The sequence below is a fragment of the Python bivittatus genome, unplaced genomic scaffold, assembly GCF_059951505.1.
Source record: "Python bivittatus isolate LINGU-HERP-01145 unplaced genomic scaffold, Pbiv_v1 ctg000020_np1212, whole genome shotgun sequence".
Taxonomy (NCBI): Eukaryota; Metazoa; Chordata; class Lepidosauria; order Squamata; family Pythonidae; genus Python; species Python bivittatus.
This window is the reverse complement of record NW_028277030.1, coordinates 81,171,456-81,302,705: the sequence shown is the minus strand read 5'-3', so window position 1 is coordinate 81,302,705 and position 131,250 is coordinate 81,171,456. Positions and strand designations below refer to the sequence as shown.

General features: G+C 39.3%; 1 protein-coding gene across 3 annotated transcripts; it reads right to left on the bottom strand.

Annotated features, from left to right (window-relative positions):
- Positions 1–34,528: 34,528 nt before the first annotated feature.
- Positions 34,529–123,149, bottom strand: FNDC1 (fibronectin type III domain containing 1). 3 transcript variants are annotated; one of them, XM_088142634.1, is made up of 20 exons: positions 122,822–123,149; positions 91,254–91,457; positions 90,069–90,167; positions 88,847–88,964; positions 87,935–88,122; positions 86,653–86,760; positions 83,671–83,859; positions 79,439–82,168; positions 78,590–78,708; positions 78,386–78,497; positions 76,627–76,974; positions 70,901–70,966; positions 67,973–68,173; positions 62,957–63,184; positions 61,702–61,810; positions 50,857–50,936; positions 47,806–47,835; positions 42,948–43,109; positions 41,334–41,456; positions 34,529–39,085 (listed from the first exon to the last, which is right to left on the bottom strand). In XM_088142634.1, the coding sequence occupies exons 1-20, from the start codon at positions 122,907–122,909 to the stop codon at positions 38,970–38,972; spliced, it is 5,418 nt and encodes a 1,805-aa protein (XP_087998760.1). In that variant the 5' UTR covers positions 122,910–123,149; the 3' UTR covers positions 34,529–38,969. The 3 variants fall into 3 exon arrangements, with proteins under 3 accessions (XP_087998760.1, XP_087998764.1, XP_087998767.1); XM_088142638.1 differs by having other exon boundaries at positions 91,254–91,452; positions 122,822–123,103; XM_088142641.1 differs by lacking the exon at positions 122,822–123,149 and adding an exon at positions 103,292–103,301 and having other exon boundaries at positions 91,254–91,452.
- Between the last annotated feature and the right edge of the window lie 8,101 nt (positions 123,150–131,250).

The following is a 131,250-nucleotide window of genomic DNA, read 5'->3' as shown; positions in this document are numbered from 1 at the left end:
GAAGTCAAATTTATTGACTTCATCAAAATGTGTTTTAATTAGTGGGCTTAGACCTTTTAAATAATCTTTTTTTCAGTGCAACATTTCTCATTCGTGGAAAATGGCCCATACATGAAAATGGATGCTACAGTATAAGGAATTATTTTTTTGAAGACATTATTAAGTCAAAATCAGCTAGTGATCTTGATTGTGTCATTTAGGGTTAAAAGTTTACCTTGCAGTCAACCTAAATCCCATCATTGGAAGGGAGAAATGAAGGATATCTAGGATGATTGGAAATTGGCTACTCAAATATATTTGGTTCAAATAATGAGTGACTGTCACAAATTCTACATGTATAAGGCAAGTCTTGCTAATAGTGATTGTAAGAATGAAGTATGGTGTTGGGTCATATAGTCTTCATATAAAATTTTAATCAAGAGTATGGGATGTTGAGACTTACTCATGGGCCCCAGAATTCAATGCCATACCCATCCAGGTCCCTTTGGCAAGTAACCCAGTCTCCCTATGTACAATAAAATCTATTATTTTTCTTATTTGTGTCTGCGATTTTGAAATCATCTGAACTGGGTGGGAATTCCTTTTCTAACCTTAAAAAGTTTATTATGCAGAAGGCCTGCCAGTACAGGGTAGTTGAAAAGACTTGAGATATGGGTAGACAATGGACAAAGGTATACTAATTTTTCACTCTAGGAAGCCCTTTACAAAAATTCCAGCTAAAAATTGGTAGATGTATTTCTTAGTGTCATCTTTCTTTAATTTCCAGTGCAAAACCAATGGAGACCTTGGCCAGTTTGTTGTTACTCTCTGTTTAGAAGATGCATTTCTAAACATAACAAAAATTTAGTGAAATGGAAGGTTCCCTTTTCTGACAAACCAGGAAGTGACTGATGAAAGTAACAATGCCTGTAAATAGAAGTCTCTTCTGAAAGTATCATTATTGCTAAGCATCTGAAAATCGTTAACAATCTGTTCTGGACAGTTCACTCACTTGAAGATACCTTCCATTAAACGTACAGTATTGCTTTTCTGTTAATGCAGAAATAGGTTGCAAGAGGCATGACAATGATCTAATTTCTTTTTTTGTCAAAACTCCCAAACTGGCTGAATGCTTGCTGCTGATTTACTTAGTAGCTCTTGTGTCCAACCAAAACAGATGGGATCACAAGAAATACAGCGTTGTTATGGGCTGGGAATCGGCACAAATTGTTGCTTTGTTGCTATGAGAGCAATGGTAATATCTTTATTGAAAATAGCAATTATGATTGGACCCCTGGAGTGCTTCTGCTTCAGGCCAGAAATCGCATGGAAGTCTGTCAGATGCTTATGAATCAATTAGATTGGGATAAGTCTCATCTGTTTTTTTACTTCTATGAAATAATCTGCTTAGAGTCCAAATTATTTGGCTGCTTGAGTTTGATGAGAAGACTCTATGAAGAAAAACCTATTCTTTGCCCCCAAATCAGTTATTCCATTACTATAAACCATACTGGTTTTGTTTTTTTCCCCCCTTATGGGATGTCTTCCTAAATAAGCTGATTAGGTTTTTGGTAACTGATAAAAATAATGTTCAGACAGATCCTGAAATATGAAACAAGATGGACTCATTTGGACAGAAACTGGCTGTTTTTGAAGAAAAGGAATGCCCATATAGCGACAGAACCAGAAAGCCTAGCAAACCTTTTGGTGCTTCGTAGCCAGCATAAAAAGGCAAAACCGTGTCTGCAAAACTCAGCTATGTTGTTTCCACCACTCTGTAAAATGCCAGGTGGAAAAAAGGGGAGAGAGGAAAAGGTAGGTAAGTGTCTGACCATCTCACTTTCCAGCTGTGACTCTTCTGTAATGGGGCAGAGATGGCAGCGGCTTCGCAAAGTGCAATGCCAGTGGCCTCATTGCTCATCATGGAAACCGTGGAAGTGGCACTGTGTGAAACTGTGTAAAATCTTTTCCGTGCCATGGCAGGAACTATCATAGCCTTCCCCCACTCATGGCCACTCTCCCAAGCTTGCTGCAGCCCTCCCCTACCGAATGGATGGAAGAACCATCAAGATTTCATTCATTCATTCATTCATTCATTCATTCATTCATTCATTCATTCATTCATTTATATTTCAAATTTGTCACTGTCCATCTCGCTGTAGAGCAACTCTAGGCGGTTTACAATAAAAAGGATAAATATGAATGAAAATAGAATAAATATGAATTAAGATGCATTAAAATACAACAAGATTCCTCTATGAAAATAAAGAAATAGCTTCCAAGGAACTGATGTTAACTGTTAGACTCGGGGAGCGTCTTCAAGGTGCCAGCCACCCCCATGCCCCAACGAGTTAGCAGAGCCAGGTCTTCAGCCCTTTCCAGAAGGATGTTTGTACTATGGAGAAATCGAAGGAGCCTGAGTTCAGAACTCTTACACTGGTTTTCTGGAATTCAGCAGTTTCCATCCCTCAGGAATATCTGAAGTTCCTGCAGTTACAGCCCTACTGTTTTTCCCACACTAGCCACTCACACCTGATTATCATCCCATTGATCAAAACACCTCACTCTAATTTCCCCTTCAAATGAACTGATAATTCTAGAGGTTCACATACTTTTGCCACACACAAATATGTAGCTTTGGATCATTTTCCTCAATAAATAAATTAACAAGTATAATGGTTTTGGCTCACTTGTTTGAGTTTTCTTTATCTAGTTTTAGGACTTGTGTGGAGAACAGGTCACATTTTAGGTCATATTTATGCAGAAACATTAAACATTCAAAAGGATTCACAAACTTTTTAGCACCACTGTAATTATGGTATAGATCAGAGAAATTCATTAAATAATTCATTTTTACACAGGTATATAAACTGCTTACTTCCATAACCTCAAAGCAGTCCTTCTAAAGGGACATTTATAAGCTTAAGGCTGGATTCACACAACAACAAACCTTCAGGTAGCATGGTGAAGTAAGAGTCATCTCATTTCATCACATGCCTGTCAGCTGTTTCGGGGGTCTATTTCTAAACATGGGCTTAGTACTGTTCTGAAAGAATAGCGTTACTAAGAATTGACACAAGATTGGATGATCTCCTAGTGCAGTGGAGAGTTTCTTCCACTTAATCTCACAATTGCTGCATCTGTCAGCTGTTTTTCAATCTATCTTTTGACACATGTTAATATTTGACAGGTAGAGTGGGGGATTGTGTCTTAAAGCAGCAGCAGAGAGAGAGAGCTTCTTACTAGCTTGCTGCTGTTTGGACTGATCCTGGTTCCAAGGTGGGGATGAGCTCAGAGACCCAAAAGGTACAAGAGGAAAGCCCCGTCTGAAAAAACCAGGCTCATCCTCTGCCCAAGACTGAATGGCCCTGAAAAACAGGGCCCAGGGGACTGCAAGTGATGGGCTGTGCCTGCAGCAACCCATAAGAGCTGGAAATACCCTGACTGCTTCATCAGTTACATCATTGATGAGTGTTCTAGATTGCCTCTACAGCAAAAAAAAAAAAAAAGAAGAAGAAGAAGAAGAAGAAAGATGTTGGGGGAAAAGTTTAAACTACTTTTAAACTGGAACAGTAACAAATAACTTTTAGTTGCTTCAGCTTTGGGCTGGAGTGGAAAAAGGCAACATCAACAGGATATGTCATATGAAAATGATTATTGGAGTATGTTCATGTCATGTTTTAGATGTGAGAATGAATTCTTATTCAATAGTTTGGGACTTAAGTATCTTGATGTATCTTTCCCCTATTTAGAATAGAATGAATATTACAGACAACTCTGGAGAATTGATTTCATCTGCATTTTGAAGAGAGTCAGTTCTCAATAACTGAATTATTTGTTTGTCTCTTTGTTTGTTTGTAAGGCTTAGGCATTATCCAAAACAATGTGGGCATCTCGCAATATCAAACAAATAACAGAATAAAAGCACACTACAATATGCATGAATAATAAAGAAATATTAGTACATTGATCCTTCAGACTGAGCGCACCTCTAAATTTTTGTAGAGCAGCTCTTAACGAAACAATTGAAAAACATTTTGCAACTTTATCAGGACAAGTTGTGTAGCATTAAAATATGTATATATGGGAAAATACACATTCGGAGATGTGCATATTAAGCCAGTGGTCAGGAAGCCAATGCCTTCTAGAGATGTTAGACTACAACTTACAAGACGTTAACCCCAATCATCATGGCCGATGAATCACGATTCTTTGAATTATATTCAAAAATCCTGGGAGGAAACCAGGTGGATTATCCCATCATTCATGCATAAAGTAGGAAAAATTGCTAATGAAAATAAAAGGCCATTTTCTTGCAGGTATAGAAAAATAGCAGGAAGACATGGAAATCTGACTGAATGGACTTGTGATTATACATATACAACACTAATATCAGCTGGATATAGGCAGTTTCTTCCTTCTGCTATTACTTAACTTAAAACAAAAACAAAACTTTGTAGTCAGACATTCTGCTATCACTGGATTGCTTGCTGCTTGTTATACTAAGTGGTGCCTTAATATATGTATAATGCTGTTCTGATATTATTCTTTCATTCATTGATCCAAGAGATTATCATTTGGGTAAACTTCACATAGAATTTTGTTATCGAGTTTCTTAATGTTAACTAATCAGATCCCTGTGCATATGAGCTGAATAAAGTTCCAGGGGGAAATAACCAAGAAAATAATTACATTTACACCATGGTATGTCCATTAGATTGGATCCAGCCCCATTTATTAAACTCTGCACAGACATATTGTCTCTCTCTTTCTTTTTTTATTTTCTACTTTAATGAAGTGAGAAATGGCAGCCTGAAGATAAATGTGTACATAGATTGGAATTGGACTGGTGTTTGAGATTCCTTTCAGTGTAAACAATGACATGACCTCACATACTGGCCACACCGCATGAAGTGCGGGGGGGGGGGGAATATTGCCAGGAAACTTCACAAAGCAGTATGCACTTGGCAAGTATTCTAAAATATCTGGAAGATTCATATTATCCAGGGAATATCTATTTATAAACTTCTATACTCTCTTTCTTCCAAAGACATAGAATATATATGCAACCTAAGGGATTAGCCAGAATGAGGTATGCTTGAATTTAGCATCATGAACTCTTCCAAAAGAGTCTTAGGTCCACACATAAGCTAAAAAGCACTTGATGTTCTGAGAAATCCAGTATACGTTGTATCTGTTCCACAAATGAATGCAAGCATGTGCAACATTCCATATTTCTCCCCAATCTCCATGAAGTTCCCAGCAGCCTTTGAAGCTGCTTTGATAATACACAACAGTAATTATAGGGTACCTAACCTTTAAAAGCCAGCATGACATTTCTTTGTACAGAAGTTCTATTCAGTATGAACTTCGAACTTATCTCTGTTGAAGGAATACATACATCCACATCTATGATACTTCAGGCATATAAAACTCCACTGACATTTTATTTCCTCTGATTCTCAAATTAAAGTCACTATTTATGGCATCTCAAGCAACTGTTGTGCTACTGTCTATGCTTTCATACTGAACATTGTGATATAGAGGATTTGATTCTACAAACAAAATGAAGTATTTCTTGGAATGATAAACTGTTGAAAATTGTGAAAAAGATTTGGTAGAGAAGGATCAGAACATGGAAAATATAAATATTTTATTTGGGGGAAGAGGCAAAATAAATGAGTTAGTTTCGTTAACATAACAATGTTTATGCTTTTTCACATATTCTGTGTTCAGATGGGAGAGACAAGGAATGTGTTTTGAAGGCTGTTATCCTATAACATATTTAAGTAGGATAACCCCATTGATTGATTGATTGATTGATTATGTGCCATCAAGTCTGTGTTGACTCTTAGTGACCCCATAGATGGATCTTCTCCAAGATGACCTATCCCCAGTTTGGCCTTTCAGGTTGCTATATCTTGCTGTAGTTCAAAGGTGCACCTTTCTGCTAATCATCCTCTTCTTCTCTTTCTTTCTACCTTTCTCAGTGTTATGGACTTCTTAAGGGAGCTGGGTCTTTGTATAATATACCCAAAATATGACCGCTTGAGCCTGATCATTTGTGCCTTGAGTTAGAATTCTGGATTGATTTGGTCCATGATCCATTTGTTTGATTTCTGGGCTATCCACAGTATTTCAAGAGTTTTCTCCAATACCAGTGTTTAAACACATCAATACTCTTTTTATCCTGATTCTTCAAAGTCCAACTTTTGTTTCCATTGAGTATAAAAGGGAAAATCATTGCCTGCACAATTCTGATCTTTGTAGATATAAACACATCTGAATATCTTTTCCAAGGCCTTCATTGCTACCCTATCAAGTGCTAATCTGTGCCATATTTTTTGACTGCTGACCCCTTTATTATTGATAGTTGATCCTAAAAGGCAGGAACTATCCACCACTTCAGTATCTTCATTGTTAATTGTAAGGCTCATTAGTACTGTTATCATTAATCTGGTCTTCTTTAATCTTAGTCCCATTCTTTTCACTGTGTTCCTTGACTTTCATTACTAGAGCTTGTAGATCATTTGCATTTTCAGCTATCAGAGTAGTGTCATCATCATAACACAGATTATTGTGCTTTCTGCTTCCAGTTTTAAAACCACACCTGTCTTCCAATCCAGTTTCCCTCAATATACTGTACATTCTGCGTATAGGCTGAATAAATAAAGAAAGGGTATACAGCCTTGTCTCACTTCTTTGTTGACCCAGAGCTAATCTGTTTTTGCTGTTTTCCATCTAAAATGTGGCTTCCTGTCCTGTGTATAGATGTCTCACAAGGACAATGAGATGTTCCAGAATTCCCATTTTTCTGAGCACATTCCACAGCTTGATATGGTCAGCACAATCAAAGACCTTTCTATAATTAATGAAGCTCATATTGACTTCTTTTTTGGTATTCTTTGACTTTCTCAATTATTCAGCCTACATCAGCAATGATGTTGCTTGTTCCTTGGATCCTAATCTGTGCTGGATGATCCTAAGCATTATTTTGCTAGCATGTGAAATTAAGGATATTGCAAAATAAGTATCCTCTTTTGGTTATGATATATATACCAAGCTTTTCTAATCTGATGACCAATATATCATTCTCCAGATTTGCTGGCATAGTTTCGTTAGAACTTCTACTGGTTCTTTGTCTGTTGCTTGCCATATTTATGAAGATATTCCATCAGTTCCTGTAGTGGTAATGACCTGAGCGCTGATGTAACTTCATCTTCTAGTACTTAGGGTTCTTGTAAACAGGGAATATCTTTTAAAGTATCTTGGATATTGATATCTCTACTATATGGAATTTCAGTATACTCCTTCCATCTTTGATCTTCTTTGAATTATCTATCCTTTCACATACCAGTTTAAGGTTGGAACCATCTTCTGAGTTAGAGAGCTTTAGGAAGACTTTCCTTATTTTTCTGCTTTTGTTTCCATGTTTGATGTCTTTACATATGTCATTGCATTACTGCTTCTTGTCTCTAGTAACAACTCTCTGAAATTCTTTGTTAAATTCCTTCCTGAGATCTTTGTTTTCTTGGCTTTGACTCCTCTTGGCAATTTCCGCAGTTTGTTCTGATATCAAGTTTGCTTTCTTCTGTTTCTTGGTCTTTGGCAGTCTCTTTTCACATTCGTCCTTAACAATTTATTTGATTTTATTCCATAGTTTCTCTGGTTCTCTGTCAATGAGGTTCAGAACTTCTAAGTGATTCTTCATGTTCTCCTTGAAAATGGTGGTTATATGTCAACATTATGTGATAGAAACTGGTTGGCTATGTGCTTATGCTTTAGATTGACTTGTAACTTCCATATGAGCAGTTTGTGATCTGTTCTACAGTCAGCCCTTTGCTGTTATAAATGAGCTCTTCTACCAGCTTATGCCAATAATAGAGTCAATTTGATTTCTATGTACTCCATCTGATGATGGCCATATATATATAGATGCCATTTTGGTTGTTTGAAGACTGTATTAGTAATGAAGATATAATGGGATTGGCAGAAATTTGTAAGTTATTTTCCTGCTTCATATCTATTTCTTAGGCCATACAGCTCATCTGCATTTTCCTCTTTACTATTTCCAAGTTTAGCATTCTAGTCTCCAACCACAAGCAATACACCTTGCTTGAGTATTCTCTTGATTACAGATTAAAGCTGACCATAAAATTCATCAAGCTCTTCATTTTTTGCATCAGTGGTTGAAGCATAAACCTGGATAATCATTACATTCAAAGGCTGTCTGTGAAGTCTAATTGATACTGTTTGATCATTGGCTGCATTATAACCAAGTAGGGTCTTTGCTATATCCTTTCTGACCATGGAAGCAACATTTGTTCCTTCTTTGTTTTTCTCTCCTGAGTATTAAACAGTATGATCTTCTGACTGAATTCCAGTCCACTTCAATTTGCTAATGCTTCACATGTCAATATGTAGTCAGTTCATTACATCTTTCACTATGTTAAGCATTCCCACGTTCATGCTTCTTCTGTTCCATGTTCCCATTATAATTCTGTCTTTGTAGCTTTAGATTTTTCCTCTCCCCCATGGCAACATCAGCAACTAGACAACCTGAAGGCTTTAATTCAAGTGTGTCATAAACACCATTAATATTCTGAAAGAACTTCAGCACTCTCCTCAGTAGCATGTCCAGTGCCATCTGAACTCAGGAGTCCATCATCTGGCAATCTATATTGTCTATCCATGTGGTTTTCTTAGTAAAATACAGGAGTAGTTTCCATTGTCTTCTCCTGTGCAGTATGAAATCATGATATTGTCACTAACGTGATCATCTGCCCACATCACCTTCTATATTGCTGATGCCCAATATAGATGCCTGCTTGTTTTAGTTGGACAGCTGGGTTGACCTTTATATCTCAGATGACCCTGTTGGGTGGCATTCACCCTCAGCATTCTTCGCTCATCCCTCCCAAGGACACCTACTGCCAAAATGAGGCAGCAAAGCAGGATTTAATAGGGAAGACCCATTAATCAGACTTAATTAAGAATTGCCATACTTGAATAGAACCAAATCTTCTGTCATGTCAGCATCCTGTGAACAAATAGTTGCTTCTGGAAATACTATAAAAAGAACTAGAGTAGAATAGTACCTTCTAATCCATGTTCCACTGGAATTCAGAAGCATGCTCATTTTGGAATTGAACATAATAGTTATTCATTATAAGTACCCCTAGTATCCTCCATGAATTTATCTAATCTCCTTTTAAACCATCCAAGTGATTACTTCTAAGTAAACAAATACAGGATTATCGTGCAAATCACATTGATTTCAATTAAAAAGCAGATACAAGTTCAAAATGCCTCCCACCTTTCAAGATGAGTAAATGTTAATCTTTAGCTGACATGATTTAGAAAAAAGTGCCAGTTCATTAATTTTACCATGTTGGCATCTGAAAATAGCCAAGTTTTACTTATAGCAAGACATTATATATTTATGCTTATTTGAGGTCAAAGGTTATAATTGTAATGATATTAGGCTGTTGTAGAAATCCGGCTCAGGTAGCAACATTTAGCTGAGCTCAGAAAGCTAAGAAGGGTCAGATCTTACTAAGGTGAGATGGGCTGATTGTAAAAGCCTGCTGTTGATAGTGTTGGGTCCAGCCAATCAACCCTAATTACCAGGTTTGGGACTTGGTGCGAGGTGAACAGAACACCAAGACGAAAATCAGACTTTTTATCCACTTTATTTCAGAGCTCTAAATAAGTTGGAGACTCCCAGTGAAAGGAGGGAGTCCTGATTACAGATTTTACATAGCTTATATACGTTTTCTTCGCAGGATCTACATGACAGTTTAAACGAAGAAACCGGTTAACTTCTTACAAACATCAGGTCACTGTGACTTCAACCAAAGACAGACATCCTTCCAGCTATACATTAATTATTACTCATTATCCATCTTAAACTTATCTTAACCCATCTCTCTTCCCCTTACCCTATCAGGATAATAATATTACAAGCATATAGATCTTGCATGTCCTGTCAGTTGGCCCAGCCCTGGCCCCTTATCAGACTGACCACAACTGGTCTCGCCCATCTCTGCTGTAGGGTCAAGGAAATCACAAATCATACAACCATTCTTATCTTCAAGGATACAATGAAAGCATTAAAATAGTATAGCTATATTTAAAGTTAAAAGACTACAAAAACAAGCAAGGGGTTACAAGGAAGTAACTATCTTTAGAAATTGCATGGGCATGTCATTGGGAAGAAATATATCACTCTTGACAAGAACACTGAACACTGAACAGTTTCTATCACAGATGCACACATTCTCATATGCTAGCCCCCCCACCCCACCGATGTCTTCATATGCAGGTACAACTTCCACATACTCAGGTCCACTATCAAATTCAGTCCCCATCAATAGCTTCCAGCCTCACAGGGAGATTGACAGGCTGAATGGGCAAGCACATTGGCACACAGTTCAAGCTTCTAGGAAGTTGCCTAGGGTGCTAAAATCAATGAAGGCCTTTCGCTTTATTGCAGGATCATTCTGGCCCTGAAGTATAACTGTAGAGACTAAATATCAATGTGTAACATCACATATCTGTGTTCCAGATCATTTGTGGATGTTTCTGCGTTTGAGTCCTTTGAGACAGGCTTGTTTTCCAAAAACAAGATCTGGAGCCTTTGGGGTTTCTGTTGTTAGGTGCTTCATTTCTGTACGACACTTTGTCTAGTCTCTAACGGGGAATTAAGCTTCTTTCATCTCAGCCCATATCCAGAATTACCAATTGAAAGTCAGCAACATACTTTTGCACAGAGCATGTGTCCTGTCATAAGTGACAGACCTTGCAATTGGCAGTTACCTTTTGGCTGGAATCATTAAAATTAACGCTCAGGAAAGTCATAAAAAAAGGCATATTGTGCATCTCTGGGATATCCTGCAGCAGAAGAGAGGTAAACCATTTTGCCACTCTCTCTGTCAATAAGCCAGTTATAAATGTTGCATGAAATCAGCCCAAGGGAAATTCTTCAGATCTTAGATGTATGGTATAACTCACACTGAGCTCGGAAGGTAGTAAATTGTGCTGGGATTCCCATTGTATTTGTCATGTAGGGAGACCATTGCCTGGCTTAGAGAGCCGCTGCTGCTGCTGCTGACAGCAGAGGAACTGCCAATGGCGGTAAATTCTGCCCACTTGCTGGGCTAGTTGATCTGAGTTAATTGTTCCATTTGAGTTACCATTTGGTTCTGATACTAGAGCAAGATACTGGCATTAATGAAAGTATTCATTTTAAAATTATTCAAGAATGCGGGTGGGAGCTTGCTTTTTCTAAATCCTGTATTTGTGTGGATTGACATGCAAGGATGTTAGACAGTAGCATATGCTGGAAATATCAGTTTCCATTGGCTGAATAGGTGGGGATGGCACAGCTCCTCCATGCAATTCCCTTACTAATGGCACTGTGATGGGATGTCTAGCAGGCCCTAGGAACACACGGGAGGAAACAAGACCCCTGAAAAAGACAATTCAGCCGGGGGGGGGGGGGCAGAGTGGGCGGGAGAGCATGAGAAAGAGACCCAGAGTAACTCTGCCTTAATTATGTTAGGTATAAGTTGATCTGGAGAATTGCTTTAGCAGGCTTTCAAGATTCTGTAGTTTACTCTACAAGCAGTAAAGAACTTTCCAGAAATCCAAGCAGCTCTTGTTTTCTGAGCGTGCCTGCCTCACAGACCTTGACAGGCATTAGTGATAAAGACAGCAAAATCCACCTTCTTTGGCATCTGTATCACTAACCTTGACTTACTTTTGATTTCAGTAGGGTGACTCAAGGGGCAATTTCTCTGTGTAAATCCATATGTGAAGAAGTTCAATGAAATTGCCTTATCTGGAGGGTGCCAGTCCATCCATCCAGACTTGCCACTGGCCACCAAAATGCTTTGTATAGTTTTGAGGAAGGGAAGTGGTGAAAGATGACTGTTTTTGCAGTCATTCAGGAACTGAGGGGGAAAAAAATCTGCTTTGAGATTTTGGAATTTGCTCTGTACCTGGTCAAGAATATGGCTCTGATGGAAGGGAGGTGTGATGGACTACTGTAACATAGCAGGTTCTCAGGAAGGAGGGAGCGCATTCCAGGGAGGGAAGTGAGACAAGAGACAAGACAGTCTGGAGCTGAATCATGGGAAGAGGAAGAGAAATCTCCTGCATACAGGTGGCACCAAAATCACAGCTGGTTTAGATGCTAGTTTGAGGCCTGACATAGTGTCCACCTCCTCCATTTTGGTAGCCATTGGTCAATGGAGACCTGGTTCAGTCAAATCAGAGCACAGGGAGGGTCCAGAGTAGATCACCAAAATAAAACCTCGCCCCACAACTCTAGTTAAGTGGACTACACAGCAGCCATAGCAGCAGTGGAGAAGGAACAACCCAAGGGTATTGCCCAGAAGAGGCAAAGAAGAGCCTAGCCAAGAGGTGATAGGCATGGATAGGGGCACAGAACAAAAGAGGAGGGAGTTCTCCTGATGCTCCTGTTCCACCATCTCTCTCCTCCAAGCCACATTAGGGAGAGTAATGCTTGGTGGGAAGGGAAATTAAACTGTGGGAATCTACCAATCCCTATCCTTTACCTGGCCCACAATAGGTACATAAGGTCAGCACCCTTTGCCAGTCTGGTTTCTATTGTATAATAGAGATCAGCAACGTATGCACTGTACTTAAACCAGCATACTTTTTTTTGGTCAGCTCTCAGATTGGTAGATAACATTTTAACTTGGCTGTCTGGAAGAGCCCTGGCTGTATCCAAGGCAGTGTTTCTCAACCTTGGCAACCTTAAGATGTGTGGACTTCAACTCCCAGAATTCCCCAGCCAGCATGGCTGGCTGGGGAATTCTGGGAGTTGAAGTCCACACATCTTAAGGTTGCCAAGGTTGAGAAACACTGATCTAGAGTTACAACTTCAAGATTCTATGTGTATTGTGTGATGGTTTGGGTACTGGGCTAAGATGCAGGTGACCCAGGATCAAGTCCACCCTTTGCCACAGAAACTCCCTGGGCCAACAATTTCCTCTCCTGCCAACCTGTCTCATAGAGTTATTGTGAAGAATTGCTCGATGTATTGCCTTGAGTTCCTGAAGTACAGATGGGATATAAACCTAATAAAATAAATAACGCACACCATTGTTCATACTGGCTTCGATGACTACAGGCACAATCCACCAGCCATAGTTATTAGTCGCTTTTAAGTCTTGTTGTTTCCAGCACGAAAAGCTTAACAACTACTGAAATTGGTGGAGAATGATAAGAGTTATCACTCACAGTTGTAATTTAAAACATTTGATTAGTCAGTTATGGAACTGTTGGCATGATGAATAAAGCCTCTGGCAAAGCGTTGCATGCACTTTTGATTTAGTGACACAAATAAAAGGTCACAGTAGTGTAGGTGAGGATTTGGGGACAAATCAATTAGCAGTTACATGTTTTCTTTGTGTCGGTTGGAAAGACATGACCTCATGCTACCGAGTGGCAGTCACAAGCAAAGCAGTTTAAGAATTATCAGACGTATTCCAAGCACATTCCAGGAATAAAACCAATTGTATTAACCAGAGTATGGGTTGTGACAAAAGACCAGAAGTACTGTCACCCTTCCATGTTTCAAGGAAAAAGGATCTTACTTTTATTATTTCTAGATATTTTCATTTATAGAGACAATAGACCATCTCAGCACTGCATATTAAGTGTCATCTGCTTATGGCAGTGCATCTCTGAATTTATACTGAATTTAACTGGGTTTTAATGGCTCTTTTTTTTTCAGTGTACTAGCATTGTACAGGCAGCACCTCATGAGTCATCACAGAGTGAGCCCAATCCTGACACATATGAGATACTCAAGAATCCTGAAACAAATAGAGCATTAATGCATTGGAGAGTGTTTTATAAGTAGTTCCCTTGTTTCATGGGTTTTAACGATCAATGGCTTTTTACACTTCCAGGTAGCTCTGTCGAGCTGTTGCAATCAGGTTCATCTGACACTTCAGTAGAAGACATGGCCTGTCTAGTTTAAAAAGAAAAGGAGGGGTTGATGCCCCAAGCTAGCAATAGGAAGCCATAGACAGATTCTCGTGTTCATCACTGCAGCCGCTGTGCCCATTGTGGTACAGTGGGTTCCATGCACGCTTTAGATCAGTGTTGTCCAAACTTGGCCACTTTAAGATGAGTGGACTTCAACTCCCAGAATTCCCCAGCCAGCATGGGTGGCTGGGGAATTCCGGGAGTTGAAGTCCACTCATCTTAAAGTGGCCAAGTTTGGACAACACTGGTTTAGATCAAAGAGATCTGGGTTTAGGGCCCTGCCCAGTCACTTTAGCATTACTGTGAATATTATTATACAATCACTTGATTTTTAAAAAAACAACTGGAAATGCCATTGACTGAATCTGGAAACTTTCACACTGAACATCTCTGCTGTTCTGCAGCATTATTATCCTTTTTATAAAGTCCTCTGCTTTCAGGAAGGGCAGGAAAAATTACATCAAGCTATTAATTAGCATATTCTAATTTAGCTCACGATGTTCACCCAAATCCCACTGTACATTGTGTTTACATACAGAGATTACATGAGTCTAGTTGCTTGCAGTGAGAACTGAATCAGGTCCTTGTATCCCAGGGATAAAACTGATTACTCCAAGTTCTAAAGCTTAGATCAGAGGCGTCTGCAGAATCAGAGGCAGTGTTCTGCTGCCATGCTGCAGGCTCCACCCATTTCATACATGTACACAATGTCATGATACACATACAAAAGGGGCAGAGATTGCATCAGGACAGTGCACCACTTCTCTTGTCATTGACCCTAACCCACCTCCTGTGGATCTTTCTAGCTGGATTTAAAACATAAAATCCCAAACCAATAAAACAGCAAAGTCTTTTTCTAAAAACAGAAGATCTTTGGTGTGGTACTTTTAAAAGATTTTCATATAATTGCTGAAATTCACCATTCCTGCTGTTCTTAACTTGTTTTCCTTCCTCTTTTCCTCTTAACTTCTGCCAACTCTCATAGAGCAGGTCAGCAGTGCTATTTCCCCAAACCCCATGGAAGTAATGCTGGAGAAAAACTCCCTTCTTTGCAGAATTATTGTCAGTGTATTAAGTCTGTCTTCTGAGTAGACAAATCATCTCATTTGCTTTGTCTTGCTGAGACATAGTCCCTGCCATGCAATAGGTCACGCAGCACATTATGTGACCCAGAGTTCTGGCCAATGGAAGGAGAGCAGATATATCTGGCCCTACTCAACTTCACTGCCCTTTCTGAGGCCTTATAGGTGGGTAGATCTGCCAAAGTTAAGCTGCTCCTGGGATAATGGGAATTTCCTCCCAATCTTTTCCCTACAACTTCATGTCATTATATCATTCATGACCCAAAAGTCTTGGTCACTTATGCTGAGAACAGATCTTTATTTGCATTGCTCTGCTAAAATTAATGTGATTAAGCACAAATGTCAGTCCACTGATTCCAGCCCCTGTTATTCATATTCAATCATTCACTTTATTTTAATCACTTTAGCTAATTAAATTAGGTCCAATTTCATTTTTATTCTTTTTATGTGAGCAAGCCACCTCAACATACTCTTTTATACTGGTCACTCTCTTTTGCATTCAATTTGCATTAATCATCTGTCCATTCTTGACTTTCTCTCTTCTTATTTTATCATACAAACTTCTTAAATAACCCACTCTTGTTGCATTCAATTTACCTATATGTTTCTCCTGACAGATCCAATGCTCACTTCCATAAAAAAAAGGGGACAGAAGGATACTCTTATATATAGCCATTCTCACTTCCTTCACATTCATTCCTCACAACAGACCACATACTATTCACCACTTTTCCACCAGTACTTACACATCAAAATTTCTCCATTCATGTCCCCATCTTTAGTCAACATTCCACCAAAGTACACAAAGTAAAGTTCGCTTTAGTTTTTCTCCATTTATATACCTCTTATAATCATTCACTCCATTTTCCATGTCAAGCACAACCATCTTTGTGATACAAAAATTTTCAGATTCATTCTCCTTGTTGCAATGCATTCACTGCAGATCATTCAGGTTTTTAACCAGGAACAGGGCATCATTTGCATACAAAATACACATATATTCATGTTCTCCAAAAACATATATCTCGTGTAACCGCAAGCATTTCTCTGTTGCAGCTCCAAATTCATGCAAAACATTCCATGACCGAAGCCTATTCACTTTACCATACACTTTCTGTAATCAGCATATAGTAAAGTTTCTTTCACAAATACATACATTTCTCAATGACCCATTAAGATTTGCACAGCTCTGCCCAGCTTTCCTTCTTTTGAGTTTCACCTGAAATGATTTCATTTTTTGCTTTTAATTCCATTCATTTTGCCCAAGATTCCTTGTTTAGCCCTCTGAACCCATTTCCAAAACAATTTTTTTTTCATTTCCATCAGAATCATTGTGTACCTTCTCTTTGACTTTTAATTGTAGCCATTATTTTGTTCTACTGGGCTACATTTTTTGTGTCCTCATTTATGAATCTAAATTGGAAATTAATATAAAGTAAGTTCATAGACTTTGTTTCAAAAGTTGAATATGAGTCACAGCATGCTCACTGAGAAACACATTTTGTCCCTTCTATGGTCTTTCTGAATTTTGGGGATGGGAGATGCTGCCACTGTTCCTCCTAACTTAAAGGAAATTGATTATTTTTTAAGGATTCTAAAATATTGAAAAGCAGCTAGTGAAAATGGCTGTTGATATGCCCAAAGGAATGACCTACCAAAATAGAGCTGGGGGTAGGGAGAGGAGGAATGACTTTGAGAAGGGCCTGCCATTCTTTCCAACAGCATTAATTTCCTTTCCTTAGATTCTTATCCTTGCATTTTGCCCTACTTCATTAGTGCCAATCATTTGAATATGCACTAACAAAATAAACCATATCAAGCCAAATAAGAAAGGAAAAATCCATGCAGCTAAAGTGTGTGTTCAAGGTCTTTTACTTTATACTCTATATTCTAACTTCTTAAAATGATAATTTAAGTTCTTCAGCATATTTAAGGATTTTTACTAATGAACTTCACAAGAACTGTAAAAATAAAACCAAAAACATTGTTCTTATGCCAAACAGATGATCTAGATTATCTGCATTTCTTCTTTTTCCTCCTTTTACTGTTAAGAAATCATACAGTATTCTCAAGTTGGAAAGAAAAATCAGTGGCATCTGGGCTGTAATATAAAAAAATCCTTTTGAGAACTATAAATATATGTTTGTTCTTTGCTCTTAATACACGCACAGTACTTAGTTTTGTACTTTAATTATGACCATCACAAGACAAACAATGAACATGGAATAAAAAAATTGGTTTAATTTTGTGACCTGGAGTCAGGGAAGAAGATGGGAATAGCTCAATTAGAGTGGATAACTGAAATAAATATGGTAAAATAGCCATTCAGATTGCTAGCAGCTAATATTGGCTTTCTTGTTGTGGGTTGCTTCTCAAGGTATATATCTTAAATTTTAATGAGACAAAGCCATAAGAAATAAATCTACTTACACTTATTACTATGAAGGCTTCCAAGCTTCCAGTTTATTTGCTTCATGAGGGAATGACATCTCTGGCAATTTGTATAAAAGATTGTATCAGGAATATAGTTTTGATCACCTATAATCCATGATCCACCAATTTCTCTGGGACAGCAAAACAAGTAATTGGAAATGTGAATGTATATGTGTATTTTCAGAGAAAAGAAGCTGTGTTGAGCTCAGTGGGACTCAGATCCTAGTGAGTAGGTGTAGACCTGCAGCATAAATCTCTTTCATCCATAACAAGAAGAGTTGAGATTGTTAGCTTTGTCAGAATCATTCCCACTGGCTTTATCTGTCAAACTGTAATCTATATTGGGAATATTATCTTTAAAATATAAGGTTTTAATTTATTCTAGATTGTCACTCCCATGCTATTACCTACATTTTAGGGCAGATCACAAAGGATTTTATACTATATTTATACTATATTTATACTATATTAAAATGCATTTTCAGCTACAGGAATTGTAGCTATTATTAAAAAATATAAATGAAAAAGTACAGCCAAACAAGTTCTGTTCCAGGATGCAGTTCTGATCATATTAAGTCTATGAATAATTAGTCCAACTGATTTTAGTGGAAGAGAGTAAAGCCCATCTTTATTGTGAAATGAATAATAACAAATGCAAATAAAATAATATCCACAATTAAATCAACAAGGGTAATTCAAAGTGAAATAAATTAAAGATGGCAAAAATAAATTACTCAATCAAATGCTCTTCAGAAACCTTCCAGAATGTTAGAAGGGATGCAGGAAGTCTTAATTCTAAGGGGTGGGTGTTTAACAAGGCTGGAGCAGCCATTTAGAAATAGTACTTACTGGTCTGTTTCCCTTACTTCACAAAAGTAGAATATTGCCAAAAGTTTATCCTGGGAAGAACATACTGAATAGGCTGATACAGGTAGAAGAAGACAATTCTGCTATTACCTAGGTGGCAAGCCATACCATATTGTATAAAATTTATTAAAATAGCTTCTTCTTCTACTTAATTTTGAACATGAAACGGTTTCCACCTGAACAGGTTTGGAGACTAGTATTACTGTCCAATGTTGCCCTCACAAACAATAGGACTTTCTTTCTTTCTTTCTGCACCCCCTGTAACACCCCAAAACTGCCTTTACAGGAGAGAGAGAGTATAAGTGGATACAGAGAAAAGAGGCATTCATTCCTTGGCTGTGTCTATTCTGCTAGCAGAAGACACCATGGAATGTACCAGCATCAGCTGGAAGAAGTACCCTGATTAACCAGAAACTCTGTGCTGGAGATACAGTACAGAATCCAGTAGAGTACAGAGAATCTATGTGTAGTGTAGTGGTTAAGGTGTTGGACTAGGGGCAGGGAAACCAGGTTCTAGTCCCCGCTCAGCCATGGAAGCTGACTCTGTGACTTTGGGCCAGCCACACTCTCTCTGTAGAGGAACATAACTTTGAAGAAGAAATACAAGAACCACTAAGGAAACATCAACCTAGTCTTGGGAGAGAAGAGGGCGTGAGAAAGAAACTCAAGATAACCCTGCCTTGAATCTTGATTCAGTATGAGCGGGGCAAACTCTGCCAGGCTTTCAAGACTCACAACAATAGAATTCTAGCAGTCCTTTGTGGTGTCTGTCTCCTGACCTTGCAAAATATTAAAAACATGATTTCAGTAGTTATTTGGCTATGTATGTACTTTTTTTATAATTGTTTTAAGTGTTTTGAAAGTATTTCTTCTCTAAATTGTCTTGATTGAATACATACTTAGAGGGGCTTCCTTACACTCTAAAAAGACAATGGTCTTAATTAATAAACTGCAGATGAAGTCGTAACTGGAGGAAACTCCCCAATTAAACCTCTGTGTGTCCTTGCAATTTGAAATAGATGATGACAAGGGAAAAAGAAACTACATATTTCACCAAATGCATGTAAAAATGCTTCAGTCTCTTGTTGACAATAAAAAGCAATACTACTGGGAAGCTGGAGAGAGCCAGATTGGTGTAGTGGTGAAGGCACCAGGCTAGAAGCGGGAGACTGTGATTTCTAGTTCCACCTTAGGCATGAAGCCAGCTGGGTGACCTCAGGCCAGTCTCTCGCTCTCAGCCCTAGGAAGCAGGCAATGGCAAATCACTTCTAAAAAACTTGCCAAGAAAACTGCAGGGACTAGTCCAGGCAGTTACCAGGAATCAAGACTGACTTGAAGGTGCGCGCACACACACATACCCCCCCCCACACACACACACAAACAGTGAAGCTGGAACAAATTTTGACAAATTCTTAAAGTCAAATTGGAGGTTCATAAGATTTCTGACTGACCATCAAAGTTCTTAGGCCGTCAGGGAGCCAGATTAGTCCTCAAAGTCAAAGATCTGTGTGTATTTCTTGGTAACTCTGAAAATAACACAGCACACACAGAGAACCACGAACTCTTGCTACCACAACCCATTTGATTTTTAACATATATGGAGGATAGTGTAAATCCAAATTGTATGTACCCCTTGATTGACCCCACTCATAAACACATTGAAATGTCTGGGGAAAAATGGACATCTGGGGCAGGGAGGGAAATAGCTCCAAAATACAACTAGGATTTATTTATTTTACAATATTTATACCCCCATCCCCCCCAATCCAGTTGGACTCTGGGCAAGTCAACAAAGTCAAAATAAAACAGGAGGCTGAAATCCACATATAATTAACAAAAATCAGCAATAGAAAACTAATACATCATAGGTGCCATTAATTAAACTAGCCTAAGTGTCAAATGCTTGCAGAAACAATGTGAAACACTGTCTGCTTTGGCTAGTTTTCATAATGCCTAAAGGGTAGGAGTTTTCCATTCCTACAGAAGGATAATGTTCCACCAGATGGGCATCTTTAATCTTAAGAACTTTAAGAATGAAGTATTTCTAATAATTAACTGCAAATGTTCTGATGACTGCTTATACTGAGCTAGATACAAAAAAACCTTATTAGGCCATGGTAAGTGACCTATCTAAATCAAACAGAAATGGGAAAATCAACTAATGCATTTTCTGGAAATTCTGGTATGCTTCTAAGAATGAAAATAAGAGAGCAACAGACAAACATTATTGTATACTGAAACATTATACATTTAGCTGACTGAACAAATATATCTTCTTATGATTATGGCATATATTTCAATACATTCATAAAAGTACTCTGCTAACAATTACTAATTAATATGCCCATATTTCTGGATGAAAATGTAAAGTAAGATAGGCAGTGACTGATACTTGCTTGTTTGTGAAACCTTAATAATGTTAAAAACCAGAGGCAACTATGACAGGATTTACTTTATGGAGAACTGGTTTATCAAGTTTCATTCATTCCTGTACCCTGCTATAATTTACTGTTTTCCTCTCTTACTTTTGATATAAATCTATTAACATCAAACTAAAAAGATTTTGAAACAAACTGGGTTTTACAGGTAGTCCTTGCTTAACAACCATAACTGGGATCGGCAACTCTGTTGCTAAGCAACGTGGTCATTAAGCGAGACATCATGTGACCGTGACATGCGATTTTACTGCTGGCTTCTCTATTGACTCTATTTGTTGGAAGCCAGCTGTGAAGCCCGCAAATGACAATCATGTGACCATGGCTTCCTGTGACTGTCATAAATGCCTACTGGTTGCAAAGCACCCAAATCGCAATCACGTGATCGTGGGGATGCTGCAAAAGTCATAAGCGTGAGGACTGGTCATAAAGTTACTTTTTTAGCACAGTCGTAACTTTGAACAGTTGCTAAACAGGGCAATTATTAAGTGAGAACTACATGTAGTTTATAGGTGCCCTATGTTGTTCTGAAATAAATTCAAGGATTTGAGGATTTTGCCATCGTGAAGGGCATTTACTTCTGGGCTTCCCAAAAGGACTTCCCCAAAATTCTTCTTGTCCAGGTAAGTACCCAAGGGCTGAACCAGAACATCTCTAGAATTTTCAGAAACACTGCAATGGATAACTATAAGCCACAAGTGGAGAATTGCAATGTGATAGTTGTTTGCTTTATAATTTAAATTCCTGATGGTTTCATTAAAATAGTTCATAATAGAGAGGAAGAGGAAAAGCAGTTCGTTTGTCTTATGTTGTATGATATAAGAAGAGCAAAGAAGACAGATGTATATTTTGTATACTTGCTAGATGATAAGTGAACAGACCTATTCAATGATCCAGAGAGGCCTGAGCCATTTCCAGCTTTATGAATAATATGAATTTGAATAAATAGAAATTAAAAAGTGATGACATAAGAAAATAAAATAAGGCACTGAACCACTCAATCAACTGAAAAAGAGTGAGAGATGATACAAATATATACAGACAGTCTCTTACTTATGAACAAGTTACATTCCAAGAGTCCATTTCTAAGTTCATTTTGTTCATAAGTCCAACCAAGTATAAAATGCTCAGCCTCCCAATCTGTGATAGTGGTGCTAAGCATACTTATGCAGCGCACTGTAAAGTAATCCTTTCCTGCCCTCTGGGACCTTCTAGGTTGGAGTTGCAGACAGGTTTGTTCGTATCAAGTTTATAACTTGAAAGTTTGTAAGTAGAGGACTCTCTGAATACACACACACATACACACATTTGAGACTTATTAGACCTTGAGGTTTAGGATATCTGATCCTATATCAGCCTTTACAGGTCAGAGATGAGTCTCTCCAGAAGAACAATAGGCCTTCATAGATGTAAAGACAGTAGAGCTGGTTAAATCTACAAATGGCTCTTTTAATGAGTTTACACAACTGCTTTGAGTCAGAATTAACTGCTGCATGTTGACATCTCCCTGTAACTCTGTTGATTTTAACTTTAAAAAGAGAAAGAAAACAGACTGTTTTGAGCACACCCCTCTTGGAAACAAGTTCAAGGAGATTTTGATTGTTTCTCCACCTGAATTGAAGCAGATTGTTTTGAATAGCTGTGATGACTTATCCTGGTAGTATTAGATGTGGCTTATTATATAAACTGGCTCTGCAATATTCAGAGCATGTAAGGCAGCTCCTCGTATGAAAAGAATGGTGCTGTGGATTGTTCTACCAAAAAGATTTAGATCACAGCTGGGATTACTAACAAAACATTCCCCCATCCTGCTTCACGGCTACATCCTCTCAAGGTACCCATCACTGGACACAAAGTGATCCAGCATGCGCTATCACAAACGTGTTGACAGCTGCTGCAGTAGATATTAAGCTTATTTCACTAAGAAAATTATTGTTCCCTTGAATATGAAAACCCTTTTATGCTTGCTGCCATAATGGGAGCCAGGCCAAGAATGGTTTAACTTCTGTTCAGTCATGAAGCACGCACAAAATGGGAAACAGCAGAAATCTTGGGGGATTTCTGCTAGAGTTCACAGAAATAATTTCCTTTGAATATTGGGATGACAGTTATTTCGGAACGAACAAAGAGCTCTGCATTCTGATAACGTTTCTACAAAGACAGAGAGAGACTAGAACATGAAAAGTTCTCTAGTATGAAAAAAAAGTGTACACCACTAATAGCAGTCCTAACCTTACTAATGAATATTTGAACATTTAGAGTAGAACAATGCAGACTTCAAAAATGATTCAGATGAAATTTTTTAGATCTCACATGTACATGTACACAGCACCTCTCTGCTAATCATTAAAGCATCACGTCTTTTTTCATTCTTCAGTATAAGGCTGAAAAAAGATAGCACATTAAAGAGGTATTGCTTCCATTATTCAGTTCAGCTTCTAAATCATTTTTGAAACATGAAACAACAAGCCTAATCTGTAGCATTACCAATCAAGGGAATCAGCCTGTTATAGTGCATACAGGGAAGAACTTGGAAGAGGGAACTGTGGTTAACATTTCTCTTCAACCATTATTCTTATTAGGTGACCTCAAATTAAGCACCTTAAAGCTTGCAGCCTAATTTATATCAGATAGTCTCCTTAACTATATGAACGATTTATGGAATCAAATCAGAGTAACAGTCCTTCCAGACTTTTCTTGGGCATCAATATATAAATGTTGTCTATGTCTGTCTGTCTGTCTGTCTGTTTGTCTGTCTCTCTCTTTCTCTCTCTCTCTAAGTAGTTTGCCATTTCCCCTTTCCTAGGGCTGAGAGAGAATGACTGGCCCAAAGTCACCCAGCTGGCTTTGTGCCTAAGGTGGGACTAGAACGCTCCATCTTCTGGATTCTAGTCTGATGCCTTAACCACTACACCAAACTCAGTCTCTAATGATATATGGGCATAACGTATTCTACAGATAAAAGCATAAGTAGGTAGGTAGGTAGATAAATATGTTATTAATACAATTACACAAATAAGCATAGAACTAAAAGATTAAGGAAAAAAACAACTAATATCTTACCAAACATGCATCCTTATGGATTCTAAAAGAATCCAAATACTGGGTATGACCCAAATGAAGTGAAGCCAAACTCTTCCTAACGCTAGTGGACAGATCCTAAGAGAAAAGCTAAAGTATCGATAAAAAGGACAACAAATATCTTACAAAAGGTATAATGCTGTGGATCTAAAAGTCTGCAAATTTTCCTGTCTTAACCACATAAGGTAAACCAAATTAAATTAAAAATAACTCATCCTAATGAGTGAGAGCCAGATTTTACATTATACTTGAACAAGGAGCCACATCTCTACTTTTCCCTAATAAACTGGGGCAGAGGGAGAGACCTTGTGTTGCTTCTCACCTTCTTCTCCAAGCAGTGATCTGAGTAAAAATGCCAGGGACAATGGCAACCATGATTCCCATAGGCTCAACAGGAACTTTTTGCTTTCTTCAAAGCTCCTAGTCATGCTGTTGTTCCCCTAACTCCCACAAGGAAAGAGGAAAGATTAGCCTGCCTTTCTTGAGCAAGGTTGTCCTAACAAGAGTGGCCTTATAAAATGCTGATTATTTTGCACAACTCATTTGTACCCTACTACAAAATGGATGGCGACTGTTTTCCAAGAGAAAAATAAAATGCTAATCAGAATTTTATTTATGGGAATGGACTCTTTTCTGTTTTCTGTTGCTTGTGTTGTAGTAGGTTACCAAAGTAACAACCCAATCTCCCACAAGAAGAGCTGTGTAAGAACATTATTCAAGCAAGCACAAATGCATTGCAGCAACCCAGAAGAGCAGAAAAAGGAAACAGGCCACCTATACCACATCTTCCAACAAAATGGATATCCACACAACTTTATCAAAAAGCACCTGACCACTCAACCTACTACAATGCAACCAACATAAGCTATGAAAACAATAACACTGCCATACATCAGACTATTACAACCTTGATAGGCACATAGAGATAAACAACATCTACACACTATTCAAAAGAGACAATAGAAAAGAAAACAAAAGACCAGGACATCTCCTCACCAGCAATCATCACCCAGACAAGCAGAGGTCACCACCAGGCACCAATCAAGCAGTGAACAATACCCTAATCAAGGAACTACCACAGGAGCAAAACAAAACTCCCACTCCCACCAACACTGGCAGGGCATGCCACAGCATATAAACAGAAAGCAAACCCCCTTCCATTCTAGCACTGAAGGTGTTACCTAGCTGGGTAATGAAATGTTTTCAAGAAAACAACTAAGCTCAGAGAACCCCAAGGACTCCACTTTCAGGCTGATTTGTTACTTAAGCAGTAATGAATGCTTGTTTCCAAGACTTCTTGTAACAAAGTTGTTCCAGATAGGCCAAAATGAAGCATACAAGAACACAGCAAAAAGTGAATCCTACTTCCCTAATCTGCTGGATTAACTGCTTCATCTTTACTTAACTAGCAGATTGTTCTGAGTGGAACACTGCTGAGGAAATGGATCACTGTAGGAAAAGAAACTGGTCCAGTTTTACTTCTTCGTTGTTGCTGTTCTTTGGACATCATTTCCAAATTAACCTAGTAAGTTGGGATGTCCTAAGAAGTGCAAACTACCTCTAGTACCTTAGTTACTTAAATGTATCCAGTTCTTATGACCCTCTTCATGGACCGTTATCTTGTAGTGTTGAAAGAGCTTCTGCATCCCAATGATGCTATGTGCTGTACTGTTGAGAGCGCACACTCCCAAAAGAGTTACTGTAGATGGGCTGGTATTAGATAAGTGATCAGACTAAGTGCTATCTTCTGGAGGAAAAAAATGGCAATTCATTGGCAATGTCAACATGATACAGGAAGATGATTCCCCTAGGCCAGAAATTATCCAATGAGCTGTTGGTGAAGAGCAGAGGACAAGTATAAATAGCACTGATGCTTGTAATAAGGCAGAAAGGACATCCAGCTGTTGATGTTGCCAGAGGCAAAAAGAGAGTTTGATGTTATAAAGATGTGTACACCACTGGTAGGTGGAATGTCAGAACCATGAACCAAGACAAACTTGATGTTGGCAGAGCAGAAATGTCAAGACTGAACATTGACATTCTGGGAATCAGTGAACTGAAATGGATTGGAATGGGTCACTTCACTTCAGAGAATCACCAGATGTTCTGTAGCATGGTCTTGCAAGAACTCAGAAGCAGTGACTGACAAACATTCCTAGCAAAATAACATCCATCGGAACATGGAAGCAACTGAACAAATTAACAAGAATTAACTCCTTATGACTGCAGCTTCTTCTGTTCTGTTAGATGTAATTGTAAAACTTGCAGATAAACCAGAAGAAGCCTACTGCTACAAAGCTGGAACATTGCACCAGAATGGGTTTGAAGAAAAATGAAAGAATTGTGGTTTCTGCACATTGCCTTTGAAGGAATGATCAAATCTTGGCAAATATGCAAGCACCAGTGGGTCCTGTATTGAGATAACATACATTTATCTCTAGCCTGCTTCTATGTTTTGCCATCAGATTATAATGAATGAAAAGAATACAACAAAATTTGGGCTTATGAAGGAAGCCCTTCATTTTAACATGTGTTGTTCATTTAGAGACATTATCAGAACTATTCATTTGCTGCCAAGGTAGTGTCCACATTTTGCTCCATAAAAGCCCAGATTGGTGCCCAAATAAATTCTACAGAGTTTGGTGCTAATACATTTATTTGGTATAAAGCCACATGCTTTAGTTGGAGGATATGGAATGCTTCCGCCCCCAAGGAAGCAAGTCATTGTCAAAAGACAGGCATGCTGAATTATGGATCTAGTCATGGCTCAAGAGTTGGGAAACTTCACCAGAGACCATGATGGAAAGAGTAGATATTGCCCACAAATTATTTCTAGCAAATGTTTTGCACAATGAATGTTATATAAAATTTCATGTGAAATTTTGCACATGCCAAAATAAAAAATGACCATAATATTGTTTTTGAACAGCAAACTGCTCCATTTGTCATCACTGCATTCATGTCCTTAATCAAGGTTAATAACACTTAAATAAAAATACAAAGGCAAATTGTGCTCTATTACAAGATTTTTAAACAAAACAGACGGAGAATGGATGAATTTACTTTTGGATTCTTCAGATAACAGGCAGGAACATAGACACAGTACACTTCTAAGTATGCTCCTAATAAATGTTTATTTGAAACAAGTAGATTTAACCTTTTAAATGATCTTTGAGTCAAATGTGCATCCACAGAAGGAGATAAAGGCATTTGGTTAATGAAACTCACATAATTTACTATGCAATATCCAGCTGACCTACTCTTGAATAATAAACATGTTTACATAGCAGTAAGCCCCACCAACTTCAGCTGTTTCTGCTAGCTGCAGTTTATTTATTTTCTCATTATTCAAGCTGCCCAGTTTCTTCTTGCCGTTATTCAGTTAACATTATTCTTCAGAAATGTAGTTGCTTAACAATATGGGTAGTCCCCGGGTTAAGAACGCCTGGGTTACAGACCACCCATAGTTAAGAACAGAGCCTATTGTAGCAAAATTTGACTTAAATACACAATGATTCAAGTTAAATACACAATGGTTTGAGCTGATTACACAATACTACTTATACAGTATTATGCAATAATGCTGCTCCAGATTACATTACAAATTTGACTTAAGAGCAGACCTTGGGAAGGGGACTCATTCTTAAACTAGGGACTACCTGTATATAAGATGTTCTGTAAAGTATCTGTATTATTAATTTAATTTAATTAATTTATATTCTGCTTTTCCACCCAAGCAAGTGGTTAATAACACAATAAAAATGCACAGAGAATTATAACGTTAAAAAAGTAATATTTTAAATGCAATTCAAAATATAGCCAAACAAGATGATGATGATGATGATGATGATGATGATGATGATGATGATGATGATGATGCAAAATCTGTACGTAAACAGAGAATTTATAACTACTCTAACTTGTTATGCATGAGGCTAAACCTAAATATTTCCAGAAAATTTAACTGGTAAAAATGCTATTGTCAAATTTCCGGCTGAGAGTGGATTCTTGGAACATGTTATTTGATCTGTATTGGTTCTTTCTAGGCTCAAGTCATGATTCTGAATGGCTTGGAACTGTGTATTTGAAGGACTAACTTCTTGTGTGTTCCATCCAGGTCCTTCTTATTAGTTTACTGCCAGTTAGGTCTTTTTGGCTCTACCAGCTTGTAGAATCATTTGCCAAAGGAAGCACAACTTGTCACAATAAGGTATGCCTTCAAGGATCCAAGTGGAATCTGGCTCTTTCAGAGACATTTGTAACTGGCTGAAGGTTCTATTAAACATGTTGTTCTGTTTTTCTGGATTTAGCTGTTATTTCTTGTTCGCCTTTTTCCACTGTTGCAGTAGAGTGAGTATGTTTTGGTTGATTAACTGGCTTTTTTGTATATATAAAGATAACAGATAGGTTACCACAGGCAGTAGCTGATGGCTTAGTGGTAGCACTGGCAAGACTATCTGACCTAAATGGCTGGAATTATTGATGCTACCATTTTAATTCTACTAGACTGGAGACATTGCATTCTGTGAAAATTAAAACAGCAGCCACAAGGAATCCTGCTTCTCAGCCCCAACTCATATGACAGTGTTATCTCATATGACAGTGTTTTTGTATTTGTTAATGTAGTTATTACATTAGGTATTAGGAATTCTAGATAGTTTTTTTTTCCTCCTCTAGTCTAAGTATGCTCTAGTTAGGCCACAAATGGTGGTACTAGGTTAGCATGGGCATCATGTTCAAATGTTAAACATTTATTTCTGGGTTTAGCAGCTAATAAGGTTAGACCTAAAGGGAATTATAGTAAACACTCCAATAAAAAGAGATGGAATATCCAGCTGTGAAAGTTTCTTGGATACAGGAAGAATATGTATTTTGAAAATATTTCTTCATTTGCTTGTAAAGTAATCTTAGATTACATATTAGAGCATTTTGAAGCTGAAAGAACAGCTGATGTGAAATAACTTTTCTTTTTTTGTCAAATTTTTGTCAAATGTAAATTAAGAGCTGAATAACACCATGTTTGAAGGTAACATTCAGTAGAAAAAAATACAGTTCAATGAAGGTATAAACACAAAAAGTAGAAGACATAGAAAGACAAGGAAGAGGCTATCAAGTGGCACTGTCTATGAAACAACAATAGATTGTTGGTGTCAATTCGGAATAAATTAGAGACAAGCAGTTCTAATTTTAAAACCATAATGCCAATGCTTACAATAAGAACAGGCCAGGTAGGAGATGTACAGGTTTGTTGTAATCTACCTTTCTTGTAGAGATCTGTAAGATTTTTTTTCCTTTCTGATCACATTATTTCAATATTCATTATCAGCTTTTTAAAAATCTGCCACTCTGTAAGATTTTAACTAGGCTGTGGTACAGTGTTTCTCAATCTTGACAACTTTAAGATGTGTGGACTTCAACTCCCAGAATTCCCCAGCCAACAAGTCCACGCATCTTAAAATTGCCAAGGTTGAGAAACACTGCTGTAGCAGATGAGTCTTCCCTCAGTTCACTCATACTGTAAAATGTGTCCAAAAAGTAAAGAACAGGATTATCTTACACTTTATTGCCCTGCTTATAATACTAACATATTTTGAAAAAATTGAGTGAAACCTGTAGGTTCAGGATCCATCAAATATTTGAGTAGACCCATAACAGAAAGCTTTCGGATGTAAGTGAATGGAACCTATTTATGTGGGGTGAGGATTAGTGTTAGTGGGCCTATTGCAGGGGTCAGCAAGACTGAAACAATTTCATTGTGGTTCCAATCAGCTCCGGAAGGCAACCTTTTCAATTGTTTATAATACATGGAAATATTATCTCTCTAGAGTATAATCCAAGGAAGCAACAATCAAGAATTGGAAGGGCTAAAAAAAGAGTCAACATAAAGCAGACAGTCATAATTAAAGGCAATAAGAAGCAAGTTGCAAAAAGTTGCTCAGGCTGAGGAGATCGCTTTGAATATTGAGTGTTACAGATCCATATACTCTGAGTTTGATCATGTAGACCTGAATATATTTCTGAACAAAAGTCTCTTCCAGATGACTAACACCTTCCATCTCCTAACTCTGCTGAATCAAGGTTAAAATACACCTGGGACTGAGCTGAGTTGTTTTGATTGTTTTCAGATCTGTTTGGAAATCTGGATCTTACATGCACACAGGAACTTTAACAAATTTGTGCGATAACAAGAGAAGAGAATATATGTAGCTCAGGGTTGAACTGTGGAGTCCTTGGGGTTCTCTGAGCTTGGTTGTTTTCTTGCAAATGTTTTGTTATCCGGCTAGGTAACATCTTCAGTGTTTTGCAAGAAAACAACCAAGCTCAGAGAACCCCAAGGACTCCATATCTGTGTGAGTCTAGAGCTTGTGGAGAACCCTCAATCAATCAACGTTTACCTTTCAAGCCAGCTTTCTACTCTTGCTAAGCACAGAGCGAAACCAGCTTGTCAGTTGCTAGATCATTACTGACTGCCTCATCTTGCCTACTCATCTCCATAACTAAGCATATGTCTCTTCAGGGTTTTTTTAAAAAAATACTAGTGCATATTCCTGTGCACCTAGGGTTACCAGACATCTGGCAAAAGGAGGACATATCCTCCTTTTTATCTTCAAGTCCTCTGCCTGGCAGGCATAGCCTTAAAATCAAATATTGTCCAGCTTTTTGAGTATCTAACAAGGTTATCTCTTCCTGAGCAGATTTTCTCTGAGGTGCAGCACTTCCCTAATAAGTGCTAACTGCAAGTTAACAAGCTGTGCTCAGTGACCTTATTTTATATACTTAAAAATTTTTAATTTAAAAAAGAAGAAAAAAACACATAAAAAGTGTTTTAACAAGAAAGTTAAAAAAATGCAACATATCACAATGATGACCTATTAATACCTTTTTTTCTCTTTTCTCTTGATTGTCTTTTTTTTTTCACTTTTGCACTCAGTGACCTTAATTAGTTGCTAGACCTTAAAGCCCTCCTGCTGGCCTGTGCTGCTACCTGAAATTGACAAGACCATAATCAGTTACATGCTGAAGGCCTCTGCCTCCTAACTGGCTCTAGCACATTCCTCTCAATGTGTATTTCCCTTCGTGTGCCTGCTTACTTGTAATCCCTTCCTCTCCAATGAACATAAATACAAATACGAAGTTAACTTGTCCTCCTTTTGCCCCATTTGTCCTCCTTTCCAATTTTCTGTGTCGTCCTTTGCCTGTTCAGATATCTGGTAACCCTATATGCGCCTGTATTCCCCAGTGGCAAATTTCTGATGCCTTCCAGTTTCTCATGCTGTCCCGCTGGGCTACAAATTCCATATCTAGGTTCCTTTAGTGATGCCAGAATGTTGCTCTAATGTGATCTCAGAAGGGTGGCAAACCAAGAATATTCTCCAGTGAGAGCACAGATTGCTACTTCTGAAGCAGCATTTCCCCACAGACACAGCACCAGTGGCACTGGGGAATATCAGAATTGCTCACAGATACAAATTCCTGGTTAGGAGCACTCATCCTACCCTACTAATTGGCTGCATCTGTAACTGAAAGATCTCAGTGTCTCTCAAACTGAGAAAATTATTCTTTCATATTATTAGATTAAGAGTAAATATTACTGTCCCCTTCATGGATCACTGCCTTGTCGTGGCGAAGGGGCTTGCGTAACTCAGTGAAGCCATGAGCTATACCGTGCAGGGCCACCCAAGACGGACAGGTCATGACAGAGAGTTCTGACAAAATGTGGTCCACTGGAGAAGGAAATGGCAACCCACTCCAGGATCCTTGCCAAGAAAACCCCATGAACAATGTTAAAAGGCTAAAAGATATGACGCCGGAAGATGAGCCCCTCAGGTCGGAAGGTGTCCAATATGCTACTGGGGAAGAGCGGAGGGCATTTCCAAGTAGCTCCAGAAAGAGTGAAGCGGCTGGGCCAAAGCCAAAAGGACGTTCAGCTGTGGATGTATCTGGAAGCGAAAAGAAGGTCCGATGCTGTAAAGAACAATATTGTATAGGTACCTGGAATGTAAGATCTATGAACCAAGGCAAGCTGGATGTGGTCAAACATGAGATGACAAGATTGAACGTCGACATCTTGGGAATCAGCGAACTGAAATGGACGGGAATGGGTGAATTTAATTCGGGTGACCATTATATCTACTACTGTGGGCAAGAAACCCTTAGAAGAAATGGAGTTGCACTCATAGTGAATAAGAGAGTGGGAAAGGCAGTAATGGGGTACAACCTCAAAAACGACAGAATGATCTCAGTGCGTATCCAAGGCAAACCATTCAATATTATAGTCATCCAAGTCTATGCCCCAACCACTGATGCTGAAGAAGCTGAAGTTGACCGCTTCTATGAAGACCTACAACACCTTCTAGAACTAGCACCAAAAAGATGTCCTTTTCATCATAGGGGATTGGAATGCTAAAGTAGGAAGTCAAGGAGTAATCGGAATAACAGGCAAATTTGGCCTTGGAGTACAAAATGAAGCAGGGCAAAGGCTAATAGAGTTCTGTCAAGAGAACAAGCTAGTCATAGCAAACACTCTTTTCCAACAACACAAGAGACGACTCTACACATGGACATCACCAGATGGTCAATACCGAAACCAGATTGATTATATACTTTGCAGCCAAAGATGGAGAAGCTCTATACAGACAGCAAAAACAAGACCAGGAGCTGACTGTGGCTCAGATCATGAGCTTCTTACTGCAAAATTTAGGCTTAAATTGAAGAATGTAGGGAAAACCACTAGACCACTCAGGTATGACTTAGATCATATTCCTTGTGAGTACACAGTGAAGGTGATGAATAGATTTAGAGGGTTAGATTTTGTAGACAGAGTGCCTGAAGAACTATGGACGGAGGTCCGTAACATTGTACAGGAGGCAGCAACTAAAACCATCCCAAAGAAAAAGAAATGCAAGAAAGCAAAATGGCTGTCTGATGAGGCTTTACAAATAGCTGTGGAAAGAAGGAATGCGAAAAGCAAGGGTGAAAGGGAAAGATATAAGCAACTGAATGCAGATTTCCAGAGAATAGCCAGGAGAGATAAGAAGGCCTTCTTAAATGAACAATGCAAAGAAATTGAGGAAAACAATAGAATGGGGAAGACTAGAGATCTCTACAAGAAAATTGGAGATATGAAAGGAACGTTTAGTGCAAAGATGGGCATGATAAAGGACAGAAAAGGCAGGGACCTAACAGAAGCAGAAGAGATTAAGAAGAGGTGGCAAGAATACACAGAAGAACTATACAAGAAAGATCTTAATGTCCCTGATGTCCACGCTGGTGTGATCACTGACCTTGAGCCAGACATCCTAGAGAGTGAAGTCAAGTGGGCCTTAGGAAGCATTGCTAACAACAAAGCTAGTGGAGATGACAGTATTCCAGCTGAGTTATTTAAAATACTAAAAGATGATGGTGTTAAAGTGCTGCACTCAATATGCCAGCAAGTTTGGAAAACGCAACAGTGGCCACGGGATTGGAAAAGGTCAGTTTACGTTCCAATTCCAAAGAAGGGCAACGCCAAAGAATGCTCAAACTATCGCACAATTGCACTCATTTCACATGCTAGCAAGGTTATGCTCAAAATCCTACAAGCTAGGCTTCAGCAATACATGAACCGAGAACTACCGGATGTACAAGCTGGGTTTCGAAGAGGCAGAGGAACTAGAGATCAAATCGCCAACATTCGCTGGATCAAAGCACGAGAGTTCCAGAAAAATATCTACTTCTGCTTCATTGACTATGCAAAAGCCTTTGATTGTGTGGATCACAACAAACTGTGGCAAATTCTTAAAGAGATGGGAATACCAGACCACCTTACCTGTCTCCTGAGAAATCTGTATGCGGGCCAAGAAGCAACAGTTAGAACCGGTCATGGAACAACTGATTGGTTCAAAATAGGGAAAGGTGTACGACAAGGCTGTATACTGTCACCCTGCTTATTTAACCTATATGCAGAGTACATCATGAGAAATGCCAGGCTGGAAGAATCACAAGCCGGAATTAAGATTGCAGGGAGAATCATCAACAACCTCAGATATGCGGACGATACCACCCTAATGGCAGAAAGTGAAGAAGAACTAAAGAGCCTCTTGATGAGGGTGAAAGAGGAGAGTGCAAAAGCTGGCTTGAAACTCAACATTAAAAAAACTAAGATCATGGCATCTGGACCCATCAATTCCTGGCAAATAGAAGGGGTAGAAATGGAAGCAGTAACAGACTTCATTTATTTGGGCTCCAAGATCACCGCAGACGGAGACTGCAGCCATGAAATTAAAAGACGCTTGCTCCTTGGGAGGAAAGCTATGGCAAGCCTAGATAGCATATTAAAAAGCAGAGACGTCACCTTGCCGACAAAGATCCGCATAGTCAAAGCTATGGTTTTTCCAGTAGTAATGTATGGCTGTGAGAGCTGGACCATAAAAAAGGCCGAGCGCCGAAGAATTGATGCCTTTGAACTGTGGTGCTGGAGAAGACTCTTGAGAGTCCCCTGGACTGCTAGGAGGTCAAACCAGTCAATCTTAAAGGAAATCAACCCTGATTGCTCATTGGAAGGATCGATAATGAAGCTCAAGCTCAGATATTTTGGCCACCTAATGCGAAGAGAGATCTCTTTGGAGAAGACCCTGATGCTGGGAAAGATTGAAGGCAAAAGGAGAAGAGGACGGCAGAGGATGAGATGGTTAGATAGCATCACTGAAGCAATGAGCATGAAACTGAGCAAACTCAGGGAGGCAGTGAAGGACAGGAAGGCCTGGCGCAATATGGTTCATGGGGTCACGAAGAGTCGGACACGACTTAACGACTAAACAACAACAACAAAATATTACTGTAGGACTAAATATTTGCAAGTTGTTTTATTTTAGAGCCCAGTCAGAAGCAATACTGGCACTTCAAACAAGCTAAGGAAAATGATAACTTGTAGTGCTGAGTCTGTCACCAAACGATCCTTATCGATGAAAATAGAGGGATCAGCTTAAATGGCAGATTTCACACAGGTCTCTTTAGAAAGATGTGATGAGAAGGAAAGCAATAAATATTGCTGAGTGTGGTCGCAGAGAGTCCTGAAGACAGTCAGAATGACAGTTGAACTGAAAGGAAATTGTCATTTCCATTAGTAATATATAAATTGTGGCAACATCTTCCAGAAAGGCTGCTGTCAAAGCAGAAGTTGAAAATGGACTTTTTATAGTAGTTGTTTTATTATAGAGTACACTGGGAAGTTGGGATAGTTGAGATAAATAGCCTCCTGCCTGCATATATTTAGTGAGTTGAAATCTACACTATGAAATACAGGACGTTAGCAGGAAAATTCTTGGCTAGAAAAATGGTGAAGTTATTCCAGGATGCTGCTAGAAAAGGTGGAAGAAATAAAAACCAGTTGTGATAGAGAAGGATCTTCTTCCTTATTGCTGCTTATTAAGTCCACAACTTACATTGTGGCCACTGTTACTGTACTTTCACCCAGGGCTCCCACCCTTTTGTTTCATACCACACTTCAAAAGTAGCAGATGCAGTGGTCACAGTCCGCGTATGTTGGGAAAATATTACTCAATGTAAAGTGTTTGTGTAGGTTCTTAAATAGGATGGCTCCCCTGAGTCAGTCTGTCTTGGAAGAATAACGAGCTTGGTTGATTATCTGTGAAGACTGTAGGGCCTTAGAAATTGTAGAATGCTTTACAATTAGAGTTCTCTGGTGGAGGCTGCCAGAAAGCACTTTGTATGAGTGTTTCATGTGTTGGAGCACTTAAACCAGTGTTTTTCAAATTTAACTTGGCAAATTTAAGATGTGTGGACTTCAACTCCCAGAATTCCCCAAGCCACACATCTTAAAAGTTGTCAAGTTTGAAAAAACACTGACTTAAACTTTCTAGTGATTTTCAAGAAGACAGCTCAGATGTTCCTATTTGGGATAGCTCACGAATGGTTGTTGTTGGTTGGATGGTTGAATGGTTGGATTAGTGTTAATGTTGTTATGCGACATTTATGTTCTAAAAAGAGAATTCCAGGCTTAGACAAGCTGTCAGTAAAGTCTGCTTTGGAGGAGAAGGGTTCCTACATTAGCAAATCTCCTAGAGAGGCTCCTGCTACAAGTCACCATGACGTCATCCAAGACATCATTATGCACTTTGCCCTGCTTTCCACAGGACTGCCTATGAAAACATACCTGGCAACCACATCAAGTACAGCAAACACTTATCAGTGCCCTATGTTAGGGATTTGTCTGCCATTACATTTTGCACAATGTCCCAGAGCGCTAAGGTTAGGGTTAATCCTATGGGTCAGTAATAAGGCATATCAGTGATGCCAAGGCTCTGTAAGGCTTGAGCTGCTGTATCAGAGTGTTGCATGTTGGTGCCAGGCCTAATGTTTACATTTACAAGTTCTCAACTATCTTTTTCTAGAAACATACTGCATTGGTACAGGAAACACCATCTGGGATATGCAATGCTGGTTTTAATGGAGATAAGTGAAGAATATAATCCAATACATAAAGTATGGGCATAAACCAAAAATAATGATAAACAATGGTGCCTTCCAGTGCTTTCATACATTAGCCATATTCGTCCATTGGCAATACCAAATGGGGCTCATAGAAGTGGTAACCTGGAGAACTCCAGTTTGACCACACTTTGCAGATTGGCTACTTGCACCCAACTCTGTGGTTGCTCCCAATTCTTTATTCTTTATTTTGGAAGAAGTTTGGCTTAAAATCAAGAATCAGTGCTCTTCACGTTGTTTTTCAGTTGCCTTGTTATTTACCAACAATTTTGGCTTTTAATGGAGAGACACTACTCAATAAAGTGGTATCAGAACATATTATTTAGTACAGAAAGGTGTGCCCACTTTAACCATTTCCTACTGATTACTTGTAACTTCATAGAGTGTTACCCAGCTAATGCTACAGAGATGTAAAGTCTGTCCTCACGACTGTAATTTTGGCATGATGTTGAATGACTGTAAGTGACCAGCGGGGATAGTGTGCAATGTAAGAAAATTATACTTTCTATCTAGAGTTCCCACGTTAAATGGAGAGGAAGGGTTGTTGCAGGGAAGGAAGACAGTGTCATCCAGCTAGGTTGGAAGGTCTCTCTCTAAATAAGCGAGCCATTATCAGTCTACTCAAATAAAAGCTACAGAATAAGTTGGAAAGAGAAATCAACATTTAAATACCAATTTAGTATCTATCCAGCTGTAACAGAATCCTCTCCTTTTTAAGCACACCTGAGAATTCTGTTTGTTAATAGGGTTCATCTGAGCAGAGGCTACCCCATTATTTTTAACATTTTGGTCATGCAGGAAGGATGTGACATAGGCAGCTTGGTTTCACATGTGTATTGGACAACTGCAAAATACCTCTACTTAAAGAACAAATAATGCATTGCCATATTAATGGAATTAGGATATTAACAACATAAACTAAAATGTGAAAATAAGTCCTGGATATGCCTATATGCTAAATAGTTGGGTGAGGGGCTTTACTTCTGAAAGAAATCTGAGATATTTAAGTGACTCAAGCTATGTTTGGATCTCTCTCATATTTTTTTTCTTTTGAAGCATCTGACCTGCAAGCAATATTGTGAACTGATTTTGAAACTTTAATCTCTTCAAAAGTAAGTTGGTACTGTTCCCCCTGAAAAATAAGCCTCAAATCCACCAGGTTCATGGAATTAATCCTCACAGTTTGATTTTTAGCCTAAATAAATATGTGTCTGAAAAAGACTAAAGGGGTTTCAACAACTAAAGGGATAATTTATCTAAATTTTCTAATCTAATCTAATCTATCTAAATTTTCAAATTTAAGCAAATGTGTAGCCTGGGGGTAGGGTGTACCAGTTGTGATATTAAATGTTATATTGCATTTAATATGTACTTTAAAAATAAACACCATAGAAGGGAGGGTAGAACTGGAGCCCGTGGGCAAGGGGAGAGAGAGGTAGGATTAACTCTTCAACCCTTCTGACATTATGATTTTGTGTAGTCTTCTTTTGTGCAAACGTACATAATATGGCAGCTTAAGCAATCTTTGGTTTCACTGAGATAAAAGTCTCTTTCTATTCCATTTAAATAAGTTTGTGATTTAGACCGTAAAGGTCTAAAGAGCATCTGACATACCTTTAAGGCACACCTGGTTAGATTTGTACCAATGTTGGCATCTCAGCCACATTAGGATATGGACCAAATAATTCACTGTTGTTGAAACATGCCATGCTGAGAGCGTGATGCTGAAGTTTTCTATTTTTTCTATTTGTTTTTCTACTTTATTTTCTATTTCATTAGAGTTCAACACTACCCACAAGAAGAAAAGCCTGGGTCATTATACGATTAATGTATTGTGCATAGTATTTTTTCACAGAATAATTATTTTAGAAGACTTGTTATGAATAGCACCTTTTACATAAACATCAACCCATAAACATATTTATCTAAATTCTTTTTTAAAAAATCTCAGTTTTAAAACGTATTTCTGCAACCATACAGTACTGGTTGTTCATTGTTTGTGCCAGCTGAACTGACATAGTGACCTGGTATTTTGTTCAGCAACGTGCAAACCCCCGGAAGAACCTTTGAGCAACACTTCCATTTGGTTTTCATGGGTGCTTTGTAACATAGTGCGGCTGTGAGGCAACATTCTGAAGCTCACAACCGCCAATGGATAACAACAAAGAACTCTATTAATAGCAGTGGAAACTGGTTAACATTCCATAATGCAAGCATAGCATGCTTAAGTCGTTTTCTTGCAAGATATATCACAATTCCATTTTTCTGTGTGGTTAATCAAATATATTAGGCTTCACCGAGCATAGATAAGTGCTCATTTCCGTTACATTTCCAGGCCTATTAAAACCAAGGAGAAGAAGGCAGGACAACCCAAAATTTATCCTGTATATGTCCTGAAGCAGAATAACCAAGCAGCACCATAGACTTAGGATAACAAAAGCACTGAGTTCCAGTGAGCTTCTCTTGTTTCTTCCTTTGGGGGATTTTTGTTTTCTTTCATTCCCGAAACCAGCTGCTCCAAGTCCTTCAAAGGCAGTTATTTAAAAGTTGTGGCTGAGATCTGCAGAAGACCACAGCACAGCTACCACTTCCCTGGAATTGGTACACCACACTCATACCAGCCCACATAGTAATAGGGTGTCATATATCCAATGCGTCCAAATGATACAGGCTCTTGTCGATATTGGCGATAATAACCTGTAGGAGCCAAAATATCAAAGTTAGTTCCTTAAGAGTAGCAAAGGGATGGATCTAATTACTGTAAAGGAAATGGAGATGGAGGAAAAGGAGAGAGAGAGAACACTGCTAGTTGGGCATTCTTCAGAAATGCCCAATTATTTCCTTGTGTTATTACTTATGGCATGTAACTTAGCCTGTCCTAGAAGCAGCTTAAATACAATTCTTTCCGCTCTGCAGTACACAGATTTGCAATAGAAGGGAATTACAGTCTCTTGGCCTGTAATTCTTCTCATGAACTCTCTTATTGGCACAGACCACCAGCTCTTCTTCTTCCTCTTCTTCTTTGCTGCATGGCCTCTGTCAACAATAGCTCTGTGCTTCACTTGCATCTTCAGTCACCTCTCTTTCCATGCTACAGATTTTCTGTTTTACTATTGATTAAAAGCCCCTTCCTGAAACAAATGGGAGTGGGGTGGAGGCATTATACCAGCCTAATTTAACTTTCCCACTCACAAGAGTTGTTTCACTCATTACTCCTTAGTTGGGCTTCCTGTGTTGGCTGCTGCAAGAATTGGCGCCTTTTACCTTGAATCTGAAAGAAATCTGAAAGAAAGCCGTTGCAGTCAGATAGATCTTACCAATCTGCCACACGGATCTCCTATAATTCTAGACCAGGGCCAGAGAAATATGTTGCATAACCAAATTTCCATTCTGAAAATTGCTTGAGGTCACTGACCGGCTGTGATCCAAGGCACCGTCTGGGCCTAGCTTATCTCACAGGGTCATTGGGAGAATTAGAGCAACCCACTGTGATATAAGCCAGTCTGAGCAGACAGAAACATTATCTACCACGTAATACACAGCTCGCCATTTCACATGTTAGTGGGACTCGTTCCGAATGAATTGTAATAGGCAGAGGGACAACTGCGCCCTGTTCTAATGTACTAGTGTAATAACACTTTTATGTCTTTTCTATTAATGTAGGAGGGAGGACGTGGTGGTGCAGTGGCTTAATGACGCTGAAAGTTGCCGGCCAGAAATGGTCGACGCTTCAGCGGTTCGAGTCCAGCCTTCGCGTTAGCAGGGTGAGCTCCTGTTTCCTCCCCAGTTCCTGTAAACCCAACAGTTCAAAAACTCACGTGAGTAGATAAATGGGTACTCTCACTCTGGTGGGAGGAAAAATGCTGGCGGCGCCTTGCAAAAAAGGAGTCGGGAGCAGTTGCCGGTAAGCGCAAAAAACCCCGCACACCTGAAAAGGGCGCGAAGCAACGGAAACCCCGCCTCCTGCGCTCGCCAGCTGGGCTCTGCTCTAGGAAGGAGGCTCTGGCAAACCACTTCTGAAAACAATTGCCTTGAAAACTGCAAGGACTTGTCCAAGCAGTCACTGCAGAGTCGGTAACGACTGAGCGCAGATAAAAAAAAAAAAATTAATGTAGGAACAGCTCTTGCTACGTAAACACAAATTAAACTAGCAATTTGGCAGATCATAGCATTTTCCCTGCAATCTGAAAAAAGTTGCAGGGGTGTACTCTGCCTCTGCCATACTGATCAGAGGTGACCATTGGGAAGAACAGAACAGGGAAGGCAGAAATATCAGTGCTAGCAATTAAAAAAAGGGTGAAATTAAGAAATTAAAGGAACCAAGTTAAAGATAACCATTTTCAAATGACAGAGACAAACCTATTTGTAGGAAGAAGTGGAATGCTTAAAATATTAAGAGACTCTCAGCACTCCTTTCCACACAGATGGAGGGCTACCTGAAATGCTGACTTCTGTGCTAAGTCTGTTATTTCAGGGCATTCTGTGTTTCTTCTCCATAGTCAGGCACATCACGCTTGCATAGAAAGCAAAGCACAGCATGATCCTAGGCTTTTGGTGATAAAGTATTTCCTTTTATGTGCTAAAATGCTAAGGGTTCTAAAAACTCTCCCAGTCACTGCCCATACTGAAAAAAAAAATCGAAAATGAAATAATTTGCCATAACCTCCCTCAGTGTGATATTTTGCAAATGTGCTCCATCTCTAATTCTGATGCTGGCTGGGAGTTGGAATTCCAATAGATTTGGGGAGCACCACATTGAGGGCTTAAAATACTGAACTGCCTGGACACATTTGCTGATGCTTTGGGAGAGCTGGGAACAGAAGGTCCAACTTTATTACAAAATCATAGGTTTTGAAGAACTGGACATAAGATGCCTTCATTTTACAACTGGCATGCAATGTAAATCTCCAGGACCTCATCAAATTAATACAGTGTTTATATCTACCTTGAATAGGAGGGAGAGCTTCCACATAGGACTGTGGTCCTGTTCGTCCATCCAAGTGGGAATCCACAAACTGACAGTGATCTTCTCCTCTTCCCCAGCTATCCCCAATGCTGTAAAATGTATCTGGAAAAAGTGACATACGTGAGAAGCACTTACAACGACTTCACTGCAGCCAAGAGTACAGTTCTAGGGAGAAGAATCTTCTGTCCCTTCCTTGGTAGTAGCTTACTTATTATATTTATGCATTTCTGCAATAATAGGAGCATTATGGTGAAAGAATCCATTGGCACAGTACAGAAAGGAACCAGTGGTCCTTGCCAGCATTCCTGAATTCAGTCAAAAGTAGTTGGCTGAGAACCACACTTAAAGCTCTCTTGTCTTCAAGTGGCACGTTTGCCACTGGGCTGGTAGCAGTCTTTCTGTGTTGTGCTTACCTTTTTTCATTGCATTAGGTGCAATTAGCATATATATAATTAAGAACTTGCATTAAAATGAGGTAGCACTATTCTTATTCCACAGAAAATACATCCCTGGTACACACATCCGTACATGAATGTGTGCAGAAACACCCCCCACACTGAAATAGGCTTGGGAAACTGAACTGAGTCTGAGCATTACAATTAGCAAATGAGTTTATTTCCAGGCTGTGTTTTGTTTTGTTTTTCATGTTTAAACCCTTAAGTCCATTTCACTCTATTTCTACTCTGATATTCTTTTAAACAAATTACATTTGGTGTGCACACATACTATTTTAAGCATTTTTTCCCTAAAAATAACACATTTAAAATTTGTGTCAATGTTTAAGACATGGATTAAAATAACACATTTAAAATATTTTCAATCACAATTTAAAAATTAAGACATGATTGTTGCTTCTTGATCTGGTTCTGCTATGGAATATTTCTTTTTAAAAAGGTGGGACTGATTCCATTTAGATCTGAGTTAAAACATTACCTCATTACGCACTGGCTGAAAATGAAATAGTATTTCTCAGATTCTCAAGGATGTGAGGAAATGAGAAATCTCCAAATTTCCAAAATTGTGGTGAATTTAGCTGAAATGATTGAGACTGAACTGACATTTTATACTGTGTGGTGAACTATCAATCTAATCGTCTTGAATGATAGTACCTAGGACATAGCACTGTTTAAAGTGAACATTATGGTATGACACCATAGCCTACTAGGCCATCAAGAAGTCACAGGCTTGCTACTCCTTGCAGTGGCACCCAAACCAAAATTTTAACAAGAAAGAGGAAAATCTGCAGTCATCACTAGCTCATGGTAGGTAGGTACTCCACTACAAAATATGGCTTCTTTTCTTCCTGCTGCATCTCACTCACTTGAAAGCACATGGAGAACTCAAATAATGGAATTTCAGCTTACCCCAAACAATAATATCAAACTTTGAAAACTGACTAGTAAACTAGCCAAAGTGCTTCCAGTATATATCTTGGACAGGATTAAAAGAAATGGGGGGGAAAGGCTGATCTATGTACTGTAGGCCAGCCAATAGCCTGGATGCATTATAATCACACAAGGTAATCAAATTTATTTTTGATGCAAGGCTTTACTGTATCTTATCCCAGCACTGCCAGATGACCCAAATACATACCTCTCAGGTCATCGCTGAGGTAAATCTTGTATCTCAATGAATTACAAAGAACAACACCTACAAATTTCCTGTACCATGTCCGTTTCACATATTGCTTGCCACTGCATTCTGAGTATGTGGGATCGTATTTAAAAGTGAATGGGATCCAGATGGGTTCACCACCTACAAAACAAGATTAGAAAAACAAAAGCACTTAAAGGTTTGACTATCAAATATGTTAACATTAAACTACAATAACTTAACAAAGCACTTTTGATTATTAAATATTACTACTTGGCCAGACCAGTACATGATCTATTAAAACAGATCTACTTGGATCTGGAGCTCATTATAGACTGCCTCATGTTTTGTGAGTGGAAGAAGATTACTAAACGCTGAGGAAGCCTTTTGCTTCCTTCATGATGGCTCTCCATACCACTGCAAAATGTCTGAAAGAAATCTGAATGGTGACATAGCAAACTACAGTCTAGGCATCATGGATCAGAAAACTGCTTCATTGTGCATTCAACATCCATGACAAATCTAGTAGCCTACAATATGCCCCAAAGGGTTATCAGAATTATCTATCTTTCTTTTTGAAATTAACCATCCTGATCTTGTATCCTGTGCGCTCTGACATATAAACTTAAGCACCAGTGGACTCTCCAAATATTTTTAATGAGTACAGTTTTGAAGTACAAAAGAAGACACCAAAGATCTGCCTACTCAGCCTTAAGGAACAGGGTAGTCTATGTGTGTGGGGAGACCACTGCCTGCACCAATGCAGGTAATAGGCACTAAAAACTTTCAAATTTACTAACTTACAAGGCTGCCTAGCAGATGATACATATGATAGCACATAAAAGAGCTTGCCTACAATTGCCTTTGCTTCTAAACCATGAAATTTCCCTATATTCTCTGCTCTCTTACACTGGGGGCAGCTATTCCATGGCATTAGGAGCATATTTTTTAAAAGCAGAGGAAAAAAACCCCACAGGAATATTTTATCTTTTCTTTAATAGATTCTTTTGAACTTGAAAAAAAGCCATAATCCCGTAAACACACATAAAATGAGGAATAACATGAAAAGATAAGCCCATTGAGCTCTGACTGAAACTAATATATCAAGCTAGTCACATATCCTAGGATTTCCAGCATTTCAGCCACAATATTATTTGAAAAAGGAGGAGAAAAAGGAAAAAGGAAAAGAGAAAAAGAAAGAGAATGAGAACGAGAACGAGATCTATACAATGAATCTGGATCACAGCACTCCACATTCCTGTGCTAGTCAACAGTGGAGTGGTTTCCCATGAAGAGTGCCAGTGAAATCGACCATACTCCACTACAGTTGCTGTTGTGAAGCCAACCATATGGATTTTGTTATACACTCAAAGCAGCTTGCAAGTTATTTGGCACTTTCTGCATTTTAAATATTAAACATGAAAACCCAGGAACAAATTGATTCCAAAACATAATTTTAATCCACAGTATAACAACATTGTGCTAAAAAAGTATTAAATATCAAGCAGATAATCTAAGCAGACATTAAGTTGTCCTGAACTGTATAAGGAAAGATGCATTGAAATATTCTAAATCAATTCTACAACTATGACAAACACACAAAAGTCACGAACCTGAAATACTGTTTACTAACCAGCTAAAACTTGACAGAGTTCTACTCTTCCTCTACTCCAAGAGCTGATGAGGTCCTTCAAATTTTGGCCACTCCTTCAAATTTTGATGCCATATTGGAACTTTTAATGTGACAGAAAGCAAAAATGACTGCTGTAATTGTATAGAGAGCAGTTATACTGATGGTACTTAAATTTTAATTAATCTAATTTAATTATAATAAACTGAATTAAAGTGTAGGTCTCTTGCAGATGGCCCCATTAAAGTGCTATCCACCAGTCCTTTTAGGAAAAGTTTTTTTTTTAATTTGTTCAATCATGTCCAATCCTCAGAGACTGCCTAGACAAATTCTTGCAGTTTTCTTGGCAAGGTTTTTCAGAAATGGTTTGCCATTGCCTCCTTCCTAGGGTTGAGAGAAAGTGACTGGGCCAAGGTCACTCAGCTGGCTTTGTACCTAGGTGGGACTAGAACTCACGGTCTCCTAGTTTCTAGCCTGACGCCTTAACCACTACATCAAACCGGCTCTCAAGAAAAAGTATGCTGACCCTTTTGTTTAATTTAATTTTAATATTTGGGCTGTCCTTACTCATCTACTGTGGGCCAAATTAAGCATGGGATTCCCTCAGCTTTGTTCCCTCTTCCATCAACCAGCACAAAAATAATCCTCAGTGATTCTCCCTAATGTGAGATTAAGCTCATGCAGGTAAAGGTGGATGCTTAGAAGGTTTAATCACCTCTCAAGTTGCCTGATTTGATACAGAGGGGTTGACTGGGGTAAAGTGGGAGAGGGTGTCCAGTGCTCCTGCTCAACATAGCTCCTCCTCTGTTTACAACCCCTCAATCAAGCTATTTCTGAATATGGTCTAGCGCTTCTCTGCAGGGGTACCAAGCCCATGTTCAAAACTAGCTCAGATGAGAGGCACAAAGAGGGGTAAAGGGTGAAGTGGGAGGACGCGATAATGAGATAGCTGCATCTTTGACTAGCGTTGCAAGAGAATGGCAATGCTGTCAGTGAGTGACAAGTAATACAGTTCTGACTTTGTGGCTGGCACCAACTGCCAAACTACAGTTGGCAAAATGGTGTCTCCCCTCCCCTTAATAAAAACAGTAAAATGTATGTCTATGCAAAACCCCTTGGCCACAGCAGCAGTGGAAGACCTGTAATGGACCTCATGGAAACAGAACTAGGAATTTGCAGCTGGGAGAAACCAACTCTCTTTCCCAATTTAAATCAACCTTCTATAAGCACAGGACTAGCCCCAGCTCAAGAGAACTGTCGTCCAAATTTTAAATACAGGCCTAGTGCTCTTCCAAAAGCATTATGAAAAGCTTCCATTAGGGATTAGGTAAACAGATGCCTCTGATGAAGCCAAGTGTCCAGTCTGTCCTGCAACACAAGACATAATGGCCGTAGTGTGCAATTCCCAGCAACCTATCCAGTGTTCAAGGTAGACCAGAATAGGATACCAGAGTTATGAATGCTAATACTACTTTATTATAAAGTTATAGTAACAGAATCTTGCAACTCTGAATGTGCTTCCCTCCTCCCTCCCTTTATCTTCATGACAACTATGTACAAAGATGTACACATAGATAAAGATGAAATTATGGCCTCTTTGATGCCACAGCACTCTTTACGTCCATACACCCAGAACTAGCAAAAGAATCCATATCAGCAGTACTACACAACACACCCAACCTAACCAAATACACCCAGATCAAAATACCCAGAATCATGGACCTTATCAACCTCTGCCTCACTACCTATCTTCAGTTTGATGGACAAATATACTAACAAATCAGAGGCACACCCATGGGATCAGAAACGTCTCAGAAACTACCAACAGACTATTATAACCACATGGCATCTCTGTAGCACACAAACCAACAAAATCACTCCAAAGTATCTTTGGAGTAAACCAAAAGACCCAGTAGCCCAAGAAGAAAAAAACAGGAGTCATCTACAACATACAGTGTACGGACTGTAACAACCACTATGTAGGACAGACAGGCAGAAGGCTAGCAGAGCACATCCATGAACACCAACCAGCAGTCAGAAGACACAATGAAAACTCCTTAATCTCACAACACATGAACAGACCTAACCATAGTTTTAACTGGGAAACTGTCAGCATTTTAGACCAAGCTAAATCCAAACATGCAAGAGAATTCTTGGAAGCCTGCTATTCAGACAAGGCAGCAATTAACAGACACATAGAGATAAACAGCATCTACATACTATTCAAAAGAGACAAAAGACCAGAACATCTCCTCACCAGCAATCATCACCCAGATAAGCAGAGGTCACCACCAGGCACACAATCAAGCAGTGAACAATACCCTAATCAAGGAACTACCAGAGGAACAAAACAAAACCCCCACCCCCATCAACACTGGCAAGGCAGGCCACAGTATATAAATAGAGAGCAAACCCCATCCCATTCCAGCATTGAAGATTTACCTAACCGGGTAATGAAACGTTTGCAAGAAAAGAACCAAGCTCAGAGAACCCCAAGGACTCCACAGTTCAACCCTGAGCTACACATATTCGCCTCTTTTGGAACTAGGGAGGATCATGTCTGAGAAGCTTTCTAAAATTACATTTCTGCCCTGGACTCAGATTTCTTTTATCTAACCATTGCCTTGGTTGTGGCTCTTCCTCCTGTTCCTCAAGGTTATTCCTACTGCCCATTATGCAACCAGAGGGGAGGAGGTGTAGCTCTCAGCAACCTAAAGTGGCCAGTAGGACCTGAGCAGATCCCAACTCCTGAATGCATCAACAACCATGTTATCAATGAAGCATGCCAGATCAGGCTGACAGCCAAAGTTATGTTGAGAGAAGAGAAAAAATACTACTCTAAAATGGAATAGGCTCCCTCAGATATTAAATATGAATGAGACAGACAACATCATGAGACATGGCAGAAAAAAAGAAGTAACTGGGTCATATTCATGCAATAGTTAGAGAACTGTGAAGAAGCTGTCCTGGCTTAACACCTACCTCAGCCCCAAGTAATGCCATTTCAAAGGCAAGTGTGGCCCTCAGACTGAACAAAGTTGTGCATTTATGTTGTGAGGGCTCTTAAGACATGAGGACACTTTTCCAAACTTTGCTTTCCACTGGCTATTGCCTACCTGCCTGCCTGCCTTCCTTCTTTCCTTCCTCATAGATATTAAATCACAGCTCTAATCTTTGCCACTCTCAGGAGAAAGTGACAAAGCACCAGAAAACAAAAATGAAACTTACCTGGTGGTCTGACAATAAGAAGAGGATTATCTGTAAGGAAATAACAAGGAAATGCTTAAATGATTTACAATAAGAATCAACATCCACAATAGCTAAGATAATGTAGATGCTAAACATTTTTATAAGGATAGCTACAAGTAATTTCTGAATCTTCTCATTTATTTATATAACTTACATCCTGCCTAATTTCACAAACTCTGAATGGCTCACACAGAATATCATAAATATAAAAATAATTAATTAAAGCAAACAAGCATAATTAAAAACAGCATAACATGCTTCAAAAGCTTGACAAAACAGCAACATTTTTACCACCTTCCTACACTGAAAAAATGTAGGGGCTTCAAGGGAAAATTATGGTATGCTCCCACTCCTCTAACATCTCTGACGAAGGAGACCTGAAGCACTGCTGCCCTTAGTCATTTCTCCAAATATTTTAGGACTTACAATCATTAAACATCATCTCCTTTCCCTGCTCCTCCTTCTCTTCTTCTTTTAAAGTCTCTACATTATACCAGTGTTTGTACCTGTGAGACCCCTTGCTGCATCACACTTGCCATCTTTTATTGTTATTTTTTGTTTTATTGATTTTATTGTAATTTCTTTGTTTGTTGTGAACTGCCCAGTTGTTTAGAGTCGGGCAGCATACAAGTTTAATAAATTATTTATTAAATTATTATTTATTATGGTTGGTTGCGCAGTCAGCCAGATGTTTAGAGTGGGTTTGGCATTTTTATCCATCTATCAAGTCCTTATCAAGGACCTGGGATAGGCAGATGTTGTTGTTTGATGGTGTTAAAGGTATCGTTATTATTTATGATTATTACTTCTATTTTTTGACAATGAAATTTCCATATCTGCAGATTTCACTGCCAGAGATGGTAATCATGGTTACACAGGCTAATAGAAAGGAGAGGGTCTTTTTTTAAGTGCTTGTATTAAAATTATTTATTTATTCAATTTCTGTAGCCGCCCATCTCAGACAAATGACTCCGGGTGGCAAACAATCATAAAAAGAGTTAAAACCAATACAAACATAATACAAAAATAATTCTACGTCTATGGAGCCTTGCATTTAAAAACTATTTTGTTTTCTAGAGCGTTTTTTAAAAACACACACACAAGGCTTGCATTCATTGACCCCAACTGCTCATGATAAAGAAAATGGCTTCTTTGATTATTTTGAATTATTATTTGAATTATTATTTTGAATCATAATGGGCAGCATTTTAATTATTAAAATACTGCAGCTAGCCTTAGCTGATATACGGCCTGTAAACATTGTCTTTGACTATAAAAATTGCATTTATTACAGTTGATAGAAAATGGGCAACCGGCCTTAAAATTGTACCTTAATATAATTTTGATATACATCTACAACTAGTTCAGCAGAATTACTTTTCAGTAAAAGCTTATTTTAAAAGTTCCTTTTAATCAATCTAAATAACATAGGTATCTGTAGGCTCCCGGTGCTTTCATGAAGATTAGGGGAACAGCATCACCCCTCCATGCTGCAAACTCTGTCCCTTTTCATGTGCCTGTGACACGACTGTGCATGTCCAAAAGGGGCAGGGCTTGCATTGCAATGGTGTAATTGCTGTTTTTGTCAAGTCGGCCTGTTGATTCCCTTGCGATGCTGCTGCTTACTAATTAAGGCTTCAACTGACTTTGTCCAGAAATCAATGTGGGAGCACTCAATTGGACATTATTTTTACATCTTACACATGCAAGCACTCCTACTCTAAATCCATAACAAGAACTGTTGGGTTGATTTGAGAGGTCTTTAAAAAAAAAAAAAAAGAGGCAGACTTTTTGAAGGATAGATATGTATATGAATTCCAAGTTAGGAACCTGGGAATCTAAGAGTAGGAAGAAGAATAACAACCTTGGAGTTATCCAGAGCTAGTTAAGGGATCAACTCATCATATTTGTTATTACATTGCGCCAAAGGATCTATGACCAATCATCCAAGTAAAAATTACATGGAAAAAATACGTCTTTAGCAAGCCATATTTTAAAATCATTTAAAAGCCTTTAACCTCAAAGAACAGAGTCAGCTTTATGAAATGAAAACAAGCTTCAGCTGAGAAGGGGAGAAATTTAAATGAAAATTTGTTTCCCAGTCTTTTTTGCAGACACAATTGCTTCCAACCGCTCAGCTGCTCAGGATTTTAAAAAAAGAAAGAAAAACTAATGTGAAGTGTCTTGCCAAGCAAGCAACAGAAACTGAATTTCTTCTTTTCATTTTTTAATTTAACTTCCTTTTTCCCATTATCAGGGTAAAAGTTAAAGGTAAACTTTCCTTTGTGCTGAGTTTGACCCCTGCTGACCAAATGGAAACATCCATGTAGTCTTCTTGAGAACAGAAGTGGTCTGCTATTCCCTTTCTTCATCATCAGACTAGCAAAGACTAAATCCACATTGAGCAACTTGAGATGCTATTAGAAAACATTGAAGTTGGCTCTCTGAATTAGAAAGAGCTGAAGCACAAACTCACTCCTGTTTGGCTGGAGAGGATCAGCACTTCATCATTTTGTTTTTCTTAGTTCAGTTCTTAACCCAGCCCTCCCCAACTGGGCACTGTCCAGATGTGTAAGCCTCAAACCCCAGAATTCTTCACAATAGCCATTCTGGCTGGAGAAGCTTGGAAATAAACCTACACATCTGGAGGAAGCTCAGGTTGGGGAAGCCTATCTTAAATCTTTGTTTCCCAACATTCCCCACAATCCTCCTCCTCCTCCTCCTCCTCCTCCTCCTCCATATTCTTCTTCTTCTTCCCCTCTGAGATGAAGTGTTTTTGGCTTTTTTTGGGGGGGGGTATGACATCTTTTCAGGTTTTGAGGAGCGCAATCCCTGCTCCTTTTTCGTTTTCAAGGCTAAACCTTCTAATTCCTTCAATTTCCTTTCATCAGAATTACTGTTTAGTCCCCTGATCATCCCTGTTGCTTTTTGCTGTTTTACTCTGTAATTTTAATACAAATTGGACGCTTGTGCTCTAATTTCCAGTTCAAAATTTGTTTTATATTATAATATTATATTAAACCACCATACCAGATTCAGTGACATAGGAGATGGATGAACTTATAGGACCATAACCATAAGGGTTCGTCGCTTGGACTTTAAAGTAATACCTAAATCAAGGAAAGAGAGAAAACAAGCAATTATTAAAATGCCAGCATATCCATAATAACAGCTTGCGGTAATAAAGTTAAACAAATTTCAAACAGGCTTTAGAAGGAATGCTGAAAAGTTCCACAGAAGCTATTAACATACACCTTGGTTTTTGGGTCATTTCTAATGATGGCTTCATCCAAAATGTTTCATTCAGTCATGAAACCATGCAAGAACCAACAGAACTTGAAAGTGAGCAAAGAGCCAACAGTGGTGAAACACAATAGGCGAATTGTTTAAATTATCCAGCATTATCTTAAGCACAATGTTTGTTTTTTGTGAAATCACTTGATATAGACAGATGGAAGTCATCAAATGTTAAACAGCCATATTAAATTCTGTGGCATGGAACATCTATGAATTAGGCCATACTTTCCTTGGAAGGAAACATATCAATATCCTCCCAAAGAGTTGGGGGCAAAAGAAAAATCTGGTGAATAAAAATAGCCTTCTGCATATCCCTTGTATTGCATATAAAAGGCACCTTGTAAATTTGACTGGTTCCAATTTTGGGCCTGATTTAATAGCAATTCTGAGCTGGAAAGATAAACTGTATCTGAAATCTGGTTTAAAGTGAGCCCTTGGTTGCTCTATATGCACTGTTCGCTAACCAGGGCACATGCAGCCAACACACTTGGTGTGAATGAAATTCTAAATGTATCCATCCATCCATCCATCCATCCATCCATCCATCCATCCATCCAGGATCTCTGGACATAGGCAAAATTAGCAAAGAAACTTAAACATGAATGTAAACAATCAAGTTCTAACAAAAGTCTCAACAAAAACAATACAGTATATTACCAAGAGTCTATTTCCTAAGCACAGTGATTTCATGGCAAGAGATGCATTGAAAGTTTGGTTAATTGTAGGAAAATACATTATTGTCCAGCATTTGGCATAATATCCAAAACTGCAGTAGAAGAAATTATTATGCTAGAATTTGCAAACCAATACTTTAAGCAGAATAAATACAAAGTAGGGCTCTGCAAAGCCTTGAAAAGATGCTTTTCATGAAGTGCAGGAGCATAAATGAAGCCACTTTCTTGAAATCATTAAACAGCTGCCTCTTCTGCAAACTTTGAAAGCTGTTGCAGCTGCCCCTGCTGATGTCTTTATGCCCAGCCACTTCAGATTGCTTCAAAAGTACCTCTCCTTATATATTGGATTATATATTGGACACTTGATACTTGCCATGTCATCAGATATCCAAATGAAAGCCTGGTGCCCTTTCAAAGCTCTCAGAACCAGGGAATTTAAAGGCCTCTAAATTCTCATATTAAAAAGAAAGAGAAACTGTTAAATATAAACTTTGAATTCTAGTCCCGCCTTAGACACAAAGCCAGCTGAGTGACCTTAGCCAGTCACTTTCTCTCAGCTCCAGGAAGACAGCAATGGCAAACCACTCCTGAAAATCTTGCCAAGAAAACTGCAGAGACTAGCCCACCAGTAGTCAACAATGACTCGAAGGCACCCCCCCTCCAAAAAAAAAAAATCATTGTGATACAAGGACGTTTTAATAAAAGAATTATTGTGGTATGTTAGAGTTGTTTAAGCTTGGTTTTTGGCTTACAGGTGTTTCATTTCCCTAGTAAGTAACCTCATCAATAGAGGAGTTTTGGAGAAGTGAGGCTTGTTGGTTGGCAGGGGTTATATATCCTTCTCTCTCTTGCCTGCCTTGCACATATTTGGATGGGATGGTCCTGTGGGGAGATGTTGTTTTGTAAGTAATGGATGCCTTAATGTTGGCTGATAAGACAGTGGTTCTGTCTCATCTGTGCACTGGTTGCTTCTTGTGGGACTGGTGATGTTGATACTTGTGTTATGGGTGTTGTCCTTTCATGACAGCTAAAGTACAGTAGGTTTTTTGGTTGTTACTGGGCTGATAAGGAGATGACTGTAGTTTATTTAGGTGTTGGCTGTCTGCTGTGCAATGGAATGAATGTGCTAGGTGTTGAGCTAACACACTAACGTTAGATCTTTGGTTATATATTTTGATGGGTCCATAGACAGAGTCAATATATTTGCTACATGTTTCTAAGAATTCTCTTATATTTTTTTATCTGGCTTGCTCTAAGATTTCCACAGTTTCCCAGTTGAAATTATGCCTGAGGTTGTATGGAGTAACATTAGTGAAGTCATGCCTTTTGACAGCTAGTTGGGGTTGTTATTATTATTATTTATTTACAATAAATAATTATATAGCCACCCATCTCACACAAAGTGACTCTTTTCATGGGTGAAAGTTATTAATGAAATGTCTGCAAGCTTCCAAGTTCAGCAAAGTCCAAGAGTGCAACATGCCAACCCTGAGCTATTCATTACCATTATAAAACTTATATTAGTAATAACATGTAATAAAAATAAGATCTGAAAGGATGGAGACAAGCTGCAGAAGGAACCTCTGAAGATAATGTAAAGTATCCTATACAGAACTTGGAGCAAGATCAAGACAGGGGTCTTTAGAAACAGTAAGAATAACTGTAGCTCAGTTAGAATTCAAATGTCTGGTGAAAAACATGGTTTGCTTGGCAATAATAAGGAAGAGGTTTTGCCACTGCTTTCATCCAGGATGTTTTTCCAGCCACACACCCACACACCCCAGCCCTGGATTTCCTGGTAGTCTCTCATCAAAATCCTAATCAGATCTAACTGGGTTCTGAGATTAGCCACTTTGGCTAGATGCTACCACCTGGCTAAATTCTCAAATCATTGAAAGTGATATGATTGAATTGTTTTTTTTTTCCATTCATGGTTTTTTTTTCCTCACCTAGTTTTGTGAATCCTATTGCATATGTTATAGATCTCATAGAGTTATTAGAGGTGATCTAGGCCAATCCCCTGCTCAGTGCAAGCTCTGCTGGGGTATTTCTGACAAAAGACCAGCCAGCCTCCATTTGAAGAGACTAGTGATGTCTTCTTGGAATTGGCTTTTGAAAAATGTGTCCTCCCTCCACTCTTGCAACAAAATGTTCAGGCATTCTTGAATTATCAGACATGGTGTGAACATTTCTTTTCCCATCAAAAACTGAGTCTTGCCAGGAGAACGGCATCCCCCAGAACAATATGAACTTCTTAAACAACTGTTTCAGATGGAAAATGCTACCCAAACTTGGATGAGCTCCTTTGGCGGTATACCCTTCAACTTCTAACTAAGTTCAGTACAATGTTGTACAGACAAATCTAGGATGATTATAGTGCCAAGCCTAAGGACTTCAGGCTAGAAGTGGGGCTGAAGGAGAAACATGGTTTTTGCAACAGCAGAATGTCATGAGAGAGCCAACATTGTTTGTTATGCATCATTGCAAACAACAATTCTCCTGGAGAAGATACATGGATAGGAGAAAGAGGGAATAAGTATACAAGCTATATTCTATACTGCCACTTCAAACTATACAAGTTATTGTATGTCTTCCATTTAATACTACTGTATGTCCTCAGTGAAAAGACTGGCTTGACACAGCAACCGAAAATGGGATAGTAAAATACAGGCAGTCCTTGCTTAATGACAATAATTGAGACTGGCAACTCTGTCGCTAAGCAACATGGTCATAAAGTGGAAAACCACATGACCGTGCTGACTTACAATGGCAGTTCTGGCAGTTGCAGTTGTTAAGTGAATCCCACATGGTTGTTAAGTGAGATGTCACGTGACCGCAACTTGAGAACTCCTGCCAACTTCTCCACTGATTTTGTTTGTTGGAAGCTGGCAGTGTAGGTCGCAAATGGCAATCGTGTGACCACGGGGATGCTGCGATGGCCACAACTTCGAGGACTGACTAAAAGTCTCCTCATTCAGTGCCATCATTACTTGAAACAGTTGCTGAATGAATGGTTATTAAATGAGGACTACCTGTATGACTGAAAAATGCTTGACATAAAATCTAAGTGTGAGGACAACTTTGGTGGTCTACCTCACAACGTATTAAAATGGTCTTGTAGCTCTTATGGCAGACTCTTCTTCCCGATTCCTCTTTTTGCATCCTTACTGGCTTATTGTTTGAAGAACCTGTAGGTACTCTAAGTTACCCTTTGCACACTCTGCCTTGGGCCCAGATGGCTTCAGAAGTTAAAAAGTCGTGAAGTTGCCTCATAATGTTCAAACTATTTCCTCATATTGCTCAGTATTGTTGCTCTTCACCAAATCACTCTCCAGCCTGGGACTCACTGAAACCCCAAGAACAGTTTGAGGTTCACTTTTTTTCCCCCTGTGGTCATGGTGCTGGTACAAAAACATCTTAGCTGAAGACAAATATATTATATTACCCCTTGCCACCTTGGTGCTTTCCAGAAGTGTTAAGACTATACCATCCAAACTTCTCAGGCTGCATGGAGTTGTGAACTTAACACATGTGGAAGGCAGCAGGTGTTGGGGCAGCATTCAATGTTAAGTTTCACTCAGCAGCAGCTGAGAGGTGTTGCTGCTTTTACATGAAAGAATGAATTGTTTAGTTTTTTAGAAGTCCACAATGTGATTCAATTTTTTCATGCATTGTTACTTAGCGCAGGCAGTTAAGATTACAAGGAGCTCTGCATTTCTGTGGCATGTGCCCTGTTTGTCTCCTTTATTTGTCCCTAATATAACCATCTTTCAGCTTGTTGCCTGCTCTGAATGTAATTAAGGCTAATGTGTCTGCCAGAAGAACAACAATAATGCCCTAATAACTTTCCTCCCCACATATTACTGGCTGAGGCAGGCAGAAACCACATATAACGTTGGAATTTAGGGGATCTGTGTTTTCTTTTCTTTCCACTGTTCCCCTGACACAGCCTTTTGCAAAGGGGAAATATTCATAGTGGTTTGAATGTAGGCCCTCATTCTCTTCTGTGACTGAGGGGACATTCCACAGCTGAAGGGGGGCAGCCCACGATGTAAAGCAAATGGTTGCATTCCCTCAATACATTTCTTGTATTTGTCTGCCACAATTTGTACACAGTCTTGCCTCCAATGATGGTCTTGCCTCACCAATGTACAATACACTAGATCAGTGTTTTTCAAACTTGGCAACTTTAAGATGTATGGACTTCAACTCCCAGAATTCCCTAGCTAGCACTAGATTATCTTATGATATCTTCACTATACATTAAACCAGGAGACAAAGATTGGTCCATGAGTGATATCATCACTTTATACTCCCTGTAAGCTTAGTCTGGGTCTTAAGGTTGGTTGGTGGTTGGGTAGAAGAGTCCAAAACTTGCTTATTGCTGGTAGCGTCCTTCTGGTAGAAACAACTCAGCTGCAGGGTGTAATTACATGCCTGAAGATCTGAGGTGCTTGTGGGAGAAATATATTTTTCATGTCTGTCATATCTTAAAAGCAGATGTGTGCAAACTTTTTTAGACTGAGGAATATAATTGGTTTTTTTTTTTTTGACTCACATGTGGGTCTGCACTCCAAAAAGTGGGCAAGGCATCAAACAAATAGATACTGCTAGAATTTGCATTCTATTACTCTTCTTGTATTTAATGCTTTTCCCTTTTTGTCATATTAAAATTACAGTTCGGTAACAATCTTTGGAAAGATTCTGGGGGTCACATCCAAAGTTACTTGTGAAGATCACATCTCTGGGTTGAGTCCCATCAGAGAATTGGTCTCAGGAGTGGTTAAAGAATGTAAAACAGGTCCTCTGTTTTAGGGATGTTGAATGGTTCCCTATCATGATGAAATTCTAAAAGATATCTTATTTATTGCAATAACCACATACAATTTTACACAAGAATACTGCGATCATTGGCTTCAACATGAAGAAAGGGCTCATTTGACTCCAAGTCCCTTCTTGTAGGGACTATCATCTATAGAGCCCAAAGAGTGGCTTCTCTGTTGCTGCCCCATTTCTTTTGAATCACCTATCACCAAAGACAAATTAGCCCCCACCCTGATATGTCTCAAGACAGCTGTGAAAATCTGGCTTTTTAAGAAAGCCCAAGGAGAGGATTTAGGATAAGTCAGAATACCTATCCTAGCCCATGTTTGGATGTTTTATTCTCAGGGGCCTTTAGTTTTGTCTTTAATAAGTGTGACATTGCTGTTATTTTATGTTATTATTTCATCTTACTATATTGTTGTATTTTAACCCTTTTTACTGCATAAGGGAATGCAAGCTACTTAAGAGTCTTGTTGGATTGGAACAGCATATACGACCCAGTAAGTAAGTAGGAAAGTGCATAAATAAATAAAATACTGCCTGAAGGAGAAATGAGATCTCCTCATAATTAAAACAAAATGCAATATTATATTAATCAGGTTAAGTGACTTAGCTTTGGCTCCTTAGAGTCACAACGGACCCAAATGTTTCCTCAGAATGTTTTCAATGGGTTGGAAGATGGGTACTGAGCTTTGGAGGAGTGCTCAGGAATCTACAAGAAATCTGCTCGGCTGGTACCTGATTTTGCCCACATAACAGTACAAAATAAAGGGGTATAATTATGCAACCCTTTGCATTGTTTAATACTAGAAAAGATCTTCAGGTGACTGGCCCAGTAAAAGTCTTCAGAGCAGCTGGAAGTGCATCTCTAAACTTAACTTCTAACTCTGATGGTTTACCCACAAGTTTAGACTTCAGAATAGGAGTCTACAATATCAATACATCTTTTTTTAGAAACAGCAAGAGCAATTCTATACCGCTTTCTTAGCACCCATCCAAATACAGTATAAAAAGGATATGAATCATTATACTGTATGTTAAACTGCACTCATTTTTACCACTGCCTTGTGGAAGACAAACCTTGCCTAGTGTGTTGAAAACTAGTCATATATTCTGCTAAGCTACATAGCTGAAAGAAAGGAGGTAGACAGAAGGGATACAGAGTAGTGGCAACTTCATGACTTCGATAATATTTGGTTCTGCCCTGACAATCCTGGCATACCGTATATGCAGATTGTCACGTACCCATTTTATAAATTATGAAGAAAGATGTAATTACTGTACTGCTGGAGTACATGCAGTAAAATAAGCATTTTAGTAGGATCTAAATACATTATTTCCCCTTTACCCATTAAACAATATACTAGGTATGAAAAGGTCTCAAAAATACTAGGCATTTTTTAAGTATACCCACTTAATCTCTTATGCACTGGTATTGGGTTGAATCCAGACTAAATTAGTTGCTCTTTGTTATCAGTGAAATCAGTGGAACTCATTGATTTGATTGCAATGCAAAATTCAGGTAAGACGAGATGGTATCCTTCCACTGCTATGCTGACTTCCCTGTTCTCTTCTTCCCTGACAGTCTCTCGAGCTTCCAGACAAACTCTCTGCAGTGCCAAGATAACCTCCCAATGGGGTAACTTGTGACTTTGGATTAAGTGGGAAGAAGATGTCTGAGGATTCTACTCCATCCATGAAATATAGCACTGCCCAGTGTCCACAGATCTCCCCTCTCCTCTCAGCCTCCCATAATGCAACCTTTTCCACTTAGGAAGGTCACATGACCCTCAGAAGAGGCTGTAGGGCAGATGTGTACAACTCTGTACTCAAGGCATGAACCCCAAAGTCTCCAGGGTAGCTACTATATCATTACAAATACCGCATGTGTAGTCTATAGCTCTAATTGATTATGTATTAATAGATTTACATGGTACTTAAGATTATAAGGAATTTCCCCTATCTCAGAAATTCTTGACAAGGAGAAGGAAGCCTACAATATAAAATGAAAGGATTTCTGGGACATTAGACATCTACTTTTTAGCTTTATATCTAATAACAAAGGTCCAGGGAGGGAGATACATACAAAGAGAGAGAATTTTTTTTTTAAGATTAATGTAAAAAAAAAGATGACCTCATCAATGATAACAAATTAATTTTGGGACAAAAATTACATTCACTAGCTAAAAGAAAAACAAAACCTTGAAGTCCACTGGAATGTTAGAAGATTAATCATATTAATCATATAAATAATTGAATCACACACAGTAGTATAATTCTTATTCAGTTTTGGATTTGATTACTACTTCTGAAAGTAGTGATTTCATATCACCAAAGAGAAACTTAGACATTTATCCAATATGACAGAAAGCAATAAAATTCCTTGAAATTCCTTAATTAATTGAAGAAAATGTTAAAATCTATTACTTGATCAACAATCCTAGTTATTTAAAAGCTATCACATGGTCTGTTTTCAAAAAGAAAAAATAAAGATCAGGTTAGGCACAATATTCCTTGTCTTCCAATACTGTAAAAAGATAGCAAATAAAAATTAATTAAGCAGTAACCATAGTAGAATAAGAAAACTCTAAAGAGACTTTAAAGTTGAATTTTACCAAAAATGTGAATAAATAAAACATCAGTTGCAATTGCAAACTGGGCTGGCCCTGTTTACAAGGAAGCAACTGCTTTTATTTAAGAAGGGCAATTTTTTAAAATAATAAAACATTTCAGTTTAAAGATGCCCTGGATATTTGAGGCAATCCTATCCATTTTAAAAGTAAATTATAGGGAAAAAAAAACACTATACTCTTCCTTTCAAGAGAAATAAATACAGTATAAGCACTATAGCAAAGTACTTTAAGCTTGATAGATTAAACAATTTGCAACATAGCTCAAGATTTAGCAATTTCTTTAATCACAATCCATCATGACTCTGAGTTCTAAATTCTTTAGCCAACCTTGGCTGATCCTTCGCTAAACAGGATTGGCCCTGATTAGAAGTTGGATGGATGAATGCCTGGGAATTCCAGGGCTTCTGACTAGACTGGAAAGTTGAAAAAACATGGCAAATTACTTCTGTAACACTGCCACAAAGACTAGAAGGAAAGAGTCACCAGGAATCAAGCTCAACTTGAGGGTGTTTTTACTTTTACCTTATTATCTACAGATTATTTTTACATTTTGCTGGGTTGAGTTCTAAGTAGGCAAGACCTGAGGTCTTAGAAGGAAAAGCGCAAATAGTTGCAGAGCTTAGAACGTACAGAGGATAGTAATACCTAAGAGATACTAAAAGGAGAATAATACAAGCTTAAATCTTGTACTGTATTAAAGTAATGGAGTATCAGTTATTTGTACATTTTTAACCTACATCTGACTATACTGAAATATATGCTAAATGAATGACTGTACAGAGTGAAATACCTTAGCCAGGGATTTAGCCAAGCAATAGTCTAAAACTCATGTGAAAAAGCAGGCACACGGTCCTTTGATCAAGCATTACAATGAAGTCTGAGGACCATACTGCAAGCATGTGAATCAGTTTCTGTGAATCAGAGTTTCCTCACCATCTTCACAAAATCATGAACACATGGATTGAATCTAGCTTAGTCTCCAAGCTCATGTTGCTAAATTGCAGACATTTTGCAGTGGTTGAGGAGCAATTTTAAAATCACAAGTTAAGGAGTTAGTTTTGCCTGTGAGTCCTGGGAGAATCACTGCACTGGCGGTACAGATGATATTTATTTGCCAAAGGAAAGGAAAAGGCTTTAACCCTACCCTGAAATTCTGTTTCCCTATTAGAAAACCCAGAGTGGGAGCTTCTTGGTTAGCAAGAGTAGGCAATTGCAGAGAAGGACTTATGTATAGATGAGTTCCTCATAAGCTGGTGTCACTGCTACATTTTTTAATGTATTGTTGTTATGACGCCTGACCATTCCCCAGATTCTGAAAGGTGAGCACCTTTGCCTACAGCATTCCCCCACAATTGGCTACTGTTGGACTCAGATGCTCAGCCCCAGCCTTATTCAGAGCACTGTGGGTGCAAAAAAGATGGTGCCCAAAAAGGAGCAGAGGGAATATACTTAACAACTACCAAACACTCCAACAAAAGGTTCCAAATGGGGAATACTGGCTGAAAGCGCTGGAATGTCAGTGGGAAGGAGGACAGGGGCAGGGGTGTCCGTAACAAGCCACAATGATATCAAGATGACGATGTGCAAAATGACATCACTTACATAATGATATCCCAACCGTTGATACTAAGTACATAAATGGCATAATTTGAGTGATGTCATTGTTGTCGTATGCCCCCTCCTTGCATCCCCCCATTGTTGCCAATGGCTATGAGACACAATTGGATAAGGCTACCGGAAGGAGGAAGCAAACAGCAAACTTATCAGAGCAGCTGAGCTCAGTGCAATAAACCCTGCAGCATCACCAAATCCTTACAAAAACAGAGGGGCCATACAAAACGTATTACACTGCAGATCAAATAGACAAAGAAGAAATTGCTACCCTGTTGAATTGTACACCTGCAGGAGAGGCAAAAATCAACAAGGTAACTCTCCACAATGAAAGCTTTTGAGTATGCCTAAATCTTCCGTGGTCATCAGAGATTCTGGATGCTGTTGTTTCTATTCATCTGGGTAAATTATTTAGGAGGACTACAAAACAAACACAAAATGTTTTTCAGTTCATGAAATTCAGCTTTAATAACACCTGCTTTTCCTCCTCTCCCAAACCCCTATTGCCACCTCTGCCTGCAACTTTGGTAACTTGTGAAAGGAAAGGAGGAGGCTAAGTGGCAAAGGAAAGAGTTGGTACAAATCCAAGACAGACTTGGGTGACTGAATTGGATTCATAATGGTCATGGGATTTCTGAAAATGTACTCTGTCCTGACTTCCAATGGTTAAGCCCATGAATTTCTGCACTGCAGGATCAGGAGGGGTTGGATATGATGATTTCCAAGGTGCCTTTCAACCATACATTTCTATCATTCTATATCCATATTCCCCCCATCAGGCCTCTTATGACATGCCTTTTCAAAATGAATTGTCCATCCCAAACTAGGAATAATACCTTGTATTTGGCTTCAAGTTTTCAATGGGCAAATTAGTGCTTCCTGCACTCTTGGCTGACCATTTGTTCCTGATGACATCTTCATAGGATGCACTGTAAACTAAATAACCTGCCAAGAAAAGGATATTATATATTAGACCCCAATGCACGTCAACAGCCTAATACATCATGCAGCATCATGGGGGGAAAAATTCATAAATGTCCATTAGTATGTTCAAAGCTGGAGGGGAATTCCTATTCCTGCCAGGAACTGAGAAGAGATGGAAGCAAAGGAAGGCAGGGGAATAGGGCTCAGTCAACACCACGCAAGTATGCATTAGCAATCTGGCTAGGCACTCCCCAGGTCCAATAAAGCTGTGCAATGCTTTGGATTCTACCAGGAAAAAAAGCTTTAAAATGTGCAGGAGTGCACACACAGCACTGCTCTATGACTCACTGAAGCAATCAGACCTTTTTCAAAGATCATATGGCTACTCTAAATCTGGACCTTTGAAAAGCCCTAATGTCAGCCCCAGGAAGAAGGCACTGGCAAAACACTTCCAAAAGTCTTGCCAAGAAAACTCAGGGGCTAGTTCAGGCACTTGCCAAGAGTCAAGACTGACTTGAAGGCACAAATCAATCAATCAATCTGTATTAGATAGTGGAAGAAGAAAGTAATAGCCATAGGTAAGTGATCTTAGGCTTCTAAGGGTACTGAATCTTTCAACATTGTAATTTCCCACCTCTTCACCAGCTTCTGAACCTTCCATCATGTAAAACTACACATACTGTCTCTGAATCCAGGAAATAAATTAGCAGTATTTATGGAAGCAAAATGTAGTACACATACCAGACTGCTTATGTATCTTCAAATGAGGCCCTTCTCCAAGTACCAAAGGATGGTGAAATCTGATATATATTTCTAAGGGGCAGGGGCTTTTTCATGGTGGCACCCTAACTTTGAAAAAACTTCTCAAGCAAGCAAGCAAGCCTCTCAAAAAATATACATATACATATCTATGAGAGAGACTGGTCCTCACATTGTAATTTTTCAGTGGCAAGTCGAGACATTTTTATTTACTTGGTCATCTTAAAAAGTGGTTTGTCTGTGGTTTAGATCAAATTTTATTTCTTATTATAAACAAACCCAGAATATGACTGAATGAAGGGCGTCAGGGAATTTATTTCAAAATAAATGCAGACAATAAATGAAAAGACCCTTCTGTTCTGTTCAGCCTCATTACCACTCCAACATTTGCAGCAAGCATTAGCGTACCTGTGACCAGATCTCCGTGGATAGGTGCAGCCCAGTCAACAATCACAAAAGAATGGCAGCCTTCCACAGCTACTATGGTGATGTTGTGAGGGGCCTTCTGAGGTCGGACTTCTGTATTTAAGGTCTTGGGAACAATTTCATCCAGGCTTTCTACTTGGAAGTGATCTAGTGCCTCTGTCAAAGAACATGGAGCTGCTGGGTCTTTGTTTAGATAAGTCACATAAGGAGCTGGAAGAAATCACAGGAGGAGACCATTCATTCCAAAAGATTGTAGTGATGATAGATTAGCAAAAGGAAAATTCAGTCTTGACATTCAGACAAGTTTCCAAGGCAAACTGAAAGTGCAAACCGGATAAAGTATACATTAAAAAAAAAAAAAGACAGTTCCTGTTCAGTTCCTGAACTTAGGAGTTATCTATTTTCCTGTCGTTTGCTAACTTTCCAGGCTTGAAAGAAGACTTATTTTAAATCTGAAAAGAAAAGGCACAGAAATTTAATGGGAATTAGTTTAGAAGATCCACAAAAATTGGCTCAGCCACTGCACAGATTTGTAGCAATGAGCAGGGCGGGCAACTTGTAAGTTTGCGAAAATGAGCCCTGAAAACATGCTGTGTACAAAAAGGCATATTGTGTTTTAAAAAACTACATATTAGGGGAAATTACCTATTAAAAAGCCTGAACAGCAGACAAAGGGATTTAAAAGCTCTCTATATTAGACAAAGTTGCAAACAACTACAATGTTGGATTTCCACCATTTTTTTTAAAAGCCTCAGAATATACAGAAACCTAGAAATACCATGAAAAAGAAACCAACATAACAATTAATGACTATGACAATCACGGTCTGGGAAAGGCAATACATGGAGTGCAATAAATGGCTATTTACAAATCTCCTGCCTGATGTTGTATTGATACTGTATACTTTCTTCACTTAAAAAAAAGATTAATTTGCCTAAGCATATAGTAATTGTCAGCCCCACTAGGTAGACCAGATCAGGAAGTCAACTCCATAGGAAGGTTAAAACTACTTACACTGAAATTGGCTATAATAACAGGATCTTGCCAGTCTGATTGTGCTGTACCTCCCCCCTCCCCGCTTCTTATAATTCAGTGACTTAAGGAGGCATCTGCTTGAATTATTTTCGAATGTTATCTCATTGCTTAAAAAATGTTTCAGCCCCCTTTGTCTAGGTAATGGTTTCTGAATATTTCTGTCTTCCTTACTCTCTACAGTAATTTAAAGAAACAAGATTTCTCTGTTTAATCTTCCCATTTAAATTCAGCTTTATCTTCTTTTTGAGTAAATTCAGTACAAAGGATAAGCAACTGGTGGTATTAAATGTTGGCTCTTTCAGCAAATACACCATACCACTCCCATTTAAGTTTAAGAAATAAGTGGGATCTTATTGGTAACACTACAGGACGCTACAGGTCACTATATTTTCAAGCATTTGTTTAGAATCTGAGTATTTAAGGGTTAACCATGATGCTCAGAATACTCCAGGGAAGGTACACTATGGACTTAAACCAACTTTATGGTCATTTTGTTTCTGCAAAGGACACTGTGAACTGAGATGCTAAGGGATTAACTGATCTGTGATTGGCTGCATTACACATAACAAACAAGTGGAGCTTTAATTGCACTATCATGGCCATCATCCTGAGCCTTTTTTTTTTTTTTTTACCATACCTTGCAGACAGCCTTGAGCAGCCACCTACAGAAATAATGAAGATAATCAGCAGATTGCAGCACTCAGGAAGTAGGCAAGAATGCCAATTTGGCCTCTTCAAGCACAGTGTTCACCCTCAAAGTCTTATGGAGAATACTGATACCACAGCTCAACCTATCACTTTTCTATTTTATACCAATAGGAAAGGTTCACGCAAACAGATCTTGTAAATTAATGGACACACATATTATCTTAAAAGATCAGTTTGAGATTGGAAAATCTCTTCCCACTAGTCAGTGGAAATATTTATTCTGTTACAGTTTACAGTTCTTGTTAGAAGAATATTTTTTTCCCTTCCCCCCCCCCCCCCCCCCCCATGAATGCCATGAAATGTTTATAAGAAAAATGTTGTCAGTTAATCTTGTTAGATTTTGTCACTCGGCGAGAATTATTTCCAAGCATGCATTTATTTTTAAGCACTGGGATTGCTTTTTGTTCCCAAATGACCTAATCTCTGTCAGTGAGAGAAAAGGAAGTCTCTTCTTGACAGCTTGATAGACAATAGATGTACCTAGTCAAAGGTTTGATTGAAACTGAAACTGAAGGATTTATTGATTTTCTTTTTAAATATATGTGCCAAAGAACATATAAGGGCTGGGGTTTGAGGGTTGTTTTACATCCACACAACACCCTGTCTGGAGAGCTTTCACCAATGATGTGAAGAGTCAAGAACTGCAAAGTGTTAACCATCCATTTGGATGGGACATCCTTTCAGACTATGCTTGCTCCAGGACATTCCAGGGAGCAGCAGTTGTGGCCAGACTCCCTGCTTCTTGGTGCCAATGTACATGGCAATGATGCCAGGTCCTAATCTGATGCTGCCTGATCAAAGAGAGAAAGCATTCCCAGGATGTAGAGGAGAAGGGGTGGGAGGGAGAAAAAAACACTGGCTATCATTTGTCTACGGCACCCTTCGTTTGTTCCTCCCTTCTCCCTGTTCTGGCTAGGAGATAAACTGGCTGAAAATAACAATTCCAATTTCTTATAGGAGTCAGCAACTTCTTGGATCTCTTTACTCACACTGCTTCTGACTCTCCATTTCATGGTTACCCAACTCCAGTTTGACAATCACGTCCCTCCACTTGAGGCCTTTCCTTTTCTCTTCTCCTTATAGATGTCCACAAGGGGGTGGGGGCAAATGACAACACATGTGTGATGGCATCATTACACAAATGCCATGACTAATGTGCCTGTGTCAGATGTTGCAATGTAAGAACATGATTGAGACATATGCGTAATGATGCCATCATGCACATGTTTCCATTGCAGCATCAACACAGCTGGTTCTGGGTGCTGTTGCTTCTCCTTTGCCCCTTATTGTCTTTGTCATCCTCTTTAGCTGATTCTCTTGCCCCTTTGCTCTCTGGCACTCCCTTCTCTTGCTCTTTATTTCTTTGCTCTCTCTTTTATGCCTTTTATTATTGTTTCTTGTCCTCCCTCTGTTTCTTCTACTCTGTCTTTTTCCACCCACTTCACTCATTTTGTCAAAATCTTCTGTAGGACTCACACTGAGGATCTTCTTCCTCCGGTGCAAATGGTACAAGGCCCGCTAGATGGAAAGCTGGGTGCCACACTGCGCCTAGATGGGTCTTGAGTTCACCTCAGGCATGACCATTTTGGAGAATGGGATGATGACCCCCAGGAAACTATTTCATGATATACTTGGCCCAGGGTTCTGTTTTTGTTTATTGGTTTGCATTCAGTAGTCACAATCTGCCAGGACAGCTTAATACAAAAGATACAGTCTGTTCCATGGGCAGGATGGAACTATAGTAGCAAAAAGCAATTTCTTCAAAGGAACAAACTAATTCAAATTCACCACCTACAAATCTTCTTTAGAGACACTATTTTTTCCTTTGAAAAACAGCTTTCTCTGGGACAAACTTTACATGCAGTTTAATACCCTGTTATATATTATATACTGGACTTTTAAAATGAAAGAAGTTCTATCAGCTAGTTAGGGGTGTGTGTGTGTGTGTGTGTGTGAGAGAGAGAGAGAGAGAGAGAGAGAGTTAATGAATGCTGTCAGAATAGATATAAAAGGAAATTCAGCTATTTCCTCTCCTGTTGCAGACCTAAAGAAAAACTCTCTTTTGAAGCTAACATTTGCTTTGGGAGAAAGCTCCCTACTTGGCATCCAACTGCAAAGGATCATCTTCTGCAATGATAAATAAATAAATAAATAAATAAATAAATAAATAAATAAAATGATGATGATGATGATGATGATGATGATGATGATGATGCATCTGCCTATCCCAGGTCCTTGGGAAGGACTCGACAGGTCGGTAAAAATGCCAAATCCAGTCTAAATGTCTGGCTGTGTGACCAACAATAATAATTCTTTCATTGCTTCTCTGGATACGGTTCCTTTTTTCCTTTTCACATGATGGAGTTCTTAATTTTGGAGTACAGCATTTTTCTACTATTTTTGCAAAAATAGTAGTTTAGATTTGTTTTGTTAAAAGATATAACTTAGACATTCAAAGGGTGTGTCATTCACAGCATTATGAAGAACTTGATAAAACAAATATGCCTCACAGCATGAAACAGAAAGTGAAAGGTTTGCAGTTATACTGAGAAGAAGAGATGATGTCCATCATTTAATACCTATGGGTTTGTGCTTCCACTCTCTGTTAAGCACAAGGGTTCATTTCCATGAAAAAACAAACCCTGAAACAAACTTTATTCACTCTGACCAGTCTTTTCTAGATTAGGTTTAGAATTAGACTATGGAGCAGAAATGTAGTAATACTAAAATCACAAGTCCATAGATGAAATATGGGGTAAAGTGAGATCATGTTGTATTTAGAGATAGTGATAAGTCACTATGATTGTTTTTACTTGCTGGGATGAAGGGGTAAGTTGCTTCTTTCTTCTTTCTTCTTTCTATTTTTTCTTTTCTTCCGCATTTTTCCTTTGTATTTTTCTGTTTGTATTTTTTGTAGCCTCTATTGCCTTTTATTCTTTTTATATATTGGGAGGAGGGCCCAGCAAAGTCCTGATGCCCACTGACACACCATGCTAACCCTCCTGAAAAGATGGTTAAAATATGCATTTATAACTTCATCAACGGTGTAGGAAAGTATATTTTCTCTTTCCTCTAATCCAGTATGATTCTTATTATGATCTCATGAAGCGAAGGGTTCCCAGGTGTATGTGCACAGAAGCATGTTTGCTATTAACCAAACAATCTTGCTGACAAGACTGACAGTCACATATTTAGCATCAGAGGCCCTCGGTATGCTTGGTAATCTTTGTTCTTTAAGGGAAGTTTTAAACTTACCAGTAAATCGTTTCTTTCCAGCAGAATCATATTCTGATAAAGGATCTGTGCCTGTGACACTGAACTCTGGAAAGGCGATTTCAGGCAGTGCTTCAGTTGTGGTGGTGGTAGCGGTGGTGGTGGTGGTGGTGGTGGTGGTGGCGGCGGTGGTAGTAGTGGTTGTGGTAGATGGAGGCAAAGTAGTTTCAAAAAATTCATAATCTAGACAAAAAGAGAAAATGTGGTACATTTTTTAAAGAGCCCAAGCTTGTTCGTAGGCCACTGGAGAAGCAAAAAGGTTATTTGCCACACATTACCCCAGCCCTATTTATACTGGACTATTCAGTAAAAACAAAAACAAAAACAAACCAGAAATAAACCTAGAAGGTATCACAACTGATTCAGCAGGCCAAAGCTAGATTTATTATTAAGCTGGGACAGCAACTGGGGGGCACATTTGAAAATTTGGGAGCTTGTTATTTAAAAATCATTAAGATTAGGTAAGGCAGGAAGTTTGGCAAGCCCCCAAGTATGTGCCACTAGGCATACATGCCCTAGATATTACGTCAGGAATCCAATGCGAAGTCCTCTACAAAGCGTGTAATAGAAGGTTGGAAAAGTCCATAATGGTTATCTAATTCAATCTCCTGGCCATTGCAGAAGCCATCTCAGCATCTCAGACCATTCAGCCTCTGTTTGAAGACCTTTAACAATGGAGAACTCACAATTTTATGTGCAGTCTGTTCCACTGGCTAACAGATTACACCATCAGGAAGCTGCTCCTGAACCTCCTTTCTTGTAGTTTTAACCCACTGGTTCCAATGCTGCCCTCTGGGCCAACAGAGAATAATCCACTCCCTTTTCTGCTGTCGTATTTCTCCTTAAGTCATCTTTTCTGTAGGCTCAATGTGCCTGGATCCTTTAACTGTTCCTCAAAGGGCTTGGGTCCCAGAATTCTCTCTCACCATCTCTGTAGCCCGATTTCAAATTTGTTCCAATTGTCACTGATCTTTTTGAACTGTGGGGTTGCATAAGATCTTGTAACAGATGGACATTCTTGTAAAATTTACAGTATAGCATTGGAGAGAGTTTCTTGCTTAGTCTCTCATGAAGTAACTAGGCATGTTGAAACTTGGATACACTAGGAAAGTGCCACGGCCATTCTCCAGGCAAATGCTTTGACCAACTGGATGAATTACTCTTCCCACCCAACTATCTCAGTAAACGGTAACTGGAAAGAGACTGGGCCTGGTTATAAAAGCTATGGAGATGCACAGTACACGTTAAGCGATCAGTGTTGCCTTGCTAATTATATTGGGCTTGATCCTTGATACATGCATATCAGTGATAGAGCTGATAAAACTAAAATGGTGATACCAACACATACAGACCATTCCTAATAGAGCACCTTCACTGTTAGAGGCCCAGATAATCACTAATATGGTCAGGGGAGTTCCTCTTGCATCTTGTGTTTACTACTCTGCGTTAACATCACCACTCTGGAATGCTCTACCCTTGAAATTCTGAGGAACCTACTATACTTATTTTAGATATCTGCTAAAAAGCTCCTTCTTTACCCAAATCTTTCTGGATGCATGTTGCATAAATGGTTTCTGGTTTCTTTTCCCGCTCCCCCACCTTTTTTAATGAATATGTTGTCTTTATAGCATTTTTAAACATCTTCTTTTATATTTTTGTATTTTAACTGTTTTATTGTAAACTCCTTTGAGATTTCCATATTGAGAAGTGATATACAAATATAACAAACATGACAATAAAGTCCAAAGTATACTGTGCATGTTCAGAGCTCCACTAAATATTGTTACAAGTGGCAGATAATTAGTAAGTGGGGAGAAGCTTTTAGTGACAGGGTAACCCATCAAGTCTAATTGGCCTAAGGCCCCATAAGATATGGAGATGGATTTGCACTATGGCTACTTCACACATATTCAGCAGCTGAAACAGTCACAGGAGGACTACTTCTAGCTATGCATGCCTGCAGTTTGGACAGGGTTCTTGGCATCACACAATGTTGTGCTGGTGGTTGAGTTGGGATTCCTCCTGGGTGTCCAGCTGTTGGACTGTCTTAATTTACAGTGATCTGGCAACTTTACTTATATAAGAGGGTTTTCCTCTCCTGCTTGGAATGTTTACTTGGAGAATTTTTTTAATTACTTGCTTGAACGGTTCAAGGAATAAAACAAACAAAACAAAAGGTGTTCTTGGCCAATCTGATAGCCACTGGTGAAGGAAAGCAGCATTGTGGTGTTCTTCCAGAGGGCATAACCTCTGGAAGAACAAGACACAAAAATATGGTCAATAATATTAACTCAAGGAGCAAAAAAGAGCATTGGAATATTTGTTCTTGTTCATTTTTTACCTGTTTTGCCTCCCATTATGTTAAAAAAAAAAGTCTCTGTGCCAACTTTTAATGACAAAAAGTCCATATAAGCCACAGTTAAGAAACTCTTTCTGCTCTGTACTCTTTTGTTTACTTACTTTCTCCCATAAGTTAATGGTATTTTTTTCTTTAGCCAAGCTTAATATGAAAAATGAGTATGGATAGAAATTGGGGATAAGAAAGCAATGAGTGAGATAGCCCTCAATAAATTCCCCGTTGGCCATTAAAATCCACCTCTATCATCTCCCTTTCTACATGGTTGGAACAAATTTCATTTAAAACTTTGTGTAAACACAAAAATCTGTCACGTTTATGTTTATGTAAAAAACCTTGCCACCTGCATATCTGCTAATACTAGTTTGTCGTGGAGATACAAAAATCATAATCAGGAAGACAATTTTCCTTTTTAGACACATTTAGGCTGGAGTTCTGTCTAGGCTACCAGTGCATTCCTAGAAACCCATTGTGTCTTTCTAGAAATTTATTTCTAGGAGCAGACAAGAAAGATAAAACCCATTTTGAAAAAGGATTTTTCAAGTAACCAGTACCTTCATCATAAACCACATATGATTCTGTAGTTCCCGTTATATCTGCATCAAGCCCTGAGAATGTATCTATGGAAAAAAGAATATATTCAAACAGTGAAACAGATTCCCTTTCATACAATGACTATTAACTACCCCTATCTAAAGCCAGTGACTTCTGTTGTAAGGTACCAATCAAACAACAATAATTGTTCTCTATGCTGAACTGCTTTTGAAGTATAAAGAACAAGGTGGAGTTTGTGGAGAGAAATTCAGGTGCATCGTTTTTGCCAAAATGTCCCCTTCCATTTAACTAGCTGCAAATATGGCAGTGAAAAGGGGGGGGGGATTTTTTTTACTTTCTCTTGAGTTTTGCCCTCACTGCAATATATCTCAATCTTCCCATAAGAATCAGCATTAGTTACTTGCTTATAAGGGAGAAACAAACAGAGGGTTGGAAAGATGTTCCATGATTAATTCTTGGCTGTTAAGAAGCACACCAGTGCCTGTCTGAATAACCCTTTACTGCACTCTCTCAGTCAGTCTACAGAATGAAAGTTTAGGGTGGTTTGTTTTTTTTTAAACATACTTATACACATTTAACAGAAATCTGTTTTAAAACCTGAAATTATTGGTATTAATCTGTAAGCAGCACAATGAGACAAAAGATGGCAGATACAGACCTAGAAATATATATATCATGTCTGTCTGTCTGTCTGTCTGGGGTTACTATATTACACTTTTAAAGGTCTATACTGTATAAGCTACTCATTGAAGCCCAAACAACACTCAGTCAACTGTTAGGAAAAAAAAATCACATGAATCAGTCATTGCTAAGCCAGTCTTCCTCAATTTGATATTCTCCCATGTGTTGGATAAGACCAATGAGCATACTGGCAAAGGATGATGGGAAATGTTCTCTATCACCTCTGGAAGACATTACGATGGGAAGCTGGTAAATCCAAACTAGCCCAACTCAATATTCAATGTCAGTCTCAACACAGTCTGAACAATGGTGTCATTTCTAAGCCTAAGCAGTCTCATTTCATCTCAGATCACTTTCAGACTTAAGCAGCACTTTGAGTAATGTAATTTTAGGTGCCATGTCAAAGCAAATCCTGGAGGGGCAAAACCAAATTTATCATTCATTCTTCTATAATTGAGTTGCCAGCAATTCTTCTTCAGCATATATTATCCATTTCGTCTTCCTTTGGTATCTCTCCATTGACTGAACTCAACATGCACGAAGGGTAATCTAATCATAAAGGGTAATCTAAGGGGTAATTCACAGTCTTGTGAATTCTAAATGCAGCTAGTTCAAGAGAATGGTTGCTTTACTAAACTTTTTTTTTTTTAATGCAGCCTAGAAACTACTGGTTCCTTAAGAAGTTTATTACTGTTCATGTTTATGGGCCTCTATTTTCCAGTAACGTGATAGCAGCAGTTATAAAAGTGGCTTTTAATGTTGACTATAGTTCTTCAAAGATGTTGAACCATCTGGGATTTCAACACCGCATCACTTGGGCTTCCCAAAGGTTCCTTGTCTGTGAAGCACAACTGTGTCTGCTAAACTCATTTTTATAAATCTCAAGAAGAAAATTGGACCAAAGGATTTTGGTAAAACCCACAGCAGCATTCTTTTCACACCACATTTTCCTGAGTCCGTTTGGAAGCTGTCAATTGATCGGATTCCTGAGAAATGACAACGGGTTTGACCCAAGATGCCACTGCATTCTTCCACCCTAAAAAAACTTTCTGGAAGAGCCAGCAGAAGGTTATATTTATTGCATTTGGCAGGACTGTAGTAAAGCTGTTATCTATCCTCCAACATCACACGGGGATAGGTAACATTCTTGCAACACTCTGGCCAGTTTTACTGCTTCTGCCAACTAGCCAGAGTTCAGAAGATGCTCATCACATTCAACCAGAGCTGTCCTGTGACTCCTCAGGTGCTTCAGTCTGTAAGTAGCAAAAATAGTTCATTCAGCATCCTGCCTGTCTGCACATCCATCTGGATGGAAGGCAGAGCTAAAGCTCTTGAAATCCTGGTCTTTTGAACAGAGTCAGGTGTTTGTATGCTCCACATTGGTTCTTGTAACAGTTGTGCCTTCCACCATGAATGACATTATGTAAAGAGCAATGTTATGGCCAAAGCAGCTGGAGAAGCGGTAGCTGGAAAGATGAGAGAGAGAGACTGCATTTCAAAATACGTTTTAGGCAGATTTCCTCTGTATACGCGTCACCTAAACAAAAATCTCTGCATACATAAATTTCTGTTACAGAGAGAATTCCACTGACATCTGTGTTTTCATTCACTCTCTCTACATCTGTAACTCAGAACAGCCCCCAGTAATAAAAATCATGGGGAAGCAACTCACCCATATCCAAAATCATGTTTGCCTCAAAGCTCACGTAGAGTTTAAGATTAGAGTTGCAGGAATGAGAGTAAAAGATTTAAGGGTTTGTCTCCTTTTCTTATTCTTTTTCTTAATTTAGAATATTTATATACTGCCCAATCCTAGCAGTTTCAACCTATGAGTCATGAAATGTTCAAGTGCATTACACTGACTTTATCAGTTCCAATATCAATGTAAGACTAGTTCTTTTCTTTGTGCACCATTCCTTATTATTACTATACTACTATTATTGACATTTATATTCCACTTTTCTTTTAAGAATTCAAGGCAGTCTACATGCTAGACTCCTCTTATTTTATCTCCCCTGACCTTGAATCTCCCTGGGCCCATTCCAACAACTTAGGTCACCAGCAACTTAAGCTGACACACACACAATGACATACTCATACAAAAGCTGCCACTACATACTTGTGTCAGGACATCTGATGGAAGCACATGAATTGCAGCATTTACCTGATTATGTCACCATGCCTGCGCCACCATTCCCCAACCTACCCCCCAACCTCCCTCCCTCCTGTCCCATTTTAGCCACTACAACATCCTGATAAAATACAAAATACAAAATTGTTGATAAAATATCAACAACATAATGCACATGGCAAATGACAGGTAGGTAGGTAGGTAGATTCAAGATATCATAAAAGAACTAAATCTGTAGGTTCTTTATATCCATAATTTTCTAAAAATGACTTTTTAATTATTGTTTACACTCATGATATCATGATGATGCCCATGGCCTAAAAAAGTGCTGCTGTCAGTTATGGACACTGGAAATCTGTCAATGCCTTTCATATAAGACCAAGCATATGCCTTTTCAGAAAACGGAGTTGTTTTTTTTAAACAGATACGTACATTTACACATGTGTTCATGTTTTCTGAACTGAAAAGCTCTATTACAAATTATGAAGATTCCTAAGAGTTAAAGAATGATTTGTGGTTCACCATTCTCTTTTTACTTTTACTAAATATAAGTAACCAGTTCATGATTTACTCTTACATGTCTAGTTAGCTTTAGAAAAGCTACCACCAAACTGGTTCCTTCCAAATCTGTTGACCTTCGGCCATACTTGTGGAAATTATGGGATTTCTAGACCAGCACATTTTGAGGGCACCAGGATGGGAAGGCTGAATTAGCACTTTCTTTCTACAGTCATTAGAATTATAATGCCCCTTTAATAATAGTCATTCTTTGTTCCTGTTGCATACTTTATCAGAGCAAATTATATATTCATAATTTAAATAGTGTTGCATGCAATAGGACTGCATAACTTTGCATGAAGAATTGGTAGGCAACTTTCAAAAACAATTTGCAGCTTCTTCTATAAACAGCAAAGACCATGTCAGATGTTGCTGAGCTCCAGTTTCTAGTAAATCTCATCATAGTTCATACTGGCTAGGCTGTTAGGAGTTGCAACTAACTCCACTGGGTTCAGTCAGTGGTACTAATAAACAATAATAAGTAATGCCATTCAGAAAAAAATAAAAAATGTAAATGTAACTGAACTTACCTAGTACCATTTTGGAGATAAGAAAGCATTGGCCATCTCTTGTTTTTGCTTTGTTGCAATTTTGGTTTAGCCTTCAAAATCACTGTCAACTGCTGAGTCCTTTGATTCTAGTTTCTTCTGTGCTGCCTTTAAAGGATTCCAGATCCCACACTTAGGGGCAATTTTGTAGGTAAGGTCTGGAAATACTTTATCACCCTGCTAAATGTAAGTAACCATTTCATGATGTTACATTTATTTACTTAGAGCATTTACAGTTCACATATCAAACATTAACATGTTCAATAAAACCAATCCATTATATCAGCAATAAAATGTAAAGAATTGTCAGCCGGCCCAATACTTTGCACCCCAAAGGCCCATTCTGCCTTCTCCAAAATCAACAGAAAGGGGATTATCCTGAGCTCAGGGTATAAGCCAGTATTACTCAACCTTGGCAGCTTAAAGATGTGTGGACTTCAACTCCCAGAATTCCCCAGCCAGCAAGTCCACACATCTTCAAGTTGCCAAGACTGAGAAACACTGCTATAAGATGTCCATAAGATGTCCATAAGATCTCTGAAAGGGCCTGACCTCCTGTGTGGGATGGGGGTAGAAATTTTCAACATAGCTTCTCAACTTACACACAGAGTTTGGGCCATTCAGGGAATATGGTCCTGTGGTCATAAGGATCCAAGGCATAAGGGCTTTATATATCATAACTAGCACACTGGAAAATATTGGCAACCAACTCAGTATAAGTGTTACCTTGCTGAAATGGCTCTCGTGTTACATTCTGCCCCAACAGGGGTTTCTGGGTAGTTAAAGGTAGCCTATCGTACATGATAGCAATCCAAACACAGCGTCATAAAGGCATGAATGCCAGTCGCTAATGCATTTGCTCCAAGAATGTTTACAACTGGCAAACTAGCTGAAGCTAGGCAAAATCTGTTCTGGGCATGGGGTCCACTGGCTGTTCTAGCAGGAGCTGCAAGTCCAGAACCACCAGACTGCTGTCCTGCTCCTTCAGGGGGAGTGAAATCCCACCCAGAGCCAAAAAGGAGCTAGTAGGGAGCCAGATGGTTTCTGGACAAACAGCAAACTAAGTGGGCATTAAAATGTGAACAGAAAAAAAAATTCTCCTCCGTTCCTGCAAATGATGAAGAAAATCTTCCCCCTCTTCTGAAATCAGAAGAATTTTCCTCAACCTTAATTAAAGATACACAGCATGGAACTTACCCTTGATAGATGATTGACTATACCGGTGCCATGTCAATATGGGAAGTGACACTACACATTATAGGGAGTGGCAGAAGAGTTTTAAGTGACTTCTTTATGATAAATGTATGTGAGAACCAAGTCATTGTTCCACTTCTATTAACAGAACAGTGGTCAGGTTTGAGAGACATTATTACACGCAACACACACATATTCTCGATACTGATGAGATGCAAGCTTATCACAGAACAGGGGACCAACCTGGAAATGAAATGTTTTGTACAGCTAATGTCTTTCTCCTCACTTTTAACCCTTGCTACAAACTCTTGATCTGCATAAAAGTCTACATCTGCCTAAAGCTTGCTTTAAAGAACGTTGGGCTTATTTCCCCACTTTGCTAGTTTAAACAGCTCAACAATTTATCATTGCAATAGATGTGAAAGAACAGGGATTTACTGCTTCCTCCACAACTACTACTTCAAGCCTTTGGTAGCTTGAATCTTACCTGCTTTGTCAGCACAGCAGCTGTAAAGCCTTCCTGGAAAATAAAACGCCTTTCCCCCAGGTCACAACTTTTGCTGCAGACATACTCAAGATATTGCTGATGTTTAGCCAGCATAAAAGAGGGTACCTTCAGAATGGCATTCAGGTAGACCATCCAGGCCTAATACAAGATTCCCTTCTTCATCATTCTCTGTGTAGGTGCCTGGAGGACAGGTAGCCAATGGTTTCTCTGTTGGTGGCTCAGTAGTTGTAGGTTCAGGAGTAGTTGTAGGTTCAGGAGTAGTTGTAGTAGTTGTAGTTGTTGTTGTTGTTGTAGAAGGAGTGGTTGTTTTTTTAACCATTTCAAGGCCTATCAATGGCTTACCTCCAAGACTTATTATTGGTTTATCCTGTGCATTTGCTACAGGCTTGCTAAATCTTCCATGTCCAAACAAAGGTAAACCATCTGGACTTACTACTGGAGCTCCTTTAGAATCTATCAGAACACAACAAGAGGGTGTTGTACCTCAAATACTGCTTTATGCCATTAAAAATTGGGAAGAACTGGACTTAAGTGAGATCATTGTCTAGAAGTCTGGATACATACAATATATATTTTTAAGGTGCAGGAACTATTGAACATTTTAAAGAATAATTCTTAGTGCTGTAATTCCATTCTGTAAAATATACAATACATAACTTTTGCATCCTCAACAATATTCTTTACCACCTCCTCCTAATATATTGACTTCTCTCAGAAAGCCCAACAGAACTACTGACTCTCTTGTTTCAACTATTCTTTTCACTATGGTGTACAGACTTTCTAATAAAAAGACCAATGATGCAGATGGTTCATTATGATTAAAATTCCTTTTGTAGAACATATAAAAGCCATTACCAGTCCTCTCCAATCCTATTTAATTTTGTGAGAAACAGCGGATTGTTGAGGCTGCCACTGTGGCCCAGACTAATTATAGCAGCTGTTGCCAACCAAACTAGCCATGACACTGAACTATGAAAAGGCCAGTGGTACACTTCACAAGAAACACTAATTCAAGACAGTGACATTTTCACCCAAATCATTTATTTTGGGGGGCAGAGGGTGTAGAGGTTCCATTTTAGCAAACTATCAACTGACATTCAAAGACAGTAAACAGAGAAGCAGACTTCTTAATCTTTTGATGACTTCCTGATGTACATTTTGCTTGACAGATGAGCTTTACTGAGAAGGGAAAAAAGACTCATATAACCAGATCTCTTTGCCTGGTCCCAGGTATATTACCTAAATAATGTGACACCACCACTCTGCAAGCTTAATTGGGTTCTGGTGTGCTTCTGGATGCAACTCAAGGTGCTGGTTGTCACCTTTAAAGCCCTTCATGGCTTAGGACCAGGTTACTGATGGGACCGTCTCTCCCCAGTTGTTTCTACCCATTCTATCTGATCTAGCAGGAAGGGCATGCTCCGGATACCATCGGCTAGGGAGTGTCAGCTGGGGGGGGGGACCAGAAGGACAGCCTTTTCTGCTATGGCACCTGCCTTTTTGTATATCATTCCCCCTGTCCCTGTTGGCCTTTCGTGTGACCTTGAAAACCTGGCTTTGTGCTTGAGCCTGGGGCCCTGGGTATGGGTTAGAGCCTGTCTCCTGCTTGTATGGATCATGGATTAGATCGTGCCCAGCTGCTGTGCATTTTTATTTTTGCTCTATATTATGTATTTCATGTTTTCATTTGTTTTATTGTAAGCTGCCTAGAGTGAGATGGGCGGCTATATAAATTGAGTAAATAAGTAAGTACATAATGTACTTTGCTTATTTATTTTCAATATTTATCACAATGTAGGATTCTCTGGGCAGTTTATTGAACAAAAAAAAAATCGCAATCACATGGCATCAAAATACAACATACCAACGATAGTGCGGCCATCTCCACCTAATTTTATTCTGAGAGGCTTTCCTTGGGAATCTTGGAGATATCTGCCTTCAGCATTCAGGACCAGCCCTCGGTTGAGATCTACAATCTAAAAGCAATATGTTGTTGATCGAAAGGTTCTCCAACTCAAAGGAATATAAAATTAAATCTTTCAGATATTTTAAAATAAGGTTTCCCTACCCACTTTATTCCTTGTGGACCATTTATTATTTTTTGTCCATGTCGTTTTCCATTTTTATTGGAAGCTATTTTATTATTTGGATCTGATTTTGTTGTCAGATTGGGTCTGCTACCATTACCTGAAATATACATGGTGAAACATACAGCATTCAAACATTTTACCCATTCAGAGAAATTACAATTCACAGCACTAAACTGAAATATTTTCAACATGATGAAATGCAGTTTATAAACCAACATGCATAAATGTGTCTTTGGCTACAATCTGCATACATATACTGCTTATACTAGATTACCTAATTATATTGGGGTTAATAACTGTAAATGTCTCTGTACAAAAGATGTGTTTCTGTGTTTCATATTCACAAATACTATTTTAGTATTTGTTTACACATTACATTTGTATACAAAACATGGTTAACACATAGTAAATTTTTTCAGAGGTTTTTTTTTTTTGGTCTCTGCTTTGCTTCACAATTCTGTGTACTACCTAAGTACATGACTCATGTGCTATCTAATAAATATATTTCTTTAATTAACCTAGAATAGGCATTATATGAATAGTGAACACCCATCTACCAGTAATCAGGCCTATCTAATATTGTTAGCGATTCCTATACAATAAATGTGGTTTTCTAGTGAGAGATGATGAGAAAACAAGCAGACCACTTACAATGACATTTGTGGGTAAAACTGCAAAAGTTCAAAGAGACTGCAAGTGTTTGTGAAGCAAAACTGACAGATGGTTCCAAAACAAACCAGTTTCCCGTAATGAGGTTCTTATAGCCCAAACATAAAACTTTTTTCCTTTCTAAATAAATTTAAATAGAAAGTTATGAGTTTCCTCACCTTGTCTATGAGGAAATCGAAGTTGCTGTCGTTGAGAAGGATTTAATAATCTTGAATTCTGTATTCGTTGAATAGGATACACTGAGGGAGAAGTTGAGGAATATGTTGGAGAAACAGTAGTCAAGTGACTATGAGAAGATACAGAAGCAGATTCAGAGGTGTGTGGTGAAGCCAAGTTTAGTTTAGGCAAGGATTTCAGTTTGTTAGGAATTTGGGAAGTCTTGGCTGCTGAAGACAAAGTACGATCTTTCTCTACATCTGATTGGTCGTAATCTTCATAATCATCATCACTATTTGAAACTGACTGATGTATTTTAGAGGAAGGCAGTTTTGGAGATAGTTCAACCTTTGTAGGGGCTGGTTGGAAAAGTTCATGCTTTTTGTTTATTTGGGATGCTATCCTACTGGGAATTCTGGAAGCAGATGGATAATGGGGCACTGAATGGTGAGTTTGCTTCAGAGAAGTTTCTCTGCTGTATTGATAGTCTTTGATTGTGTCTTTTGGAGAGGTAGATATTGGTTGTACATATTTAGATTTGTGGGAAGATGAAGGCAATTTATACATATCAGAGGTAACTTCAGTAGAAGTAATAACCTTTGACCCAGCTTGTTTTCCTGGTAACAGCTGAGTTGGAGATCTTTCATCAGTTTTATCAAACTGAGAATCAGAATGCTTTGAAAGAGAGCTGGTTCTTCCCTGAGACAAAGATGTAGATATTCTTCTAGTTATGGGAACTTCTTTAGCAGGTGCTGAAGGAGACCCTCTCTGTTCCTCTTTATCATTTGTTTCTTTGTTTTCTGAACTATCATTATCAATGACTTCTTTGTCATTCTTTGGTAGGGAGATCAGATCATTTCTCGAGTTTAAGGAGGGTCGAAGTTGTGCCCTATCAGTCAATGCTTTTGAGAAACGGCTGGATTCTGGCTTTACAATTTTGCGGGATAAAGCAGTATTTGATTTCTTTGACAAAGATGATGTTTGCTTTGTCCTAGGAGATGTAGTCTTAATTTTGAGATCATGAAGTTGAGACCAGGAAGCAGAAGAATGTAGAGGAAGTGATTTTTCTGCAGATATTCTTGAGGAATCTGTATCAGTGGTTTCTCTTTCTTTATTATGGTTCTTTTCTTGTGTATTTGCGAGATTAGGTTTGTTAGTGGGTGTAACTCTGTGGTGACTCTTAGTTTCAGCCATAGGGCTCCTCCTTTTGAAATCATCTACTGAAGAAGGCTGCTTAGGAAATGGTGGTGAATAACTATGGGGAGGAGTAGATGGTAGAGGATTTTCATTTTTACCCTCCTGTTTTTTATCAATATTGAAATTAGACCTAAGACTAGTACTGGCGGATGCTAAATGGGAACTAAATTGAGGATGAACTTTGGAAGGCTGTGTAGTGGAAGGATCTTTAGATGGTTGCTTTCTTGCATCATGATTATTGGTCACTCTGTTTGCAAATCTGTTTGAAGTAATAACTGATCTATACTTTAACAAATCAAAGCGTTCTGACATCGCCACGCCTGAAGAGGGCCTAAAATTTGGTCTAGAAGAGGATGAGCCTTGTTTGTCCTCTTCATCACCTTCTCTTTCACTCTTTTCATTTTCACTATCATCAGAATTATCTCTTCCCTTGGACTTCTCTTTATTAGAAGATAAAACATGTGAATGAGGTAAAGTATGGGTAGCAGCAGCAGAAACAGCAGAGGTAGTTATTCTTGGATCTCTCAATGCATGGCGATTAGAATATGTGAGAGGCTTTATTTGCACAGATGGAGATGAACCTCCTTGAAGAGAAGCAGCCCTGGAACTTAGTTTCTGCTCTCTTTTTTCTGTTCCTCTGCCCTTATCACTATCAAGAGTATCAGTGGTATCAGGTGTAATTAGTTTGTAAGGGAGGTGATGTGAATGATTCTGAGAGTTTATAGCTGCAGTTGGTAAAGGAGATTTAATTGATATAGAAGGGACACGTAATTTGGTGGATCTACTATGAGTTGTCTTCTGAGATGCAGACAGTTGCTTATTTGAAAGTAAAACTGAATGACTCTCTTCTGAAGTTCTAGGAAACATTGTTGGCTTGTCCTCCAGATTGTCTACTTGATTGTTACTTTCATTATCAACAGGCAAATTATCTAAAGTAGCTTTGGGAACAGGAGAAAGGTTAGGTCTGTCCTGTCTTAGATTCTTTGTTTCATCCTCTGCATATTTGGGAAGGGAAGATAGTGAGGAAGAGGATGGTAATGATTTATGCTTATCAGTATCAGTATTTGTTTGCCCTACCCTTACTGGAGTTCGTGTCCTAAGAGGCGCTTTACCTGAGGATGTGAAAGTGTGTGCAGATTTAATAACAGAATAGGACTTAACACTTCCTTTAACATTCTGAACTTTGGGTTGCATTGTTGATGTCTCTTTGAGAGAATCAACCATGTCTTCTGTAGAATGAGAAGCCATTTTCAGCTCTGCTTCTTTTTTTGAAGATAAAGAAGTTTTGGGAGATATTCTATTACCAGCTAGGACTTTATTCTTGAGATCAGAAACTGGATTTTTTGAATCTATTTCATCAGGAGAACTAACTGGATGACTAGAAAAATGCTTAGAAGAAGAGGATGGTGAAATATTTTGAGACAAGGCAGAAGAAGTTATGAAAGGGGAAGAAGGCATAATTTTCACAGACATTTTAGGTTCCAAATCTTCTTCAGTATTTGTTTGTTGATTTATCTTCCGATGATCTGTATTGGCTAAACAGAGAGACAAGAGAGAGAGGAACACAGAAATAAAAAAGTAAACAATCATGAAAATGAGAAAGGAAGGAAGGAAGGAAGGAAGGAAGGAAGGAAGGAAGGAAGGAAGGAAGGAAGGAAGAAAGGAAGAAAGGAAGGAAGGAAGGAAGGAAGGAAGGAAGGAAGGAAGGAAGGAAGAAAGAAAGAAAGAAAGAAAGAAAGAAAGAAAGAAAGAAAGAAAGAAAGAAAGAAAGAAAGAAAGAAAGGATTTACTAATGAAACATATTGCATTGTAGCTATCCCAAGCTAGTTTCAAATTATCATTATGTTAGTATATGAATTCAGAATTGTTTAATCCCTGACAGGGATTAAAAGCTGATATGAATATTAATACAATGTTTTAAAATCTGATTTCTGAACATGAACATTTAGCTTAAAACATCATTTTTTAAAGACTTGTAGACTTTACTACTTTTTTATTCTTGAGGAGAGTAAGGGAGAAAGAAATTGTCAATTACCAAGCATTGGGACAAGCTAAATAACATCACCTGTACTTTCAGAAATTAAATCTGATGTTAAACCTCAAATAGTGAGATCAGTATCAAAGTAACATGTCACTCAGTTTCAAATATAACTCTCAAATATTATTTTAGGGGATATAGTCAAACATTCAAAAATATTTACCACCAGGAAACAAAGAAAAACTTTTTGATGATATGAATTTGTTTCTGAACATTCCCATTTTCACAATCTTACTATATTTTAATCACCCAGTGCAAGATGTACATGGTACGCATATAGCCTCTGAATTAACCAATGGAATACACCTAACCTCTGCAACCATCTTGGCTCTGGAATCTAACTCAAAATCCCTGCAGAACATTATGCCTAAAAAGGAAATGTCTTAGGATCCTCCAAAGAATGACTGCATGAGCCTGAACATGAGAGACCTTTGCTCAGTCAAGAACAATGTTCCTTCAGGGATTATCTCCTGGAGACCCCATGGCAAGAATCGGTAGAGTTGAAGCCAGCAGCGGGCAGGGCTATAGGCAGTGGTGTGCTGGAACTGGCTCATGAGGGTCAATTGTTAAATCTTCTGGATCTCATGAGCCAGTTGACAGCAGAAGTGAGCTTCAACCCCTAGCAGACCAATCAGTTGCTAGCAACACAGCGTGGTGGCAGCAACGGGGCCAGCAGAGTCAATTCTTAAACATTTAGCAGCACAACTCTGATTATAGACAAAAAAGTCCACCCCACTGTTTTCACTCTTTTTATCACCCCATTTGCCTCTTTCCCTTTTAAAAACCTCAAAGGCCAGCAAAGGGGTCTTAAATTGGGGGGGGGGCTATAGAGATGTAAGAGCCATAGCTGCCCTAGAAGATTCCTACCCCTTGCCTGCCTCCTCAAACAAATTACCCAATCACCTGGAAAGGAACAAGCATTGTTCCAAAGTTATCAAGGCTATGATAAATTGAAAAAGGAAATGAGAAGGATGTGAACCATAGAGGTACCATACTTACTCGTTGGCAAGGCGACACTGAAGGCTTTCGACTGAGGGCCTTGGCCTCTCCTGTTTGCGGCACGAATTTTGAAAACATAGCGCTCCCCAGGCTGCAGACCCTCCACTGTAGCAGATGTAGTGCCTCCCGGGTAAGAAATGGACTTTGCACCGAAGGGTTTGAGTGCCGGGGCGTATGAGAGAATGTATTCTGAAACAATTTGGCAGACGGTTGGAAGGAGGAAACTGAAAACAATCCTGTTTCCAGCGGACAGACTGTATGGGTAGGATGAATTAGAACGTGCATTACTAAAATTAATACATCGGCAATGCACGTCAAGTCAACAGCTGGGGTATAAAAGATACTGTGTATATATACTGTGTATTAAAATAAATATTTATTTATATATATATAAATAAATAAAGATGAACACATTCATTTGTCCAGTGCATTAGAATTGATACTACCACCACTACCTTACGCATGAAAAGATATTGCATATATGGAAAGAGAATGAAACTAATTAAAAACAAAACAAAGACAACACCCTTGTGTTGACCAAAGATGCACCAGGATGACGATACTGGTGATGACATCTAGGATGCTTCTAAGGCTTGATATGTGTTGCCTCATTAGAAAGTTCTTCTTCCCTTTGCATTCTCTATTGCACAAGAGCCTGGCATGGCATTGCTAATGGTTTTGTGAAATAAACGATGCAAAGTGGACTCATTTTTCACAGATCTATAATACAATATGACTGAATGACTTTTCAAGTCTATTAAAACAATTTGCATTTGGAACAGTAGAAAGGAGAAACTGTAAGGGAGTTCAGTTTTCATTAAAAGTTTTTTATTCATCATGCAGAATCTTTTCCTTCTGTGAAAAAGTATTCATACATGTAATCTTTCCCCATAGCCTGTAGCTTTATGGTACAGAATCAGTACAAAGAAAACCTTAGGGCAGTGTTGTCCAAACGTGGCCACTTTAAGATGAGTGGACTTCAACTCCCAGAATTCCCCAGCCAGCATGTTCCCAAATGCCCTTGTTTATCCAATTTCTGCCATGTAGAAGTAGCTTGTTAGCTTGTAACTCCCTATCATATATTCTTTGGGTGAGCTATTGCTTAGCTTGGTCATATCCTAGAGCAGTGTTTCTCAACCTTGGCCACTTTAAGATGAGTGGACTTCAACTCCCAGAATTCCCCAGCCGGCATGGCTGGCTGGGGAACTCTGGGAGTTGAAGTCCACTCATCTTAAAGTGGCCATGTTTGGACAACATTGCCTTAGGAAACTTAAGCAGCAGGTGAGCAACACCAATAACCTATTCAAATAAAACCTCAGGCTACAAAATTGCCATCCCTGTTCCATCAATATCATCACTGCTACTGGTTACACATTAAGACCAATGGATATGCATGATATATTTATGTATTATTTATTTTTGTGTTAGAGCATTCTTAAAATGTCAGAGTTTCCTCCTTTCATATCAAAGATTGCCCTCTGTTTATCTCTCACGTTGACCTTACAGTATGAAAAATGCTGATTTTGTCATCTCTTTTACACAGAATATAATATTGATGCCTATTAGCAACAGCACATCTTTACTTTGGATAGTAAAAGCAGAGCATCAACACAAATTATTTTGTGGATGTTTCTATGGCTTGTACAAGTCCAAAACCTAAGTTACCAAAAGCAACCACAACAAACAAAGAACAGATTTCACATAAACATGTAACAGAACATTCTATAATTGGCATCTTTTCTAGTTAAAAAAGTGAATGATATTAAAAACTGGAAGGAGTTCCTGATTACAGAATCAAATAATTCTTCTGTTGCTATTTCATAATTATAAGGACTTGCATTGGATGTAATTTTAATATCAGTTGCTTGTGTAATTCTTTTTTGCATGTTATCTCTACTCCATTGTTTAATTATACTTTCCATGATCTCTCTGTCATCTAGATCAGAAGTCTCAAAGTTGCAACCCGCTGACCACATGTGACACTCCTGTTCATTTACTGATGCCTGCAGTGGTGCTTGGGAAGGAGTGGGCCAGAGCCGTGGAGAGGGCCTCACCCGGGCAGGTGGGTCAGCAACTTGCTGATCTTGGCTAGGCACTGGGGTCCTTCCCTAGGATTGTCTCAAGCCCCACACAATTGGCAAACTAAAGAAGCGAGAACCACGTGGATTTCAGAAATGCAAGTCTGAGGTAAAAATATACTCTAAGAGTAAATTCCCACCCAGACTCAGAATGAATTAATTAAGAGGAAATCTTTTCCCACTTCTCTTGCATTTGGGCTCTGTTGCCTCTTTTTACCTAAACTGTCCTCCTTCCCACAGTCTTTCACCAATTGTGAGGGTGTGGCTCCATGCCCAGATGGGGCAGTCTGCAAGTTGGCTATGCTCCTAGCCCTGCACCTGTATACTGTCATGGCTGAACATGAAGCCACTGCAGCTTCTCCTTGCTGCAGCTTTGGGATGTGGGGCATAGACTCTACAGTCAGGTGGGACATGCCAACTGCATTCCTGGCTTTGCACCGTGGTGCCATTGTGGCCAGTAGCTCTTTCCCAGGTTTTTTTTTTTAAATCAGTGTGTTGGTGGCATGCCACAAAGTTCTTCACTTTTGGCTTGTTGAGACTTTTGAGTTGGGGGGGGTTCAGTGCTGTAACCCTGAGGCTGGTGGTCTCACCCCTGACCTAGATTAAAGATACCAGATCTCAAAGTAAAACCATACTCTCTTCCTTTCCAGCATATGAATGTCCCCCAGCAACAGTGTGAATTGCTAAAGACATTTCAGCTTTTCAGCACACCACTGCATAGAAAGGGCAATAAAAAGGCAACTTTAAACCCCAAGGAAGCACTTGAGGGCAAAGCATCTGCTCAGTTTACTGATTTAGATCAGGACTGTGGATGCAGTTTTCTTCTCCCGCCATCTTTTTTTTTGCTCAATAAAATCTGCAGCTGAAGTTCTCTAATTTATTCTGATTTATTTCTCCCATTTACCTTTCACTCTTCCTTCACTTTCTGCAAGGGCATCCCAGGTAGCCACAACAGAAGGGGTTTTGCCTTTAATTGGCCAAACATTGAGGTTTTCTGGGGCACTAGTGGGAGCTGCAAAATAAACAGCAGACCAAAGAGGAGGAGGAGGAGGAGAAAAAAGAAAAAGAAAAAGAAAAAGAAAAAGAGAAAGAGAAAGAGAAAGAGAAAGAGAAAGAGAAAGAGAAAGAGAAAGAGAGAAAGAAAGAAAGAAAGAAAGAAAGAAAGAAAGAAAGAAAGAAAGAAAGAAAGAAAGAAAGAAAGAAAGAAAGAAAGAAAGTCAGTCATAAATAAATACCTCCTTCAATGCCCAATAGGCTCCCAGTCTCACATCTTTCTTCAAATTAAAAGAAAATGAGATGCTGGCATACTTCATTCCTAAGTATTTGCTTCCAGCATTTTTTATTTCCAGTAATGCCTCTGGACTCCGAACAGAGCTCACAACTTTTCTTAGAAAACAAAAGTGATGGGTGGCAGGAATCTAGTGTTTTTATTTGGCAACGTGTCCTCCTGCCCCAGAACAGGACACTAGCTGAAGACTAGGGAACATTCTGATAGAGTGGGGTTGATGGGTGGCAAACAGCATTCTGATAAAATGATGCTCTGCAACTGATTATAAACTTGTAGCAGTTATTCAGTGAGACAGCAAGCTTCCTCTCTGGCAGCTATTTTACAAGAGCATCCACAACATGTCTTCAATTTCCAAATATGCCCACCATTTAAAAAATCCTGGGGACTCTGAAGGAAGCAACATGGATGGTAGACTCCCATTTATTTCTTTGTTTGGTTTGCATGCTACAATTTTATAGTATAAACAATTCAAAGAAGCTCCAAACCCAGGCATGCATGCCAGAATAGGACTGTATTGCTTTGTGGATAAGACAAAGTGATAGCCAATTAAAGGCCTGAAAGACCTATTTTATGGTGGAACTAACAGCTGGTCCTGTTGGTTAAAGAAGAAGAAAATTAAAAACAAACTGACATCATATAAAGCAGTCTTTGCCCAGCTAGGTAGCAGCTCTTAGTCAGCCTTGGCTGATCTTAAAATGCTAAGCAAAGTCTGAATTTGCAAACCAAACTGAGAAGGTAGAAAGCCATCCTGGGAGAAGTAATGGCAAACCATTTTCATATCGTCGCTATAAAAACTACTTTAATATGATGATTTTATTTGCTTTATATTCTTGGACTGGAACCTTAACAACTTCAGGAGTGATTTACAGGCACAATTTTGATAATACTTAATACATACCAGTTTCTGGGGTTCTTTGGTAAACTGAAGTACTCCACTTGCCCTCCCTTTCTCCTTGTGAAATTTTAACTGCAAATTCATACATAGTGTCTGGAATTAGTTTATCCACCAAGACCCGCTTGCTGGATACTTGTTTGTAATCCCACCTTGCTGATTCTCCTTTCTCTCTGTAACGGACAGTATACTGCCTAGAAATAATGTGACAGAAAAATACAGTATTAACCACAACCGTGAAAAACAATGCACAACAGCAAGTGTTCAAATCATCACAACTTCACATACACAATACACTCAACCACCTGAAGAATTTGGCAAATTCTTCAGGGATAGCAACTCAGAATAATCAGGGTGTGGTTGCAGGGTATAAGCTCAGAGTGAAATTCAGTTTAACATGCTAAATCCCACATTACAGCCATCCAACAACCCTAAAGATTAGGTGATGGCTTTGCAAGCAGCCAATTGCAGACTCTTCCATTATCAGTGAAAAGAACTGTCTGTTCACTGGTTCATAGGAAGTGGCTAAAGAGGAGCCAAGAAAGTCTCTATGACTCCATCTTAATGTACTGGAATATACTTTGATTCGAAATTGGACATTGTTCACTTGCTGAAATTCTTGCAACCCTATCCCTTTCAACTCAACACATCTTGTTAAAGAAGGCTCCATGAGAATCTTTGCATGGAAGAAATACATTCAATTTGAGACAACTGCCAAAAGCTTGACAATGGACTTTAGACAGGCATTGAGACTGTAAAGCTGTACTGCTTCTGTGGTCAAGGGACAGCAAATCAATCAGTCACATTTGCTTTTCCTTGCAGTATTTCCCAGCCATGCTAGATTTCCAAAAGCTGCAAGAGTTAGAACTGGCATACCTTTGGCAAGCCTATGTACAAAGCCCAGATAATGCTTAGTACCTGGAGGGGATAGGTTTTTTCTGCTTTTCACTGAAGGGATCTGTCCAAGTGACCAGTACTGAGTGAGAGGACATGACCCGAACAGCTACGTCTTTTGTTTCTTCCAGTTCATCTTCCTCTGAAATGACACAACAGAATATGTGAGGCAAAAAGGTGAGGGTTTGGGACATTGTCCTACATTCTCATGAATATGGAAGTTGGTTTTAAGAAGGGAGAAGCTTACATATTCATTGGGATAGGGATTACTTCCAAATTCCTTTAGACAGGGAGTCAGCATTTTGACTATTGGCTGAGATCCCAATATGCAAAAAAAGTAGAGTTTGAATTGGTTTTTCTCTTCCTCCTTAACTTTCAAAAGTAGAAAAATATCAAATTCCATCCCACATTTCTAAAACCACCAAATGTTGCTGCGGTAGCGCTTGACTGATTCTCAGAAAATCATTTATTTATTTACATATGTGTTTATTCAGCCAAGCATTTATATATCCCCCTTCTACAAAAGCCTCAGGATGATTTACCATGTAACAAAATGAGATAAAAGCAAGTACAGTAACCAAAAGCCACACAGATTAACTATCAAGGCTGTTTATAAGAGACCTTGAAGGTTTAAACAAGCTACAAAACTTCTGCAGACAAAGAAGATTGCTTTCTCATTCAACTTGAACAGAGCCATCCTTAGGCTATAGTATCAACCACTTCCAACTACTGTACAGCAGCCATCCCTAATAGGTGCTTGCCAGATGCACTGGGGCTGCAACACACAGAATTTCTTGGAGTCATAATTCCAACATATCTCAAGGTCATCGATTTGGAAGGTAGTTATACGTCTTAGACTTCTTCTAAAGTTTATTTGGAGCCTCAACTGGAGTCTGATTTCAGTGCTATTGTGAAAAATGATGAAGAGATGACCTTAAGTACTGCACAATGCCTTCTTCTAATTTTGAGTTACTATAACCAGCCTACAAACATCTGGGCATATGCTAAAGACATCCAGGTTAGACAGCATGATACTCACTAAAACAGGAATGATTAAATAATCTGTTTCCCACCAACCTAGTCAGTATAGCCTTGTGTTAAGAGATTGTGGGACTTGTGGTCTAAAATATCTGAGAGCACTAAATTGCCTTCCCTTGTATTAACTCAAGTTTCAATTTCTAGCAAAAAAATAATAATTATGCAATAGTATGACTTGCCATTTTTGCACACTGATTTCAAAACATACCTGGGACTCTCCTCTTGGTTAATGCAGCCTGATGCACCGGTTGACTCCGCCCTTGGAAATTCCTTGAATGTGGTGAAACCCGATATACTGATTCAGATGCTGCATACAACAGGAAGACATCCACAATTTTAATACATTCACTACTACAAAGATTAAAAGTCAAATGTGCTTTCAGGAAGTGCACGTGACCCCTGGCCTATTAAGGATGAAAGCCTTTGTTTCAAAGAATTGTAATTGGTTGCCCTTGACCAACACCAGAGCCAGACCAAACACTAGCACTTGCATGGTGTGAGCTACTGTGGCCAGGGGTCTCCACAGGGAGAGTCAACAATGTCAAAATGGCAGGTGTGACTGGGATCTAAGCTCTGCTCTGTTTTACACATGTGCAATCCAAGCAACACACATTAAAGAGGGGTGGGACTTTGATTGCACCCATCATTTTGGTACTATTGACTGCCCCTCTGGATGCCTTTGATTGTGGCCCAAGAACTCCTGCAAACTTCTAAGCTTCAGATCAGCCATTGCTTCTAAGACTGGGATGTCTTGTTTCTGTTTTTTAAACTGATAAAATCCTCACATACTGTACCTTTTTAGGGCCAGCATTCTGAAGTGAAGCTCCAGATAAAATTTTATCTGAACCTTCATTTATTCAAATTGTTCTGATATGAATCCCCCCAGACTAATTAATTCAAACTATCAACTAATTTAATAAAAAGCTAGCAATAGATGCCAACATTTATTTCTGATGGAAATAAGTCAGAAGTGAAATAAACTTCAATTGCAAATGTTCCACTTAGTTCTAACACTGTAAAAAAAAAAATCTCTTCTTTGGAGTTACTGCAAATTTAGTTGAATCTTTTATTAGCAATGTGTATGCGTTCCTTTCTGTCTGCCCCACCACATTTCCTCTTTCTGAGAGTATACAATTGTTATTTTATTTCTTGGTGGCCATGGATGATCTTTGGCTTAAATATGTTCTTTGTTCTTGGCAGTTTAGAATGAGTACAATCAAAGATAAGCACTTGAGGAATTTTTATGTGATATAATCATTTGTTCTGATGGATGAAATAACAAACATTACCAGGGAGAAGAGACCAAATAATTTTTCAACATAACGGAATATAAAATAACAGTGAGAAAAATAAGCAGATGGTCAAAAACTTTCACAGACACACAAACATTTACCTATTTTTTTAATATTATGGGTTCTTTCTTCTTTTGGCAGTAATTTAAAACTCATTTTTCTGTTGCTCTCCCCATATCCATGAAGGAAACCAGGGTATCTACGTGGGCTTGAGTTTGCAGAATGGGATGGTCTCCACTGAATTGGTGACCTGCCAGATGATGAATGGATGCGTGTTCTCAAAGGTCTGTTTGGCACTTTCTTCTCTTAAAAAAATGTAAAAAACACACAAACACACAAGTAAAGAGTTACTCTGAAGCATTCTTCATGCATCCACTGAAAAACCAACTTTTCAAAATTGTAGCATTCATTTGTTGAAGAAGGAACTGTTATGCATATGATCTTGAATGAAGCTAGAGAAATTTTAAAAAGTAACAGGGTATAAAAAGTGACAACCGATTCCTCATGGAGGGTGATGATACTCCTTTAGGCTGGTGCTAGGACTTTAACTCCCACAATATTCAGCGATGGCCATATTGGCTATGGAATTCTGGGCACTGGAAGTATTAATATCTGGAGGGCCTCCAACTGGGAAGGTTAACATAAAGCCTATAGACAACTCTTGAGGGAATGGAGGGCCTTGGCACTGTAAGCACAAAATCCTCCCACTGAGAATTTGAGGATGCACTGAAAACAGATCTTACTCTCTCTTTTCCCCACCATCTTTGTCTCATGCACACATGTGCACATCCACACCATGATGGCAGGAGGTTTGGCTTCTAGGTCTTTGTTAAAGCCTAGGGCCATATTTAGGGAATGCTGTATAAACCTCTAGCCTGAAAAGAGAAACTTTGTGGCAGCATCAGCTTCTAAGGGCCCTTCTTCACTGCCATGTCGATGGGTTCTCCTCCTGTCTCTGATTTGGGAGATAATACATCAGCATCAATTTCACTGTTCCCACAGTATCCTCCTACCATAGCTCAGCAATGGGGTCAGCAGTGTTGCAGCCCTCCCACAATTTAACAGAGTTAGTTTCAAGGTAGCAATTCCAGGGTTCCCTATCATCCTTTTCCCTCTTAGCAAGAAAATCAACCATCAAGTGCTCTTCTGGTAGGGGTGGGAATCAAACCTTGTTTTTTAATTTAATTTAAATTGATATTATGCACTGCATGGTTCTCAGGGCAAAAGGCCAACCACCTCGCAAACAGACCACACAGCAAGCTGACATTGCTCCAGACGAATGGGGAGGGAAGAGCTGGTCTGCAGTGGAACCCTGTTCCAGATCAGTAGTTCAGCCTCCTGCTGTTGGTTCTTCCTGATTTGATAATAAATCACCAGCTAAAGGTTTGAGCTATTCTTATTTGTTATTTATCGACTCCCTCATTCAGTTTAGCATTATCCTCATAATTACTATGAAAAAAGTGACTATATAAAGCCAATGAAATGTGCTATGACAGCCATTTGCGTAGGTTCTGGGTCTAATAGCTTGAGGTAAAAAAACCAGTATGGACTATAGTGCAACCAATAGCTATTTAACTCCAACAGGAATCAGCAAGGAACCAGCAACAGACACTGGCATCAAACACCAGACAGAATCCACTCAATCAAATATCTGAACGCAACTGGAAAGAGAATATTGTGTATATTGCAGCGGCCTCTTTTTATATTTGATTGGTCCCTCACTCTCATCTATCCCTGCCCATTTCTTATTGTTTTAACAACTGTTTCATGTGTGCAGTTACACTACAAGGAGGACATTCTCCAAACATACTTCTTTGCTGGTGTCTGGTATTTCCAAGCACAGAAATTCCTCTTCTTCTCAGGAGACCACAACTGCTCTCTGGATATGAAAGACTGACAAGATAGTTTCCCCCCCCCTTTTTTTTTTTTGGCATTCCTCCTCCTCCTCCTCTTTTTCTTTTGATCCCTTCCCAGCTGACAGGATTTAACCCAATTTTGCCTGCTGACATTGTCCTGTAAATGTGAGCACACCTGCTGGTAAAGCCACCCACTTGTTCCTCAAAGTGCACCCTTGGTGGGTTAGCAATTGTTCCGATTTCTCAAGGTGTTGCAAAGACAGAGGAAGACAAGGGAAACTAGCCTTGCTCCCATTGCTTCCTCAAAACAATATGTCAAATACAACACTGATTCCACCAGTACCCTGAATATTTCCTATGCAGAAGCCCCACATTTGGCTGATAGTGTTTATATCATATGTGTACCGCGTTACACTTCAGTAGCTAAATGGCATTAGTGGAAGATGGAGAAAATTGTTCTCCAGTAAAATGTACAACCTGCTACACTGTCCTTCCATTTGGGAAATGCTGCTAAGAAACAAAAGAGTTGTGCATGATGGGGAGGGAGCTTGCCATATGAGTCCTCCAGAGCCTTTTAAGGGAGAAGTACCTTTTAGTTTGGCTTGTCTGTACATGGGAGTATCGGTCTCCATCCAGAAACTGGAGAGGAAGCGGCAATTCCAGGCCAAGTGGAACTTAGCAGATCTCTGGTGCTGATGACTTCTTTTTCAGATGCAGAATTTATATGCCAGTATATCTACCTTAAGGGTGAGGTATAATCCCTAAAGGTTCCTCTCTGATATGGTATGTATTCGGAAAGGAGTGCGACAGGGATGTATTCTTGCCCCATCTTTCTTTAATTTATACTTCATTCTTTAATTTATACTTCATTCTTTATCAGTTCTATGGTAGACCATCTTCACAACCCAGGTTTTCATACTCCCAAACTAGCAGGGCATAATATTTCCATATTCCTCTACACTATTGATGTTACGATAATACCACCAACTGCTATGAGACTAAAAAAATCAAAAGCAGCAATAGTTTGGTATTGGAGACAAAGCTGATTGCTACTTAATTTTGAAAAATCTACAATTCTGGTTTTTGCAAAAAACAGCAGTCACTCTGGAAAGCAGAAGAGCACAAATAGAGCATGTTACTGCCTTTAAATACCTCAGGGTGCTAAAGACACCTGGAGTGCACATCAGAATCACACAGTGCTGTTACCCTAAGATCCTCAAATGCTATTAAGCACTTTTTGTTACACAGATGGAGGTCAAGTAATCCTGTGGTGCCAAAACTGTAAGGCCAAATCATCTGTGGTGCACAAGAGAGAATTTATGCAAAGAACGCGCTGGAATCCTGAGATCAATTCTTAGCGCACCTAATGGCACTGCGAAGGCTCAGTTAAGACTTGAGACAGGAATGCCCAGAATCCAGGTAAAGGTCTGGAAGATGGTGACAAACTACTGGTTGAAAATCCAGTTTATTTTTCCAGCTGGACTGACCTGACCTCTTTAGTTTCCACAGATAACTTCTCTTCTCCAGGCAACAGGCTGTAGAGCAGGGGTTAGCATTATGTGGGCTTTCCGCATCATTCCTAATCTCTCTAGGGCAGTGTTTCTCAACCTTGGCCACTTTAAGATGAGTGGACTTCAACTCCCAGAATTCCCCAGCCACCCATGCCGGCTGGGGAATTCTGGGAGTTGAAGTCCACTCATCTTAAAGTGGCCAAGGTTGAGAAACACTGCTCTAGGATATGACCAAGCTAAGCAATAGCTCACCCAAAGAATATATGATAGCGAGTTACAAGCTAACAAGCTACTTCTACATGGCAGAAATTGGATAAACAAGGGCATTTGGGAACAAGCAAAATATTTACAGAACCTTATTTTCCCCAGACTGAGGATTGCATTCTTTAAAGCCAGACCCAATTATCTTACTACCCATATTGTGCAAGTCAGATACTCTAAAATCCCATTAATCAAGCACATCTGCCTGTTAGGTGACAAAAAGAGACAGAAACCATTTTGCATGAATTATTACATTGTAAATTTTACAGGGGTATTATATCTGTTTATATTCTGCCCCTAATAAATAAATCCCCAGGAAGGTCACATAAATCTTCTCTTAGAAGACACAAAAACTGCCATTACCTGCACAAAGGCCAAATTTTATGTTGCTGTAATGAAGATAAGACATAACCAACTCCAAAGCTAATTTTTTTTTACTTTTTTCTTATTTAAGATCTTAATATGCAGATTTGTAATTACTTTAGATAGTTTTAGGTAATTTCGACCCTGAGATCTCAAGTTGTCCATATCAGAGTTGCCCCTGTGGAAGTCTGTCCTAAACAGGAAAAAAAAAAAGGTTTGTGTATCTGCTGTGTAAAATAACAAACAAAACTTTTTTTGAAGGTCTAAATTAGACATCACTTTGGCCAACAGAATCTTCCATCCTTCAAATTCCTAACCTCAGTTTCACATCTCCCTTCTCCTACTTAAGGCACCATCTAACAAGCATTTTCCTGCAATACTAAGAGACTAAACTCAAAATTATGCATAGCTATAACAAATAATTCAGCCTCTACATCTCTCAAACTCAAATCTTCCAAAATAAATCCTACATTATTCCATGAATGTTTACATGCATCCCCAAAGTCGGGCAAAAGAGGTAATAAATTATTGAACAAACACAACTTCAGATTTTAGGTGATAGTGGCATTACAAAAATGTTACATATTTTTAAAATATATGTTATTCACTTGCTCTGTTTTCTGATGGAGAGCTACCTGGAAAATTGAAACGGTAGGTGCTTTGTTTATTTTGCTTGCATTTCATTGCTATCCATTTTCATCTTCATTCAGCCATCATGTCTTCCCTATGAGTATGTGCACCTATTGCAAGGTTTACCAATTGTTACTGTACCTAGTATATCATTACATAGTATACACCTGATACATCTCAAATGCGTAGTCACAGTAGGTGGCACTATTTAGCCAACCTTGCTAAATCTCAGAGGAGGAGGAGGAGCTTCTGCTGCTAAGCTTCTGCTCTTAACTTTGTATCCAGTTAGTTTCCTGAATATCATCAGGAAATCACAAGATGTAAGCTGAACTAGGAAGTTGTGAGTCCGTATTGGATTAGGCAGTACATAACTGGAATAAATAATATCCCAGAGGAAGACAGTGGCAAACCACTTCTGTATTGTGCCAAGAAAACTATATGAACATACCCATATAGTCACTAGAAGTCAAGATCAGTTCAAGGGAGTCCTTAAAAATACTGTGTGAATTGGCCTTTAATTTGTTACGTGACAAGAGGCTTACTTCAGTAGCTGTCCAACTACATTTTGCTATCTTGAGTAGAAAGGAATACTAGACTAAATCTGGAACAGCAGTTACTTATAACACTTCCAAATGATCAAATCATTGAAGAGAAACTAGTGGAAATTAGACAAACTAAAGATTTGCTATGATGATAAAAATCAGCTGGCACAAAATCAGGTTTTAAGAACAATAGGAAATTAACTATTTCTGAGACATCAAAGAATTAACAGAAGAAAAGGAGTAGCTTTTCCTCCAAGAAGAATGAATTGCTATTAAGTATATAAAGGAAGATTGATACGGGACATTCCAACATGCTTACTCTATAAGATAGGCATGTATGCTCAGAGGGAACCAATGGAATCCAGATCCACCAACATGTTTTTGGCACATCATAAAACTCAAAGAACCAACGACACATAAAGACATTTCTGATACACTACAAAAGTGAACAAAAGTGAGCAGATGTGCTTCCATGGAAAAGAACAGCTACTTGCTCATTGTGGAATATTATATCATGTACCTAAAGGCAAGCTAAGTAGACACAGGATATGATGAGTTTGTAACCTACAACAGTTCCCAAGATACATCAGCTGCATTTCCAGTATTGGCCAAGCATATATCCACATATCATTGCTTCCCATAATAAAACTGTTAGTTGAAATATTGCACAGATTATGAAAAACCACAATGAGAAAAGGCCAAAGAAGGAGCAATCAAGAGTCAAGGCATACATTTAAATTGGCTGAGCTACAGAAACAAACCACATGAATTGAGGAAAAAACCATCACCAGCCCAGGTTGCTAATGAGAAGATTTGACATGTAATCTTTTAACCGCAAGCAGATAGATACAAACACCCACACACACATTGGAGATTAAATAAGAGGCAATATAATGAATTCAAGATTCAAGCCATTAAGATACTACAATAGTGGAGCAAAGTTGAAAGGGCTCAGTCATATGGATGTAGAAACCAGTGATGGTAAATTAAGTGGTAGGAAAATTGCAAGTCATATGTAGAAAGAAAAAGCACAGGCATATCGGTATACAACGGAGAGGCTATTTAACTAAAGGCTATGTATAGGCCACCCTAACCTTTGATGATGGGTGGCTTAAAATCATGAAATACATTTATTTAGAAGAAATATGTCCAATTCCAATACCATAAAACCATAAACTAAAAAAAACCAGCACTGGATAAAATGAATAGCAGCCACCAAGGCTAGCAATCTACCCTCCAATTTAATGAACAAACCATTGAATGTCACAAATAGAGAAATGTGAGCTTCAGGTGTATTGAATGGTTCAATGGCCCCACAATAAGACAAGAATACTGAATAAACATCAATTCCATGACTCATGAGAAGGGTATGCAAACATCTGAAGCAGAATTGATCTCAAATTCTTATCAAGGGGATCAAATAATGTCTCAGAAATTGTTGGTCACTAAATAAGGCCAAAGAAGGACCACTTGCCTATATGAGAAGAGGCATGGCAATTATCCTTTGTACTCCTCTTTTGTAAGCCACAAAGGAGAAACTCTTTGTAGTAGGCCACCTGCTCATGTGCACAGATCCTGCTTGCTAAGGATTTCTTCCCATCTGATTGCTTCTTTAGTGGCAAGAGAAGCCTCTTGTGTTTTTCATTTTCACACAATGATCTGGAACCACACAATGCCAGTCGCATGGGGCCCTCCAAGAAAATCAAAATGGTACCAGGGCAAGTGCTCTTGCTAGGGGGCTTGGATCATGGTTATACCATCAGTCTGGTCCTGCAGTGTGGTGTGTGGGAGAGCAGATACATGCACGCAGTGGCATCTTCACATTTGCCCTAAAAGACACCAGACTCAGTAAAGCTACCTTTCTTTTAGAACCTATGCAATGCTTCCACTTCCTTTACCATATTCGTGTCATTAGGTCATATTTTCCTTCTGCTATTCAAATTCTTTCTCCCACCAAAAATCCTCATGCCTTCCACTGCTCCCCTGCCTTACCTTTGGTTACACTAACCAAGGAGTGCCTTTAATCAGAATCCATCAAGCCAACCTTAAATTCCTACTTTCAAATCTAAACCTCTGGACAGCACGAAGCTATTATTAAATATTCAGTGTGATCTTTATTCCTCTCTGCTATTAAGCTATATGCAAGAGGAGGAGCAAGATCGTGCAAGCTGTTACTGATCTCTTAAACTGTCTTCATGGGATCTTGGGTACTACATCTCTACAGAGCTCTTTTGGTGAAACTGCAGTGCATATACTGTGTATCTGAACTTCCAGAACAAAGCCAAGGTGTGGGGAGGGGGGACCAAACTCAGCTGCCAAGGAGGACATCATGGGAAAGAGCAGCACAGAGGTGATACTAGATTGGTATAAATGTTGCATGTGGAAAGGCTCTATTTTTCCTGGAAAGTGTAGCAGAAAACTAATGCTTCTTAAGCCTAAAAAATGTGTCTGTTCCCTCTCTCCTTAGTACACCAGCAAATATTCTGAAACTTACCAGGGAGTAACAACTAATGTGGATCCAGTTAACTATTAGTGTATATATTAAGCAGCTTAAATTTCTTTTTTAATTCCTGGCAAGTGGATCAACCACCGCATCATGTAGCTGGCAAGCAGATCAGTCTTAAGAGTTATTACTGACTTTTCTGTGCCCAAGAAAAATGTCAGTAAGATTTTATCATATGCATATTTTAAAAACTAGAGGTGAATAGACAAAGATCAGTCCATCTGACACTCCTCCAAAAACCCACAGACATGTTATAAACCTGTTTACTTGCCAGTTAAATTGAATTTAAAGATGCTATGGCTCATAATATAGCTCACCTCAAATACAGCAGTAGCTGTGAATCCTCTTAAAATGTAACATAATTTTGCTGGCAACTCTATTATGTCAACCTTCCATTATGGTATTAAATAGCCTCATCTTAAAGTTCTATGGGCTTGGCTGTTTCATATCCTACTATAACTCCCTGATCTTTACTTTGCAATAAATGAGACTTACTACTGATCCTTGACAAAGATGGAATACATTGCTACTGGCCACATAATTTAATTGCACTTTTGTTGGTCTGGTTTGGCAGGAAGGAAGTCTGCAGTCGATCAGCTTCTTCTGCACCCGTAATAGACACTCTTTTCCAACTGGAAGTAGTATAAAGAGTCTTCATGGGACAGAGGGCACGAAAGGAACTAAAGCAGCCAAAAAGCCATATGGAAAGTATTCCATTTAAAACAAATAGGCAAGGAATTGCTTCTCTATCCTAGTTCTCCTTGGAGGCTTTTAAAAAGGAAAAGAAAAAAGGAAAGTTCTGTGGTGGTCTTAATATGCATTCCTCCCTGTAGATTTACTGCCCACTGCATTTGCCAGTCAGTCTGGTATCTGAGACATGGACGGTACCCATTCCGATCCACCCCAAAGAACCATGGGTCAAGCTGCTTGATAGATGGAAGTTGTTACTGCCTCTCAGACCTGGGTCTTCTCCTGGGTTTAAGCCTTTGTCTCAGTAATTATACCAGAAAGAAGAAATAGCATCAAATCATAGAAAATAAAATTAGGAGTTTCCAGAAGTAAAGATAGATGAGAAATTTTGTCCAGCAGAATTTTTAGGAAAATATTCTGCTAAATACATAAGACAACTTGGAATGCACATATATGCTGAAGTCTACCCTCAGAACTTTCCAACATAGTTGAGAATTTAAAACATGCATTCAGGAAAAACATACACAAAAACACAGTATTGATTATGTGCCACCAAGCTGATGTTGACTCTTAGCAACACAAATAGATTTTCTCCATGACAATATATCCCTAGCCTGGTCCTTCAAGTCTTCCAATGGTGCAGCCATCACCACTTAATAAGTCCATCCACCTTGCTGCTGGTCATCCTCTTTTCTTTTCTTCCACCTTTCCCAGCATTACAGAGTTCTCTAGAGAACAAGGTCTTTGCATAATGTGTCCAAAGTAGGATAATTTGAGCCTGGTCATTTGTGCCTTGACTGAGAACTCAGAGTTGACTTGTTTAATGATCCATCTGTTTCTTTTCTTGGCTATCCATGGTATTCTCAGGAGTTTTCTCCAACACCAAATTTCAAAAGTATCAACACTCTATCTTGCTTCTTCAAAGTCCAAAAGTTGGAAAAGCAACACATTTTCTTATAGATAAACTGGTTAACAAAATATGCACACTAGGACAATTATATACAGAAATGTGTATTTCCAGCAATGTGTGCATCAGTGCATATATAAATACTGATGCAATTTTTTTCTGCCAAATTTGTAAACTAGACTGGAAGTCGGTAAGTTGAGAAATTAGGAAAAACCAACATGGGTAGAATTATCCTTTCTTATTGAGCATTAGCTCAAGACGTTCACAGATGACATGTTCTATCTCATCATCACATACATCACAGAGGCAACCCTAACAGATGTTGGGGTGAGGAGCAGCATCATGATGTTAGAGGCCAGAACCGCAGGATAAAATGTCACCTGTTCTACACTGCACCCATATGTGTTGCCTCTCCCTTCAGTAGAACTGAGATACTATTTAATGCTAGTATGATAGGTTTTGTACACAGAATAGAGATGGGGGGCTGCCATATTGGCCAGACTATAAAGGGACACAAGTATATCTATTTATCAAATGTATAAAGCCGCCCATCTCACGAGTGTGACTCTGGGTAGTGTACAGTAAAACAAAACAATGAAAGCACATCTTAAATAACCATTAAAAGCAATTAAATATAAATATAAATAAGACCACAGGGGAAAGTTTCAAAGACTCACCCATAATACAGCCATCTCACGGGCTCCCTGTTTCCAAGGGATCCCCAGGCCTCCTGGAAAAACCACATTTTAAGAGGTTTTTGGAAGGTCAATAGGGTCAGGGCCAATCTCATCTGGGGGGGAGGCAGGTATGATGTTCCAAAGGGCAAGGCCATGGCAGAAAAGGCTCATTTCCTGGGTCCCGTAAGGTGGAACTCCTTAGCAGATGGGATGGGATGAATATATGTAATCAGGATGACCGGATGGGATGAATAGATGTAATTGCGGAGAGGCAATCCCTCAAATACCCTGGCCCCATGCCATGTATGGTTTTAAAGATCAAAAACAGCGCCTTGAATTGGATCCAGAAGCAAACTGGCAACCACCACAACGTGTGCCATTCTAGGGCACACATGACTGTCTGCACTGCTGCATTTTGCACCAGTTGAAGCTTCTGAATACTGTTCAAGGGCAGCCCCATGTAGAGCATGTTAGAGTAGTCCATTAGGGAGTCAACCAGGGCATGAGTAACCGTGAGCAGTTTGCCTTTATGCTGTGAATATGCCAGCTATCACTGGGTCCTGAGCCACATTTTCCATAGGCTGCACCACTGGGATTCCTCCCTTTTGAAAGGCCATGTGCCTGGCTGTTGCACAACCTCTGCGATTATGGAACTATCAGACCTGCACAGCTTCTAACTTGTTTGTCCAGAAACTACCTCTGAGGAATAAGCTTCACTGTGTCTGCAGAGAGCAACATGTACATCATTCCCTAATGCAGATACCAGCCCAAGTGGCCTACAAGAATCCATTTTTACAGTAAAATTTGAACACATTTTTGAGAATGTAACCCACTGAAGCAGCCTGGTTTAGACAGCATCATGAGTGAAAGATGAAAGCAGGAACTGAGTATGAATGCCACAGAAAGACCTTTGAAAAATGCTGGCCCCAGCAATGGGGGCAATGTACCATTTCTGTACCACTTCAGCCAGCCAACTGTCTTGAATCAGTGCCAATTCACTATATATCTCACTATATATCACAGTGGTATACTAGGTAATGAAATATAAAATAAGAGTGAAGAAAACTTAGAAAGCTCTTTGTTAGGCACCAAAATTTGGAGGCGCATGTAACTATAAAGCGAGTTGGGCTAGGTCATCTTCTTGCCTTCATGACTGTGCAGGGATTTGAACCTGAATCTCTTTAGTCAACATTCAATGCTTTCTCTGTATTATACTGGCCTCAGAGCAAATCATCACAATATTAACAAAAGGATATGCTGGAAGCTAAGTAAAAGCAAATGTCTTAGAATTGAAATGCTATGAATGTTTACATAGCAGTAAGCCCCACTGTATGCAGCGGCACGTACCCTTATGTAAACATGTGCCGATATGAGAAGAATCTTAGGACAGAGGAATTAGATCAACTCAGAGTAATTTAAGGTCACTGAACAGACGTATCACTGGATCACTTAAGAACCTGAGGCTATCCACATTACAGATCTATAGCACCATCCATCCACTATTGTGAAGATACGTGACTAATGCACACACAGTTTACATTGCCACAGTGACTGCAGGGCGGTACTATAAGTTGTTAGTGTAGAAAGGGTTTTCTGGGTCAAAAATAACCAATTCCATTTTGTACAGCAAAGGGATTTATTCCAGCTATTCTTTATAAACCATACTTGTACATCTGTTTCTGCAAAAGTTTTGTTTTTTGAAAAGAGGAATTATATCTTCTTTCTTAAAGATCTAAATCACTCAACAGCCATACCACAGCTATTTAGTTATTATACTCAAAGGTCTGCCAGCTCAAGAACTTCATCCAATGGACTCTCAGATCACCCAATGTTCCCAGCTTTCAGAAAAACTGTAGAGCTAGCAAATTAGGAAGCCAACCTAACCACCCTCCAGTGGTTGTTGAGTCACAAAGACCACCACATTTTCAATATTAGAAATATTTTATGTGATTAGACAGAGAGCAAAACAGAATGTAGGCTGCAGAGAAAGGTGGGAAGATCAGAAAGGACATAGAATATCTTACAATATTAACATAACTGCATAAATATAGTGAATATTGATGAAACTACCGTATTTTTTCAACAATAAGACGCCCCCATGTACAAGACAACCCCCACTTTTCCAGCCCAAAATTAAAAAATCAATATTTTAAAGATAGTGCAGAACACATTTTTATTTAGTAATTAGTTAACATTGACCTGATACACTCGGTGGGAGGAGGTCCAAACCATCTCTCTGCAGCTCTATTTCCAGGCTCTTTTGCTTAACTGATTACATTCAAGCACAAGTGAAACTGCAGATAGCTTGTCTCTGCAAACAGACTTCCTCCAGTTGGTTTGTTCAGCATCAGCTGACGTCAGTTACATCAGGCTCGGGATTGGAGGAAGTCTGTTTGGGAGACAAGCTATTTCACTCGTGATTGGAGGCTAGCAATAGGAGGAGCCTCTCTGCAGAAACAAAGTATGGGCAGTTTGGAACTGGGCGATTCTCGGCTGACCTCCTTGAATAAGACGCTCTTCAGTTTTTAGGGTAAGGATTTTAGAAAAAAGTATCGTCTTATAGTCGGAAAAATACGGTATATAGCATGCAAGCCTACACAGAGTAATTCCACAAGAATAGATGAGATAATCTGTTTTAACAAGCAGACTAATCTTGTAGATTAAAAGAACATAGTTTTATAACTTTCAAGTCTCCCCTTCAAGAAACTGTTATTTTGGAACTGGTAGCTAAAACCAAATGCGGGGGGGGGGGCTTTAATGGAAACCTTCATAAAGGTGTCACATGTGGAGAATATTTCACGACAGCTGATGGAGAATCCATCCTCACCACTCACATGGCTCCTGCTGCAAATCACCAATGACATACGATGCAAAGAAAGGTAAATTGTCAGGCACTCCCTGAGAATGAGATCCTTTTCTGATTTTAGTCTCACAGCCAGAAGGAACACTGCTGTTCCTGTGTTTGTGGGCTTTCCTTATGGAACACCATTGCCTTCTCTTGCATGAATCTTCTCCTTGGATCTCCTTCTCCCCAAAGCCCTGAGGCAAGCCCTACATGCGTCTCAGACTTTCTAGCATGAGCAAAAGATGAAGTAGCATAAAGGTACACAGAGAGCCAGTTAAATGTAGCAGTGAAAGTGCCGGATGAGAAACCAGGAGACCATGAGTTCTAATCCTGTTTTAGGCATAGAAGCCAGCTGGGTGACCTTGGGCTAGTCACTCTCTTTCAGTCCAACCTACCTTATTATTAATTATTATTAATAATAATCTCCCAGTGAGGCATTACATTGACATGGTTGGTTGTGGGGCTTGTGTGCTCTGGGGAAGATGAGAGCTTTGCCAGAGGTTCAACCATACTGGACAGGTCTCATCAGAGGAGCCAGACAAAGAGTATCTCTTCCATGAACAATATGGTGAGACGTAATTTACAGAAACCTATACCAGATCGGTTGTTGCCCAGGACAACAAGAACCACTCTAGGTGTTGGAGTTCCTGGACCTCTGGTGACAAGTGGGCTACAGGACCCAGGACTGATGGCTGAACAACCAGGACCAGCAGCTGCAGGACTACTGGAAGAAAAGTTGCTTATCTGTCCCAAATATACAAAGACTGAAAACAAAGAAATAATGATTTGCTATTACAAATCAAGTCCAATGAGAAGAGGATATCTGAAAAGAACACATCAGTTCTGGAAAGAACAACATCCAGAATCAAAAATAACAGAACAGAGGCTAGCAAATCAGTTTATAGTACGAAATAAAGAATTCATAGAAGTAGAATTGGAAGAACTGCAAAGGTCTACCCAGGGCAAAGAAATCAAAGCCTTGCCAGAAGTAGATCAGACATTAGAGACAATCCAGGGGGAGTCAGTAGCAGAGGAAGCCAGCATCACTACTGAACCATTCTCATTCCCAAACCAGGCACCTTCTCCTCTACCTTTTCCTAAGAAAGAACAACGTCCTCTAACTGAAAAACAAGAACTAGAACAAAGAATAACTAAGCTTCTAGAACAGCACAAAAACAACAGAACAAGGTTGCTTACATTGAAGCTTGTTACAAAAAAAAACAGCTAGTACAAGTATTAAAAGATGCCAATACTGTAGTATCAAATATAAGCACCAGCTCACTGCAAGAAACAAACCAACTGCTGTACAGCATAGCTGCAGTTATAACTTAAAATCTTGGATGCAAAATCAAAAAAAGAAAGAAAGAAAGAAAGAAAAAGAAAAAAAGCCAAGCAGTGCATCACCAAAATGGAACTTTGGGTTCGAAAATAAGATCAGCATGCTAAGATCAGCAAGCTAGAACAGATGAAAGAAAAGAAGCTGAAGAACAAGAAGACCAAAGAATACCTGATTGAGAAATACCACCTAGAGACAAGGAAGATCAAGGAAGCAATGGAAATAATAAAGTAGCAAGTAACAGCTGTAGCCAAGAAAATCAGCAGATATGAAACTCAAATTGCACACTAGAGGCAGAATCTCCAATTTCAGTCAAATCAGAAACATTTCTACCAATCCATCAACAGAGAGACTGCAATGAACCAGCCAACACCTGACAAAGAAGAAACAGTGCAGTTCTGCACACAGCTATGGGACAATCCAAAGAAATCTAACAAGAATGCAGCTTGGATAAAGGAGGTGCAGAAGGAAAAGAAAAAGAAGCTGAAATGAAAGAACTTGTAATAACAGAAATGGTGGAGGAAGGGCAAGGAAGATCAAGAATTGGTCAGCACCAGATGAAGATGAACTGCATGGTTTTTGATTGAAACATCTGACTGCTCTGCACCCACTCATTCCCAACCAGCTTAACAACATCTGCAAGGAGGTGAAATTGAAGATTGGTTAACATCTGCCAAAACCTACCTGTTAATGAAAGATCCAGCAAAAGGGGCAGCACCAGGCAACTACAATCCAATTACCTTCTTGCCAATGAGTTTCAAATTGCTAACTGGTGTGGTAGCTGATGCAGTCCAACAGTATCTAGTCAAAAACAAACTCTTTCCATCTGAGCAGAAAGGAAACCGCCCAAACAGCAGAGGAACAAAATATCAGCTCCTAATTGACAAGATGATTTTGGAAAACTGCAAGAGAAGAAGACCAACTTGAATGTAGCTTGGACTGATTACAAGAAGGCATTTGAATCCCTCCCACATGATTGGATAATCAAGTGCCTAGAAATAATAGTAGAAACATCAGAAGCTTTGTGCAAATATCAATGGCACAATGGAAAACACAGTTGTTGGTCAATGGTGACAGACTGGAAGAGGAATCTTTCAAAGAGACTCACTATCATCCCTACTGTTTGTCACTGCATTGATACTGAACTAGTTAGGCCATGGCTATCAAACATCAAAAACATCTGCCAGGCTATCCCACATCCTTTACATGGATGATCTGAAGCTGTATGAAAAAACACCATCTGAAATGGAATCGGTGCTCAACACTGTCCGAATATATAGCCAAGATATTGCAATGGACTTTGGACTGGACAAATGTGTCACTCTTACCATCAACAGGGGAAAATAGTGAAAACTGAAGGAATCAAGACTCCCTAAGGAAGTAACATCAAGAGTCTGGATGAAGAAGATCACTACAAATACCTGGGCATCCTTCAGACTGACAACATCAAGCACACTGAAGTCAAGAAGAAGGTTAGTAGTGAATACATCAGAAGAGTGAAGAAGATCTTAAAGTCCAAACTCAATGGAGGAAATACCATCAAGGCAATTAACACCTGAGCAATTCCAGTCATTAGATATACAGCTGGAATAGTGGACTGGACTCAAGCCCTGGATAGGAAGACCAGAAAAATAATGACAATGAATCATGCCCTTCATCCATGAGTGACATTGACAGACTCTATTTACCAAGGAGCATAGGTGGGTGTGGAATGTTGCAAATACACCAGACAGTTGAATTAAAAAAAGGGCATTGGAAGAATATCTGAAGGACAGTGAAGAAGATGCACTGAAGCTAGTACACCATGAAGGCTTACTGAATGCCAAAGAGACCAAACTGGCCTATAAGAAAGACCAAATGAAGAACAGAAAAGAGACATGGCAAGGCAAAGTATTACATGGCCAGTACATAAAAAAAACTAACAGGCAAAGCAGCTAACAATAAGACCTGGCAATGGCTAAGAACAGGAAAATTGAAGAAAGAAACAGAATGGCTAATTCTAGCTGCACAAAACCAAGCCTTAAGAACAAATGCATATAAAGGCAGAATTGAGAAGACAGCAACAGGCAGCAAATGCCATCTTTGCAAAGAAGCTGAAGAAACAGCGGACCACCTAGTTAGCTGCTGCAAGAAGATCGCCCAGACTGATTACAAACAATGGCATGACAAAGTGGCAACAATGGCGCATTGGAATATCTGCAAGAAATACCTTGCCTGCAACCAAGAACTGGTGGGACCACAAAATAGACAAAGTAATAGAAAATGAAGAAGCTAACGTGCTCTGGGACTTTAGAATTCAAACAGAAAAGCACCTGCCACATAACACCCCAGAATTAATAATTGTTGATAAGAAAGACAAAAAAGTCTGGATAGTGGACACTGCAATATCTGGAGACAGCAGAATAGAAGAGAAAGAACTGGAGAAAATCACAAAATATAAAGACCCGCAAATAGAAGTAGAATGACTGTGGCAAAAGAAAGCAAAGATAGTACCAATAGTAATAGGTGCCTTGGGTGCAACCCCAAAATATCTGGAACGCCACTTGAAGACCATCAGCATTGACAAAATCACCATCAGTCAATTGCAAAAGGCAGCTTTACTTGGAACAGCCTCCATCGTGAGACAATATCTTTAACACCATCAAACACCATCTGCCTATCCCAGGTTCTTGGGAAGGACTTGACAGGTGGACAAAAATGCCAAATCCAGTCTAAACATCTGGCTGACTGTGCGACCAACAATAACAATAATAACAGTGACAGGATCTTGCAATGGAGGGGAGTGTGGCCTTCTTAGTGGGGCACCACTAACCCATGTCAGTTAGGTATGTATTCAATCATAAGTCAGTGACATCCCATTTCCACACCTGTCTGCAATTTTGAAAAGCACATTTCAACTCTAGTAACACACATTTCGTTGGCAACATTTATTGCATATTATTTTGTGTTCAACTTTCCTTAATATGTATGGTTTTGCATGCTATTTTTGAGTCAACTGTTGACTCCAAAACAGCAAGGAAAGCCATACCTGTACATATTTAGATCAGTTTATGATTCAAAGGATAATTGTATTCCATCTGTCACAGTAATTCAAATTAGGATAAAAAATGTGGACCAAATGAATTTCTTCCCCATGACTACTTGTTAGGACCAAAGATAACATAGAAATATTTCGTTTGGTATAATGGTACTTTCAGTCATAATGTGCTCCCTACCTCCCAGCGTGTCAGGCAAAGCTTAATTATAAAACTCTACTCCTTCAAGTCCTTTTAGAAGAAAATTAACATTGTTCACCAAGTGAGTGTTTATTTATTTATTTACAGGATTTATATGGCCGCCTATCTCACACAATCACTCTAGGCAGCTCACAACAATCCATAAAAACAAAGGTACCCTTCCCCCCAGGCACCAGATCAAACATCCTCACAGCTCAGCCCCTATGCTTGGAGGAAGAGCCAGGTCTTCACAGCCCTCCAGAAGGCTAAAATGGTACAGATCCCTCTGATCTCCGGTGGGAGGCTGTTCCAAAGGGCTGTGATGGCCACTGAGAAGTGCCTCCGAGGTACCATCAGATGGCAACATTTAAAGGAGGGGACCTGGAGTTCATCCACCCTATCTAACCTAGTAGGACAGGCAGATACCCTCAGGGAGAGGCAGTCCCACAAGTAACCTGGCCCTGGGCCATGCAGGGCTTTAGAGGTGATAACCAGCACCTGGGATTGCTCCCAGAAAGCAGCTGGAAGTCAGTGCAGCTCACGCAACAGTGGTGTTACTCAAGTGAACTGCAGGGCATCCAAAACTGCACATGCCACTGCATTCTGGACCAGTTGCAGCTTCCAAATGGTCTTCAAGGGCAACCCCATGTAGAGCACATTGCAGTAATCCAAACAGGTGGTGATTAATGCATGTTATCAGTTCTGTAAAAACTGACAGCTTATTACATGAGATTTTCTGCTGCAATCAGTTCAAAAGATACCATTCTAGACACTAAAGCTGTTTTTAGTTCTCAAAGAATTTGAGTAGATGGTTTGATTTAATAGATATAAACAATGTATGCACAGGAGGAAGTTATATTGTTGGAGAGAATGAATATTATAGAGACAGAGATATCTATGTCTATAGATGATAGACAGATAGACAGACAGACAGATAGATAGATGAATCATATTCTGTACCCTCAAAGTTACCCAAGAAATTTTGTTAGAAATCAACGTGAAACGTGAAATGTAGTATTCCACATCCCCATCTTTCCTGCAGCGTGATCTTAATGGAAACAGATTTGTTCATTTTGCAAAGAGGAATGGATATTGCTGGTAAATTCACTCCTGCATGCTATGAAGTAAAGAATTAGCAATCTTCATAATCCTTCACTAATAGGGTGGTGTTCAATGTGGCTTTAGGACAGCTTTTCAACCTTTTTACTCTGAAAGAAGCCTTGAAGTAATTTTCAGGGCTCAGGGAACCCCTGCATAAAAGTTTTTGTAATATATCTACAACTCCTGGCATGTTAGTGTGATCAATGAGTCATGGTCCATAAAAATTCCCACCACTGTGAGTGCTAGCATTGCACTGTACACAAAAGGTCAAGAGATTATGTTTATTTTATTTTATTTTTCAATCATGACCTCTCATGGAACCCTAAGGTTCCATGGAACTCCAGATGAGAAAGACTAGTTCAGGGTTTTCCATATTTGAAATAAATTAAGCCTCCACAGTGTTGGAAAAAGAAGGTAAAAATATGTTCAAATCTACTCTTGTATGGGGAAGATGGCCAGAACAAATGCAAATTATAAAATATTTCATAACAAAGCTTTGTTTCTAGTGCCAGAAATGTCACCTTCTCTTTATGGAATTCTTCCCTCTCTAAGTGTGTGTCAGTATATGTCTTTATGCCTATATATATTCACAACCTAGGTCTTAAAAATGATATCAAGAAAAATGTGTGATAATGATGATTGATGATGTTGGTGTTGACTCCTAGCGACCACATAAATAGATAGTCTCCAAGAGGATCTGTCCCCAACCTGATTCTTCCAACAGTGCACCTATCAGCATTATAACTGAGTACACTGTTGCTGGTTGTCCCTGTCTTCTTTTCCTTTCCAAAGAAAGATGTGTAGGCTGACCGTTTTTATTTTTTGTCTTTTCGCATCTTACTGCTGCATGATTCTTTTAGTTCACTGGAAGAGACCATTTTCTACCCTGAAGTTCCAGGTCCATACCTGCATATATCCAACCACCCAAACTGAAGCAGATTCTCACCAGCATCAAGAAACAATACAATGATGGGAACCAGATTCCACAACAAAGCCAGATGTTTACTTGGCCCTGCATTTACACTAACAGCACCATCACAGGCCTAACAACTTCACATACAAGACTAGCGGAGCCTTCATATGGTCTTCCTCTAATGTAATAGATGCCATCATCTGCCAGCAGTGTACCTCTCAATTAGACAAACAGGCCAGACTTTACACAAAACAATGGACAAAAGTCTGATCTCAGGACTCAAAACAAGGACAAACTAATATCAGAATATTTTATCCTGCCAGGATGCTCCATTGCAGATTCTGAAGCAGCAGTTTTACAACAAAGGAAGTTTACCAGCATAGTTGAACAAGAGATTGCTAATCTCATGTACATCAAAAAGTTTCATGCCATCTCAGTAGGCCTCTAAAAACACAACAGATGTTTTGCCAGTTGCAACTATTAATTGATAAGGTACTTGCAATCTGTCTCACATGTGACTTGCATCTGCATAACCACCCTCCCTCCCACCCACCCTGCCCCATCCCATTTTTAAATTCTACATCAATTTAGCCACTCCATGCATCTGACAAAGTGAGTAATAATTCACGAAAGCAGAGCATATGCCCTTTAATAACATTTGCTAGTCTGAAAATATGCTAGCAGACTCCTGATTTGGGACATACTGTGAGTGATCTTTATTTAACATTTGAATCTGAGAAGCTACCACTATACTTCTATAGGGCTGTGTGCATTTCAAAAATGGTTCAGAAGATGTAAGCAGAGGCCCTCTCAGTTCTTCATTAAAACAGCCCACTCTTTTTTCAGGGTTCTGCTTAAAGTGTCACATTTATTTAATACATGGATTTCTTAAAGCAGCAACATTCTTTTTTTTTTTTTCCAGGCTCTTTCAGAACCCAGGAAAAAGCTGGACAGCTTTAACCAATGGCAGAGAGGGCCTGCAATTATGTGAGTCTGACCCACTTCTTTGAATCATTTTTGGTATGCACAGCTCTGATATTCAGATTTCTGCATTAATGAGTATTTAAAATACCAGCCTCACTGCATGCCATAGTCTTGATCCTCTCCTCAAGGGTTTCATAACATATTTCAGTTTTTCAAACTATGCATATTAATTGCCTAAAGCAGAGGTTCCTAAACTTTCTAGGTTCGCAGCACTTTAGTGTCTCAGTAAACTTTCCATGGTATCCCACAATTCCCAAATTGTGCACCATGGCACCTGGGGCACCATGGGATATTTTCAATTTTTGAGGAAAACACAGCATTACTCAACATCTGTTGGTCACTGTGCGCAATGTCAAGAATTGCTGTGTTTCCCTCAAAAACTGAAAACATCCCGGGGCACTACAGCACACAGTTTGGAAACCATGGGCCTATACATAAAACATAGTTTTGAGCAACTGCATTTTGCTATTAATAAAAGCCAGACATTAAAAATGTCCAAAAGAAAAAACATATGAGTTGGGATTGACAAATACAGCAATGGTTGCTTTACTTAAAATATTTATAACAACAGGTATTTCTAAATTAGTCTCTCAAAACCTCATGAGCATCATGAGTTATGATGATAAGACCTGACTGCAAAAATCTTCTTCCACTTTGTGTTGCAAGAAGACTTTTTTTGTCCATCTAAGAAAGATTCATATGTTTATGTAAAGGTTTTCCACTCCATCTCTACCGTGCAAGTTGAATTTTCCACTGGGTCTTGCCAACATTCTCTCAGAAATCCGAAAAAATGTCAAGGAACACAAATTCAAGCTTTAACATGCACTTGGTGAAGAAATCCAACATCCTTCTTAGGTGTGTCTTTAATTGTGAACACAACCAATAAATCAGCAAAATCAGATGCAACTTTGTTAGGGGTAAGGAAACATCGTCCTTTGCCAAAGTCCAAATTATAAAATATCAAAAAAGACCAATTATAAAAACCATTTTCTATCTTTGTAAGATATAAGTTGAGGTGCAGATTGTTCATATCTGTATTACCATTTACAGTAGCCATAAAACCATTGATTTTACAGAGAGACAATTTTGAGGATTGTCTCCTTGAAGCCATCCTCTCTTTGAAGGCGTATCTAGTTTTAAAATAAAGAACCTGAGGCTATTTTCACAATGCATGCATCTTAATGCATTTTCATGCATGTCTTACCCAATAATGCATTTATATTTCACAGTATCTAAAATTCAAGAGAAATGCACCCTACTAAATTCATTTAATATTGTATGTATTTATTTACAAAACAGACTTATGACAACTGTTTTTCACAAATGAAGATTTCTTTGATGCCTTCAAAAGCTAACAAATATTTCATGGCATGAGTTTTCAAGATAAAAATAAATTTCTTAGATAAAATGTTTTAAGATAATCACACATACTATCCACTGTGGTTATATTCTGGGGTTTTTTATAGCAAGCAAGCAAGACTATATTTTTTTGAAGGAGAGGAAAAAGTAGATATATTGTAATTTTGATTGATTGATTGATTGATTGATTGATATGTGCCATCAAGTCAGTGTCGACTCTTAGTGACCACATAGATTTTCTCCATGATGCTCTGTCCATAACTTGGTCCTTCAGGTCTTCCAACAGTGCACTCATCATTGCTGTAACTGAGTCCATTCACCTTGTTGCTGGTCTTCCTTATTCTCCTTCCACCTTTCCCAGCATTACAGCCTTCTCCAAAGAGCTGGTCTTTGCATAATGTGGCTGAATTGGATAATTTGAGCCTGGTCATTTGTGCATCAGCTCTGGAGAGCCAGTGGCATTAGTAAGACATTTGCAGAGTTGGGAACTTAAAAAACAGGCCCAAGGACTACCTGAGGACAGCAGCCTCCAGTTACCCGTTCTTGATTTAAGGGCAGAATCATAGAATCACAGAATGTAAGAGTTGGACTGGACCTTGGAGATCTTCTAGTTTAATCTCTTGCCCAGTATGGAATTCCACTAATGGCATCTGTGACAGAAGACCACCCCACCTATTTTTAACTATGTCCATTGCAGGAGAGCCCATCACCTCCCAAGGCAATCTGTTGAATTTTAGGAACTTGTTACTGATGTTCACATGAGATTTGCTTCTTTACAACTGAAATTATTTTTGTTCTGTCTTCTGAACAACTCTGAACATTCTGCCCTATCTTCTGAATTTGCCCCTTCAGATGCATAAGGACAACTATTATACCTCCTTACAGTTTTCTGTTCTCCAGGCTAAGCATACCCAACACTTCTAACCATTCTATATACTTTTTTAATTTCAGGCTCCTTGTCATCTTGGTTGTTCTCCTCTGGACATGTTCCAGTTTGTCAGTATCCTTCTGTAGAGTGGAAGGCTGGAGGTCTCTAACCCATTCTCCCAGAACCTCTCTGGGTCTTCATGCCCATCTTCTGCTTTGGGTTAGTAGTTCGTAGTTCCTGCTGTGATCATGTATCTTCCAAGAGACACTTTATCTGGCATCCCTCTCCTGCTCTCAGTGAGAAAGGGCTCTCACAACCTGTACTGCCTTTTGTTGTCTAAAAAGTAAGGATTGTGAAAATGAACTCATTTCTATATCACACTTCCTGGCTATGTTGCATAGAGCCATGTGGCTAGAGGGTTAAGCCGTTCTCCTCCCCTACGTGATATAAACAAATCTCACAGGAGATAAATAAAATCAAACTATTAGAAAAAAAGAAATGATTGCATATAAAAAACTATTTTAAGTCTAAATATCCAAAATGCAAACATTCAGTACAGAGCTACCTCGATAAAACAATTATTTCAAAATGTGTAAAAGAGGGAAAAATCAGGTAAGATGAAATTGCTCCAGCCAGACCACAAGATGGTAATTGTCTGGTACAAGCAAAAAAAGGAACTTACTGTACATTGTGGGATTTTAAATTCTTATTCCAAATCATAACAGATTCTAATGAAAAATTATTTACTAATACACAATCCAGGATATATGTAAAAGGATTAAATCCACACAATTATTGAAGTTACACAGAGAAAAGAAGAAGGAACTTTAGCATACCACCATCAAACAAACAAAATATTAATACAACATCCTTAAATAAATGTTTTTACCTGTCTTTTCAGAGGTGGTAGTTTTCTGAAACAAGTATTCTCTCTGTTTCTATTGTTCCTGGACTTCTTACTTCCTGGGGACTCCAATAAATTAATTGAGAGGCTGAGGAGATAAACAGAACCCCGTTCTTTCCCAGCCTGGTCTAGACCAGGGTTTTTCAATCTCAGCAACTTTAAGATGTGTGGACTTCAACTCCCAGAATTCCCCAGCCAGCATGGGGGAAAACATTGGTCTAGAACTTCTGCTTTTCTTCTCTCCAGCAAAGAGGGATGGGCTCAAGTAATCTGCTGAAAGCTATGCCTTACTTGGAGTAAATATTGATTGATCGTCTGGTGTGAAGCTGACAGTCTACGGTATTGTGAATCAGGCTGGGATTCTGAGCACCTTCTTAAAACATGGTACCCAGAACTGGATGGAATATTCTAAATATGGTCTGACCAGTGTAGTACAGAGAGAAAAGATCAATTATCTTGATCTTGATCTTGTACTAATATTGATGTAGCTGCATCACAGTTTGCTCACATTTGGCCTATAATCCACCAAAGCACCAAGATCCTATTGTTTGGTATAATCCCTACATTCTATGGTTATTACTTTGATGTTTTTCTACTCAAATTGTAGGACTTTGAATTTGAATTTGTGCAAGTTGTTTCCAAATAAGCATATTTATATTGTATCATAATATATTAATACTATGCACATTTTTGCTGAACCCACTGAATGTCACTTCAAAGCAAGCATGCATAGGAGTAGCGTAAATCACCAAGTCTATAATACCATTTTGCATTTATTTCAAATGCACAAAAAGGAAAAAAACATGGAAGAAAAAAAAGAATATTCAGCTCTGTTTTGCATTTTTCTGGTTCCTTTGTTCTTCCATTTCCTAACTCTTTGGCAGTGGGGAAGAGATGCTTGGACAATGATCTTCAGTAGAAAGGGGCTGGATTCATTGTTCATCCCCCATGCTATCCTTCAATTTTATGCCCTTCTTGTAACCATGTCTCAGATTATTTCCAATTCATATGTTGTTTGTTGGGTTCCCTAAAAGTACAAGGGGAAAATTAGGGAGATTCTCTCCTAAAAGGCTCTTTTGGCAACCACTCCATTATCTTTTCAATGCTAGGAGGATCTTTTCTTATTGTTTGCACATTTTAATCTTGCAGAGATTAAAATGTTTTCAAATCTTGTTTTGAAAACATTCTTAGGATCTTTTTATTATTTTAGAGAATTGTTGTTTTATGTATTGTTTTATGGTGTACTTACTTGATTGAGAGTTGTCCTTATAAACTGAAAAGCAGAGTAAAATCAGCTTTGAAAGATACAAATATTAGGACACATAAAAATGTTTCCATTTTTATTTTTGAAATGTTGGAGGATTTGGGCATCTTATTTTTGGCCAGCACTGCTGCATGTAATATTCGGTAAGCACTGTTTGGGGTGGAAGGTGGGGCTTAAAAGATTGATCAACAGTACGGATGTATTATTTGAGACACCTAGTGGTTCTGTGCTCGCAATGCTAACATTCATTTCTTTTCTGAGACTTCCAAACACTCTCTGTCACTTTATGGCTAAAGCAGATTGTAAATCAAAATTGTTAATCTGAATGTGAAACAGCAGCCCTGATCTTGCCCATTCAACATCAACATCTGCTTAATTTTATTCTATACTACTCTCACAAAGATCAGATACAAATTAGTCACAGTGGGGGAGGATTATTTGCCAAAGGTCCAGTGGGACTTTGTGTGTGTGCAAAGTGTAAGGAAACAAGCATTGTTGATGATAAATGGATCAGATTCCCAAATGAGAATTCTGTAGCTGAACTACAGATAATTTTTTTCTAATACCTTTCTTATAACTATATGGAAGATACAGTAAGAAACTAGATTCTGCTATGATTTTATTGCTGTTTGATTTTCTTGTACCAGGCAGCAAGAATTATTATACAGTATTTCTGAACAGTATGAAAATATTTCCAAATATGAATGTGACCTAATAATTCTTGCTCAAGATTGTTAGAATGGCAATTGCATATAACTTTGGGGCATGTTTTTCACATCATCCTAAAATACACTGGTGTGTTTGCATCATTTCTAGACAGACAGAGAAAAAGAAGTAAATACACTGTAGCCTAAATCAGTTGTTCACAGAGATTACAACTAGAGCCTAAGCAATTAGGCTTGGATAAATTCGAAAGCATTATTTTGTTTATAACCAATTGCTATAATCTCAATTAATTTTAGTGCCTCCAAAGTTATGGCTACTACAACCTTTAAAAAGTAACATTTCTTTTGAGTCATGCTTGACTTTATATTATTGCCCCAATCAAACTTGCATCCCTAGTATTTCCTTGTGGTCTTCCATCCAAGAACTAACCTGGTCTGACTTTGCTTAGCTTTTTGATTAGGCCCAGCTGGCTTGGAGCTACCACCTAATCTGGGATCAAATTTAAAGGTATAAGTTCATTACCTTCAGCAAAGTAATAAGTTTGAAACAAATATGTAGGTTATGTTTAACTATCTATCAAAGTTTGAAAGTGTTCACCAGTCAAAAAGTTGGATTTAAAATCTTTCCAAATTTAAAATAGCTTCTCAATTTGTCCAGCTCTGATGCCAAGGCTTTTAAGTGCTGTACAACTGATCAGAAAATCATGAAGTGGTTGGAGAAAGGACAGTGGCATTACTTCTTTCTCTCCTATCCTTTTTTCAAAGCATAAAAAAAATAAAAATGATGTACATCATAGGCAAGAAGCATTCCAATTTCAGAATGATCTGTAGACCTAGAAAGAGATGAATCTAAAGCTGGCTAAAGAATTCATTGTTTTGCTATGTCTTCTAGTCAGTAAACTCCAAAGTCATGGAAATTGCAATAGGACACGAATGGATTATAGAAGCGGGGTAAATAGTAGCAGAAGCAGAGCATCTCCGTTTTCCACAATAAGCATCCAATGTAACATTAAAACCCTTTCAACATTCCTGCTCCTGGCTTCAGTAACAACATTCTCCAGTAGACCTATCCAAAGTTACATTATTTCCCTTTCCTTTTCACAAAGTCTTAGTAAAGCCATTCATTAAGATTAGTAGTTAGAGGTTTCAGTCAAAAACCTCTTCTTTTGTTCCCCTCTTCAAGCTCTGGAATGGTTCTTATTCAAAGGTCACCCAACTATATATCCTTCCAAATTTCATGAAGTTTCAGGAGAGGCACAATTCATGATGGTTGGCAGAAATACTGCTCCATTTTGAACAGATTTGGAAGGTCCCTGAATTAAGTCAATCCAGGAGATGCCTTTTCCTGATTTTTATAACGCTTCACAGAATAGGTGTATTAAATTTAACATACGAGGCTAGGATCTGCCTTCTCAAAGTCTTGCAAAGAGCACAAAGTCATGAAAACTGTATACAGATTATCTAATATAGTCTGGAAAGCCAGTTTGGTGTAGTAGTTAAGGCACCAGGCTGGAAACCAGGAGACCGTGAGTTCTAGTCCCACTTTAGGCATCAAGCCAGATGGGTGATCTTGGGACAGTCACTCTCTCTCAGCCTTAGGAGGGAGGCAAGGGCAAGCTTCCAAAATCTTGCCAAGAAAAATGCAGGGACTAGTGCAGGCAGTCGCCAGGAGTCAACATCGAAGGCAGGCACACACACGCACACACACATACACACACACACACAGAGAGAATATATTCTGAGAGTAGTAATCTCTTAGGCAGGGTGAGAGACACTGAGGAGACACAGAGTAAATCCTTGACTCTCTATCTATACCCTACTGCTCCCTTGTGGTCACTAGGTTGTGAGGTGCTGAACAGTCAGTGTCACTGGATCTGGACCTCTAATAGGATGGACATGATTCATAGTCATAACTTTCTTTTATGTTGTTTTTCCCTGATTTTTTCAGTACAGCTAACAGTCCTGGGATTTCCTGACCCTCCTTAGCTTTCCAAGATCAAGCAAGATAGGCTAGAACAGTGTTTTTCACACTTGGCAACTTTAAGATGAGTGGACTTCAACTCCCAGAATTCCCCAGCCAGCATAAAGTCCACACATCTTAAAGTTGCCAAGCTTGAAAAACACTGGGCCAGAGGCTGCCACTTGGATGGACAATCAAATAAGAGGGCATTCCAATTAATCAGGCGCTTTTTCTTTATTTTAGAAAAAATAATTGCGACAATAGTTATGAAAACTGTTATGAAAGGTATTTTATTAGAAAATTCCCCTTACCCTCACATGTCAATACACACCAGTGTTTGGAAGCTGTTGCTATGGCCTGCACCATCTAAAAATAAAATATGTTGTCTTTCTTTCTCAAAATTATTTCATTCATAAATTTTAATAGGGCAATTATTTATTAAAGGAATGTTTCATTATGACAGCTGGCAGACTTGCACATTTTTCAGAAAGCAAGAAAATAAACGATTTTTAAGGAAGAAGCAGAAGAGGAAAAAATTGACTGTCCCAAGTTTGTTTGTTTGTTTACTTATTAAACAAATCTATATAGCCGCCAACTCACTCTGGGTGGCTTACAAAAAGCAGACCCCAAATACAAAACCCACTAATAAATTTAAATTTCATAAATTTAATTCATTTATTAAAACCTATTTAATTCGTTAGCATTTCCTTAAAGCAAGTCAAGAACAGATATTCAGTGAGGGATTTGTCTACAGCAACTTTCCTCACCAGGTGCCTTCCAGATATGTACTTCTTACTCTCATATTGAGAACAACTCTTGGCCATGCTAACTGGGAATGATGGGATAAAGGTTCAACAGATCTGGAAGGCCAATTTACAGTCACTAAGATAACATCACAATCTTATACATGTCTACTCAGAATTAAACTCTATTTAGGCAAACCTACATAGTCACTTTGCCCCACCTTGAGGTTAGCCTACCAGTTGTTTCCAAAGGACATGCCCATGTTCCATGCTGGAAGTGACGTTTTCCCTCTTCTCCCCGCTCCAGATGCCACACATAGACAATGAAGGGTACACTGATGTGCTTGGGGGAAGTGGCCAGAAATGATGCGCTCCATGTCAACAAATGTATGGCTTTGGTGGGTTCTGCCAGTTTCCTGTGGAGCTCCACCCTTTCATTTGATCCCTGACTTGTTCTTTCACTGCTCTGTCCTCTTGTGACCATGAGGGAGATTAGAACTCCAGCTTTCACAGTCACTGTTGTTGTTTTTTAATGGGTTGGTCACTGGTCCCCTTGAGGGTGCAACGCCCTGAAAGTGACTAGCTTTCCCCTGGCTTAATTGGAAGTGTATCTAAAACAATTTGTTGCTTGTACTTTTGTAGTCTGCCTGGTCATGAATTCCTTTCTCAATGACTGCTGCTCCTCACATAAGTTTCTTAGGGTAGTTTACAGTTCCCACACCAATCCCCACAGCTTGCCCCTTTTCCAAACTCCAGCTCTTCCACACTCCAGCTCTTCCACAGCACTTACTGGCATCTGCACACATCCAAAGGACCACTAGATGGTAGCCAAGAGACACAGAAATACTCTTAACTTTTCATACCACTTAGTGACTGAACACTTGCACCATCAGCTAGTCAAAACACAGTTTCAAAGAATCATTTTTAAAAAGTTCAGTCCATGGATGTACAAAGGAAAAGAAAAAAAAAAGATGAAGCAAATGGAGTAACCAGGGCATTGTGCATGCCAACTGGAGGAAACTTTTCATCTGATGGTTGGCATTTCATGGACCTTAGAACACTGCAAGTTAAAGCTGTATGGACAGCAGTGCAGGACACACCTGTTCAGGATGTGCAGTAAGGGCACTGTGTGGGGCAACAAGATTTAGGACACTGTGATTTCTTGCCAGCTTTGGGATGGACGGGGAGCGCAGCAAAGCATCTGTGTAGATATGTCCATAGTTTCATAAGGACTTACTCTCAAACACAGCCACTGAGTATACTAGCTAGGGAGAATGACAGCTGAAGCCTGACCTGCCAGGAAGACACCAGTTAAAGAAGTCTAGTTTAATCCAGTCTAAATGATGATAAATGGCAGCAAGGGTTAAGGCCAAGATAGCTACTCAGGTCATCAGTGAACACAGCAGCCAATATAAGAAACAATAATTCACGTGGATGTCCTCTTATCTGGACATTCCAAATTCCAGATTTCTGAAATTCTAGAATCCTTTCCAATCAGAGTAACAGGTTCCTTTGGAACTGACTTGGAACTGAATAGAATAGAACCAACGACTATTTTATACAGGGAAGATTGCTCAGCCTTCAAAATCCTGTGACTGTTTCCATCTAAAAGCAAAGACAAAACTTTTCTCCCTGCTCATCCAATTGGTTTTCCCCAGAGTATTCTTTGATCCGTGCATCCAATTGCTGCAAATCCTGAATTAATGGGATGAAGCTGAGGTTCAGCACAAGACTTTGGACAAAGACAAAAACAACCCATCTCTCTGATTTATACATTACAGGGCAAACAGGAGCTCCCAAGCCACCGTAAACAACTCTGATTCCAGAAAAGCATCAGGAACTGCTCGGAGAACAAAGAAATGACCTGGGAGTGAGTTGCAGGTGTTTCAGCTGTAGAGTCTCTGGACAGGATATTCCGTATTATATTAGGGTGTTCTAGCAGCCACTCCTTGGAAGCCACTGTCCTGCAATACTTTTTCCAAAAGAAACAGAAGAGCAGAAAAATGCAGTGGGAACTGTTCAGGAGTTGCCACACCTACATTTCTGATCTAAGGCATCTTGCTGGAAACAACTATTGACACAAATCACGCCTGATGAAAGATATTTCACAGTGCATTTTTCTGCCATTTTAATACCCCGAAATAGTTGATATTCGAAACCCAGGAGAGGAGAAGCCTATCAATAAGATGCATTTGTTTTTGTTTTTAATCTTTCTAACCTGACATCATGAACTGCACATTTACTGTATTTTCTCAAGCTGACGTTTCCTTGATTTCAAAGGAATTTGCTTCCAAGCACTCTGCCTTGCTTAGAATTTGGTCCCTACCTTAACAATCATATCATTATATCATGGCAAGGAACTGGCCCTGTGGGCAAATATGCACTAAGAATTCCTGCACTTTACTCTCAGCTCAACTTGTACGGGCATATACAGCTACTGCAATTTCTGCCATTCCTGCAAGAGAAAACTACATGCAAAGTACATAGATCAAGAGGACAAAAAAAAAAAAAAAAACCCACCCAAAAACCAGTGGGAAGGAGGGAACATTGTGAGCAGGAAAAAAAAAAAAATTCTGGGAATCCTCTCCAACAGCACGCGTGGCAAGTTCTCCCTCAATATTTCCTCATAGTTTCATTTTCTTCCCTCCAAATCTTATTTCCGATCACTAACCATTTCTATTCTGGAGTTAGCCTTGCACAATTACTGCAAATCTGCCCTGCAGCATTCAGTAGGAGTTCTACCCCTGAACTGCAGCCTTTGCATCGTAATCAACTGAGAAACTTCCCTGAGTTACTTGGAAAGATGCATTTTGCAATTGCTTTATGTTTAGGAACAACCGGTTCAGGTTTTGCGGCTATTTGGGACCATACAACCAAAACAATGGAAGGATTACAGATCTGAGGTTTGGAAAAGTGAGAGAGGGGTGTGTGTGTGTGTGTGTGCATATTAGGTTGTGATCCTAAAAACACAAATAAAAATTTGCTCCATTGCACTCCCATGAGGTTTTTTAAAACAACTGTGGAGAGCCATACTCTATAAATCCGCCTTTAAAAGAAAAAGAAGAAACTGCTGGCCAATCATTTTTGCACGTTCGTCTATATGATGCAGAAAAGTCCAGACTAGCAAAATTTTGCCCTGCCAGGAAGCCCAACTGGGTAAGAATGACGGACCCCAAAGCAGATGGAGACAAGCGAGTGGCAGGGCAAGCGAGGCGATACGAAGAGGGAAGCAAAGCGCGGCATTTCTCAGGCAAGGTATTCCTATGATGGAAGTGGCTGGCACTGCGACTTTCTTGAACGAGGGCTCTCCAGATGCACAGATTTATGATTCCCATCTTCCCTTGCCAGCATAGCCAGATGGGGAGCACTGGAATTGTAGCCCCACATATCCAAGGGTGCCATGCTGAGGAATTTAACCGCAAAGAGAGAGGGAGAGGGAGAGGGAGAGAAACGCCCCCACCCCTTTTGCAAAGCTACCCCAAGGGCAGAAGTTTACGGGGCCCCTGAGTCCCCTCCCTCTCCACAAGGGCGCCCTCAGGCACGCCGTGAGAGGACGAACCGCGGGACTGTACCTGGGGAGGCAGAGTGGAGCAGGGCAGCCAGGAGCAACAGGAGCGTCCCGACGGTGAGCCAGAAGGTCCGCGAAGCCGGAGCAGCCATGGAGCCGGTGGGCGCAAGGGCCAGGGGCGCCTTGGGATCTGCCAGAGGGAGGGTGGGAAGCGGCGTCTGCAGAAGGCGGCTGGGAGTTGACGCCGACAGGCCCGTGCAGAGACCGCGCTCTCCCTCCGCACTTCCCCTCCCGTCCCACTAGCAGAGATCAGCCTCGCCTCCGTGCCGTCTTTGCTCGCCCCTTCTCTTCATTGCTGCCTCCCGTTTGCTGCTGCGCTCCGGCGCTCCGCTCCCCTCCGCTAGACTCCCCAGCCAGCGTCCTGTCTCCGCCTGCTGGCCAGTAGCGCCGTTGCAACCCCGTGGCTTCAAAGTAAGCGATACAGACGCTCCGATCCCAGCGGCGATGGGCGCACTGGGGACCGGCCGTCCTGGAGGAGGGGTATCTGTGTGGTCCACCGCTAGCAGTCCACACCGCCTCGATGGCGCGTAATCCATCAAAGACGAGCCGTCGGAAACAGCCGCGCGCCTAGGCGGAGCGGACCTGCTTGCCGTGCTGGTTCAGGCTGCAGGCGAGAGAAGGAATAGGTTTGAAGGGAAAGTTTTAAAAATGTGAACGACGAGTGCACCGGGGAGAAAGGGCTATGTTCCATTGTTCTCTTCCGAGATTCATTTCATTGCATTTTTATTGCTCCCCCTTTAAAAGACAACATACATTCCCAAACTTTTATCCATGCAACAACCTTCTGAGGTTAGGTAAGACAGGGCGACACTTGTTAAATTTACAGATCACACTAATCTGTGGTTTGTTTTAACCATGCTTGCTGACTAAGCTGCAGTGGATGGAGGGCCTTTGATTTGTTTTCTTCTTAATGCCCTGTACCCCTGCGATTTTAGTTGTTTGGCAGATTTGGTAGGGCTGTATGAAGTTTTACTATCACCGTTTAAGCTATAGTAAACTAAAAGAATAGTGCCCAGGTTTGGGTTTCTTTTTAAGAATGAATATGTAGGCTAGATGTTGCATATGTAATATAATTAAATATACTGCTAAACCAGGGATGTATAATTTTGGTTAATTCAAGGTCCACATCAAGTTTAGTTAGGTTTTGTTTTGGGCTCCCAAAATCTGGATGACCACTGCTAGTCCTAATATTGATGGCTCGCTCCAAAACTGGGTGCAACCAGGACTGGATTGGCAGAAGGACTGGGAATTATTAAAGGGTGAATGAATGTTTTAATTGCCCTTCTGCTTTAAAAAGACCAAATAATCTTCCCCTTTCTGTTTTAGCATTCTCCCCCAAAAGCTTTATTCATGGCTACAGACCCAAGGGGTTCCCAAGCCTTATACCTTATTTTTCCTTTCAGAATTTTTCCTGAAAACAGGTCAAGGCTTTTCTTCATCCACACACTTTCCTGTTGATTTCTTCTCATCCATCTGTACAAGTACTTCAAGTTACAAGTGCTTGTGAAGTCTCTGGGCAACTTTATGATGGATGCAATTGAAGGAAAATTAAGGAGCAGATTGTTACAACCAGCCTTGATGTTGATATATTCAAAAACATGTCTTCCTCCTCTCTTCCTCCTTCATAAGGTTCCCTTTCATTAGAATACCAGGTAGTACATTATCTGGGTCAGGTTCATTATTAATCAATGCAGTCTCTTCAGTCATGGACTTTATATGCAATTTTAAGGCATAGGTAAAAATGCTCTTCAAGCTAAACATTGGGAAGTTTAAGACTACAAAACGTACTCTCCCACACCTCCCTTCATGTTTCCCTGGGCCATGCAGCAGAACAACACACTGTCAGAAGGCTGTGTCTCACTTACTAAGCAGTAGAACCAACTACTCATTCATGCCAAAACCACTTCCTTGTAAGAAGGGTAAACACTGTGTGTCAATCATCAAGTGTCATTGACAAGATGTGTGCATTTGTCTCATTTACACAGAAGGAAATATATAAGCCTGTTAATGTGCTGACCTATAGATGGGGGAAAGCTTTTCCAGGGTTATCCCTAACATTAGGCAGAGCTGAAGACTGACATAGACCCCCAAAACTGACATAGAGGGCATTACAATGGTGCCTCTGAGATGTTTGGGAGAGCAAAGCTGCATGTGCTACACAGCTTAGCTTTCACCCTCCAAACCAGTGTTTTTCAAACTTGGCAACTTTAAGATGTGCAGACTTCAACTCCCAGAATTCCCCAGCCAGCATGACGATAACAGGGCATTCTGGGAATTGAAGTCCACACATCTTAAAGTTGTCAAACACTGAACAGAGAAGTGTTTAGAGTACTGCTGTCAGTATTGAGGAGATGGGCAGTATATAAATTTAATAAATAAATAAGAGTCAACTACCTATTCCCTTTGTCTTTGTACAAAGAATTGGGACAGGCACCATTGACTGAATGTGTGGCAGGCCAGGAAAGCAAATGATGACATGTGCAGGATGTCATAGTGTAAACACCACAACTTTTGTATTTGTGCCTGGCATCAGGATGAAAGTATGTAAGGGCAGCATTCATGTGATGACATCACCGTTGCCGTGTCACCAGCTTGATGTCATGGTTTGTTGCAGACGATGGTGGTGTCATCTGGTTATTTTTCTCAGTGAGCTACAAAAATCTTAGGGTGGCCTTGAGCTTCTTTCTATGTGGAAGTGATTTATGCATAGGAAGGCCACAATGTGGGAAGTAGTTTGGAGTTCCCAGCCCTGTAAGAAAACTAAGTCACAGCTATGTACTGTAGAGTAACTACTGGATTCAGAGATTAGCAAGAACACGGAAGCAGGCTAATATCTCCAGATTGGCAGCTCCTACTGTTACCTATGAGAGTTAGTTTGGTCCAGTAGTTAAGGCACTGGATTAGATGCCAGGAGACTGAGTTCTAGTCTAGCCTTGGCTACAGAAGGTATCTGCCTGATCTTAGGCCAGCCACCCTCTCTCAGCCCTGGGAAGAAGGTATTCGCAAGCCATGTCCAAAAACGTTGGCAAGAAAACTATAAGGACTTGTCCTTGTAATCACCAGGAATTGGGGTTATCTTGATGGACCATAACAACCACAGCCTTGCTACCTAAGCATTGTTGTTCAGCTCAAAGTGGTGTATAGCAATGGGCTTTTTATATTTGGGCAAAAGGTAGACTAATTCTTCTCTATTTACAAGCCTCCATGTTCCAGCACATGAGGGGCTTTAATGTAACGAAGGGGCAGGGAGGGGGAACTAGACAACTTGCCAGAAGGATTATAATTATAATTATATAAAAATATATAATTTTAATGTTATTTTTGCACTAAGTGTTGCTTTAATATATAAGCCTTTTTGCACAATTACTGCAATGGTATTTTAAAATTTCTTGTGAAGTGTTTTACAGTAATCAGTAGATTTGGAGAAGGAAAGAGTGCTATCATTGCCTGTAAAGCTTGGAAATGCAGGATCTTCTTGGTTTTTTTTTTTTATCACTATGTACTGGAATATGCCTTATTTTAATACTATCATACATGTATTTCAGTATCAGTATTTTTAAAAATACATAGTTCCCCTGTATACAAAATACAGTTGGTTAAAAAAAAATTAAAAAATGATAGTCATATAAATGTGTTAGAACTATATATGTACTAGAATAATGTTTGCATTAGGTAAGTATACAGTGGTACCTCGGGTCACGAACGCTTCTGTTCACGAACAATTCGGGTCACGAACAGCACCATTCGCAAAATTTTGCTTCCGTTCGCGAACGCCGGATCGGGTGACGAACAGGATCCGGAGCTATTTTCCCTGCCGTGACATGTGGTCGTGGCTTCCTGTAGGGAGGGGGACTCTCCCTCCAAGCAATAACCACCTCCCCACCCGCGTTCCTGTCCTCCATGCCAGAAGTCGCCTCGAGCAAGGTTAGTGTTCTCTCTCTTCGTACTGTACTTTGTGTCATATTTTTGTGGTTTTAAAAAAAAAATACATATGGTTCAGAACGGATTAACCGTAATTACATTGAACCTTATGGGGAAATTTGATTCGGGACGCGACCAATTCGGGTCGCGACCACAGTCACGGAACGAATTAAGTTCGTGACCCGAGGTACCACTGGATATAGAGTTGTAATTGTTCACTGTTGTAATGACTTATTCACTTTTTGTGTGTGTTTCTTTCACTTTTTTGTTAGAGCACTTTCTATGTGTGTTTTTTTCTTCTCAATAATAAATAAATAAATAAATAAATAATAAAATAAAAACATAGTTCCACAGGTATTCTAGCACAAATTCAAATATTATTTTAAAAATGAACATGTTGACAGACTGTTAGGCTTGATAAAATGGGGAAGCCTTCCCCATAAGCAGGAAGAAGAAGTCACTATAAGCAGCAGGTTCTGACTGCTGTGAAACGGCACCAAACTGTTAGTTGCTCCTGAAATTTGGCTGCCAGGAATGCAGAGAAGCACCGCTGGGGATTTCTCACTCACGCACCAAAATACATTTATCAGCTTGGCTCCTATGTACCTTGACTTGCACCAGTGGAGAGGAAAGAGCTGTTCCCAAAACAATGGGAATCCCAGGAAATTTTAATAAATGAAAGAAATAATCTGTTTTGGGGAGTGGGAGGAAGTGGAGAATGAATAAAGTTATCTTGACTACGAAAGAACTTTTTTTTTCCTGAAGAGGGGTAGGAGTTACAGTTGCACTGAGCAATTCAGAAGATCTTAAACCTTGCAAGAAAAGGGCTGAGAAAAAGGCCACCAAAATATTTCCAAACTGGGATGTGTGGAATATGGGTGTTGAGGACTGGGAGATTAGGTTGGGGAGAAAGAACTTCTCTAGCAAGACTCTTCAGCTACAGAGAGAAGTAGCACAAATGGTTCATTTGTCCCTGCTCCACCACTAAGCTCTTCGGGAATCTGTGAGAAATGAAATTAAAAAGGCCTAAAAAGGGGGTGACAAGCCAAAATTGGTTTTAAAGAATGAAACAGTTCTTCTGACCCAACTCCCTTTCCTGATGCATAACCTGGCCAGAGGAAATATAAACCATTCAAGGGTTTGCAATGGCTTTTGTGCTGGGCTTTGAAATGTCTTTCCTAATTCCTTCATCACAATGAAGAAGAAGGGGGAGAAACGTGTCCTTTATTTTTTGGTTGGGTAGGGTATGGACTCCGACTTCTTCTTTTTTGGGGAAGCAAAACTTCACTATTACAGTCCTAATAATTAACCAACTATGGGAGATCAAATTCTTGTGACCACCTGCTTAAGGCATGTGATATTCTTGCCAAGGTGTAGGGGAAGTCAACAGAAGAGTCTTTCAGGCTGATGAGCCACAAAATGTTCTCTCCATCCCTGTCAGCCTCTTGTGCTGCCATCCCCATACGAGCTGGACAGAGCAGAGGGGGAAATAAATATCTTTCCTTGGTATTTCTCAATGGAAAGTGCAAATATATTGCGGCAAATAATGGCAGAGTGTAGCAGTGAAAAAAAAAAAGAGCTGTACAATACCTTTAAATTTGCTTATCTCTACAAACTTTGCACCTTCAGAGAACATTTATGTGGGAAAGGAGAATGAAAAATTGAATTCCTCACAGAATGGAAACAGTATAGGTAGTCCCCGGGTTAAAAACACCCAGTTTAAGGATGACCCATAGTTAAGAACGGAGCCTACTGTAGCAAAATTTGAGTTAAATATACAATGATTCAAGTTAAATACACAAAGTTTTGAGTTAATTACACAATACTACTTATACAGTATTATACAATAATACTGTTTCAGCTGACATACAGTTCAACTTAAGGACAGACCTTGGGAACGAAACTCATTCTTAAACTGGGGACTACCTGTAAATCAAGCCATATGCCATGTTTCAATAAGCGCAGACTTGTAACTGTGGCTATGTGTAATCTGTTTTGTTCTGTTACATCCTGTTAAGTTTTGCCAAAAGTGTGGGGAGTGATGGAGGGTACAGCATCAAAGCATGTACATAATTTACATGTTTCATCTAAAACTGGCATCACCTCCAGGATGGGAAGATGTCCAGTTCTCATTCTGGCACTACTTTTTGGCTCCACTAGCCTTCTCTCTATTGATTCTATACATAACTATGCTTATTGTTACAGTATAAGTAGTACGTCATTTATCACAATTCTACTAACATGGCTGCACTTATAACAGTCTGTGAAATTGCTCCTTTTACAGTCTGTGAAATTGCTCCTCTTTTTTTTTTTCCCAACAAAATTCAAGTACGCTTCTAGACAGTAAGACATGGCTGTGTGCACTGGTCTTTGTATCACATCTGTTTCCTTCTGGATGTCATTCTGGCCATACTCCCAAGAAGGCTCTCTCTTTGCTTACCGGTTTGTCTCTCCTCATATCTAATCATGCAGGCGCTGTATATGAGGCACTGTTTCTTGTAAAATATTTTGTTCTGCACTGCCACCTACTCTCAATCAGATTGCCTTGCATCTGCTCAGAGTATAGACAAGCTCTCTGGACAGTGAATTTTAAGCTTAGTTAAAAGTCCATAACAGGCCAGAGCTCAGTGCTAGAAAGCATACTTTGCATGGAGAAGCTTCCAGGTAGGTAGGTGGAGCCAGGAAAGTTCTCCATCTGAAATCCATTCATCTTTTTCATGTAGCTGATATTTATTGAGCTAAATGAACCAGTGGTCTGACAAGGCAGTTTCCAAGAGCTGGAGCAAAATATTTTTCTGCCTTGGCCAAAGGACAAGCTACTACCTTCTTCCGTGTCATGCACAGAAGATAACTAGCCTGCCATTTGAAACTTAGGGCTTTTCAGAGGTGAAAATCTGATAAAGAGATCAAGATGAGTCCCCATGCCAGTCGTACAAATGCCACAATTTAGTCTTTACCATTCCAAAATGTCTTAACATATCCTTGTGGTCATCATGATCTATCTATCCTCCAAATCCCATTTTCTGCAGCAAATATAGCTTCAAGGGCAGCAACATTTCATTACCTTGAGTTCCAGTGGGTGTCAAGGAAGAGCCCTGGAAATTTAACATGCCTGCACAATGTATAGCCACCGTTCCAAGTAGAGAATCCTTGAAGGCAAAGGAAGTTTCTTCCATGCCAAGCAATCCACTGTTAAAATTTATTTATTTATTTAGAAGGGAATGGGATGCATGTTTAGGCATGGCACTGAGGAAACAGGAGGCTGCTTCAGTGATTTGCCAATAGAGCAGTGTTTCTCAACCATGCTGGCTGAGGAATTCTGAAAACTGAAGTCCACACATTTTCAAGCTGCCAAGGTTGAGAAACACTGCAATAGAGGAACCATGATTGGCTGACAGTTCTGGGTGCTCAGCTGTTGCCTTATTTTTTATCACTTCTCTGTGAACTGTATTCAACAGATTCACAAGCAGCCAAAACAACTGGGATCAATTCTGGCCACACTTCGAAGTTGAATCAGAAGGGTTGGGTGATAGCCCAGGGCAAGGGGGCTCTACCGTATCTGAGACCCGCAGGTTAATTCAGGGGATGAAAACAAGCTCTGTGCTATATGCACTTCTATCTGCAGAAATAGAGGAGGCTTAGGTGACTGATGAAAGGACTGTCCCTCAGGATGTTGTCCCAGTGCAATTTCCCCCCTTTTTTTATAGAGAGAAAAAAGGGGTCAACAGTTCTTAAGGCTCATCCAACTCAGGAACCATCCAGCAGGTTATAAGTTAAATATCAGCCTTTCTTTCCTCAGGGAAAATGAACGCCGACTTCTCACCCTGCAGCAAAAAGACTCTTGTGGGAGATATGGCAGATCCAGTATAAACATTTGAGGAGTACACCAGCAAAGTGGCATTCCAGTAGGAGTATGGATTAGGAGCTATTTTCCAAGCAATGAAGAAAAATATACTGGGGAAAGAGCTTATCTTGGGATGCTTTGTCCCTTCACCATCCTTTTTCTGACATCATTTTATAAGAAGACGATTCTCTCCCTTTCTGAACCACCACAATTCTTTTGCTGGGAAAAGAAAAATCAGTGCTTGGCTCTGATCTTGCATGATGGATCTAGGAGAACTGACAGTGAGCCTCCACCATCACCCCCTCTTTCCTTATAGAAAAAAGGAGAACAGATAACTGCAATCCATTAGGCCACCCTCACAATCTGAGACTGACAAATATCTGGCTTTGGGAGAATCTATGATGGAAGTGCTCCTAGGTTTCCCTTACAGGTGTGAGATAAATGCAGAGGGGAGGGGAGCTTCATATTCCCACTCAGCCCCTCTTCAATTATATTCTTACCATCTCATCGCTTATTTTGTTCCAGTTCAGTGCCAAGCCATCATGTTTTACAAATGTGATCAGCTGAGAAAAGGTTGACGTTTCATTTTCCTCCCATTATTTGGCAGGATGAAAGAGGAAGTATACATGTACAGATACACATGCGTGCATGCTCACATAAATACAGTC

Excerpts from the sequence above, each read along its gene's own strand:
- FNDC1 (XM_088142634.1), bottom strand. The coding sequence starts at position 122,909 with ATGGCTGCTCCGGCTTCGCGGACCTTCTGGCTCACCGTCGGGACGCTC. Across the intron at positions 91,458-122,821 it reads GCTCCACTCTGCCTCCCCAG|AGAAGAAAGTGCCAAACAGA; the intron begins GTACAGTCCCGC and ends CATTTTTTTAAG. Across the intron at positions 76,975-78,385 it reads AGATGGCCGCACTATCGTTG|ATTCTAAAGGAGCTCCAGTA; the intron begins GTATGTTGTATT and ends GTGTTCTGATAG.